General features: G+C 43.2%; 5 protein-coding genes and 1 long non-coding RNA gene across 43 annotated transcripts; 4 read left to right on the plus strand and 2 right to left on the minus strand.

The window, feature by feature from the left end:
• The first annotated feature begins 4,164 nt into the window (after nt 1–4,164).
• LOC118503717 (rab11 family-interacting protein 4B) lies at nt 4,165–53,245 on the plus strand. Of its 36 annotated transcripts, none has more exons than XM_036037294.1 (13): nt 4,165–4,287; nt 4,857–5,580; nt 19,250–19,372; nt 20,321–20,456; nt 20,586–20,675; nt 22,810–22,854; nt 27,568–27,609; nt 28,338–28,452; nt 47,807–47,941; nt 48,925–49,211; nt 49,320–49,614; nt 50,023–50,061; nt 51,765–53,245. In XM_036037294.1, exons 3-13 carry the CDS (start codon nt 19,264–19,266, stop codon nt 51,882–51,884), a joined length of 1,413 nt encoding a protein of 470 aa, XP_035893187.1. In that variant the 5' UTR covers nt 4,165–4,287; nt 4,857–5,580; nt 19,250–19,263; the 3' UTR covers nt 51,885–53,245. The 36 variants fall into 36 exon arrangements, with proteins under 36 accessions (XP_035893187.1, XP_035893186.1, XP_035893198.1 ...); XM_036037293.1 differs by having other exon boundaries at nt 4,169–4,331; XM_036037300.1 differs by having other exon boundaries at nt 4,170–4,331; nt 28,350–28,452.
• A 17-nt stretch (nt 53,246–53,262) lies between these two features.
• Nucleotides 53,263–54,953, plus strand: LOC118503719 (trypsin-1-like). Its single transcript, XM_036037321.1, has 4 exons — nt 53,263–53,679; nt 53,745–54,190; nt 54,256–54,420; nt 54,504–54,953. The coding sequence occupies exons 1-4, from the start codon at nt 53,550–53,552 to the stop codon at nt 54,780–54,782; spliced, it is 1,020 nt and encodes a 339-aa protein (XP_035893214.1). The 5' UTR covers nt 53,263–53,549; the 3' UTR covers nt 54,783–54,953.
• Nucleotides 54,910–58,441, minus strand: LOC118503714 (fas-binding factor 1). The gene is made up of 2 exons (XM_036037277.1): nt 56,033–58,441; nt 54,910–55,970 (listed from the first exon to the last, which is right to left on the minus strand). The coding sequence occupies exons 1-2, from the start codon at nt 58,160–58,162 to the stop codon at nt 54,951–54,953; spliced, it is 3,150 nt and encodes a 1,049-aa protein (XP_035893170.1). The 5' UTR covers nt 58,163–58,441; the 3' UTR covers nt 54,910–54,950.
• A 119-nt stretch (nt 58,442–58,560) lies between these two features.
• Nucleotides 58,561–59,531, plus strand: LOC118503720 (cytochrome c oxidase assembly protein COX11, mitochondrial). Its single transcript, XM_036037322.1, has 2 exons — nt 58,561–59,106; nt 59,169–59,531. Exons 1-2 carry the CDS (start codon nt 58,720–58,722, stop codon nt 59,487–59,489), a joined length of 708 nt encoding a protein of 235 aa, XP_035893215.1. The 5' UTR covers nt 58,561–58,719; the 3' UTR covers nt 59,490–59,531.
• A 13,822-nt stretch (nt 59,532–73,353) lies between these two features.
• LOC118503715 (frizzled-2) lies at nt 73,354–136,030 on the minus strand. Of its 3 annotated transcripts, XM_036037280.1 has the most exons (4): nt 135,161–136,030; nt 109,193–109,261; nt 98,481–98,652; nt 73,354–76,498 (listed from the first exon to the last, which is right to left on the minus strand). In XM_036037280.1, exon 4 carries the CDS (start codon nt 76,143–76,145, stop codon nt 74,103–74,105), a length of 2,043 nt encoding a protein of 680 aa, XP_035893173.1. In that variant the 5' UTR covers nt 76,146–76,498; nt 98,481–98,652; nt 109,193–109,261; nt 135,161–136,030; the 3' UTR covers nt 73,354–74,102. The 3 variants fall into 3 exon arrangements, with proteins under 3 accessions (XP_035893173.1, XP_035893171.1, XP_035893174.1); XM_036037278.1 differs by lacking the exons at nt 109,193–109,261; nt 135,161–136,030 and adding an exon at nt 103,636–104,025; XM_036037281.1 differs by lacking the exons at nt 109,193–109,261; nt 135,161–136,030 and adding an exon at nt 102,771–102,795.
• On the plus strand, nt 83,356–84,736 carry LOC118503721. Its single transcript, XR_004905207.1, has 2 exons — nt 83,356–83,936; nt 84,044–84,736. It is a non-coding gene; the product is annotated as an uncharacterized LOC118503721 (long non-coding RNA).
• Nucleotides 136,031–144,179: the final 8,149 nt, after the last annotated feature.

Raw genomic sequence — 144,179 nt, forward strand, 5'->3', positions numbered from 1 at the left:
CGGTTGATAACTTTAACACTATCAAGCGTTTCAATACATAAGTTATCAATTATATACAATTTTATTGACATCTATCAATTTAAGTAGTTTAATAAATTGATAATAAATAAAAACATTTTTTTATAATCGGAAAAACGATTTTTAAGGAACAATATATTCTCTCTCTCTCTCTTTATTTCTCTTTCTTTCTCTTTCTCACTCTTCTTGGGTTTACGACCCGTAAAGTCATGCCTGTCATTTCTGGCTTAGTAGACTCTGGTCCTCACTACGGGGGAACGGTCCGGATGGGATTTGATCTCCGGTCCTGCTGTATAAATATCGGCGCCGTTATTACCTCTTCCACCGAGACGCAACAAACATTATATTAATATCTCTAATAAAACCCTTTTCCTTGATCTTCATTGTATTCACCTTTGTGCATCTTTAATTGCTTGAAAATTTTTGTCAAGAGAATACCCAAAAGCAGCTCACCCGGACACTAAACCGAACCTTTAAATATTGCCGACGCTGTTACGGAGTAAAAGGAAAAGTGAGCACAAGCGATAAAGTACTTCACCTTATTTCCTGGTCACCTGTTTTTTGTTCCCCCTCCCTTTCCAATCTTGACCGGAAGTTCCGGTTGGAAGGGTCAAAAGCATTTCAAAAAGGACGGACATTGTTTTTTTCCCGGCCTCGCACTCTCTCTGCCTGTCTGTCTGTGTGCAAAAATCAAGAAAGCGACGGCCAAACATTTCACCCTGCTCATTAGCCCGGTGCTCATTACTTTCGCCGGATTCACCGCTGCCACTTCGCCGAACATCTTTGGGTGTTGAACATGTTGTTGATTACAAGTTGGGCCACAACTTTTTTTGTTTCTGATGTCTGATTTTTGTTTTCCGCACCCATCCCGCCCCGGACGGCAAATGACGCGACTCTGCGGTGAAATGGGATGTAAAGCATGAAATCGAATTGGCAAAACAGAAAGCCTTTTTCGAGATGGTGACCGTAGCCAGCGTTATTATTAGTCACTCGTTTACGTAGGACAAACATTTCAAAAAAGCTGGTTGATAATGCATTTTACTTATTTTTCCTACCTTCGGGTGCGAGAAGAAGAGCATGGCTAATTGGCTAGTGATAACAAAAACGGTTTTTCCCACGTGCTTGTTTTATTCTAGCGAGTTGCAAGTAGCTTTAACAATTAACAATATTTATTCTAAATTTTCTATTCACAACGTCCTGCTTGCATTGAGTCGTAATTAAATTGATGTTCCTAATGAATATTTTGTATACGCTAGAAATCGGTAAAATGGCTCTATAAATATTAAATGATAAATATAAATTATGTGATTTGTACGTACAACTCGAGATTCAAACCGTACAGCAATATTATGGAAAAACTTGCTTGCCCTCTGTTTGAAAAGGTTTGTGTCTCAGCTAAGCAAGACCTGAACAATGGACCAATTAGCGCAGAGATGGACATATTTTTTTATAAATTGATAGTACAACTTAAATATTTATCAAATGGTTCGTTACACATAATTTGTGTTTTATCAAAATATCAGTATCAAATAGTTAAATTTAATTCTTGAATACTTTTATATTGAAATCCTTATCGAAGTAGAAATTCACGCACCATAATACCAACAAAATAGAAATGTAAATCGTCCCAGCTTACCAGGGACCTGCAGCTTTCGCTTTACAGTAGATACCTCGATGAAAGAGGAAACAAAGTCTATCTCCGATATTCTTCGTAGGACGACAATGTTCGACTTTTTTTAAGGAAAGTATGACCATTGGAACAAAAAATCAATTTTTATACTGACGGATCCTCCTCAGAGTAGGCCATCGGTTTTAGCGCATTATTCCAACTACGCCACTTCCACTATATTGAGTCGACTGTGCTCAATATATGTAGCGAAGCTCGTCGCAATCTTTTGCGCCTTATTGATCATGAGTGCTTATAGGCTTGATTCACACTCATATTTTACATTCTTCTACAGCTTAAGCGCGGTCGATTTCAAAGCACGTGGCTGCGGCCTCGGATACCACCTACCACACATACCTATATTATGTGTCTGTTATATGATCATAGAAGGCCTTGTCTGGAATATGCGGCTGTTCGATCTACCTTATTGGACGCAATTCAGGACATCAGTAGAACACATAACGTTCCTATTCTAGACCTCCGGGTGGGCAAAGATTATATTTACCTGAGGTTTATTTTTGACTTCTGCCCAGCGAATGGTATAGTAATTTATTACCTTTTCTTCCACTCCTACTGTTTGTCTGTTATATGTGTTGTATCTCACTTGTGTGTATGATGATGAATGACTGGATGAATGAATAATTGTATGAATGAGTGTGAAGAAAGAGGGGCTTGGTATGGCATAGGCAGAATGTAATGGATGACCCAGGACCACAAACTACATCGTTAAAACGACGTGTTGTAATGTGATGTGAGTGATGGAAGAACACTGGCTCTTGAAACTAATCGGAAAACTCACGAAGGCCACTCTCTTGGATACAGATCCAAACACTCTTGGATACAGATCCTTGCAATCAACAGGACCACGATTTTGATGGCGGAATTATTTTTAACGGATCAGCCGTGCCCTTTCACGGTTTGTAGAAGGTAATGTCTACAAACCACCGTGAATTGTATTCGTTTTGTAAAGTAGTTTTAAGTAATGCTGACAGGCCGTCCTGTATGACTAAAAAAAAAAACAACAAAATTTCCTTATTTATTGTCTTCGGCTATAAATAAGGTTTTTGATTAGACCACAGATGAACCAGTTGGGTGATACTAGAGTTATTCGTTGACCGTAACGTATTTGCGGTCTGCTCTGAAAATGTTACTGCACTGCATCAAAGCTCCTGGATCCTTTAATCAGCTCTTAAGCAGCTTTTGAATTTTTAAGTGCTGAGTAAATTAAATGACATATTACTGAATCTTGAATCTCCACCAGGACTGTCTACTAAATAAGTTATAACCATATCAAATACTTCTCTGATAGCAAATCGGTTCAGCCCTATTCCATTTTATATCATTCGAGTTAGGGTAAAAGTCTGGATACAAACCGAAATCTTTTAAATGTTTAAAAAACATTGTACTGTATGTATATATGTCGTTATTTCCTGCTCAAAAGAAATGATTCAGTTGTCAGTGTTTCAACCCTAAAGTATTATTTATGTAGGCGTAACTTTTGTTACGCAAACTCAAAGTAATAATAATTGTGCCGTCGAATGTGGGCAAAAACATTTAAACACGGACAAAGAAATGACTAGATGAACTTTTAAAATAACCTAAGTGTTTTAGTGCCTTTACTAGACGAAGTAGGATACCACCATACCATTTTTTTTTTGTTTACCAAGTAGAAAACGAGTTGGCATGAGCAATGACTGAAAAGACTCGACGCTGAAATCGAGAATCGTTCTTTAAAATAATCAAACTAATCGCTTCTTTATATCTTTTATGCACGACTCGAAAATTAAGGGCCCTCACCGTATCTTGCTTACTGATAAGTCCCATCGGCATTGATTTAGCCCGCCAGTCAGTCTTCCTCAAATCTCAAATCTTTTTCCCAAAACTTCATTGAGCCAAAGGTAGCTGTTCAATGTCTCCGGACCATCTGCGACTTTTGTGCAGACTCGCACCTGAAACAGCTAGCTTTCTAAAATTAGTCTGTTGTATAGCCCTTTTAAATTAAATCGTATTGGGTGGAAATACCCAGTCAAATCGCTTTTTTGTGTAAACCATCAAGTCTTCAGAACACGAAATAAGTTTTCAATTACTCAGAGAATATTTCTTCTTTTCGACATTAATTTTCCTTTTTTTCGTTTGCCTTACAACAGTCTAATAAAGGCTTTTGATTAACTGGCTCAATTTTGAAGTGTGGTTCAAATTGTCCTTCAACAGCCACAAGTAGATTTATCTCAGTATGATCTGGAGCCTTTTATCAGCATTGTCAGAAGGTTGCCCAGTTTTAAAAATATCCAATTCCGCACTTTTAACGCATCGTATGAAAAGTGATCCAGTTTGCTAACTGGGTCATCCAAGCATGCAGTGTTGCGGGCGAAACCTGTCAAACAAATATATCCAACTTTGCTGTATGGGAATTTTCGCCCCGCTTTTGCTCCGAATCGTAGCACAGTGGGATGCTCGCACCAGCAACAGCCCAAAACAGCACACTTGTACACGGATTAGCGAAGCTCTTGGTTGTGCATTTTCTATTTACTTTCAGCGAGCGTCGCGCGTTTTTCGGTGTTGCTGCTGCACATTCCACGAGTGCAAAGTGTTGGACGTATAAGGTGCAAAGGCGAGAGGATCGCGTCCCGCGTTAAGACGTAGCAAGGTAGAATGGCGTTGGTCGGCTGGTTCTGGTGAAAGTAACGGCATTTTCGCTGCACCTTGAATCGCACTGACACAATGCACACAGGTGTCACATGCACATGCAACGCGAAGTCGAATGAAAAGTGCATTCTGTGGAGTGTTTGTGTGTGTGTGAGTGGTACAAAAAGAAGAGAAGCAAAGAAAAGCAGCCCGGAGTGCATTGCAGAAGTGTGAATTGCGCTGCTGCAAGTTGCTTCGTAGCGCTCCGAGAGCCTGTAGCAATTTTGTTTGTTTGTTGTGGCTCATGTGACTACTTTCAATGTTCGATCTAATTGTCTCTCCAATGAGTGTTGCTGCGGTTCGCTGTTGCTACGAAATGGTTGACCATCGGCTAAGCAAGCAAGCGGTCAAAGTTGGCTAGCTGTTTACTACGGCTTTTCTGCGTTCCCAATGGGGCGATGATCACTGATGTTTGAGGAAACCACGGAAGCGGAAGCAGCAAACGCTACCTACTGAGCTGTGTTATATTTTTTTGTTTTCGTTTCAGCATTGCTAAAAATGTTGTTTGTCGTGTAACCTGTCCTTTTGAAGCAAGTTGGTTTGTGTATTCGTTCGTCTGTGAATCGGTTTGTGTAGTGGCGCAAGGTGTGTCGTTTTAGAGCCCGTCCGTGGCAAAAGTGTAAAGTGTGTGTATAAGTGTGTCCCGTAAGCACAAGTAATGTGTTTAATAATTTAAATGTGATTTATAAAGTCGTTCTGCTAGAAGTCCCGTGCAGTTGCGTCAGTTCAGCGGAAAAGCGGAGAATAGAGAAAGTGAGCGACATACAGCAGCAATTCCCGTTGCAGCAAAGTGGGATCGTGTTGTTGCGCTTTGGATAAATCTTGACGGGATATCCGTTTCGCAGCAGTGGCAACAATTTAAAGCCCATCGTAAGCCGTCGAAAGGCAAAAGTCATCACCGAGCAAGAAACAGCATTCGCAAACACAAACACAAAGCCTCGTCCGCGTCGTAGAATAATAGGTGGACGTGGGTTGAGTGCAGTAAAAGCAGGCCAGCAACAAAGCCTCACCACGATCATCCATCCGCACACATCCCAGCAGCAGCAGAAGAGGGTGAACCCAAGCGCTCACCTTTGAAATTCCTGCTCATCGCGTGTTCATCACCGTCCCATCACCTGAACGGCAGAACCCTCCTGCACACAACCTGCTTCGCCTGGAATTTGTCTGTAGCCCGTACCTTCGACGCATATCTTCGGTTGTCTTCATTCAAGGTAGGCTTCTCTGGCGAAACAAGTTTTTCTTCTGGGCCCTTGGTTTCATCCTCCCCACTTCCCCGGTCGCACTGTTCTCGAATGCTCATCCAAAGCTGGCCGGATTGTCCGTACTCGTCTAACCGTGCGTTCGCTCTTTCGTTCGCTCGTTCACGTTTTCTCCCGAGCCGGATGGTTCCAGTCGCCGTTCATTCCACTTTTACGGCCGACCGAACAGCAGCCATAGCCGCGCTTGCATTTACCTTACTATTTTTCGTACCACCGTGTGTTGTCTCTTGGATCTGGTGCTGCTGCTGCTGCTGCTCTGCCCGATGGACGGCGTCTTCGGTTGTCCCTTCTCAATAGTGGCCTGAACGACAGACCCCAGTCACTTCGAGCGGGGGAAACCCCAAAAGAAACCGCACACACACACACAGACACACTGTTGGGTATGGTTGCTACGATCGCCATGGTGAACCGGTTTTCGGAATCGCATCCACCAACGAACGGGGTGGTTGTGCGAGCAGAAGAGTTGTAGTAGTCGATGGTAGGAGGCTGGGATGCCTTTTTTCTTGGTTTTTTGCTCACTCAAATGTGAACCTCTGGTGTAAAATGAACCTAATCGTTTCGTCATGTAACCTGAGGGATGGACGATATGCTGCTATGGCTGGCTTTCGGCTCAGATCGTACGATCGCATTTTTCAGGGCAGCACACCGGCTTACGGTATAACAGTAAATGTCAGAAAGGGGTGGGTTTGGGTTTGGGGCTTGCAAATAGCACACGCATTCCCTTTTCTATTGCTGATCATTGCATTACAGAAAACAATTTAGAAAAGACGGACGGTGATGAGTTTTCAGTTGATGATCGGTGATCGCTTGATTGTGCAATAGAGTAACGGATTTTTGCTAAGGACATTAATTTTGCCGGTCCACATTAGAATACAGGCAACCCTCTCATAACGAGTTTAATCCACTCAGTAAATACATACATAATATACGTATATAAACAAAGTGAATAGAGTATGTAAAACTATTATACAATATTGTAAAAGAAGATGATCAGTCTAGAGAATTTGTGGATCCATGCGGGGGTTGTCGTATGGTAAATTTCTATGCCGGATATTATGCATCTTGTATAATTTTATTGCCATCTGGTATTGAAAATGTTGGTCTGGGATTCATTACACATCAAAAAACCATCGAACAAACCAATCAAAATTCGTGAGCAACGTATCAAAACACGAGGCTGAACAGATATTTTAATATTTCCAAAATTAGTGTTTGTTAAGTTTATGAAATTATTCAGATTTCAAGATTTAAAATCGAAATTCAGTTTCTATAACCTATAAGGATGTTTCTATTTCGTAAAAGATCTGCAAGCAGATATTGGATTGATAGACTAAACAGCAAATTTCTTAAAACTTCAACAATCTGCAAGGATACAGAAACCTCTGGCTGGATAGATGATCTTGGCCACCAAAAAAGCAGGGATGAAGAATCTTTCCTTGAGCTCGCTTAATAATTTCTCCCAAACCAATATTTCGGTCATGCCCGCACACACAGGCCACACGGCAAGACCGGATATCGAAAACCCTTTCGGTGCGGCTCTAAACAGCCTAAAAGTCTAAACAGCTACTGTTAAACTAAGTCAATAAAGCCAGTAATGGCAGGCCTATAGATCTTGACGTTGTGAAGCCAAAGAAAAAGGAGATCACAATATCCAATAATTTCGTTGAAAAAACACCATTTTGTATAAATTTTAGTATAAAGCTGCTTATTCAATCCAATGCTTGACGTTATTATACTAAATCTAGCACGGTTGTAGATAGTCTAAAAATACTTGAAGGGTTGGATCGTCCATGATCCATCTATGAGTTTCGTCGACGTTTCGTTATCGCCTTGGCGATGCCAATTTCAACTTGTTTCACTTGCGCCGGACGAACAGAATACTAAGAAACATAAAAATGTTTGCGTAGCATTTTATTAGCTTTGCCAAATTGTTGTAAGAATGTATTTGCCGATGTTATGTACTGTCAGTGACTGACATGACGGTTAATGTGTTAACTTTTTATTTATTTATTAGAAAGGGCCTGGTTGAATTCGTACTACTAATAACTACTTTATTCGTTAGTTATTAGACCTCTAGTGAAGAAAACATTAATCTTATCACACATTTTGTGAGAATGTTTGTCTACATTTTGTTTTGTTTTAATTTTTTTTAGGGTAAACTTACTTTTTATATATTTTTCATAGTAAGTACGTTAAATTTGTCAATAATAGGATAACCTTCAAGAATTTTTCAAACGAGAAACATACGAAGCAACTTGTTTGCATTGAAATTTAGGTATTTTGCTAGTATATTTAAAAAAATATAAAGTACAGGCTTAATAATATGACATCTCTGAACCACTTTTTGGGGGCATTTTTGGAACGTCACTTTGTCAAACCTTATTCAAATTTGTTAACTTTTTTGTCATTGTTTTTTTTTTGTTCTCTGTATGAGAAAACCTTTCTAAAATGATTAACTTAATTCATTAAGTTGAGTTTTTATTGTAATTTCATTTAAAATATTTTTTTCGGTGTATAAGCTCCAAGATGATGCAAATGTGTTATCAATCATCTAGACAGAGAAACCTCCATGGATAATCTCCGAAACTCCGTCTAAGTAGATCATTGATCTCGAAACGTATCGAAAGAGTTGAAGAAGAACACATTTCTTTTTTTCTATTTTCGTTGATCGATAGCAAAGCAGTGGAGAGCAGCAGTATGGCTAGATGAGTAACATCTTGAGCAAAGATAAACAAAACAACTTCGACTTCTAAGCGAGCTGCGAAAACACGCACACCCATAATGCAAACAAAACGATCGTATAGATTGCCCTGTGGTGGTATAAATTTAGGAAAAAGAAGGTTTTTTTCTGTGCTTCAGTTTAAAGGTGTGTACGCAGTTTGTTGGACACCTTCTTGACAAATACAAAAACTCGATTTGTTCAAAACGTTTTTCCTTGTGTGATGTTCGTTGGTGTCGTTTTTAAACAGGCTTAAAAGTAATGAAAGTTTCTACAGCTAAGGAATACGCGAAGTTTAGCCGAAATGATGTTCGCCAAGCCCTTCCACTTTTCTAGTGTTTTAATTTTCCAAAACTGTGGAAATGGGAACAGGGCACTCTACGGTAGTTCATCTTGAATTCGATGCAACGGAGATGTGGTAAGGTTTTTTTCCCCCTTTGCATGAACCTCTTGACCTGTGCCCGGAGGAGATATATCCATCCGGCGGCTGCAGATAACCAAATCCATTATTGAACCTTCCAAATTGGAGAAAAAAGCAAGCTGGAAATAGAAATGTAAGGAGAGGATAGAATTCACCGTAAGTGGTTTTGTAATTTTTTCCATTAAAATATTTCCACAAACCACGCCACCAACACACGTGGAAAATTAAATTGGACATAATGATTTTCATCCGTACTATTGCTATTGGCCTTGCGATCGATGCTATAATGCAAACGAGCGCTTGCGTTGGTCGGTTGTCTGTCAAAAGATCAGCGATTTGCTGCTACTGCTCAAGGAGCAATCCGTAGGTCTTGTTTCTGGTGCTGGTTTCTAGCTGCTGCGGCGGAACAACGCCTCCATCGGTGGTCGATTGTGGCTTGTAATGTGTTTCGCTTCGCAATTTCATGAATCATTCCAGTGTGACCTAGAAGAGAATGAAGAAAACAACACGTGAGAGGAAGGGCGGCGAGTTCAGCTTTAAAATATATGTGAGAAAATCATCGATACGTGGAGGAAATCGGAAGTGTGTTGGGGGGAAGACTGGGTGTGTTGAGGCATCGATCGCCGTGTGTATGCATTGGTATGCTTCGTTCCATTCACCAAGGAGTACTAATGCTGGTGTTGGGCTCCTGCTGCCGTCTTCACACACTCACAGTGTTTCATTTCAAGCATGGTTTTAGGAACGCACCATTGCTTGAAGCGTTTGTTTTCGTCTTCAGCTTTTGAGCGAGGCAGTGCGCCTTTGTGTGTGCGTGCTACCGGAAAGCAACGATGTTTTATTACATGCCGGTAAACCTTTTCCGAATGGAACAGTTTTGAACGTATGGCTGGAATCGATGTTATCATCGTTTTCGTCGAGGTGCAAGTGTGAGAAAAATCTACCACTAATGAGTCATTGGTGAAATAATTCCTAAAAATACTGTTTGTTAGAGTTGTCGTGCTTTTAACTATATTTTGTGGAGCAAAACGTTTCACAAACGGTCGAAACAATTAACAATTCGTAATGGTGTACTTGAATTTTGTTCGCGTGTTAATATTGAATCATGCGTGTTCCGTTGACAAAACTCAAATCTTACGACAGTGGCTTGCAGTGTCCTGGTCGCCTTGCATCTGTCCATAAAGCACGAACACGACATGTGCTAGGTAATGGAACACGTCGTCTTTTGTTTGGCGGTAGTTAAGTATTTGCGGATATTGTTGTGCATGTTTATAGAAAAATCACGTACTGTCGTGGCTGGGTCATTACGGTTATTTTTGCTTAAAGGCTGGCACATCGCCCTTCTATTAAGCCCGGTTAAAAATTATGTTAAATGTGGTAGGGCAGGATGAGAGATGAAAAGTGTTGTACCATTAGGCACATTGGGCATTTGGCGAGACGTATTCTAAAAAAATTCAATTGTTCAAGCAACAAATCAAATAATTAGATTTCAAAACAGGAGCTAGAAAGTTTGGAAAATCCAAGTTTTTAGTTTTATAGCTTTTTTGGTTGAATTGTTATTAGGTGTGAAAATGGAAAAAATTCCCTTAGTTACTTTTGATTTGAAATTTTGCTGTAAGTTAAGATATCTTTCACTTCTGATATCTTTAATAAATTTTTACGCGAATAATCAATTTGGAATGGAAATTTATAGAGAATACGTAAAAGAATGTGTTTGTTTAATAAAAAAGCCACCTTCAACAATTATTTTGTTTGAGATCTACGATTTGTACGAACTCGAGTAAATGTTTTTAAAGTTTGTCAAAATACCATTCAACTAATTCAAAAAGCTCCAAGGATCTTTTGGAATTACGTTTCACTATAATGTTCTGATTAAATTATGGCAAAGAAATTAGTTGCCCCTATGCGGTCCATTTAAAGTTATTCAATATTGAAAAAAAAAATCTTCGTAACTTGTCAAAATATCACAAAATTATGTTCAAATTTGGTCAAAAAGCTTCATTAACTACAAATTTGAATTAAAAAAAAAACATGATATCTTTATAAGAAGTTAATTGCTGTGCACGCGTCCTAGAACGAATAAAAAAAAATTAATACATTAAAAATGGTAAAATAATGTACGAGCAGCTTGATCATAATGCTCTTTGTACAATTATGATTTATCTAGAATTTGGCCAATTAAGGCCAAAATAGACTTTTATGGGAACTTTTAACGCTTATTTAATTTTAGTAAAACAGTAATTTTATCCCGATATTTATTTAAAAACACCCACTGTGCATAGTTTGCAGAGCGTTGAAAACATCACATTACATTTTTGCGTAAACGCCTCAAAAGATAGAACAGGCTTCGAACATAAAAGACCGGAATCGAGCGAGAACAAAACAAGGTTCCAGCAAGGATTGAAAGGTGTTTGTTGTGAAAAGAAACCCAAGTGGTTTTGGGCTCGTACGTTGAAGAAGGGTTACCGGTTACACCGGAGGGCGCACTTCCGATTTCCTTGGTGCATTGCTGAAAGACATGGAGGAATAATTTGGAAACCAAGAATAATGACACACTTCCGGCTAGCTGGGACGCAGGAAAGTGTTTATTTCATGTGGGTTGAACAGAAAAGGCTTAAGGGCTTGCTTTTCAATTTTTCGGTGAGTACGGTTTGGTCTATAGTGAAGCACTGTGATCACTATTTAAAGATGCTAACCGTGGTCCATTATACTCAAGAGCCGTATAAGTGTGTGATAGGAATATTAAACGGTCCATCAGTAGTTTAGACCGATAGTGGAGGCCTCACAATGAACTTTAAACTGCGGTCGAGTCTTGTCTAAACTAATGTCGCTGTTTCGTTGGAAATTGGTTTCCATTACTCTAAAGCTATTTGTTGATATCTATCTTTCCTTTCTCTTATATTTCTCACAAATGTTTCAAAACTTCAAAGCTGAAAGATGTCGGACAAAACTTTACGAGGCTCTTTTAAGTGAACAGTTGTGACTGGGCCGTTTGTTTCGCCGTATATGGGTCATTTGGGAAAATGATTGTGTTTTGCCTTTTTTTTGTGTTCCCCGCCCGTCTAGCGGACTGAAAGATGGAGATAATCAGTGTCTGTGCGTTTCGGTGGTATGAATTTCTATGAACCAAACTCCACTGAAACGTGTCATGTGACCTGGTTGCCACAAAAGTAAGACGCGATTTTTTTTATTATTGAGCTAATACTTTTCACCTGCTATGACGCATTCATCTACTTTTGGTATTAATGATACCTTTGGGTTTCTGGGAAATAGTGCCTGGTTCGTTTTGGAAGTTTTCGTAGTGTCAGTAGATAGATTCTACGCGTTTCACCGCAGTTCGGTGTTGGAGTTGTAATACCTTGCTTTGTGCATCAATCCTTTTTGGTGACGGTTTGTGTGAAATTTTACGGCAAATCTGTTTCGCGAGCTGAACTTTGCTTTCGCCAATTTCCAGTCCCCAACATCCGACGATCACCGCTAAGGATGTTAAGTGCAGCATAAATTGTGTAGTTTATAATGTTAAGTAGTGGCTGCACGTGACGGCCACAGTTTGTGAATATTATACGTCGACAGCAAAAAGGAGAAATGAAGAGATTTCTTATGAATTTTTCATGAACTACAGGCAGACTGTACTTGCTACTCAGCTACTTTCGTGCAGCTTTTGTTTGCAAATAGTGTTCGATGGGGCAAAAAGGTGATCACTTGCAGACGTGCTCTGATTGTGGTGATGGCAATACATTATGGTGATCGTTATATAGATGCTTTGTTGATTAGTGGGGTTCGCTGTAAGTGGACAACAACATTTTTGGAGGAAGTAATTTATTTATTACGATGAGGAATATTTAGTTTTTGTAAATAAAATTAAATGGGCGTTCAACTCCTAATGATCTGTCTCGCTATTGACCTGGGTCTATTCACTGCTTGTTTATTAAAAAATCATCCAATAGAATTACAGGATAAATAAAGAAGCTCGCCTGATCAGCTTTGTCTAATTTAAGTCTCATAAACTCAGTGCTGTGGTTGGAAGAAACACTCGCTTTCATATGATAAGTGGCACATAAACAAACCACCTGAGCACCATGAGCAAGGTGTTAATGATGTGCATCGCTTTTATTTTCGAGATGCATCTTTAACTGGCGGAACGTCTGGACGAGCTCTCTTTCACTTGGGTGCTGTACGCAGTTGTGGCTTTTTGAAACTCTCAACGATAATGTAACCATTGGTGGTTTTTAATATGCAGCCCTTAGTCTGAAGATGAGATCGTAATAATGGAGAGTAAAACCGTACTTTGAATCAATTCTTCAGACAACTACTAGGGCCTTAGTTCCTAGGGTGTTGAAACGGCTTAGCATGTGATCGAGCCGTCAAAAGAGCATCGAAAATTGTTTCTGGCAACGCGCATCACTAGTCACTACTCTGGTCCCATCGGTTAGCTTTTTGCGGGGTAATCGCGTAACGGCGTCGGCATCATAATTATGCAACCGAATAGTTAGCGAAAGCGCGGAAAATAGTTGGCGATTTTAGGCTTCTGGTGTACCTGGTGGCTTCAGGTTCCGAAGGCGGAAAACCGTGGCTACCGTTGGAACGTGTGTGAACGTTGCTTGTGTGTGAGGGCTTTTAACAGTTTGGCGCTGGTGTTTGTGTGTGTGCAAGTGGGCTTACCTTAGCTAGGGCACCTGAGGAATGTTGATTAGCGCACCACCAGTAAACTGATTTTCCCACGGAACTCTAGGTTTGGGTCTTAAAACTTACATTCGTTGTCTTCTATTTTCTCTCAGTTATCTCTGCATCACAGCTAGGTTTTTGCATCGTGTTTCTGAGCACTGGCTCATATTTCTTTCAGGATGTGTATATTTCCGCAGGAGCTGCAGCTTAGGGCAGATGTTTGGGCTTGAGTTTCTGTTAAATAGAGTGCAGTATGGCACTCAGCTTCTCATCTGCACATGTCCTCCGTTATTTGTTGTGCCGAGGGTGTGGTATACGACGGGCGCAAAGCGAAACACATGTTGTTTCGGTGAAAGGTTGGAAGCTCCGGTCGGGTAGGCGAAGGATCGCCATAAGAGATCGGAGCAATCGGATACTGGGACAGATGGATAGTGCTTGATGCAGTGGCGCACGTGATGCTCATGACACTTTACACCGCGGCACATTCAGCATAAGGAGCGGAACGGAAGTAAAGATAATCGCGTTAATGGTACACCGGAGGATCGTGAGCGCATTTGCCAGTGTAGAGAAACAGTTGTTAACGATAGGAGCTTACAGATGCACTTCTTTGAAGGCACATTGAACGTAATGATCGGATGGGGACGCCATGTGCTGCTGCTGCTGTTCTGTGTGATAAATGATCTTTTCCATTGCGCAACATCATCGATCAGCACACATGTTATGAGTTTGAAGTGTTGAAAACCGCACTATGATGGTTATTACTTAGCAGAAATTATAATATATTCTAATGATGCTGTAGGAGTTGTTGAAACCACGGTAATTAATCCTCAGTAAATGCTAATTCTTTACAGTGGCGTTAAACTGATGCCTTTTTTCTTGATCGCTTTCGTGAAATTTTACTCTTTAAACACCGCACAACACAAACCATAAATATTCCGTCTCGCGTAGATTAAAAATATCGATTCTGGGTAACGTATACAAACGGTGCGAAACCTGCATACAGGCGAAAATCATCCAGGAGGCAGTAAAGTAAAGTGGGAAAATTAAAAATAGCGTCTAATGTTTCTTTGCAACAGTGCATCATCATCCCCGGCTCTGAAGTAAGTCGGCTGGCCTGTGGTTCGACCGTGTCTAGGTTTAGCGTAGCGGGCAAGAAGGAACACTGGGTTTATCCTTGGATTATATATTTTTTGAGTATAATTTTTCACACAACCGTCTCCACCAAAAGATAAGGTCAGTATAGTGACGACTGTCCCAAAACTCAAAGACACGATGACAGTTTCTACGATCACTCTCATACGAAACATCTCCCAAATGAGCAGCACCACGAAAAGCGCGCAATGTGTGTGTGTTGCTGTGTTATTTTTACTGAGTGATGGTTCACGTTGTCGTGCTGAAATCACGAAATCTGCCCTGTGAGACTGTTGGGCAAAGTTATGCTTTTGTTTTTCCCATATATTACACTGGAAAGCACGCATTGAAAAGTAAAAATCAAAACACAATTATGCTCACGACTGCTGGTTTACGACAAAAAACAATGCTAGACCATATCGTTTGCGCTACTGCTGCTGCCATCACGATCGCCGTCCGAGCGGGAGTTATTTTTGTATGCCTTGTGTTGTATCCGGAAATGATGTGTCGGTGCACGGTCAATCCCGTGTCCCGTGTCGTGTGTATGGCAGCCGGCATGCCAGGGTGTCTAGGTGTGGTCTATTAAATTAAAGTGATCTGATCGGGTTGAAACTGCACGCTCGAATTGGCATACGATTCACAATTGGTTTGCTTTGGGACAATAGCTCACCCCTTCTCCCATCTGGTGGTCTGTCTATTGATCGAGAAAAAATAGAGAAAGTGAAGCAATGATCTGTAACAAATTTCATGGTTCAATCGCGTTCGAACTTAGGCTGAAGTCTTAACTGAGCTGGCTACTATTAACGCGCCACACATTGCTACACAACAACGGGATAGAAATGCATCCGGTAGGCCAGATTTTATTGTGTGATATCAGTTCTTTTACGAGTGTTGTATGGTTTCTTCCACCGTTATCCATTGTTTGTTGTATCTGAAAACGGAGCTTGAATTATAGTAAAATGGTGAATCTTGGACATGTTTGTGTGGCTGTGAAATGAACATTTTCCACACGAGATTCTTGAACTTCTGGATGTTTCAAGCTTTGGCCTCCATGCGGTGTTGTAGATAGAAGATTTAGAGAGTTACCAACGTACGAATAATTTCGGATACTCCTGGTCATGGAAGTTCGCTGGAGATCTTTCTTTCAAATTAGGAGGAATGTCTTACATACATCGCTTAGTTCACTTGGGAATCCATCCACATTCCCTAGTCCTAAAGCACGGTGCATGGGGCTAATTTTTAGTTTGATTTTGAGCCCTGCAGATCGTCCTTCTATCGCCAAAACTATCGCCAAAGATGAGCTGGTAATGAACTATCAGAAAGCCTCATACACCCACACTGCATCACCAAATCGAATAGCAATGAAGCGAATGGCCGGCTAAAAAGTATTTCTAAAAATCAATAGCCGTCCAAGTTCAGACCGAACTGAGTCCAATCATTACTTGGTGTAGGTTCTAGCGCCCCAAAAATCAATAGTCATGTGCTTCTACAAAAAAAATCTTCAGACAGTAGCGTGTGCTTTTTTCCCCTTTTTCGACAATCACCACCTTTTCAAGGCACGCCATCGTGCGCTCAGCTATGTTCTCATTTGTGCGACGACGGAGGTCAGACAATAATGAAGCTTTGGAATTTGTATGTTGGAAAAGTGTGAACTACTAAGGTGCAGACTTCATTTTCTTTCCAACATTGACGGAAAAACGGAAATAAAAGTAATGTTCATGCTGCCCCAGCGCCATAATTTGCTGGATGGTTCCGAATACATCCACAACAACAACAACAAAAAAAAACATTAGTTGTTGTAGTAGGTCAAGGTGTAATGACCTCTTTGAAATGAGTGTTAGGATGCGAACGTTTCGGTCGTCTTTGTTGGCATTCGTCCACATGAAACATGAAAATATCGTTTCATCACATTCACCTCTCGAATGAGTCTTGCGCTACAGTGACATTAACCGTTATTAGTCGAATTTCAACAATTAATTCGTACAAGCAACAGCCACGGTATTGATGCAAATTTGTTTCGTGGTTTCGCTGTTGCCAAAACATTCTTCTTGGTCATGTCCCATGTGTCCTTGGTTTGCTGTAACGCGTTGCTGTGGACGAATTTCACGTCCACACAGGTTAAGCACCGAAGAAAGAATGGAAATGGGCCATCGTTATTGGTTGGATTGATTGATTGGTTGTTTGGGTATGAGTTTGTGAGGCTCTAATTCATGGAGGTTTACAATGCCAACCTTGGAAGGCAGCGCAGGTAGAAGATTTGGATTTTTTTTTAATTTTGAATTCCTCAGACCAAATGTTACTGAGCCTGCATTTATTACCAACACCAGTGAAGAAGCTCAACTTCATTGCAATACTAATTCAACGCATGTTGGATGGCAGTTTTAACTGTCTAGAGATTCACACATCCCATAGCGCTCAACGTAAACAATTCTCTACATGAATGCGTTGCGCACGATAGGGAATAATTGTTCTAGTTTCTGTTCTGCTACACATTCTGGAATGGTACGCCCCAACACACCGCAGTTGATAGAATGCTAAGGGATGCACATTTTGAACACCTTTTGTTTCCTTTTCATGTTGTATCGGTGGTTGAACATGGTGCAGCAGGTTTAAAGTTTTCTACCTATGAAGCCTCTTTGTCTAATACGGCCAAACAGAAGCTAGCTTCATCTAACGGGTCGAATTGGCACCGACGTCTTGTGTACACTCCCCTGTACATGTGGTAGTTTCCCTTCTACTAAGGGTTGATCGTTTGCCATATACATACGTATTTGTGTGTGTGTGGTTGCTAACTATAATTAGTCATGGTAGCGCCATGAGTTTGTTCGTTCATGTTTTACCAAGCCAGAGTTATCTGCAGAGAGAATGATGTTGCTTGGTTAAGAATCAGTTCATGTGCAAATGTTTACCGTTTGTTTTTAATAACACGCGCCAGGTGGTTGTTGCCGTGGTCTGATGCAAGCCAGTGTGTTGAGAATTATTATCTGCGATGGTTATGCTACTCCTAAAGCATTCTTATACTAATCATCTGTCCGATGGATGTATTCTGAGGAGTTGCGATCAACATTTTATGTTGTAAAACAGTTCTAAATATTCATCCAACGAAAGTTTTTAATAATTGTTCTTTGCAAAATTCATTTAGGCACCCACACTCTTTGCCAAAACAAATGCGAATTGTTAGTCAAAGCTAAAAGAAGAGCTCGTCGTTACAGTCCTTAGGCAAAAAATTCCTAATTTATAAAGATTCGATATTTTAAATTGCATCACAAAGACTTTGCAATACCTATTTGGTATAATTGTGAGGAAAGTATCGGATTTCTGGAAAGTTGAACCAATTTATGAAAAATAGTACCGTAATAATAATACGTCAGATAGCCATATCACTTAGATCGGCCCGGTGGTACATGCGACAAAGGCGCCGGTCTTCATACGCTAGGACCGGAGGTCAAATCCCATATGGACCGTTCCCCCTAGTAAGGACTTGACTATCCAACTACGTGGTATCATAAAATCTAGTAAGCCAGAAATGGCTCCAGAAAGCCAGATTACTTACATTCACAATACTCAAAGAACATTATCGTAGAACATTATCGTTTTCTTCTTCCTTGGCACTAGAACCTCTAAAGGTCTCGGCCTGCCAATTTCTGGTTTCCTGTGACTTGGTTTTACCTGTAGCAAAGAAGTCAGCCCTGCTTACGACCAAATTACATACAGATTGTTATAAAACGGCTCAGTTTTGTTTAAAAAATAGGACAACAATGCATTATGTTGAACAATATAGGAAGTTTCGTGTTTGTATTCTTATTATATTTTCTTTCACAGTTGAACTATGAAACTAACGGATGAGTAGATTAATCCTAGCCCTTACACATATATGGTGCTTCTAGAACTTAATTCGATTGATTTGCAGATAGTTCCTTTAAAAGATGAGTGTATAAATATGACCTGCTAGGTCATGCCGGTCATCTAAAGCTAAAATGTCGGTTTTGAGCTAAATAGCTTTAGTTGTCTAAAAAATTGGATAAAGACGAATTATTTGTGTTTTCACTATCACTGCCATTTTATGGGAAAAATTAGGCGCAAACTAAACAACTGCTTGCTATCAACAAATGTTACTCAGACTCATGCCACGTCTTTCCTCACCAAAGAAATCACTAGAAAAGAGGCGTATTTTGAGACTAAAATTTTATTATATGAGAGGTATTGAAAAGTTAGATGTTTGCTATATCGCTATATCGTTCTCAAAGGCAACTCTTTTGGGTATTAAAATTGAGTTTTGTTCACAAAAACAAACAAACAAACAAACAATGAAAACAAAAAAATGTTTTCACAGTCAGAACAAAGGCTTATGTACCCAATTGATATTGATTATTATAGTTTGGACATATTAACATACTGGTCTGTATTTAAATGGCATTTGTCAAAAGTGGGCGTATAGAATGGAAAAGGGGTGGACACAAAGATAACTGTATCTGTTTTTTGGTATTGTAATGCACAAAACAATATCGTTAGGGCTTGCCATTACTTCTACTGAGTATTACTGTTTCCAATTTTGACAAAAAATCAATGCTTTAATAAAATTGTGCCTCGTCTGAACGTCTTATTATATTATTTTCTCTGCTACTTCTGTATGATCAAAGCACAATATATTATGGCAAAATTTATTAAATAATGATTTTTCGTTTCAGATTACTAGCTCGGGATGATGGCTCCTTCTCCTTCAAAAAGCTCCAAAACACAACATCCATCGTTCCTAATCACGACAAGCTCGGTAGACACGAGTCCAGTTCCTTCGAGTCCGCCAAGTACAGGTATGCACAAAATGTTTCACGTACAATTAATTACTATTTATTCAATAGTTGAAATTATCAAAAGATTTGTTTTTGTCTGTGCTAGACTATCGTTTCGGTGTAAATTGTGTTATTTTTTACGTTAAATTGAATTGGTTCGATTTCCTCCGCGATGATTTTCGTGACCGAAAATTGGTTTGTTATTATTTTCACTTTCCATAAATTAGTGTCGGTCTTTTAAATCGTTTGCAAAGCATCGGTCTGCACTGCTGCTTGAATAAAGACAATGAAATAGATGTATGCGGAGAAGAGAACTGCGGGTGTTTGCATATGCTCTGTTTTCTTGCGCCTCCCCACCATTTTTCGTGAAATTTCTTCATTTTGCTTTTCAACTATCGTCCCAAGGAATGCTATTGAGGAACAATGAAAGAGAGAGTTGGTGGCAAAAGTGAGTTATCACTTTCCTCCGTTGATGGATATTTGTGCCTCCGGTTGTACCCATTGCTAGTGAAGATTACCGACGATATGCACTTGGCACACACATATGTCAATGCTGTCATTTATGAAACACTTTCTACGGCACTTCTTCAACGTGTTTTCGATATTCAGCGTATAGTATATTTCTATGCAACAAACTGTCGATGAAAAATTGTCCCTCGTTGGTGGGCAGTTACACGTGACGAAATGCTTTCTAATTTGTCCGATATGTGGAATCATGGGCATCCATAGTTCACACAACCATTACGATGATAGCAAATCAGGCTGAATTAGTTGGAACGACCATTATATAATGGCGCTGATACATCTATTTTGATCGATTATTTAATTTTGTGTTTGGTCCCCCCGTGATAGTATCAGTCTCTAATTGGGCTTACCGTGGAAGTTGTTTTTTTGATGCAGCGGCATAAATTGTCGTTTCGATGATACGTTACTAACGAATGTTTTTTTTTTCTTTTAACTTTATTCCAGATGCGCCAAAATCTCAATGTTCCTCACTATCCGATGGAGAATCGTTCGAATGCTACGGGGACAACGACATATCAATCTCAGAAGCTGGTGGTGTTGACCTGGAATTGGCGCCACATTTAAACTCTACAACTGTTGGGTAAGCATATGGCTAACACTCTGTATGTGTGTGTTTTGATGCATGGAGAAAATGTAGTGCAGCAAGGATTAACATATGCATGTTTTGTGTTTTTTTTTTCTCGTTTTATGTGTCTGTCGGCGTTAACAGTGAAAGCAATGGAAATCCGGGCAATCCTACGAATTCCGGAATCACCAGACATTCGTGGAGTCGGACCAGTTTGCGCGGTGCTCCTAAAAGGTGCGTTAATATGTGGCAAAGGTTAAGCTGTGATAGGATCGTGTATGTTTGGTAGTAAAATTGTACTAATCGAAAGAAGATTTAGTCCATGGAGGTTGTTACACGATCCATGAATAAATTTAAGAAGGAGTCATTTACGATAATGCCAAAACTGAATCATATCGACCAAATCAACAAGACAGTTCAGGAACTGTAACAACATAGAAAAACGGTCTTATGAAAGATTAAGCCCTTTAGCAGTTCTATTAGAGTATTAGGTTGAGTGTTCCAAAGGGAAAGCAAAAAAAGGAATATAAAAATTCTCAAAGTGGCAAAATGATGTTGTATTAATAATTAAGTTAAATTTCCTTGTTGTAGACAGAACACTTCGCCATTATCTCTTCGCAAAGAATTGTATGGAACTTATCCAATGAAAGTCACCAATCATTTAAGATTTTTAACCACCTAGTATTTGTCAAGTTAAAGTATAATGTTCCAGTACTTAATGCAAATAATGAGAGCAATAAGCCACAGTAGTAGCATCTGGCAAGACTCTCAAAAATCCGATTCGTATCGTTTTTAGCGCTGCAATCGAAGGCCATTGACCCAATAGATAGATAATTAAATAGAAAAACAATAAGTCATGGAAGTAAAGTTTTAACCGAGAACAGGTCATCGAAAAAATGATCGAGTCGATTTATAAGATTCGATTTGTTTTACACGTAACTGTCAGTTGCTTCACATCTTCTGTCAACTATCTGTAGTATTGAATGAGCTGTGATAAGACAAGTTTATTCAATAGTTACGACCTGTCCAGACCGTTCCCCCGTAGTGAGAACTGACTATCCAACTACGTGGTACCATTAAGTTTAGTAAGCTGGCCGTATTGCAATATAAATTTTAGGTTAAGCTTATGAAGTATGTTATAATGTGAAAATTGTATAGTACTATAAACATAAGGCATATATGTTATGGCTCTGGCAAAACATGAACTCAGCTATATTCGGAAATTTTAAATGTTTGAACGTCTTAACGGTGACTGAACGTTATAAAAAAATTAAATACTTAAAAAAATTAAAGGAAATAGGGGCATGTTCAATCACGTAAGTTAGAGCCATCTGCAAACACAATGTTTTAAATAATTGCAACTCAGTAACAGCTATTAAAAAGCACATACAGAAATGAACGTCTTCTTCTTCTTTGGCCTCTTAGGTCATGAATGTCATTTCTAAATTACTGAACGTAATGATGCCACGTAGTTGGATAGTCAATCTTCATTACGGGGGAACGATCCGGATGGGATTTGAACCCCGATTGAAAGGAACGTATGATAAACAAATCAAATGTTGTTAGATACTTTACTTTTAAATTATTTTGAACAATTAGCATTACATTTGTATAACATTAATAATCCTTCTATAGATTCTCGAATAGACACATAACAACATATCTGTTTATCGAACTGTTAAATAATGTTCTATGTTTTTTTGTTGTTGTAATAAAGCATGACGTGTTGTGACGTGACATTCATTCAATTTAATCTACCCAACTAAAATCAGTAATATGGGTTTTAGATCAGTTATTGATTACTAGGTAATGAAGAAGATTTGACCTATAATGCGTGTTTGTTGTACTTGACGAGCAATTTAACTATAGTAGTTGTGCCCTAGAATTACAAACAGTATTTGATTAACTAAAGCAGAAAAAACTAAGGTTGTTAAGGAAGTCAGCATGTTTAAATTTATCAATAGCCATTTCTATACACAAGAAAATATGAAATCAAGACCGATCTGTATCGGTCATATGTGTATGTATGAAATCAAGACCGATGTACTAGGCAAAGCAAGCCAACGCCGAAGAGAATAGCCAAATAAGTATAAGTTAATGAGAAATTAGGTTTAAAACAAAATAATGGAACAAACCAATGCTTTTTCTATGAATAGGTTTTTGTATCATAGATTCATAACAGCCAAGCTTTAAGTAATACAATCCAATAAGTTGTTTCACAAAATACAAAGATTAGAAATATTAAAAATAATTGCAGGAAGTTGATACACGTTCCTTAGTGTGTCGATGAATGTTTACGGTTATGTCAATTTAATATTGCTAGCAAAATGTATGTCTGACCGCTATTTTCTCCTTTCCTTTCTTTCAGTCACAACGACAACTTACCGAACAGACGCTGGGGATCTATGAGACAGTAAGTATGCGCCAACCGTTTTTCAATAGCATTTGCGATGGAATCTGTCGATTCAAGTTGAATCGAGATAAAAAGAGCATTCCGCATTACTTTATGCAACAAATGCTGCATTCTAGTGCACTTCCGTTGTATGTAATAGTCATTGGCTATTGGCAAAAAAGGCAAAAAAAAATTGAAATGAAGAAAAAAGTTGTCGGTTTTTGTTTGATAACAGTTGTTATAGCTATCTATACAATTTCCAGTTTCTTTCTTAGAGTGTTGGCGTTACTAGAGTTGCTAGTAGCGATGAGCAATTAATTGGAAATTTGATCAATGCGTACAAACGGAAAGTGGAAATGGAGGACACAATTATGCTTGAAGAATTGTCACATACCAATGAACCGAATGTGTTGGGAGATGACAGTAACGTTGTGTGACTGAGTGGAAATATTTCTTCATCGTTTGGATAATTGATTATTGCAGCTTTCCATTTTATTGTCACTGCACAACTTTGCCCAAGGCGATTCTTATGACATAATGGAAAAAGCTATCATACAATAGTGATGTATACATTGTGATTAGGATGAAGTATACTATTGCGGGGTAGAGCTGAAATCTGTCGCCATTTCTGGATCATGGCCAAGATGAACTAGATTGTTGCTAGGATGAAGTGGAACATGGCCAAAAAGAACTGGAATGTCTAATTAGAAATTTCAATACCGTAAGAAGGTTGCTTATTCGTAAGGGACATCCCGACCGAATTGCTAATAGGATATCAATAGTGATTATAAATATGCATCTTATTCCTCTTCGGCATTATAATTTTAAGAGATTTTTAAACCAGTTTTTGTTTCGTTGATCTTATTTTATTCTTTACTGTGGATTCTGGGTTATATGTACTGTGGGACGGTTCAGATAAGATTCAACTGCCGTACTGTGGTGCATATCTTTATTTTGTGATTATTTATTGGTATTGTACATCATTTAGCAGTTGCATATGAATGAATGGCAGATTGACTTTAGTATTTTTTTTTAAATTTAATTGCAGAATGATAGCGTATAACGTGCTGCAACTATTATGGCCAACATTCTCATGTATTTGTTCGGCTAATGTATTCAGCTGTTCGCTATATGTGTGCGTTGAGATTTGCACAGTAATTGGATGACTGTATTCAGCACGCGAGCGACACGTTTCTTTTTACTATCTGTGTTGCTTTCCCATTACACGTTGTTGATACGTTTGACTTTTTTTATATATCGCTGACGCTGGGGGATATTCATTTTTATGATTCCCTCAGGAATGTTACGTCGCTTGGTTCCGTGGAAAATCTGCCATTGTTGCTTCTTTGATTGTCTTTTCTTGTCTGCAGGTAATTTTGGTTGTCTGTAGTTAATGAAGGCGTGGTGGTGGTCCACATTGATGATTATAGTAATACGTATGATGAAATCGCAACATTGCAAAAAATAGAGAAAACTTTACAGATTTTTAGTATCACGTACCCGGTGCAGAGGTATGAGGTATTGGAGATCAAACCCAAGTTAGCCTATCCAGTGCGACAAACGCTCGCCACGCGTAAAACTGGTGACTGGTAAAACTGTAAACTTTAAAACAAAAAATCAACAAAAAATATAAAACCATTTGCTTACTGCACACGCACATAGCGTTCGAACGAGCGTATCACACAGACAGGCGTACCGACGAAGGCTTTACCGCGATATCCAATAAGGCGCGTGTTGCACGTCCATGCTGTGTCACAGACAAGCAAAAATAACATAACTTGCAGAGTGTTGGTTGGGAGCAGTGCTAGCAGTGGGCCCCATCGGCTGTCAGCAGAGTGCCGAGTGCCAGCCCTGCCGTAAAGCAGAATCGTACAAAAGTTGTCAGTTGTTGTCGTACGGTCGAACCGCGCTGGCGAGGTAGAGACAAAGCAGTAAACCGAACTCCAAAGGCAGCGAGAGCTCTCTGTACCGCAAATCATATTTGCGTACACACTGCCCTACCTTACTTAGTGGACCTTGCCGCTGATCGGCTGCGTGGCGGCGGTGGTTGGATTTTTTGCTCTCACGAACAGCTTTCCCTGTGCGATCGATGATATCATCCGGTGTACAAAATCCAGCCCAGTGTGTGACTGTGTGACTTTGATCTTTCTCGGTCCGGATTTAGCCGAATAAGATTTTGGAATTGTGACACCGTTCTGAACCAATTCCAGGGGGGTGGCCAACCTTGAGCCGGCGAGATAATGTTTCGGCCCTCGTGCAATCAACTGAAAATAAGTGCATCCAGGTGACAATGCTCGGCACTCCGATTGCTCGATAATAGTGCAGTTGTTGGTAAAAGTAGTCTGCGTGTCGTAGTTTGAACGTCAATTTGTCTGTCAACAGCGCCAGCGGCGCTTCAGATATTCCCCCGTGTGTCACATGTTCGCTACATAGTGTGTGCGTGTGTGTTGTAATGCAAGTGTTTGTTAATCAGCTGATAACAAAAAGATTGCTGCCGTGCCAAGTTAATACGCGTGTGAAGAGAGCGAGAGAGTGTGAAAATGTTTTATGCGCTATTTAAACGTATGAGTTTATGTAGCTCTGCCCCGTTGTTTATGATATAACGCTAGCACCAAAGATACGGAGCTGTATGTGTTCTGGAGATTTAAATTGATGAGTGATCAAGTGTGATCAAAGCACGGATAGAGCGCTCCTCGGTAACGTTGTGTGTTTTGCTTGTATTTGGCTACCTTAGTGAGATATAACTGGAGTTAATTAAAATTCTCGTTCCCGTAACTGTCCCGAGTTACGCTGTGGCAGCCGCCGCCGCCGCCCCAACAACCATGGATAACCTCTATAAATTGATGGTGTATAACAATGCTAGAAAGTTTGTATTAACTCACGCCCCCGTGGTTTGACCGCGTGTGGTGTTGTTAAATTCTATCTGGACGTTACGCATCCATAGGTTTTACTTTTGGTGTGGTGGGTAATACATGTGTGTACAGGCTTGTGGATGTGTGGAGGACGTGCACTGTGGGATTAAGGGTGAGCGGGTTGTGTAAAAGTCGGTTATGCATATGTTATTGTTTCGTCTCGTTTATGTTGCCAGCACTATCGGGTCTATAGGTAGCTCTATCCCTATCTAATCTACTTAGCTGGGCTTTTTATTGGAAGGCTTGTTTTGTTGGTGGTACTGAGCGTGCGGTATTTACTATGGTTCGGCATAATAGTGCTTTTGATGAACGTGTGTAGCAAAGTTGGGTACAGCTAAACAGCATGAAAGACATCGATTGTCGCCAATTCGTTTGTATGTTTCATTCTGGTAATGAACAAAAAAACAAAAAATTCTAGTTTGAAATGATAGTTCAATATGTCTTGCGATAAATAAAATTCAAATAACGACATTAGTTTGTTGATAATTTCGAGAAGCGAATTAAGCCTCAGAGTCTCTTAGCCTCTTTAAATAAACGATCGAAGCTTTAAAGTAACAACAAATATTTCTTTTGTGGTATCGTTTACCAGAAGAAATTCATGGTAGCATTGCTGTGAAATAAATGTACGGATGTATCGTATTGTACCAGGTTCTTTTTATCGGCACTTACGTGTACGTCAACGGTACAGTACACCTGTATGAGCACGAAACAGGGTCTGCGTCTTATCGTAACTGAATTCGTAAGACGTATGTATCAAAGTAAAATGGCTACCATTCGGTAGTAAAACATTTGGTAATCATTTGTACATTTAAAGTTAGACCCATTATCAACTTTTTTGCTTTTTTCTATCATCCATGTTTTAGATCGGTCTAGCGATGAGTAGCATCTGTTTCAAGAAAGCAATAGATATGGTAAAAAGAAAGATAGAAAGAGAGACAGTGAGAAAGCTAATTGATGTCATTAGCTGACGCATCGTTGCCATTACACTGTCAAAAATATAATGAAAAATAATTTGACTTACTGTGCGTTTTAAATTTTATTCGTGAAGGACAGCCTGGCCATATTGCTATTACATTATTAATTAACTCAATAATAGAACACAATAAATTCTTATAAGTAAGGAACTGCTTATATATTATTGCCTGATTAATATATGTAATTGCATCGGCTTAGTTTCGTACTTGGAAACTCCTTAACGTACAGTTACGTCATATCAGTATGCATGTTAAATCAGACTTCGTTATCAGCCAGCAGCAAGTTTATATTAATGATTTTATTGCTCTACCTTGCTTTCATTACCAACGTTCCGGCGGGGGTCAACACATGGAAAACAATTGGCGATATCCTCCAACCCTATCCCCTCATGCTTTGTAATCAATAAGTTTGCTAAATTTTATTTTGAAGAGCTAGACTGTCGGTAATAATAAAATTCTTACTGCGATAACAGTGACACGGCTTTGATTGCCTAGCTTTGGTTATTATGGATAAAAAAGCTAAATAATTCATTTGAATAAGATTTTTATCAATTTTTGTGTTTATTTTCAAATAAACTTGTAGTAAAGTAAATAGACATTTGAAAATTTGTAATTTAATTTTTAATTTCTGCCTCTTGCAGAATTTATATGTAACTTTTGGAAAAAGTCCGGAAAAAATAAACATTCTAGGGCACTAAAAATTAGAAAATTTAAATATTATTTTTAATCTGTCGTGTATGAATGTTGTTATTGTTTGTCGTGTTGCTGAAAGCGCGAATATGCTACTTGTTTTACAAGAAATTAGTATCATTTTTACTAAAAAACAATTCTTTTTCTTGTAATTTCAGCAGTTCTGGCAAACGGCAGCTGGGATCCAATGCCTTAGCAAAGTAAGTTTTAAAGTAATTTAATGTATACTTATTAAATCTTTGCAAAAAAGCTATGTGTGCCATTCTATCCAATGCATGATATTTATTTTTCCTTTTTTTAATCTAAGAACTAAGGATTCCAGGTGACGATACTTTTATTTTAGACCTCCAAAAAACAAGGCACCAAAAAGTGAGTCACGCCTTGAAGATGAACAAAGACTTCATTTAAACATTTTCGTAATTTGATATTGTAGAGAGTGCTCAACAAAGAGTTGTTTTTCTATTCCCTTCATAAAAAAGAAGAGGTAAATGCGCATGTATCATGTATTTGTAACAGTCACTTAATTCGTCACATTCATAAAAAGTCGTTGTTTTAGCATGGAACTGGTCACATATTTTCCCCTTGTCGTGGTCATAATAATTGTATCGGAGCTTTAGTTTAATGATCAATTTAATTTAAAAAAATAATAGTATTATTTATTTGGTGTGCAACATGCCTAAAATGGATGATAAAATTGTAAAATACCTTTCTACTTGTATATTTGAAATTCGATCTGCTAAGAAAATTGCTAACACCAAATAGCAAAAGTGCTCGAAAAGCTGCCATAATCCGGCAGTTCGGTGTCGAGCCTGACTGAAAGCTTCGACCCTTAGCATGAGCTTTATAGCAAGCTTAAAGCACTGAATGGCTCGTGTAGCTTTATAGCAGGTGATGGTATAATGTTGACTCACATTTATTGCAACTTTAGTCATCTTTATAGATCGTCGAGCTTTAACTCGTCCGGCAGAAGCTCCAACTGTGATACGGCCGAAGACATGTACAGCGATGTCAGTTTGGAAGATGTACAAGATATAAACCATAAGGTATGTATGATTTGGAATGATAATACTTTACCATTATTAATTTAAATTTTACGATGGCTTAGTATTGTACCACGTGTTATGACTGTCCAAAATTCCTTGGCCATTTTCATCCCGATTTAAGGCTCATCCAAGTCCTCCTTGCATAAAGATTTAAGTCAGCTTAAGTTGAGATGTTGTTTCACGTACAATATTTTGCCAAATACCAAAAATGATGAATCATGCCATTCTAAGAAACAGGACCATATGTATGAAAAAAAAGATGACGAATAGTAAAAGGGGGTAAAATTTAAACATAAATTCTGTAACAACCTTTAACATGCACTTATATAATTTAAAAACAAGAGCTAATGGTAAGATAATCGTTGACATTGTAATTTGAGATGTTTTATTATCATACTGAAGAGTTGTGGAACACACTACAAACAGAAGGAGAAAGGTATTAGTGCTTGAAAGAACATTTGGGACATTCCTCGACATAATGATGGCATTCCCTTTTTGCTTGCCTCTGTGCGCTTATTCGTTCACAATATAACGGATCGATTAAATGATGCGGAAAATGTGTCTCTTTGTGCGCTCCAGTGGCGAGTATTGATGGTAAAGGAAAATCAAAGAGAAAATTTTGTTCAGGAGACGCAAATTTGCTGTTTATGAATTTTATGTTTCATTTGCATCACATTAATATCCATTATTTTTGGAACTGTAAAAAAAAGCATAAACAAATTCTTTTAAATAATCAGTCTTTAAAGTTAGTTTAACTCAAATTTTTGGCAAAAACTATAGAAATAGAAAAATGTCTCGTGTATTCCTTGCTTAAAGTTAATACGACCTACGCAGTTACATTCCCTGCTAACCGCTAAAGTAAAATCTTTCGATACGGGTACACTACCGTACTACAACCTTCACGCAGAAACAGTGAATAATTGTTAGTCTTCTAGCAAACCGGGTGAAAACTGAAAAATTGCCGTGAGTGTTATTGTGACACTTGAAAACGTATTTGGAGGAAAAGTAACAGTGAAGTGGCGAATGACCCTATTTCTTAAATGTGCGCTACAGACAGCCAGGGGCGTTGGTGCTGCGGCTCACATCTAACAATGGTCTATTAAGATTAGAGCAGATGTACCAGAGTGAGAAAATTGCTCAATTCAGGGAATGACTGTCAATACTGTCGGCAACTTTCCGATGAAATCTAGGTTTCACTGAATAAACATGATATTTGTCGGAGTAACTAATGGTTGAAAATACGCCCCTGATAAAAGATGAAGATCGCGATAGTTGTTCGATGTTTTTTTTGCTGCGTTTGTTTTTATTCTCATCGTGTTTCTTTTTTATCGAGAAAGAGAGATGCTTTTATTTATGATACAGATGCAAATGTTTAACATATTTTGAAATCGACCCATCACATTAATTTGTAACTGTGGATGAATGTGTTTTCCTGCTGAGGTCAATGTTATATGAGTGGTTTGAAAATTCTACAGCCCACCGGAATCGTATGGCTGTTTAGTTTGTGGCGGCCCTTCCAATTCATTACTAACGCACACATTTCTGGGAATGTTGAAGTGGTGATATCATCATCCTACCGTACAAGAAGTGCCGGCAGGGTATGCGTTAGAGTGCGAAACGTGATCTATTTTTGGTGCAGTTTGCTTACGTTAAAATTGTGTACCGCCTGAAGATGATTTGTTCGCCAGCTTCCTCAAGGTCTCGAGTAGCTGTAGACATACATATATCTTGCATTGGACTACTGAACTTCTAGTTCAGATGTGAATTTTTGCTGTGCAGACAGTGTAATAACAGTTGCAAAATTTGTCATCCATTTTACCCAGTAGATTCACACGAGTCATAGTGAAAAGTGTACTGCCATTCAGCATTATAATTTTACAGCGCAGATTTAAATTTAGAATGTTGCGCTCCACACTACGCATCAGCTGTGTTACTCAGCAAAACGAGATCATGCTCGTATGGCATTGGCAATGGACCCTACGAGAAAACAGAGAGGTTATTTAGGTTATGTTTACCTTAGCAAAGACTACTTTTTGTGGCTAGATTTTTGTTCTTAACTTACCAAGATTTTATTAAAACTAGATCATAAAAGTTAACCAAACAAAGAAAGTAAAATTTAAACAAAAGCTGTAATTGTAAAGATTCGAACATTTGAATTCTTTACACCGATTATTCTTATGTAAAAAATACAGATAACTGTGCTAATGGATGCCGATTTGGGCTAAATGGGATATTTATGCGACAAACAAAAAGCCCAGATTCATATTACCTGCGCTGCGTTAAGCAGCATGGGAAGAAAATGGTTGGGAAATTTCCAAAGACAAACGGTCGATTTCGTCGCTGATCATGGCACTGCGGTATATATTGTTGGATGACGCGCAACTGCCGGGGCATGCAATTCCAAAGTTGTTCAACTTAAATCATTCTACTTTTAAGCGCGTTCGTCCGAGTGTTCATCCCCCTAGGTGGTCTATTTTAGGGGGGGAAGCAAAATTAATTCATTTTAACGCCTAATTTCACGATGAGCTATGAACAATCTTGTCACAGTAGTTGCAAACATTTGATATCATTTTCGCAAGCTATTTCCAACTAGATAGTTTGCTAAATGCGGGGTAATTTTTTGTTCAACGGTTTCGGAAATTATGAGCCGCAGTCGAAAGATGCTGGGTTGTTAGACAGTTTATGGGTTTGCTCCAGAACATCTGGGAAGGGAGATCTTGGATCTCGCTTTTTGCATTCTTTACGCATTAGGTGGCAGGCAATAGCCGGATTGGCCGTTACTCATGAATAAACAAGGGGAACAGCAATGAATAAACAGATTAAAGAAATGCTACTGCTTCGTCAATTAGGTTTGACGATTGGGACACTAACGTACAAGTCCATGTAGCAATGGTTCAGGCAAAATAGACGATAGTCTATATAGTTTGTGAGACATAGCAATATTCTTTTTTTGGAACAGCAAAGGAATAATTTAAAGATCATAAGTTTTGCACATGGTACAAAAGTGCACGTACACGGCGAAGACTCCATTATGGTTTCTCGGCAGCCCAATCGTTAAACAGAACGGAAAACACTTAGCAAACTAATTACAGTGCCAGAATCGCTTGTCGCAGACACCCTTAATTTCGCAGTGAAATTAGTTTATATGACTTGATAGCGCCTTGGTCAAGACGCTTATTCAAGATGTGTCGCACTGCTTTTACACCCAGGGGGGTGTAACAAAACATTTGGATTGAATAACAACAGCAACGTTAGTGGACGCCTTCCCGCTTCGAGTAAAATGATTGCAAAACCGAGCAGTTGTCTGTCGGTTGTGCTGGTTGCGAACCTCCTACTGATCCTGAAGCACAATTTGAATAGCGGATCTCCTACGGCTTGCGGGTAAATGAATGCTGTTGCGCGAAACAATGTCACCGCGAGTAGCGAATGTGTGATGTGCAGCAGGCTCGAAGATGTATGCGTTAGAGCAGAGTTTATTTTTTATTCCTAGTGGGAAGTGAATCTTGGTGCTTGAAAAATGATTACCCACGCGTAGAATGAGAATTGTATCCATCTCGTTTGTTGTTCGGCTTGGACCGACATGACCTGCGCCATGGCTGGCTGCCATGGTACAATTGTCTTAGTAGAGCGTTGAGCAATATGGCTGCTTGCCGCTGCACACACTCCATATTGGCGAATGGCATCTGTCGACATGATGAGATCATGCGGCAAAATAGTGCTATTCATTTACTAACACTTGGCAAAAAAAATGTTGTTCGCTACGCGATCTAAATTGATAACAGTATGTGGTGATCTTTGACATTTTTACTGTGAATAAAAGAGATTCACCACTTAAGCGATGTTTTTTTTTCTGCTGGTGGTCTTTCGTTGGGTTGTGGCTCAATGAATCACACATGATGTTTGGCTGTATTGAATCACTTATCAACTATGGTGTTGGAGGGATCACCACGGATGGCGAAGCAGTGATGTAGAAGACGCTTGCCACACAGTTGACCAAGGAAGCAGCTGAATGAAAACAAATTGAATGCAGCTGTTATGCGCTATCTAATGCTCGTGATATGTTTCATGTCTTGTAACATGAGTAACTGAGCTTGAAACGTCTTATATGCTTGAATTCTTAAATACAATGTTCTTTGTTCAAGATTTCGTACAGAACTCTGCCTTAGTTTTGCTCCGAAACCTACTCAAATTGATAATGACTCGGTACGTCCCTGCTTCAAGAAACCTCCTCCAAACGCACCAGTAAAATAGCCAATTATTCATCACATAAATTAGCATTAAAATTAGTGTTCCGCAACTTAATTTATATATTTACGAATAGGCGTACTTCGGTCGTAAAAATGTAAACTATAATCCCACACGCCATATTTCGATCAGGGTTGTTCGTTGCATGTCTCTGCTTTGCATGCTGCAGCAGCTAACTCATGCAGGTTGCACACACCCTGTGACTCTGTGAGCCAGTTTTCTAATCTACGAATCTGTATGCCACCCGACCGAAAGCATCTAAATTTAGCTAAACTACTAGCGACGATAGTGATTTTGAAATCACCTTTTGCACGTCACCGTAGTTGAGAGATTTAAACAGCTGATGCGCCACACATTGAGAAGCCGATCGCAGAAGTACCATCTTCGCTGTTCGATGTGCTCGGTGTCAGATAGGTCGAAGGGTCGATTTGAAAAACGACAAGAGGAAACTTGTTGGAGTGGTATGTAAATTTTTATAGTAGAACAGTTGAATAAATAATAATAAACTGTTGGCAATGAAAACTACTGAAGGTCAAATGGTGGCGGGGTTTGGATTCCTCTTCACTGACTTTGACTTGCTGTGTGCTGTGTATTTTCGGTGACTCGTTGGTGAGTCGTTTAAATATGTACATTTGTTTTGTGTTTGTTTTATATTCAACACGTATTGATGATGCTGTTGTGGAAGCGTTATCTTAGCAGTATTCCTATTCCGCCCTAGTGAGAAAAAATAAAAATGCAATGTGGACGGTGCGACTGTTTATTAAGATTTGCTTTCATTAGCTCATGTATGTTATGCCGGAGAGAACTACCCCACAATATGTTCGCTCGCGTTTGTTTTTTGTTTCCTCCCAGATGGGTGGTGGTCTCTATGCTAGTAGGGGAGAGTTTTATGTGCCTGCCTGCGTGTACCATGTAAACTAAGTAAGGGTGAGAAAATCACGGAGCGAAAGAGCGAACCAGAGAGCTCGATTCGGAGTAGAGAGTAGCGGCAGCGTTACTGTGGCCGCTCTCGATCGCGCGGTCTCCATTGTTTTGATCGCGAACGAATGCGTCAGTTGCTCGCGAAACGTCCGCACCGTGCGTTGGCTCTGTAGGTTTTCAGTTGGGGGTTTCGTGCCGGAGCTTTCCGTTTATATTTTTTTGTTAACTATTTATCAGCGTACCCTGTCCAAATCTTGTTTGCAAACCAAAAATCAACAAACTTGGCCGAGAGATCCGTTTTCGTGCATTTCGGTGCGTTCGTGTGAATGCACTTGGGAGCCTCTCTGTGTGTCTGAGTGTGTGTGCCGATGTGTTTGTGTGTGTGAATCTACACGAGTGGGGCATTAGTTCAGGAAAAGAAAAAAAAAAGTTTTTCGTGATCGTTGACGGCGCGAGAGCATATTTCGAGCTTCATTCGTGTGCAGCTGCCTGCCTGCGTTCGTGCATTATTTACCACAATTATTTCGGTACGGCGTTGTAGGGGCTTTTGTGTTATTAAAACATTTCTTACGGATCTTTTTCACTACCACGGAGCTAACCCACTCGCGATCTTCTTTTCGTGTGGCCTGCACACACGCCGTCCGTTACCACCATGCAAGTGAGAAGAAGGATGATGTATTCGGTTTCGAAGCCTTAATTATGGCACTTTTCTTTTTCGCCACTATCCATTCTCCAATGCTCGCACCGCACCGCACCCCGAAATCACCCCGCCAGCCTAGTGGGGGGTTGCAGCGATTGTCTTTTTGATGTGTGCGCGTGTTTTACAATGAATAGTGTGATTTACTTTCCTTTCGAAATACTTTCTTCGGCGTTAGTGGCGATTTTCCGTTATAGTGTTTTGCCGTTGGTGTTGTTAGTAGTGTGCTGTGCTGTGTGTGTGCTCCATTCGATGAGGAGCATGTCAGTCAGGAGCGAGTGTGTGCGAGAGATAAGAAAGTGATAACAAATGCGCCACGACGGCATTAAATAAAATGTGATTTTATATGGTTACAAAAGCGGCGATGAAACAGCAGCTGATAGTGTTGTGAACAGTGAGGAATCACTTTTGGGTTCCGATTTGCCCGTCAAATGTTCGGCGCAGAAGCAAGGGTCGCCTCAACGTCCTCTGCCCTGTGGAGCGCGCGTGTGTGTGCAACACGTAGTTTATTGATGATAGGAGCATTTGTGCGCGCTGACCGCATCTCTATCCACCGGTTCACGAGTTGGCACGCAGAGCCAACGGATCCAACAGTGGTGATAAGGTCGCCCGATGACACACTTACCTTCGGTCGATTGGATCTGGCAAACGATGAGCAGTTTCGAAATCATAAAACTGGTTCCGGTTCACGCTTTTCCTTGAAATTGTGCATCACGCCTGAAGATGTGTGTGTGTGTGTGCAAGGGCGAATGTTTCGGTGCGGGACACGGAAATGGACAAAGAATGGATGATCGTCCCTCAAGCGATACACGATCAGGATGCGCCCCGCAAACAGAAATGTTGTATCTTCTTGAGAAACCATAACCAACCGTTCGTTCGTTCCATTTGATCTTGAGAATGTCATGAACTCTCTTCCTTCAGTTTAGACACGGTAGTGCAGGAGTAATTGGACATTGGAAGCATTTTCTTTGACCTTAAGTACCAGAATATTGTTTGCTCTGGAGAGCGTAGAGTATGGGAAAGAATAATTGAATCATGCTGGGAAGTAAAAGGTCGACCTAGACGAAGGGCACCTGGAAAGGGTGGAAACCCATACAAGCGGTGGGAAAACGCCAACGTGCCAGATATTGACAGAAGTGCATTTGGTGGAGTTGCATTGGTGCGGCGGAGGTCGCTTTCTAGCGATTCGTTTTTGTCATTTGAAGTTTCTCTTCCACGCGAGTGGCGTGCCCGTCCAAGAGCTGGAATTAGATTCTTCCCGTATGGACCAATTGTCGAACGCAAAAGGGCGTTGTGATGTTGTTGACGTCCCTTAATTGGCGCTGGTAATGATTATTTTACTGGTTTCTCAATTCTCACACTCCACAGTGGAAGCAGTTTTGGCCTTGCCCGAGTTGTTCGCCCTACAATGTAGCACGGTAAGACTAGTAAGATTGGTGGCGCTCGTTATAGAACAGTTGTGGCTAGTTGTATCAAGCATACTCTGGCACGAATGTTGCCTGCGATTGCGTGCGAGAACGTACTTCTGTTGATTCTTTGGATATTTTTATTGCCTCTGTTCCGATGTATGCATGGGAGGAGGGGATTTGGATCCATGGGTGCGCGAAGCAACGGGAACTTTACGGTTATGGAAGCAACAGATCCACCGAGCACAATCATATGGTCGTTTCCCATATAGTTTACTCGTTTTAGGGTGGTGGAGTTAGACGGACCGGATTGCTACCGGTCGTCATGGATGATCGCCTAAGTAGTGGCGTGCGCAAATTCTAGAAAAAAAAAAACAATACAAAACAAAACAGAACCATGGCTGTGGCTGATGGTCGTCAATCGAGCATGAAAGAATTCGTTTCGTTCGAGTGGGGTCCATGGTGAAAAGAGATTGTACCAACAGGAAAACACACGCCACAAAACCGTAGTAAGAAGTGTTTGGTAGGAAGACATTCGCTACTGAAGGCATTTTGTGAAACACGAAGCTTCTTGGCTAGGCAAGCAGCGCAAGTCATTTAGTGTGAGGACCATATATTTTCTCCATGCTCGTCCACATCAGGGCTGAGCAGATAATCTTATCAGCGTTACTGGGTGCGTTCCATTTCCGCAACTAAACCTCGCGGACTTTATGATCAAGGTCATTCCAGGAAAGCGGCAACGAATGTCTTCACGCATGACGAAACGTTTACCGGCGTTTGGGGCAAGGAATTTGGCTTGATCCGCGACAGTCTTCTTTCCACGACTGAAAGTAAATGGATTGCTCCCTGCCCAACAACACATAGAAGCCATCCATTTGTTGTGTGCTGGTTTGTGTACTGCTGCTCTCTTCCGTCGGTAATTACCCATGTCCATAATCGCGATGGTGTGTGCCGTGTTTAGGCGTTTGGCGTCGAATGATGATACTTGGGGTCCGCCCGCCGTTCGACGGTTTCACATCGGTGCTAATTTCAGCTCACTTACGTCATGCGTAACCAATGTTAATACCAATACTAGCGCTTGATTGTCATTACTGACCTGTAGTTAACGCAAAATTGTGCGATTTGTTCTTGTCAGTGGTCGTTAATGCTATTCGAAAGTAAAAAGATTTTTGCTAAAGTTGCTTGTGATTTTAAAAGAAGAACCATACAGAGGTCTAGATAAAATCTTAACTGACAAATAATGTTTCTGATGTGTGTGTGTGTGTCTGGATTTGGATTTTTAAGACAAAGAAATATGCGAGAGGAGGGTGCCATTTATACTCATGGTCGGTTCACTAAACCATTACATTAAACGTAGCCAAGATTTCGTTTCGCTAGTTGGCGATAGAGTACGGAACGAACAATGGCGTCGGAAAGAACATTCGGACTAAACGTGTCCAACCAAAACGATTCTTCAACTTGAAGGTAGATTTTTTGTTCGTTCGTCTTTGCAATGGTTGAAATGAATGTGAAAAGAGCTGTGAAAGAATGCGATTCGACACATATGGCTCGAACGCACCGAGCGCGCCACCATATACTACAGAAAATTACGACATTGTCTTTCGTCTATCACAAAATGGACAAAAGTTTGCCGGGTGTTGGCTAGGAGAACATTAGAGAAGAAATTTAGTTAGGTTTGTTGCTATGCACAGTTGATTATGCACATACATATATTCATTTTGTGAAGGCATTCACCCTAGAAATCCGCATCCAGCTAGTGACTATCTGATGGAAGACTCAGAAAGAGTAATTTAAATTCATTTTTACAGTTGCACGTGTGATGTCTTGAAAGGAAGTACGAGTGACGATAGAGGTTGTCAAGTTTATGGAATAGGCACTTAGATATCATACAGGAAACGCACATTACATTGCGATCTTTGTGTGGTGGATTACTCGCCAAGTTTCAGTAAGGGAGAACACATCACCAACTATTCCGTGAATTCGTACCTAGCTTAGCATTTAATGTGTTACAAAGCCGAAAATGTTCGAAACTACGCTAGCACAATCCGCAACGCCCTTGTCCAATCTTTGTTGGGCAGCTTTACCTGGAGCAAACGAAATTGAAGCTTGAAAGTAATTTCCTACCAATTCCGTTGGCTGACCCATTTCCTTAGCACATGCACACACACACACACACACCAAATCGGGTAGTTTGGGTTTTCTGGTGCGGCAACTGCCAACTCGCGTAACTAGACCATGGCAAAGGTGTGTTAAACATGCGGTAAAACAATTGCATCGCTAATCGCTACCAGCCTGCTACCAAACACGAGGGTAGCTGGTAACATCATGGCAAAAAAGGCTCCAAAACAACCGATAAAACATACCCTGCTGAGGTATGTACTACTGCAGGCCGTGTGACGCAGTTACTAGATAGCTAGGATATACGGCCTTTGGTGGTGCGATAAAAGGGTGCTCCTTGTGCAAGGGCCTGTGAACATTGGGAGTTTTACTGTTCCCGCTTGTTTTTTTTTACTGCCTGCCTACCTGCAAATACCTGTTATCTTAAGTCGAATCTTAAGTGAGGTAGGTAGTAGTGTATGGGCGCGAGTACGTCCAGCTGACTGAGTATAATTTCTTGTGCAGTCAGGTCTGGGGGGCAAATTTGCACAACCGCTATTCTTCCGTCAATTCTGATCAATTGGCGTGTGGCCAGGAGTTTCGGAGTTGCCTACGCCTGTTTGCCAGACTTTCTGCTCTGTTTGAAATTCTTACATGCTGGTTCGCATCGGGCTGCTGTGCATGCCTTTCCAGAAGAAGGAAATACGCTACGCTACGCGGATTCTACCGCTACATACTGCTGGGGAGGGCGGTGCATATACGTGCACCACGACTACTCACGCACATGTTTCAGCTTGTTCAAATTGGCCTTCAACGTTTCACTTGCACTAATTTAGTTCAATTAGTGCTCCTGAATCGTTGGTAGCTTCTGACGTAGGGAACGAGCTTCGCGTGTCGTGACTTGAGGTTCGTTAGCCGATAGCTTTAGTTCTTCTGGACAGAGCCGTTAATGGTGGTAATAAGTGGATCCATTTGTTTATTTTATTAAGCAAACGAAACATGAACTGTGTGAATGGATGTAATATTTAGTTCAAGTTGAAGTGAAGATTTCATTTCTTGTGATCGCAAATGTAAATGATCTGACACTGGAAAGCGCACGAGAAAGGCCTCTGCCGCTGCAGACGATTAAATAACCAACCTTACTTTACGGCATCGTACCGGTATTGAAATTCAAATTACGACTGTACTCAATCGATCCTTCCTGCCTGCGTTGTACGATCGTTGGGTGTCAATTTGCACGCCTTTCCAATCGATCGGTTATTTTGGAATGCAGCAAAGAAAAAAAGACATCTCATTGATTGGTGGCATTTAGTTTGCTGGCAAAATATATTTCTTTCCCATTTGCAAAAAAAAAAAACAGATCGTCGGACCGTTGCCCCATTGGCATGGCGGGATGTAAATGAAATGATCTACCACTGACTGGTTTAAATGCGAGCTTTGAAAGATCCGGCAGATTGATTCGCCGATTGATCGTCGTAACCTGCGCCGCGCAAGTCTACATCACCACATCTGCTGACACAAATCGCTCATGCAGAGAGCTGTGATTGAGGTGTAAAGCGAAAATCGCCCCGAAATTGAAGTGTTTCCGCGTGCGTTCTCCTTCACGATGAGGATATTCACGGTCTTCGAATGGTGGAGAATAATGGCTACCTTTGGAGGGAAAATCGGTGTTTGGCTCTTTTGGGTGGGGGAGAGCGAGGGTTTTATGAAGTGGAAAGTTTGGAAATCATTTGATTCAGGTCAAATTTGGGCAGCCCGAGAGGGAAGGAATTGTCTGTACCACATGGTTCATTAAACTCGGTCTACAATTACGAAGGTCGTTTGATGGTTTGCTGGTGGACGAGGACAATTCATATAGTGGCCGATTGCCTTGAAGCCGCATCACCGGGTACAACCTTGTGCAATACGAGTGAGAAACAGCTCACCGGTTGATATTGTTGAGGCCTGTCGAAAAATTCTTTCAATTAGTATAGTCAAGTTGAATGGAACTAATTACTGCTGTTAGGTTCGTTAGGATGCTAGGGTCTTAAAAATAATAACTGCAACTATAAACACTTTTCCTTTCCCTTTCTTAACTCACGATCGCTGACTGCGCGTATTGAGTCCCGACGGTAAAATAAACAGTTGGCCCAGTGAAGAGACAGAACACACGCTGCTTTCGTTTTCCACACCTTGGTCAGGCAATTGGCTAATGTTACCTTCTTAACCGGAAAACACATTTCAAGCCTTTGATTAGGTAATGGTCAGATCAGATCAAGCAGGATTAGCGTAGCTCATTTGCCACTGGCAGCATCTGCGGCCAGGGGGTGAACATTTAACAGGGGACAGCGAAACACTTTGATGTTATGCCGGGTTCATGGGGAAAGAGAAAACACGGCCTGCGCCGGGTAATCTAAACCCTTTTCCCTCCTGCTTTACTTTTGGAAAGACATTGTGCAGCGATCAATCACACTTGAGGCTATACGGTTTATGCAACGCTTTTCTTCTCCGCTCCACTGTTCACTGTTCGATCGAGACATGTTCGGTGTAACTGGTAAGGAGTTTTAATGGCGCATTGGGTTAGTGTAACAAACAGCAGAAGACAGCAACAGTCAGTGGCACGGAAGTGTCGCACCTTTCGCCTCGGCACATAGACACACAAGATGTTAGGTAATAGCTGGCTTAGTACCAGGTAGCATAGACAGCAGACGGGGAGGATCTCTATCCTTGATTGCAGTATTATATGCATCAACAGTGGAAGATGAATTGGATATTGTGGCGGTAGAGAGCAGCTGATGTTTCGCCCATGAATGTCATCATTCGTCTTCTGGATGGTTGCTTTGTTCATAACCAGCTGGCGAAGGCTTTGGGTTCCCACTGATGCTGATGCTGGCGTATGAAATATGCAAATAGTTCAACTTGTTGTTTAGTTTGAGCTCTATTTGTAATTAGTCTAGAACGTCACAAGAGTTGGAAGGTCCGAATGGAGGTCGTTTTTGTTAGAAGTGTTTCATTAAAGTGGGTCACATTTAAATTTTATTCTCATACATTTGAAATGTTTCCTTCTCATTAGCTTTGCTAGATTTGTTTTCTCAAGTTGGAACGAAATGCAACATTAATCTATGCTACTATTGTTGACCAAACATCTCAGTGAGGTAAATATGTCTCACGATCTCAGCGGAAGTTCAACGTCTCTGTGGTGCCATTTGCCAACTCTCGCCGTCGTCTTAAACCTGGGATTTGCTGATGTCACAATCATCGGTAAGCGAATCGTTTGAAACGCTCGTTATGTCGCTGCACTCCTGCTTTGTATGCAGCGGTGGTGAAGAAGAAAAAAAATGGTATGTTTTTAAAACCTGCTCGTCACCAGCTATTTATGTGCGTCTGTTTGATGCGCCGCGCCGAGGAGAATGTTTTATCTTCTTTTACGGCGACTAAGCTTTACATTTATTCCGCGATGTTGCATAAAAAGCTACGCCGGTGCGTCGCCCTATGTGAGAAGAATTCGCTTGATGGTGTATAAATTGTCACCCGACCATCGTCGTCGATTGTGTTTCGGATGTTGCTGCAACATTCAGCCCACCAGTAAGCATTTTCAGATATCAGATGCATGATGATACGGGGGCGTGCATCTCTCAACTATAGACGGTGATGTTCGATGTGAAACAGTCTCATTTGTCTGGTTGATGCCCTGTGAATAGGGATAGGAAAGCAAAAAAAACAACAACAAGGGATTAAATTTCAGTTCCGGTCCACGGTGTCGAAATCTATTTCCGCATGTTTCTATTGAAGTGGATGTGCGAACGAATGATCTGTGCGGACGATCGACGATATCGTAAGTTTTGCTGCAGGAAGAATTTCATATCATACAGTGTATATTATCAAACCTATAAGAGTCAAGAAAGAAGAGCTCCATAACCATCAATGTAATGGGCATCATTGTATTGTAGTATCTCTGGTGTTATGCTGTGCCATTTCCGCTGCATAATCATGCCCGCTTAACCGGGTCCCGTAGAGTGTTTGATGATGATTTCCATCCTCTTGGCGCTCGGCGAGTACCAAAGAAAAGAGTCGTGTTTATATTATTTGATGGAATAATCGACTCTTGTGCTTGATTTTGATGACTGTCGACCTTGAGTGTCTGTTGCAGTTAACTACTCTTTGGAACAGTTTTTATACTGATTTCATGCCAATAATTTCGCCTGGTGCATTCTGTAGGCCTCTGTCTGCTACTAGCATCCACAACTTAGTGAACGCTGTGTTTCCCTGTAGAGCATCTGCTAGCGTACCAGCACACAATCTCATGTATTACAGACACAGACCGCCGCCTACAGTTTCCGGTGCATTCATAAGACCAGTTTATAATCACACCAGAGCGCGAGCGCGAACGCGGGGGCACCGCGCAGTAATAACAATTCGCATGGTATAGGCGATAGTTGGTAGCGTTGGTGGTAGCAGCAGCAGCCGTACCGTGTTGGTCATATGTCTTCTATCTTTACATCTCCTGCATGCCAAGCATAGCACGACTGTTTACTTTGCTTTTGCTGCTTTCGAGCAGGAAATTTTCCTTTCGTTTATCGCGCTCGAACCGTTCGCTCTTCCAGTGATGGATGTGTTGTTGGAAGGAACGACGACGACGACGCTCGCTTGCTCGAACCGTTTGTTCGTGCGTTTGGTTGGGATGGTGCTGTTCGTGCAAATATATTGAAGGAGGTTGTTGCTGCATGCACCAGGGCAATTGCATCGTGTGCCGTGCACCATTTGCATAACAAACTTTTGCGTAAGCTCCAATTCAATTGACCTCAAGGAAAGAAGAAACAACAGCACACCGGTAAGAAGTGGGCTGGGTGTACTGTAGGCCAAGCATTAAAAAGTGTCGATAATTTGTTGATCGAGTGTTTTGCATAAAAGTATAAAACGGTATAATTCTCGCTAGGGAGCGAAGGGCGCTAGGTAATCGCTCTTTGTGTGACTTTCTTTCCCACAAGCTTTCTCTTTGATGAACTACGTGTAAGTTTTCGGAAGAGTGTAATGATCGTAGGGAATTAGATAGACTTATCATGGTAATCTGGTTTAATCACGTGCAGGGCACTATCACCACCGGGGCTTGCGTTAACCACTTGATACATGGAGAATGATACATACCAGTGGAAGGAAGAATTAAGGGGAAAAATTGAAATGAATCTAAAATTTATTAACACAAGGTTATCGTGACACCATCGGTTGATAATTCGATCCATGAACATCAAATCTAAACACACTTAATATCCGTCGTCTCTTCTTCCAATTAGTGGTCGACTCCGGTACCACTATGCTGCGGCGTGAAACACTGTTTTAATAAATTTGACTTTGATCAATGACTCGTCGAATCGTGATTTAATCAACGTACAAGGTTCCCTGTATAGACAGCCAAAACTGAATAGTACCATTTAAAAGACGGACTTTCTTTATTAAAAAAAGGTTTCTTTCTCAAGGGCCGATGACCACTCGAAGCAAAATCGGAGAGCGAGAATTGCACACGTTGTTGATGGACGGCGTGGGCAACCTTCCACTCGCAACCAGCCAGCCACATTTAATTTTCTTGCAAATACTAGTTGCTTCAGTTTTTCTTTGAAGTGTCGTCGTCAAAGTGTGGAGCTGTTGACTGTTTGGCGTTAGATTTCAACAGAAAAAAAGCATCCAGAAATGGCGATAGAAGTATCTTTCGACACGTGCCGTCAAGCTATTTGTTTTAATTGAAGTGATGTATGGAGACCCTGTTGCTGTTTATGCCTCAATGTTCGAAAGAATGTAAAGTCGTGCCTGTATTTTTTTTTATCATCGTTTTGTTGATGGAGATTCGACTCGAACGGTATTTCTTGTAGAACGTCACACCGACAGCAAGCGTGTCAGGGCGAACTATCGCTTCTCTATTCGACAGTCGTCGTTATGCCTTCGTCAACTTGAATTCAGATTGACAAGAGCTATTGGTTCCGGGCATTATGTATGGTTAGATCGGGGATCGCCTTAAACTTTGGAATACTTCTTTTGAAGAAAAGAAACGAGAGCAACGTTATTGAGCTCGTCCAGACATCGTCCAGCAGTATATTGCGGCTCGCCTGCCCCTGCATGATGTAATGCAATGATCAAAATAATGGTCGCAGTGAGGTACCGTCGAGGGCAGCGCAGCGCTAAGCATATAGCCGTGGGGTCATTGTTTCTCGATCTAGTTTCTATCCAGTTCGAACGGGAAGAAATTGCGTGAATGGATTTAAGGTTTAGCTGAAAATGCAGGCCCAAACCATGACGAAAAGCAGAAGGAACGAACGGCCCTAGCAACGAACGTACGATCAAAACGAGATTTATTATTCATGAAACTCCGTTCCGTCCGTTCGAATGAACGGGGCTTCGTGCTGGGTGCATGATGCTACCGAAGGGTGGAAACGATGGAGGGTGGGACCTTCACTGCATGTACCACAACCATTCGTAACATGGATTCATACGGAATCGGACGAATGCAATGGTTTGTTTAACGGAAATTGAACAACTGTACTTGAACGTGTGTGCTAGCAAAACAGCAAAACGGGTCGCCGTCTGTACAGCAGCAGCACCAAAGAGCGTCGTCGATGGACAGTGGGCAAGAGATGGATGCCGGCATCTAATATTAGGCATCAAAGCAGATGCAACATGCTTGATGAATGCTACAATTAAGTAGGCATCAAGTGAAAGCGTTTGAACCTAATGTCAATGGAGTTGGCGGTCGGCGAAAGTAAATCTTTTAATGATCGTTCGATAATCTCTTGATGAATGATGATCAACTAATTACTACGGTTGAATTATGGTTGAGGAACTCATCTTGACTGCAGTAAAACCAATGTGTTTGTTGTCAATGCGATATTGAATGTCGGTTATGAAAAATTTTTGAAGCATGTAGATCAGACCCAATTCATATTAAATTAAAGTACTTGATTGTCAGGTTTTTGTTTTGATTTCTGCGGGTCTGCAAGTCGCTAAGACGGTAGTGCTTCAACGAAAGCATAATGATAATGCATGATGTCAAGCGATTTTCGCCTTCTAATGTCCTCATTAAAATTCCATGGAACACAGCTTTTAAGGTCAGGATTAATACTTAAAGGGTAATAAAATAGAAATTTCTCAAAATTCTCATTGCTATACAAATTGTAAAGAAAGATGGAGCATCAGAAAGATACCATCATATCCGGTTGTGCCCGGGATCAGGGACTGTTGGTGGTACCGTCGTTAGTCGCTTGCCGTGCGTGTAGTAACAACTCCCACCACCACCAACAACAGCAGAAGCAGACAGAAGCATAAACGCCAACCGTTGTTATCCAATAGTGTAGCACAATGCGGGTTGCTTTTCTGCCTGACTGTAGCCAATTCCACGGACTGAGCGGGTTAAATTGATTTTCCATTCAAGAAAACGTCGAGCGTCGTCGTAGCAGCAGCAGCTCTAGCTTGCGTTGCTTGCTTGACAAGGGTTTTATGCGTCTACTTCCATTTTGGGGGTGAGTTGGACGGGCGATTATGGTAACTGTTTATGCGAACGGAACGAATAAAACATTTCACGGTACAGTTGTCTGTAGGTAGAGGGTAGGTTGATTCTACTTTCAAGGCAAGGTTGTTTTTCGTACTAGACTTCAGGAGTTAGATATCTTGGACGAGCATTTTATGCTGTAATAAAACAATTAATATTATCTGCATTTTTCGTGTTTGCTGCCTTTGGACATTTGTGTTGCTATGCGAAAAATGGTGTATCGTCTCGATCGTTCAACATTTCATTCCCCATCTTTGCCAATCGATCAATCAAAACGCACAAATTCAATGTAATGGGCACAATTATAATGCACGAAACATGCATTCATTATTAAGAAATGTGTAGGTCTCTGCGCCACGCGCATGAAACACTCGAGCAATGTTGTGGTGGCCATATTGTGCCATTGGAATGAATTGCTTGAGGCACCGGGTACAATTGTCGAAACACACGCATACGTATGCACGATAGGAGAAAAGAGGTTCAAACGTCACGAATGCAATGAATGAATGAAATTTTCACGAGTAATGGAAAAATGGCCATGGTCATTTTTTTGTTTATTTGTTTAAATAAATATGAGCTCTTCCTTTTAAAGCTTCCTTTTTATTTGCAAATTCATATAAAAGATGTACGATATGAAATATGACTAAAACATGAACATTTAGCACCACAGTAGAGAAACATGTGAATTTGGCGTCGCGCATCAGCTCTTCCGAGCTTGGGAAATCGGAATCGGTCTTCATGAAACATATTTTTGAAAGTTCGTTAACCCAATTTCTGTGCGTGTGCATTGGAGAGCAACGGATGTCAAGTGAATGTTGATTTATCACCAAAATTGCTTCCGATAAAGTGAAACGAATCAAGGAAGTGGACGGAGCAACAGAGCGACCGGCTGGCTAGACAGGCGATGCATGATGGAGTGTCATTATAAATCTTGCTGGAACAATCAATTTTATGTTCGATGTTGAAGCGTATAAAAGTTTGGGCGGTTCTTTAATTTTATTACTAAATGCAGTCCATGGTGGGGTTTGTACTTGCGAAAGAGATCATTGTACGGGTGAGAATTTTTTTGTTAGTGAAATGCGCAATATATTGAGTACATGATAGAAAATGTGGGTGCTTATTGATTGATAGATGATAACATATCAACCTGCTGGGACACTAATGGACAGTATCGTAGTGCACTATCAGAAACAACACTATCAGCTGCTGCTTTGAGAAACTAATTACGAACAAGACGTGTGACAAATGAATAATTGATGTTCCGATCGTTAACTATCCTCAAAACAGAACCCATGTTGGTGTGCGTACAAATGTGTAAAATATCTAATTAGAATAGTGCTACCAGTGTGAATGATTTGCGAAAACGGTAAAAAGCCACACGAAGCCCCGTTTAGCTGCGATTGTACTGCGTAAATAATGACCGATCGCTGCCAGCCCAATGAATTGGCACCGACTTAGTGACAAACTTTCTCCGCTCAAAATGATGACTACCACGAAGAAAGTCGACTACCTGTCGACGACACCGACATCGGCAACGACACCGTCGTCCACCAGCCAACCGGACAGTCTGGATCTGGACTACGATATGTGGCAGGGTCAGTTTGAGTTCGTTGGTCCCACCGTGGTCGTGCCGATCAACGCTCTAAATGGTAGCAGCAGCACCAGCACGTCGCTCGACAAGCAGTCGCGCACGTCTTCATCTAGTCTAGAAGATTTACGCTTAAACGGGTACATCCCACCCGATCAGCCGGTGCTGATCGACGAGGAAACGTTCCTCAGCCTGCATCCAAATGACTTCCCGTCGTCCGGCCCGCAGTCGGGCTTCTTCCTGGACGATTACGGTAGCCCAAACCAAAGCGGAAACGCGCACGAGCCGCCGTACCAGCTGAACAACAACAGCCTTACCGCGAACGGTAATGTGAGCGGCAGCGGCGGCGGCATACTCAACATCAAAATGCTCAACAACAAAACGAACAACCTCATCAGCACGGGTACGATCGAGGAGAAAAACGCCAAAAATAACCTAATCAACAACAATCTGAAGCTGATCAACGATAATCCGGAGCTGAGCAATAAGTACATTTTAAAGTCGAGCAACAGTAGCAGTAAAATGAGCGACCTAATCAAGACCGACCTATGTGATAATTTAAACGAACAAGTAAGTAGCGTCACACCGTACAGTAAGGCACTGATTTTGGAGCAAAAAAGAAAGAATTGTTGCGTTATTTTTGGCAACCGTGTTCGCCAAATACGCTCCTTAAATATGACGTCTATCGGTTGCGAATATAGTCGCTATTTTTGCAACATATTAGGTAAAGGTCTTCAACCTCAGGCAATTAGGTCTGGGAGTTTGCGTACATCATCCAATGGCAAATGATTCATCATCAGTTTGGTGTGGTTTAGTAGGGCATTGTTGTTCGAGTACTAAATTTAATTCCCTCTAACGACATTGTTTGTTTTATGATACATTTGCAGCTTGAAATACTACAACGGCAAGTCACCAATCTGGCAGACACCCAGAGCAATGTGGACGATCGGACGAGTAGAACCAAAACGGAATACGCCGTTCTTCAGGCTCGTTACCACATGCTGGAAGAACAGTTGAGAGAGGTAAGTTTAAAGTGTGATTTAATGTGAAAATGGTTGGAGTTGGAGTCGTCCAAAATTTAAAAAATCTTCAATGCTTTATCTTCAAACTCAATTCATTTTGAGTTATGTTTGGAAATGTTGTTTCGGCAATATGTCTTCTATTAAAGATGAGATCTTTCTTACACAATACAGCACTGATTGCCTTAAGACTTCGGTTTAACAACGATATGTGGATGTTTTAATTAAAATTCAAAGCAAATGTAAATGAACATCAAATTATGGGCAGGAGGAAATGACGTAGAGTAATGAAAGCAGTAAACAGCAAGAGCCACAGGAAGGAAAGAAATGTTCATAATAGGTAAAAATGCTTAACTGCTGCCCATCAGAGAAAATTAAATAAAGCTATGGATTACCAATTCACCGCCTCAGCCCTTTTCGGCGATGAGGGGTTTGAACATGAACCATACCAGCGCCTTGAGGCCGCCTTCTGCTGCTAATAAACGTGTTAATAAAGGAGAGGAGCAAAATTAAATTGAATATTCATAGATCGTTGTGTAAGATTCACTTGTCGTTTGCAATGCACGGCAGCATAATATTGTTTGTGTTACGTATGTTATTGCAGTGATTGTGTGTTGATATTGCTGAAGTTCATTGACATAGGCGTGTAGAGTTTTTTTTTATTATATATTATTCATTTGCTCACCCTACACAAATGGCCACAGCGTAACAACAAAATTGATTGTCCGTCAATGGTTGCCTCTTTCCGTCCGTTCTGGTAAATGGGTATGGTGGTGAAGGGAACTACCCAAAACCGTTTGAGCCATTCTACTGCTCGATTGCGCTCGTTTGTCGCATGAATGGTCATACCGATCGGCCGGAAACGGATGGCCCCACCCAAGGGCGAGCTCCCGTCCATTCATTCGGGCAAGGGTTTCGACGAGCACGGGGCCATTGCATTGTAAATCTGTTTTGCCATGCATTAACCATTAACTTCGCTATTGCAGACTGAGCTACGAGCGGAAGAACGATTGGCCGAAGAACAAAAGCGTCACCGGGAGCTGTTGGCCCGTGTCGAGCGGGAGGCAAAGCTGCAGAATGAAAACTGCCAGATCCGGATACGCACGATGGAGATGGAGGTGACCGGCCTGCGCGAGGAGATTCAGCGATTGCGTTTGCAAAGCGACAAACAAGCGGCCGATCTGCATGCGACCGAGGAGAAGCTGGAGAAGGCCCGCGACTCGCTGATGATCTCGCAGCAGGATCTCGTGGAGGCAAGATCGGAAGAGAAAAAGTAAGTGAGGTTGATTTGTTGGGTTAGCTGATAAGCAAGCATGCTGCTGCAACGGGCTGCTGTTTCGATGAATGTTGTGTGCTGATTTGTTTTTTTTTTCATTTGCAGGCATAGAGCAGATAAGCAGGCTGCCGAGGAATTGATGGTAGAACTGGGCAAAGAGTGCGAACGGCTGCGGTCCGAGCGTGGCCCCGCGCTACCCACGACATCGCCCGAATCGCTCCGACTGGAGGAGCTGCATCAGGAAATGGACGAGCTGCGTCAGAAGAATAAGTCCCTCGAAGAGGCGAACGAAGAACTGCAAGCAATGATGCTTACCCGCAGCATCGAGGAAGGTCGCAATCTCCTGAACGGCACCTCAAACAGTTTGGCACAAGAGCTGGAAGCCATGAGCCAGAATCAGGTAATGCACCGGACGCGAACACCATCTCACTCACAGATTAAGTTGCTTCGAGCGGGACGGGATGGGACAGAAAAGTTTGCTTTTCTACGTCAAGTAAGGATGGTTCAGGGGAGTTTCGTTTTCGTTCCTCTATGTTGCATCACGTTACATCTTGAACCTTATCACCTAGAGCTTAAATTAGTTTAGATATCACCGCATCGTGATGGTGGGATAGCGTGTGCCTGCGTCATACCGCAAGCTATCCTGCTAGCGATGTCGCGTTTCGCTCACCGGAACCGAATATCCGTCTGTTGTACGTCGTCGGTCAGGTCCACCACACACACACACACACACACAGCCGTCTTCTTGTTTGTTTCGTTCCATTTTGTCACGCTTCTGTTCTTCTTCTTCTTTTTGCCCCCTTCACAGGATACCGTTGATTCGACCACTTTAGCGTCATTAACACAGGTTAGTTTGACGGTAATGTGATGGCGTATACTTTTCTCTTTTTCGTTTGCTCTCCCCTGCTCCTCTGCTAACGTTCTGCGATTGTTGGGAATCTTGAATTCTTACTTATCAAATTTGGCACTACATCGAATTGTCTCCGGTGGTTTTTTTTCGGACCGTTTTGGTTTCCCTTTGTAATACTAACATCTCTTCTTAGTAGCTTTGGGACTGGTTGTGGTGTAATTGTTTGCTGCAGATTTAACATTCTAATATGATATTAAAACTTGTATAATGGTTGTTATAAACTAAAAACGATGGGTTTCTTCCTTTTAATCTTACTCTATACATCAAATAAGAGGGGTTTCTTCATTTAAATTTCACTGGAACTCTTACAGGGGTTTTCATTTGATAATGTAACATTGATTCTTTTTGTAAGCTCTTTACAGGAAATGGTAAACAAAATTAGTTGTCATGGGAATGGCTTCAGATGATGGGCGAATCAATTACCTTTTATTGTGAAGGTTACCAGATGATATTGTAAATGCAGCCAATGATATTGTACACTTCCAGCGCTCGACTAAGTGAATAATCTACAAGTATAAACGTGGGCTGTGAAATTGCCACAAAGTTATGTTCATTGTGATGGAAAAGTGATAAACAAGTATCGCTTACTGAATTAGTGAATATCCAAAAACTGGTTCCTTACGTAAAATTACAATTCTTACGCAACCGATTTTTTATTTACAGCTCAATCTCACATCCCGCGTTTATACCTGTTAGTCACGCACTTACCAGAACGCTGACAGGCCGTGTACAATATCATTGGTTACAATTACAATATCATCTGGTAACATCACAATAAAAGGAAATAGATTACTCTGTCCGTTCCCATATCAACTAGCTATATTTACCATTTCAAGTAATGCTCTTACAAAAAGGATCGATGCAGTAATATTATCAGCTGAAAACACTGTATTTTAATCCACACAAAAATAAAACTTTGAAGTAGACGTGTAACATGATATTTCTTTAGTTCAATATAACAACTGTAATAGAGATTGTAACTATTTGAAAAGAATCTTACATTAACCATGTTAGTCTCCTTCTTCTTTGCCAGTACAACCTCGAAAGCTTTCGACCTGCCATTTCTGGTATTCCTTGACATGATTTCACCTGTAGCGGGGTAGTCCGTCCTGCGTTAACAATCTGAATACCAAATTAAAAAAGAATTAAAAAATATAATATTTTATAATTATTTTTAAAAGATGTTTCAGTAGATATAACCGTGTTACTTTCAGCAATACGGCCAGGCCGTTCTTTATGAATAAAAAAAACCGTGCTACTTTCACCTAAATAGAAGAAACGATTGCTGATTATGGACAAATTGTGCAAAGCTATCGGCGAATGATGTACTACAACTATCTCTTAGTTAATTGCTTACTGGTTTGAACTGTCCTATCAAAAACCAATCAGGGTCTATTGGTGTATTGTTCAAACGCGTGTTAATATCTACGATCAATGATCTATCATCGGATCGATTATCTATTCCATTTATTTATCCACGTTATCTGGTCTGGAAACTAATCTGTGTTAAGTGTGCTATTTTTAATACAATTCACTGTTCTGCTTTTCTTACGGGTGTCAGTGTCTCATAGGGGCTGCTGTACAAAAGCTTACTCATTTAATATTGACAATGGTATTTTTTCTTACACTCTTTTTTACAGCTACAGGTGGCATTCCAGGAAAAGGAAGACGAAAACCGACGACTGAAGCATTACATCGACACGATGCTGTTAAACGTGGTGGAAAACTATCCGCAGCTGCTGGAAGTGAAGGCTGCCTAAGCTGTCTGGCTGACTGTGCAGGGATACTATTGTTGTTGCAATTGGGGTTGCATCCTTATTGTAAATGACATTAGCCTTTTTACAATCAATGGAACACATTATACACTCTCTCTCACACACACACACATGATGGAGAAGATTCAGAAGACAGAACAGGGTAGGTAGAACATTCGACGATGTGGCGTGTAGTAGTTGTAACGTGTAGAGAGGAGCAAACCAAGCAATATAATGTTTTTTTTTATGTAACTGACTAAATTAAGAAATAACACAAATGGTGGAACGCCGCTAGATTGTTAGTTTATACACCTTCCTAGGCATTGCAAAACAAGCGACCAGGAAGGAAACGAATTAATTATTAATTTGAATGTAAGGGAACTATCGCTGTTTATTTATCAGAGAGAGAGAGAGAGAGAGATAGAGAGAGAGAGGTATAGAAAGTGGATTGAACGATGGCAAGAATTACGTCCCTCCATAAATGGTTGCACCGTCGCGTCCCGAACGCCTAAAAAAAGCACATCATCATTGCGCCTTGCATTCATCTGTGCAGCTTTTGCATTAAGCACCCACTTACCCAGAATCGTGATAACTCAACAGTAGTAGCCTTCAAGTGTGGACTATGTTTCGAATCCTTTTTATGTGAACGTTGTAATCTATTGTTATGCGTAAATTGTGCAAACGAGTGGCCAAGAAGGATTGAAAGATTTAAAACAAAAAAGGAATGAATGTTGCCTTGGCGTGTGCGGGGTAAATCATCATCATCATGCGCATGTTTTAAATTACTATTATTCGGTTGGGTTTTTTGTTGTTCTGTTGATGATTCACGCTAGAAAGACTAGAAGAAATGGAATGAACGGTTTTGTGCTAAAACTTCTTTCACAGTAACAATCCAACAATTACGTGTACGTTGATGGAAACATACTGCAGAAATCAGAATTGTATTAGGAATGCAGTTAAATTTAAAAAAAGTTATAAAAGAATCATATTTGGAGGTAATATTTACAAAGCATAACTAGTGACGACTATTTCGTGGGCAAGTTATTGTTGTTGAGACGGGCAAATGCTGCTCCTGCGTAGGTGAAGTGGAGGGTGAAGAAACATTTTATAATCCTTGACTACTAAGCGGGATGGAACGATCCTAAGAGAGCACATCATAAGTGTATCTATATAGAGCAATTACTCAATCGATCGAGAGGGCCGTTGAAGAAGGTGATACGGACGTTAGGAGACGAGATCTACACGCACCTTCTTTTAACAGCGTGGATGCCAAAATAGCGTTCGACTAAAAAAAAAGAAACAAAACCCAACTGTATTACTATTTAGAAGCAGGAATAATAAAAGAAAACCCCTACTTACAACATACAGACACGCTGCTGCTGTTTCTCAGAACGGGCGAATATATTGAGAATTGCTGCTGCATTGCTGTAACGTTTCTTTTAGGTGAGTCATTTGAGGGTGTGTGAAACATTAGATGGTGTCATCAGCTAAATGATCATAATGATAATGTTATCGCTAGTCAAACAACTTGCTCCAGATATGCTACCAATGTTTTGCCGCTGTTCAACGATCGCTTATCACGATTTGAATTGAACTGAAAATGACATGCGTAACGATGGAAAGCATCAATGATTGAGTGCCCAAAATTTGGTTGCAGGAGTGCAAATCGCTATGATAATTTATGGTGAACGCAACCGTAACGGAAGGAAGAAACACTCATTAGCGTATCGTCCACCAGGTAGAATGGGACGCTGGCTGGGTGTGGTGCTGTTCCGAGCAGCGTTACTCTGCATCTGTGCAGGTAATGTACAACATATTCACTCCATAATATATGTTATTGTACAATTTTTGGCCTCCTTTTTTAAGCCTCTCTGCAAGCTCATCGTGACAAGCGGATGGTTTCCGGTACGGATGTGGAACAGTCGGAAGTGCCGTATCAAGTATCGTTTCGATTTATCGACCCGGATCGTCATTTGGGCAGTGGTGCCATCCTGAACGTTCGATACGTCATAACGCAGGCGTCGTTCATATGGAAGTTGATGCGTACCTATCCGGAGCAACCGCTCCCCACCATAGCACGGATTCGTCTGGGACAAGCGGATCTCCTATCGAAGTCGGACGATCAGTTGCGTTCCATCTACGCGTACACGTTTCATCCTGAGTTTGATTTTGAGGCTGCCCGCAACGATGTGGCTCTAGTGCGTACGGTGGAGTATATTGAGTTTAACAGCTTCGTACAACCGATTGCACTACGCAAAGGACCGATTCCGGAGGGTAGTGTTGTGATGTACACGGATTGGGGTGCCGAAAAGGTAAGAGGACCCTCGAATACAGTAACCATTTGTTCGCTTACAGCAAACATTTGCCACTAATACAGGATACTGCGGCTCAGGATGATTACAAAGCGAAGCTACAAAAGCTAGAAGCGCGTGCCATATCGAATGATCAGTGTAAAGAGCTGCTGAACCCTTGGGATTTGCAGGACTTGGTGTACGACACGAGGGTGTGCATCTACACCAACGGAACAGGAAGCATCTGCACGGTACTGTATGAGAGGGCTTTCCATGGAACGTAACGCGGAAGGAGATTATCGTACTTGTTTTGCTCTCTCTTCAACAACCACAGGGTAATGTTGGAGGTCCACTGGTCATAGTCGAAGGAGGACAACCGCAACTCGTCGGTGTTATGTCGTACGTGTACCGAGCATGTAACGCGTACGTGCCGGCTGGATTCGAACGGCTTTGGAATCACTACGAATGGATCGCAAAGACGGCAACGATTGACTATAGTTTTGTGAATTTCGGCGAAATGTGTCGTGCGGTACGGAGCGTGGCAGCACAACTGTTGGTGCAGAACAAAGAAGCCGTGCGACGACGAAGGGCTTTGAACAATTCCATCCTATAAGATGCGATAAGTTGTAAGTTTTTGCACCTTCTTCACGCATGCGGACGAAAGATGCGTCTTTCTATCGTGTCCTCGGTTCTTTGCTCCTTCAGTTCTCTTCTACTAATAAAATGAGCACGACAAATGGTCAAATAAGGCCATTTGTTGGATTTTTTTTTAGCTACATTTTCACAACGGACCTTTCTGTGTGTCACTGCTCTCCGGACCGTCTAGACCGGCCCGCAATTGAGGAAAAAGAGCATCAAAGCTCAGTAACGCCAAATCACGATCAATGTCCCGATGTCTTCTTTGGCTGGCTGTCAGCTGCATATCATCGTCCCCCTGCTCTACCTGGTTGCGATCGAGGAAAAGTTTCATCTGCCGATCGACGTCACTGTCGAAAAAGTGGTCCAACTTTACGGCCGTACTGTCCAGCCGGTTTTGCATTTCGGCAAAGTTGGCCTCCAGCTTTAAATCGTCAGCCACGGAATCGGTGTTGGTTGTGAGCAGGTCACCAATTTCCTGCGACTTGTCGCCTATTTTACACAGACTGCAGCGTGTCTGTAGCAGCTTGCGGCGGGCAGCCTGCAGCTCCATCCGTTCCTTGCTGAACTCGATCTTTTCCTTAGCCAAACGATCTTCCCGCTCGGACACGTCGCGAAACTGTCGCTGCACTAGCTGCATCTTGAGCTGCAAGTTCTGCTCCGACTTGCGAAGCGCACGGTACACCGATTCTGCGTGACGCTCCCTTTGGGTGGCACGATCGATGGCAGACTCGAGTTCGTCTTTCGCTTCACGCAGCTTGCTCTCGCGCGTTTGCATCTCACGGCGTTTCGATTCGAGCTGACGCTGCAGCTGTAGGTAACGGTCCTTCTCTGCGTCCGCTTGGCGTGCCGCTTCCTCAGCCACCTTAAGCGCTGCGTCCACTTCAGCACGGGACATTCCCGATCCAAGCGAATTGTTGCCGGATGTTAGTTGAGCCATAGTTTCCATTTTGGCTTTCTCCTCCAGCAGGGTTTGCCGTTCCTGTGCCACTTTGTCCATCAGCCGGGCGTGTTCTTCCAGCTGGGTTTGTTTGAGCTCCGCGATGCGAGATTCTTCCCGTGCGTGTCGTTCGCGGAGAAAGAGCTTTTCTTTCTCCAGGCTCTGCTTTTCCGCCTCTAGTTTGGTGCACTTTTGCTGATACTCCCATCGCTCTTCTGATGACACCTGCGAAGGAAAAGTCGTTACATTTAGAAGAACATGTGAACACCGACGCGAAAAGAGCTTACCTTTGTCATCTCGGTAACTTTACTTTCGAGCATTTCCACCAAGTTAAGCAGACGAACGTTTTCCTCAGCCGCAGCCTCCCGGGAACGCTCGACCAACCGCTGTTGATCCTCGAGCTGCTTTTCACGGTGCTTCAACTGGAGCTCTTTTTCTTTGTGAGAAAATTCTATTTGCTCCTGTAGCGTATCTCGGAGCTGCTGAAGATCGCCGGACGCATTCTCCAAATAGCTGGAGGCAGTTTTGAGCGTCTTTAGGTAGGATTCATTTTCCTGAACAACGGAAAATTCAAGCATTTTTGACTCACGTATGGTGGCTATCATCTCGCGATGGTCCTGCCGCAGCTGGTCTAGGCTTTCTTCGTACCCTGCCTTAAGCTGATCGATCACCTTGCGGTGCTGTTCCTCCATCGCTTGTACCTTTGCCTCGTGATCTTGCACCAACTTTTGCTGCTCTTGTTCGGCAAAGGTAAGCTTGGCCCGGTAAAACTCTTCCAACTGCTTGTTATCGTGCTTTAGCCGTGCTTCAATGATGCGAAGACTGTCCTCGAGGAAGATCATTTGTTTTTTGTAGCTTGTTTCGAGTATCGATAGCTCCTGCTCGTGATTTGCCGAAAGGTTGGACACCATATCTTCTAAGCGTAGCTTTTCCATCTCCAGCCGCTTCACGTCTGTTTGGAGTTCTAGGCTTTCGGTTGGATTTTTGGCCGAAAAGCGTTTGGAGTCGGTTTCGAAGTGTTCCTCAGCTTTTTGGTCAAGGAAAGGATTGGCGGGCATTGACGCCGGTTGGCTCATTATGAGTTGAATGTTTGCATTTATCCGTTGCTGCTGTTTGGCTAGCACCTCTTCCAGGGCAGTGTGGCGTTGCATTTGTTTCTGAAGCAATTCGTTAAACTGAGCTTCTTGTCTTTTCAAAATCGTGTGCTGCTTCTGTTGCATATCGATCAGTGCCTGTTCCTGGGCTTTCATTTGTCCGGCTACGGATAGCTGGAACTCTTGCTGTTGCATTACCGCAATTGCGCTCTGTGCTTCTGCCTCTACTATTTGTAGCGTGTTGGTGACTGTTTGAGGGTCGGGAAATATTGATTTTGGTTGAACGATGGGCACGGGCTGCGAAGGAACGAAGCTCGCTTCGGCAGGCGTAGGAAGTTTTTCTGGTTTCGATGGAACAGGAACTTCAATGGAAACCTCTTTCTGAGCTTGAGGAACTGAAACGATTGGCGCGTTTGATACTATAGAATCACGTGGTTTGGCTGGTGTTGCCGAACCCGTCTGGATAGGACCCACATCCTTCGCTCCGGTATCATCATTTAAACCTAACCAATCAGCCCCAGCCTTTTTCGTTTGCTTTGTTGCTTCAGGGCGAGCAGTCTTTTCATCCGCCGTTGAACCAAAAAGCCCTAAAGGATCGTTTAGCACCGATACGGAGGACTTACGGCGTCCGCTTCTCTTTGGCAGTGCGCCGGAACTGGGAACAGTGTTGCCGCCGCCGCCGCCACTCGGTGCGTAGCCTCCCGTAACTGTGCTTTCGGGCTGTGGGTGATCGGAAGCTTCAACCGTTTGGCGAGGTACTGGTTTCCCGGTGTTCGGTGGTTCTTCTAGCGTCGTGGTAAGGCTTTGCCTCGGTTTGGTCAGAACACTTTTCGGTGGGATTTCTTTCGTCGATGCCGTTAGAGAACCACCGAGAATGTCGTCAAGAATGCTGGATTTGGATTTAGGTTTTTTGGGATCGAATCCAAGGTCTGCTAGCAAATCGCTATCGTCGAATGAAATTTCCTTCTTCTGTGGAGTGGCTGATTTGGCGGACGTGACTGTGCCAGTCGGCTGCTTAATTGCTGGTGTGTCCGATTTCCTTGCCTGCATGCTGGTTAAGCTTGACGGTTGCTGGGCAGTTGTACTGGTGGAAGGTTTCGTGTAATCCAACGAGGCCGGTTGTACTTTTTCTGCAGCAGTGCTGGATTGCTCCACCGGTTTGGGAGGCTGTGTTACCGTATCCGTTTTAATACCGAACAAATCTTCCATCTTGCCGGGTTTGCTGGATTTGGCCGGTTTTTTGGCAGCTTCATTTCCGAACAAGCTATCATTGCTACCATCACTAAGCAATCCTTCTAGAGGATCATCCAGGTCGAAATTCATCACTGTTAAACTTTAAAAAGAACTGATAAATGCTTGTTGTTGATTAATTCAGACTCAGGGATTGATTTTCGACAGGATTTTAGAAACAGAAAGTTTGCTTAACAACAGCCGTAACCATGGAAACGGCTTGTGGCTGTTCCGTTTTTGTTTTGATTTTCTTGTGTACACCAGGAATGCAATTTCATGTAAATTAATATGATTTAATGAGTTTTAATAATTAATAAAATAGAATTTCATACCAAAAATTAAAATTTTTACATAAAGCGAAATAAAACGATCAAATTCAACGGTCCGCAAAAAAATAAATAAATTCAGACGCTGTCCCACTGTGCAGCGTGATTGCCTCACTAGGCACACGATTTTTGACGTTTCTCTGCCGTCGGGCGAAAAGCGAAAACAGCTGTGAAATGACATAACAACAGAAAACATCAACAAACGTTGGATTTCGCAAGAAAGTGTAGATCGGCACCGGAAAACGTTATAAAATATAAAAGAGGGATGAATTAGAAAATCCCGTCGTCGAAAATACCGTACGGTGGGAATAGTACTGTTTTAAAATGTTGCTAAACATCGTGCGCACTGCCTGTAGGTCACCTTGCACAAATGTTCTCACAAAGCCTGGGCGCTCAACGATAACAGCACCCCCGGTTCGATGGTTGAACGGGAAAGGTGTCGACTCGGAGCGAAACTTTAGAATAAGATCAACAGTCTATTATGTGGCTGCTGCCGGTGTGCTGACGGTCGGGCTAAGCTATGCGGCCGTCCCGTTGTATCGAATGTTTTGCCAGGCGTACAGCTATGGGGGCACCACCAGTCAGGGGCACGATGCAGAGAAGGTTGAGAGTATGCAAAAAGTAAAGGACAGAGTGTTGAAGATCAAGTTCAATGCTGACATTGGAGCGTCCATGCGGTGGAATTTTAAACCTCAACAGACTGAGATCAAGGTAAGACAAGACCGGTGCATTATGGTTCAGCACAGTTGTCTAATATTGTACCGTATTTGCAGGTCGTTCCCGGTGAGACTGCGTTAGCGTTCTATTCGGCTAAAAATCCAACAGACCATCCCGTAGTGGGCATTAGCACGTACAATGTGATTCCGTTCGAAGCGGGAGCGTACTTCAATAAGATACAGTGTTTCTGCTTCGAGGAACAGCAGCTTAACCCGCACGAGGAGGTAGACTTGCCGGTGTTTTTCTACATCGATCCGGAATTCATAGAGGACCCCAAGATGGAGTTGGTAGACTCGATAACGTTATCTTACACTTTCTTCGAATCAAAGGACGGTGTAAACATACAGATGCCAGTGTATGGAAAGAAGCATGGTTAAGTGTGGAGTATGGAGTAGAGTTTTAAACATTGTTGAACGTGAGTTTTTGTGTTATATTTCAATCGCTTTTATGATGACACTGGTGGACTGTTGTTGCTCTTTTTCTGTTTGATTTTAGAACCATGTAGAATCACTTTTAAATTTCAGTTAACCCGTTATATCTGTTTTGCTATTCGGTAAACTTTCAGCTTCATTATAAGAAGCTTTCCAATTCGAATGTTGAGACTAGTATTACAATTTGTTCGGGAATTGTACTTCTACTAATGTTCTATTTGTTCGTTTTTTTTGCAAATTTATGGGGTGAGACACTATATTTGTTAGCAAAATACTGCTGTGCTGGTACAATCACTTTAATATCCTCCGGATGTCCGACCCCTCTATAGTGTTAGACGCGATTTACATTAATGTAAATTAATATATACGCTTGTTATTACCTACATATATAAGGTCTGCTGTAATCTTGAGATCTTCTGAGTGGCTTATAAGCTTAAAATTTCGCAGTTCGTCAAGCTAAAACCGAAGATAATCCTCACCAAGTTGTCTCCAAGCGCGATACCGCGACGAGTTGCTCATTTAAAAAACTGTCTATATTGTTTGACGAAAGGCTCATGATGGGTACAAGGCGGTGGTACCAGTAGAAGCCGTAGGAGATCGCAACTACGGGTCGTAGTTGATGGTCTGACGACGACCAGTACGGTGAATAATATCCAAACATGGTATTTGGAGACATTATCTGATTATCTCCACAGGACTTTCTGACCTGCCAGATTCTAGACCGCTATGCGCTTTTCGGCATCGAGGCCCTGAAACAGCGTAACTTTAACGTACAGACACTATTTGTTGCGACTGCTGGATCGACTCACCAACGCTATTCTCTGAGCGTCCCATCTAGCCCGCTTCGCCCGAGGATGTCGCTCGACTTAGAGGTTCGCGCAACCCGTTTCGGCACCTATGATCCCTTTCTTTGTATTTGCCTTGAATATAACTATATTAGTAATCGTCACATGCCCGGCGCTGCGCTATTGTATAAGAACCATCCGTCCTTCTAACTGTTAAGTGTTCGCACACACCGCCAAAGATAGTCCGTAGCACCCGCCAGGATAGTCCAGGACTCATGCCCATAGATGACAACCGGCCGCATCAGTGTTTGGCGGATTCCGTGTTTTGTAGGAGACTTCTGGATCTCAGGAGGTTGCGGAGCCCGTAGCTGGCACGATTCCCCTGAACAATGTGCCTTCGGATTTCGCTGCTTCCGTTGTTGTCCGAAGTTACGATCGTGTCAAGGTAGCAAAATTCCTCTACTACCTCAAGATCGTCGTCGTTAACTAATACACTGCTTCCGAGTCGTGCTCTATCACGTTCAGAGCCTCCGGCAATCATGTATTTGCTCCTATCCAATCCACACTGCCGCAGATGACCGTCCGTGGATGTCGATATCATCCGCGAAGCCAAGGAATCGGAACCGGCAAGCCGCGCTGCGCATGACACCTTCCAGAGCGATGTTAAACGGGAGAAACAGGAGAGTCCGTCCCCTTGCCTCAGTCCCGGATGAGATTCTAACGATTGCGATATCATGCTCGACACTCTGCTCACCGTCCACAGGAGCCCTTAACAGCCGTACCAGGCAGACCGTATCGCAGCGTATGATGTCCCATGGCTCAGTCCAATCTATGGTATCGTAGGCTGCCTTGAAGGCGATGAATAGGCAGTCGATGTTTTGCAAGCTGGTATGGTAGCAATACTGCACTGGTAAGGTATGCATCCGAAGCCTCTTGAAGGTTACCAAAGGCTCTCCATACCCTACTTCGACTCAAAACGTCCCCAAACAAATAGAACGATAACATGTCTCTCCAAATATCTGAGCTTGGGTATACTGGGAAAGATTAGTGTTATGGTAAAATTGAGCGTAGGGAGATAGCTAGCATCTGTTCTATTGCTAGCATGTTAGTGGCGGCTGGCCTACGGTTCTTTAAACAGCTAAGTAGCGTAGGCCCTCCTCCGAGACAGGAGGTTGGGGGAGAGGCCTTGCAAGCCATCCCCAATACAAACGCACCGAAAAATAAAACAGTGGTGGATGATACGGGGTTGGTTTTGGATGCTGCAATTGGGTGCAAGCTCATGGTAGTCAGTCGATCGAGATCGAAAGATTTTAGTGCAAAGCACATACCATGGAGATACCATGATAGTGCATTATACAGTTTTTGTCAGCCTTGTTATGAATAGAAAACAGCAACTGAATATGGGATTCTTGGGAAAATTCCTCTTTCTTCGTTCTTGGTCTGCTACTATGGAGCACATGTAAGAGTCAAGGCCTGGTGTCCAATCCGTTTCCAGGAAACTAGGTCCATAGCTGCACTCCTCCACCTCCGGCTGCATCCGATCTCCCTCAGGTCTAGCCAACGAGCTCGCTGTGAGGCTCTATGCCTCGTGCAGAACGGTTGACGAGCATCTTCGGCATGAGTTCGGCATCCTCATCACGTGCCCTAGCCAACGTATCCTTCCGGCTTTGACAACCGTCAGGTTGCCTGCATCGCCAAACTCAGCTCAGCTAGCTCGTGGCTCATCCTCCTTCTCCACACGCCTTGCTCGCACACGCCACCAAAGATCCTTGATAGTTCTTGACTGCATTTAACAACCTAATTGCATGTTGCGAATTAATATAAGGGCTAGTTAAAGAAGTAGGTAAATCTCCAAAAGTCGAATATACTTCTACGCACACAAACGTTTGCTTGTTAAGGCTTTTAAATCGAAACACCTTCCACGCGAGGCATGGGTGTATCCGGTCCCGGTCGTCTATATGGTTCTAGATTTTAGCCGTTACATTCGCTCTGCTATGACGAATGAATGCGCGTGCGAGCGAGCTCTCTTTAATTAACACCTAATTAATCGCTCCAAATATCAAAGCCCGAACGGGTGTATGCTGGGAGGTATTTTTTGTTTGCTGTTGGTAATTTTCTTTAAAATTGTCATACATCAACACCAGCAGGGACAACGGGGACAGCACACACCAGAGTACAAATCGTGAGCGTGTAGCAAGTACAACAAAATGTTTTTGTAATTTGCATGCTTCTTTTTTTAGTACTTGCCTGCAGTAACCCAGCCATGTGCATGGCATTTCACGTTGAGAACACGTTGTGGCACGGAAACGTTTAGCGCCATGCCATAGTAGTAGTCGGGGGAACGTACATCATATGTTGGTGGTTAATTTTTACGGTGCGACACCCTTGGAAATGGCAACAGGATTCGTACGGCACCGGATATGACGGTGAAGAGTGAAAGTGTGGAAAATTGTACACAATTTTTTGTTGTGGTTGTTCTTTTGCTTTGAATACACTGGCACCACCCCGGAACTGGTGCTGCCATCCCCAGACGATCCTTCTCATTTGCATTCGTGTTGGCCTTCTTTTTTTTTGTTTTGTTTCTCTCTCAGCCTCTTGGTGTGGGCCACAAAAAGCGAAGCAGGACGAGAACGAGAACGAGCCCCACAGAACACGGAGGGTGGGCTGCCGCCAATGGGGATTGATAATCCCAACAACTCCACGCTACATCAGTAGTGAAGCTTTTCCGCTATAACCAGCCAGCAAAAAAAAGGGATCAGGAAAACTGTCTTTCAATGCTGGAATGAGCGACGCAAGTCCAACGCAAGGGTGGCAGACTTTCATCTGGTGGCAGTTCAGTTCCTTTTTTGTGTGTCATGGCGGCAGGTGTCATGGTGTCGCGTATATAAAGCGTGTGTGCTACTCGGTGTGATAGCTCGCGCTGATGATGGATTTTAATTTCACGCCGGTGTACCACGCTCGTGGTAGGATTTATTAAAAGGGATCAATTAAATGCCATTTTGGAGCGAGTGTTGGGGTTGCCTTTTTTGTGCTTACTTTCGGTGCCGTATTGTGTGCCGTTGTGTGGAAGATAACATCCGGTAACAGTTGTTGGTTTAGCATCAACCACACAACAGAGCGGCGCGGTGTTGAACCGGGGTGCATTATGCTCACGGAGCTTACATTTTCTTTATTAACTATAAAAACTTTGCCTGTGAATAATTGACAAAAATGGAAATATTTTCTAGTGTAAATCTTTTTTTTGCCCAAAAAAAGCCATCTGCAGCGTACAATGTAGGTGCTATTGTTAAGGTTTTGTTTGGCGCAAGATTTAGGTCACCATTAGACAATGGACGGGTTTTGTTTTGCAACTTGTTTTTCAAAAACCTTTCTGTGCAGAATTTATCAGAGGTATTACCATGCTGCCGGCATTCTAAATATCCCCATGAGATAAAGTACAGGAGACATTTAAAATTGGAACTAAAATGGTTGAAAAAAAATTTAATAGGTAATTAAAATAAATTATAAGCAATTAAATTAAATCAAAAGCCTAATTTTGTTTTAATGAACATCGGAGGGGGAAGGGAAATCACGTAGACGAGAGCAGAAACGGGATGAAGGGATAAGAAAATGGAATTTTGGCCATGGCATGTACTACGAGTAGTAGGGATAAGGAGCGGAGGTCTGTCTCGTAGACGTCGCGAGGGAACGCGAGGCAACACGGGCAAATTTTCGTTGTGCCCTGTCAATCCTATCCATCACCGCCTGGCATGCTAGTGACCACACTACAGCAGCATATTCCAATACTAAGCGAACCCAAGCGTTGTATGAGCTTCATTGAGCATCACATAGAGAAGATCGCCGAAAGACAGTTTATCGTCAATCCAAACTCCGTGATCTTTAGAAAAAGTGTAGCGACCTTGGCCGCTACGATTTAGCTTACGATTTATTTACGAAGATGTCCCAGTAGGCGGCTAAAGCAAGGCGGCTATAGACGGCCGATAAGAGAGCGGGAGAATCGACGGAGAGAAAAAGTAGTTGATCGAGTGGAGGAGAAAAAACAACGATGGCGAGGAATGACGCGGGATATTCTGGTGTTGGCTAGTGCGTAGCATAGAGGTGTTTTGAGGAGAATATAAAGTTGTCGATAGTAGCGAAACATAACGCTCTTTATTAAATAATATTTTAAGTTGTTTCAAAAGTAGCTCTACTGAATCTGGTTCCTGCAAAGAGAATAGTCCCATAGTATTTTGGAAAACAAACCACCGAACGATATAACACAACACTTATCGGGGCAGAGACCACACGCACAAGACCGTTGGAACAACACCTGGAATAGAAGGCATTAAGGAAGGATTCAAACAATCGATGGACGAGGACACAGGCATTTACATTTTCAAATCATTGGCATAGAGGAGACGGCCATCTGGACGGCCAACTTTTACTTTACTACGGGTAAAATTAAGTCACAGAAAGCCAGAAATGGCAGGCCGAGACCTCTCGAGGTTGTAATGCCAAGGAAGAAGAAGATAGTAGTCAGTCCTGCGTACGGAGAGACGATCTGGATGGGATCTGGAACCCCGGCCCAGCCGTGTGAAGAACGGCGCCGTTATTGCCTCGGCTACCAAACAGCCCCATAAAAATATATTATGATAGTTAAAAATATCTGAAAAATCGTAAAAATTGTGAGTCGAAAGTAAAACTATCTAGGAGACTGTCAATATTCTTCAGGACGAAACCAAAAATAATTGGTAAAGTGTAAAAAAAACTTCGGGAAGTCCTTTTAACCTTTGATGCTAATTATTTCTTGAATAGTATTTGCATTCAAATGAGTTTTTTTAATTCACAAATGACAGCCTGGGCGTATTGTTATTAAAGAAAAATTGACTACTTTAGTATAGTAATAAAAATTTACTTCTTTTCGATAGTTTGATAAATCGATGTTTCGTTCGAATCAATTTTGACCGAGCTCTACATCCAAAAAGCATTCTACAAAATTATTGCCATCTCTGTCCCCGATCCTTTGGTAGATATTCCAACTCTGAACATCTCCGTTTAAAGGTTACATAATGATTGGACACAAACCACCTTCTTCTTCCTTGGCACTACAACCTCGAGAGGTCTCGGCCTGCCATTTTTGGCTTTCTGTGACTTAATTTTACCCGTAGTAAAGTAGTCAGCCTTACGTGCGGGAAAGCGGTCTGGATGGGATTTTGAACCCCGGTCCTGCCGTGTGAAGACCGGCGCCGTATTATCGCCTCGGCCACCGGACCGCTCTTCTTTGGCACTACAACCTCTAAAGTTTCGGGCCTGCCATTTCTGGGTATCTGTGACTTAACCCGTAGCAAGGTAATCATCCCAGCCTACGGGGAAGCGGTCCGGATGGGAATTGAACCCCGGTCCTGCCGTGTGAAGAATGACTACGCCGTCCCGTCGGTCACCGGACCCCCCCAACACAAACCACCAGTAAAGGATTTATTCGTACAAAGAAAATATTGGTCTGTGTTCAGGTCAGTTAGGATTCCTACCGTCTGCAAGATTTTGTAGCGGGCGTCTCGACCCCTATTTATAAACATAAAACACACACCACTTTGCTAACATAAGGTTAGATACCGAATGACGAAGGAGCACGAAGAAGGAAATAAAAAATAGTTAGTAAGATCTCAACCACTAAACCACCAAGAGTTAGAGCATCACCATAATACGACCGTCCGAAACCCAGTGCGAAAGATTTCCCCAAAATTTGTTTTCCCAGTACACATGGATGACCATGGATGAAAGATGACCATCCCTACAATTCTTCGTCAGTTTTGGCTGAAATGCATGCCCATTGAACACTATTGGGTTGGCTGCAATATGTTTCAGAATAAATGTGCCATTTTAAAAGCCATTTTAACCACTTGCTAGAATGGTGAATATAAATCGTTAGCATAATCATCGAATTGAAAGTTGTGAAATTTTCATCACCTTATATGGTTCTTGAGAGGCTTATCTTTTCCTTCCTTTATTGACTTCCTGTGACTTAATAGGTTACCCCTGTCTGGATATTCCTGCCTGCGTACGGGGAGGCGGTCTTTATGGGATGCGATCCTCGATCCTGTGTCACTATCGCCGGTGTAAAGACTGGCGCCGTTATCGCCTAAGCCACCGGTCCCTCGTTACGCTGCTCAAGAAACTGCTAAATTGTCCAAATCTATTATTAAAGTAGAAAAAATAAGAGGCATTTAATCATTGTCGAACATTTTTTAACACAAACTAATTGGCGGTTAGTTCACATTTTAAATCGAAAATTAGCTTGAAATGTGAATGGTCTACAGAATGGTTTTAAAGCTTAAGCCAAATTTGCATTACCTTTCTTGAGAGCAAGATCAACTGTTCAGTGTTGATGATCAGCTGAGGCGTTCCCATTCTGAAATCCGTAAACGTGAGCTTATCGTGGACTTCATTGTCCTTCCGAAATTTCTCCTCATTCTCCTTATCTTCAGCACAGTTCTGTATAAAAAAGTCGGCTATGTCTTAACGGCTCGTATTAGCTTATACTTTCTAACGTATGTTGGTAACAAAGAGATGATGTGGCAACTAAATTTGGTTTGGAGAGTACAGCTTTCTGAACATACCTCGTATTTAGCATGTCCCAGTTTCACGCATACTTTGAACGAAAAAAATATCAAAGAAGAACACTCATAACGAACTTTCTTTAGAAGACATTTAAGAAGTCAACGCTTCTGGACAGCGACAGCTGCTAGTGACAACAGAATGACTCCATTTTAATTGAGCTGCTGACTCACTGGTTACATCACATCTCGGGTAAATAAGACTCCTACTCAACCTACTCAATCCTCGATTCCGATCATTAGCAAAGTCCCTTTTTTCCTGACTACGGTTCTCTACCGGATAGCCAATTTGACAACCATAATACCGACTTCGCGATTTAGAGAGCTTTTGTCAAACACTCGAGCATGCTAATTACCACCACTTTAATGTCTATTCAATGTTGCAAATGCCAGATCACAAACCGAGCTTGCCCGGGATAAGGCAAAATAACAGGGAGGAAATGGCTTGCTAATTTGTTGTAAATATTTCTTTCGCTTTTTGTAAATTTGTGCACGCGATGCTGATAATACGGCGTCAAGCCCTCATAATTAGAACATAAATAAATAAATGCCAGACCATCTAGAGCCTGCTTTAAAAGGACGCTTGAAGTCATCCAGTGGAGATGGAACTCGACTTTTCTGGAAGAACCTGTCGCACATCGTTCTGTTCGTTCCAACTGCTGCGCCTTAAGTGTAGATAGATGAACAGTTACCTCTCCCAACGTATTTAAATCGTTTGTAACATTCTTACATAGCCATAACAGTAAGTGCAAAATGCTATTTTTATTACATTGTCGGTTGTTCGCTGTAATTTTGTATTAATTGAATTTATGGGTGATAGACATTTCTATCAAGAAGCATGTAGCTACGCCTATGTGGGATGAAGCAAATACAAATCAGCTGTGGCTAATAACTAACCCCCGTAAGCATTGTATAATAGTCTGCTTCCTTTTTATTTATGCACAGCACTGAACTTGCTATCGCTGCGTTCTAGCCTAACCAAGTTGTATCAGACTGGCAGGGCTGGCTTTGGACACTTTGCATGCACGCATGTCCGTAATGGGTTACGGAGAAGACGGAGTGCAATAAAGAAGGAAATGTATGCATCCAACTAATAGCCAACCTTCTATCCGCGCCAATCGACGCTTGGCCGATCTTTAGATTCCGTCCTAAAGTCGTCCCCCCATTGCGTTGCGTTTGATGGTATTTTTGTGAATTGCAGCAAAGAAAAAAAACGGTGTGCTGTGCAACCTGAATAATGATACCATTCCAATCACCCTCCCCAAAGAATCATCGGTACGCGCATCAAGGGAGGATAATTCCGTGAAAATGCAGCGGCCCGAATTTCAACGACATCATAAAACGCCGCTCAACGGGTAGACATAAATTTCCACTGATGACGATCACGATCATGGAGTCAATAGGACGTCGACGATTTGACGATGCCGCAAATAGGTTTTGAACGCCCGCACCGTCCCCATGTTCTTGTTCCCCCTCCCGCTCCCATTCCAACAACAGGGCGGGTGGAAATTTTATTTCAAAATCCGTCTGCTATTCGAATGAATGGCTTGAAGACGATGGCCACATTTATGTCAGATTAGGCGAGCGGAAAATTGACTGTATCGGGGGAAATTATTAGCACGATCGGTGGGATAGAGATACAGTAGCAGCAGCAGCAGCTGGGGATGGTAGCACTATTTATGTGTTTAACGCGTGAGTGGGTGTCTTTTCCTTTGTGCGTGGAAGATGTCAACCTTCGAGTAAACGGCCAGTAAGAGAGGATAATTTCTAATTGGTACAGATTTTTAGAAATATTTTAATGTTTTCTTTTTGTCGTATTTAAATGTTACCGATATGTGTTTCAGCTGTTGCACCAACCATTATGGAGTGTTATTGAAGTATAATTTTTGGCTTAACTATTGCTTAACTGTTATGGCTCGTGTAATGATAAAAATATTGAAATTATATCTCTTGGTACAGGTTGCTGATGTGTAGAAATCGGATGAAGAACCGTCTTCTGTTGCTTGTCGGATGATAGTATGATGGATAGGTCGGTATCAAGTTGGCAGGTGGCTCGTTGTGTAGTGTATCCATGGCAATCGGTGAGGATTTGACGGACGGTAATGTCGACGCCACAGAAGCTGCAAAGTGGTGGACTGTATCTGTCGAGAAGGTAGGAGTGTGTCAGGCAGGTGTGACCGATGCGAAGGCGGGAAAGGACACGTTGGATGTGGCTGGAATTGGGATCATCACAGGGTGCGTTGTTGTACTTGGTGGAGCTAAGTTTTGTGGAGAGGTTTAGGTTGTACCAGATGGTGTTCCAGTGACTATTGTATTATTAAAGCGGATGGTTGTCTCAGCGCGAAAGAGTGCTTTGTAGTTCGGATGGACGGAGCCGTCCTTCGTTAGCCAGCCGGTCGGATTTCTCGTTTCCGCCGATTCCGGAATGACCCAGAATCCAACAGAAAACTATTGCAGGTGATGAGAGCATTTCGTCAAGAATCTGGATATAACCGTCTTTAAAGAAGCCATGTGCGAGGGTCGTCAAAACACTGGCACTGTCGGTGAAAATGACGTTCGGAATTGAAGTTTAATACTTTCTGTACAGTGACGGATAAGAGAATAAGACCACCTGATTTTAAACAATCGTAACATTTAGATTATGTTGCCGATTTGCAACAGATCTACTGAATATTTTCTTTTTAATTTAAATTTAGTTTAAAATGTAGGGAAAAGGATCCTATCAATGGATCCATGAAGAAATCGATTCTGATTATCTTGTTGTCTATCGGATTCCGATGAAGAAATGCATCTTATACAGCCCTTAACACAGCTACACGAAACACCTGTTTTTCTTTTTAAATTCGTCCAAAACCTCACACATTTGAGGTTGAAAGTCTGCAACGACAGTAACATTGATGTTGAGTTACGCGCAAGGGTGCTGGCTGCCACCCGGTCGTACTACAGCCTGAGGAAACTTTTCTATTCTAAATAAATGTCGTGATGGCCGATGCTGGGACTGTACAGAACATGTATATGCAGTCCCAGTTTTTTTTTTCGTTTATTTATAGAGGCTTTGGGTCTTTGAGACTTCATTCGCCTCTTTCCTGTCTATTGTTACATATGTGTGGTAAAAACTATGGCTTAACTATTGCTTGACTATTATTCTTTTTGTAATATGGAAACTATTATGCTATAAATTTATAGTTCTCGTTACAGGTTGCTGTTGTGTAAAATATGCAGTCCCAGTGCTCACAGACGCCTCTGAGAAATGGATTCCGTTCAAAACTGAGAGAAAGATGCTCAAAAGGATTTGTTGATCCCCTTTTGGGGAAGGGCAATGAAGGAGCCGCAACAATGATCTCACCATCGTGCAGCGAATTAGACTCGCCAGGCTCCGGTCGGCTGATCATGTCAAACAACGGCGTGAGTTATCCTGACGGTATCGCGGATTGTTGCAGCAGGCCAAGACCGCGAAGCGGTTTAAGTGCCCGATAAGTAAGTAAGTAAGTAAGTAAGGCTCACTTGTCCCAACTTTCGCTTCCTTTCATCAATTTAGCCTGGTGGATTAAGTTAAGTATGCAGATTTTTTACATAACTAGGTATATTGATATTAAGAATGCTTACTTACCTATCGTCATCCACCGATCTTCAAGCGTTCCTTTCGAGTTTCTCAAATTATTCACTGCACAGTATAAGGAAAACAAAATACACTCCGGTTGAAGTTTTTTTGTTGTATTATTTTAATAATTTATTAAACAATTAAAAATATGCTTTCGTTTTCCACTGTATAAGAGGTTGCTGTCTTCTTACAAGTTAGTAGATGTTTTACTGCGCTTTTCCGTTGATGCATTTTGTTTTGTTGTGTGTGCAGTGCAGTGCAGTGCAGCAGCAGCACTTTTTTGCCTTCTTACTCCTCGCGCTCGTTCTTCGTTTCTACATATTTATATGTTTTGTTTTCCAGCCTACAAAAAGTGGATTCCCTCGCGTCCTGTGTCCCGGGGAGCCAGAGGCTTGGCTGGGTTTTTTCTTCTTCTATCGCTAGTATTTATAAGGGGGAGGGGAAGGGGGGCTGGAGTTCTCCACAAAGTGGGCAATAATCCTAACACACACACACGCACACACACACACACACAAACATATACACAATTGTTATTCCGCTGTTTTGATTTACGGCTATCTCCGTTCCTTGCATTGCGGGGAGCGGCAGCTGCTGTGTCCTGGGTTTGTTTGCTCTTTGATTGGACAGTTTGCGCTTGTCACCTTCACCACCCCTTTTCGGGATTCTTCCCCCGGCTGCTGAACAGCAAAAATACAAACAAAAATCGGAATTAACATAGAGCATAAACGAATTCGGTTCGGCTTGGGTCCGGTGACAAGGCCGTTGCTCTATTTTTCTTTATCCTCGAGTTTTCTTCCTCTTCAATGCAATAAATGAACAATATTCGTATACAGTCTATGTATCTGTTAAAACCAGATAATTTTAAAAATCTTCTTCCTTTTTTCCTTCTTATTGTAAACCTTATTTTCACCTGCTTCCTTGTTGAACCTTTCTCTCGCCAACCTTCCTTCTTTCGAGCGAGTGTGTGAGTGTGTCCCACCACAAAATTGTGCATGACAAGAATGCTAAGAATTCTTCAGCAACAGCAGCAGCAGCAGAAGTAGTAGTAGAGCGGGCTAAAATAAAGTGGGAGCTTTAGTTGCCTTTGGTGTTCCCCGACCCCACTACTACACACACACACACACACAGCATCTACAGCTTCGGAATGGAAAGGACTCGAAACTGAACCAAACCGAAGAAGGATAGCTAATTCCGATTAGAATTTTAAGCCGAGATTTCATCCGTTTTTGCTTGATAGGATTGGATTGGTGGTGATTTTCAGGGAAGCGCACGAACCAATTCGAAACATCCGTCATTAACTGTGCCATAATCTGTGTTCCGTTCCATCCTAAAGATGTGTGCTGTTATTGTTCTGCCATTCATTTCTATTCGCTTACGAGGGAACCCACCCTTCATACACACTATTTACCGTACTGTACAAAAGCGATTGCACCTCCTCCTCCTCCTTGCTGAAAGGGGTGAAGGGGTTTATGCCGGGCGCCCTGGCCCAGACAAATAAATTACAAAACATTTACACTTGATTCGCCTTTTGCTCACCATTTTTTTTTTCTACCAGCCAACTTACAGTAATTGCATAAATGTTTCTGTGTGTGCCCTCCTTTATGCACCTGTGCTTGATATGTACACAATTCATCCTTCTTGAGCGCCCCCGGCTGTTCTACCCTGGGGATGCCACCTAGTGAAGGATGAGATTCGGCGGTGTCTACTCTAACGTTAAGCGCTTATTTCTATTAAACAAAGCGAACACAACATGCGCGGTGTGTGTTTCATTGGTTGGCAATCAACTTTGAGCACAAACAAAAACAAACTAATAAACGAATGCGTCTTAAAACCGAACTGAATCCTTCTTCTTCGACCGTTGGAAGGGTTGGTTGGTTCGAGCTTAACCTAAAAAAAGAAAAACCTCTATCCGTTTTTTGCTTTTCTTTAATCCTTAACCATCACCTCCGCAAACTATCTTCGCGCACGAGAGCGGCGTCGTGCCTGCGCCTGAGGTGACTTTTATATGGCATTCCGAGAGAAACTTGCACTGGACGAGGTCCGGAACTTGGGGCAAAAGGATGGATGGAAGGGAAGGAGCGCAGAAGGCTAACAACAACACAAGAACTAAACGCCGGAATCCGCGTTCCGAAAAAAAACGTAAGGGCAACGCGTAACTCACGGAAAGCGGGAAGCGACAAGATTTTAAAGCGGGGATTTGGTTGTTCTAACAGCAAACACATGTTTGTAACCACTAATTCTACTATCGAAAAACACAGATAGATACAAGAAGCAAGGGTGGTACGGTGTGCGGACTATGAATTACTTCCATTGTACGTTGCTTAACTTTCGATTCGTTTTTGCTTGCTTGTTTGCTACCAAATTAATTCTAATTACGTATAAAAGTTACATCAAAATGCACCATTTTAGAGGAGAAGTCCGTTGCAGACTAACGTAACTGTTTGAAGGTGGATCTCGGTTCGAATTCGAAAACAGAACGACCGGTGTGGCAGTGTTTTTGACAACCTGTTTTTGCCTGTTTTGCCTGTTTGTAACATCTTTGTTGCTCTCACGTGTTTATAAAACTTTTGCCTGCTTAGGAGTGATGAAAAAAGGGATATTGTCACTTGTGTTTCCTTCCTTGGTTGCGTACGGGGCTTCTTTTTTTTTTGTTGCGAACAGTTCACCCGAAACTATGCCCGTGTTCCCGCCCGGTTTGCTAGCTCTAGCTTTGTGTATGTGTATAAAATATAACTTACCAACACACTTCCCCACAAACACTCCGTCCGTCCGTCCGTCCGTCCGTCCGTCCGTCCGTCCGTCCGTCCGTCCGTCCGTCCGTCCGTCCGTCCGTCCGTCCGTCCGTTCGTCGAACAATGTATCTGTACTATTGTGTACCATTATTTTCCCTAAAAACACTACTCCCATTGCTACTAAACCACATCGTCGACTAGAAAGAGAGCCGCTAGCTTGAAACGTTGTCCTTACAATATAATGCTTGTTTGTTTTGTCTGTCTGGATTAGTTATTTGCGCGCGCAAGGAGCTTATTAGTATACATATTCCTATATGTATACGCTGTGGGCCACGAGCTGATGATTACGGATAAGGTAGATAGAGCATAGTGATGACGATGATGATGATGATAGCTTAAGGTGTGTGTGTGTGTGTGTGATCGGCACTAGCAGCAGCTTTGGGCTGGTTTCGCACCTCACAACACTGTCCCACACGCTAGCACACATAGTAGAAGTAGGATCGATTTGAGTTGAGTTGGGGGTTTGTTTAATACTATTAAGAATTGCTTTCACGCTTCGCTTCGCATTCAGTTGACCTCCACGACTACTTCCCCTAGGGCTCGAGAGGATGCGTTCGTCCTCCGCCGCGAAGGGCACGTCATTGCGATATTCACAGTTCACTTAGATTGCTGGGTGGTATTCTTCGGGTGGCCGCTTCTGGACGTACGGTCAACTATATCGGACCATAGTCGCTGAGCGCCTGGCCTGGCTGCGGCCCGGGAAGCGTCACCACGACAGAGACGGCGCGCGGATCCACGACCGATCCGGATCCCGCTGTTAAGGTAGATGCGCCGCCTATATCTCCAGGTCATACGTGACTAAGCGGTGCCTGCTTGAGAACGTGGTGGTGCAGATGGTGGTGGCTGGTCGACGCGACACTGCCAACGGTTTGCGTGTACGGCGTGGCCAGCAGCGAAGCGGCCGCCGATCCGGGCACACCGATACCGGACGTAGCGTACGGCTGGGGCAGTGGAGGCCGTGGCTTGATCAGCACCTGTCCCGCACCGGTTGGGTCGGGCGAACCGAACAACCTTCTCCAGAGCCGCCGCCACGAGTCGACCGTTTTACCCGACCAAATCCATACGCCCGAGGTGATGCCGACGGCCAGCGCCATGAAGTACTTCAGCATGAGCACCGAATAGAGCGGTTTCTGTCGGAGGCCGGGTGCCGCCTTGCACGGACACGTTAGCCCGGTCATCCAGTCCTCGAAGTAGGACGCCTCGTACAGATGGCACCCGATCACGATCGTGGCCGGAACGGTGTACAGCACGCTGAAGATGCCTATCCGAATCATGAGCTTCTCGAGCTTGTCGGCCTTCGATCCGGCACCGATACCGCCCTGCTGCTTGATCACGGAACGGATGCGGAACAGGGAGACAAAGCCGGCCATCAGGAAGGTAGTTCCGACCACCAGATACATGAACAACGGTGCCAGCACAAAGTTCTTCAGATTCTCGACGGACGTGTTACCGACGTAGCAAATCCCTGCCACTGGATCACCGTCGACGGCGGGCCGCAACAGCACGGACACGGTCTGCACGGTCGGAATGAGCCACGCGGCAAGATGGAAGTACTGCGAATGTTTCGAGATCGCTTCGTTACCCCACTTCAAACCGGCTGCCAGGAACCAGGTGAAGGACAGGATCACCCACCAGATCGAGGACGCCATGCCGAAGAAGTAAATCATGATGAAGATCATCGTGCACGAACTCTGGCCCGTCGACGGATATTTGATCGATTTCCCGTCGCACGCAATCTCGTCGTGGCCGAGAAAGATGCGCGTCAGGTAGCCGCACGAGACGATGAAGTAGCACGCGGACAGGAAAACGATCGGCCGCTCAGGGTACTTGAACCTTTCGGTGTCGATGAGGAAGGTGGTCAGTGTCATTAGGGTGCTTATGCCGCAGAGGCCGGACCACAGCGCTATCCAGATTCCGGCGAAGTCCTTTTCCTCCTGGGTGAAGAACGCCCCCCGGCACGGGATCGCGCAGTTTTGCACGTCGCCGACCCTTTCGACACTTTGGTTGCTGCTTAGGCTGCCGTGATGGTGCAGTAGCGTTGTGGTGGTGCTTTCCCTCCCCAGGGTGACCAGTGGCTCCCGGCACCGGCACATGCACTCTTTTGTTCTTTCCCCTGGGGGATTTTGGCAGTTTTTTGAATTCTTGCCCTTGCATTTGTTGTTCTGCTGGTTGCCAGCGCCGGCGCCGCCGCCGCTGCTGCCTCCGTGCGATTTGCGGGTCGGTTTACCCGAGTGGCCCGAGCCACCGCTACCGCCAGCCGACGAACCGCCACCACCGGCTCCGCGATCTCCGTGATCTTCCTCGCTCGGCATTTCCATGCACAAATTATCACTGTCGCCCGAAACGGGCAGATTTTCGCACGCCATACGTTCCGGCCAGTTGAAGCTGTACGACTGCATGATCGGTGCACAGCCGGCACGCGCACGTTCGCACACGCTCCGGCACACCGGCAACGGTTTGTGGTAGTCCTCGATGCAGATCGGGGTGTACATGGAGCAGAGGAAGAACTTGAGATCTGGTGAGCATTTGATTTCCACCAGCGGCCAAAACTGATGCACCTCCAGGCCCGCCTCTTCCTGCGTTTCGTGGTTCATCTCGTTCGGGAACGAGGTCAAATTGTACCCGATGCCACGGCACATCGGGATGGTGATTTCTTCGCACCGTGAGTTTGGATCTTTCGGTACGGCTGGCACGTGCGGCATCGGGCTGACGCCGGAATGATAGCTGCCAGCCACTTGTCCGCCGCTGATAAGTATTAACAGCATCGATAGTACGCTTAAACCACCGCCGCCTATGTGTGGCAATGCTCTATGCTTACTGCGTGTCGTCATCGTGTCGTCGTCTGTAGTGGTTGTAACACGACGGGTTTACGTGGTATTTGTCCGAATGGGATTTGTCGTCTTCGATGGAAGGCGCTCTATCGCACCCTTTTACGATAATGTGTAGCTTTAGACTGTCCTCTCAGTGCACTTTTGCTAGTGCTTGTACACTCAATTGCTCGATAAGCTGATTAAATCCCTTTGGCAGGTAGCTACAAGATCGTCGTAAGTGTGATGTGTACCGGTTAGATTGTCCACATCGTGCCGAGCGTCCCCAAGCGGTGCGTACTCTGCCCATACAACGGATAATTGCATTCGGACGATGGGTGGTACTGGTTTTACGGCATTGCCCAAAACGCTGAACTCTGTGGAAGACAAGAAACACGAACACGTTAGTGAGGAAACTCAAAGTCACAATATGTAAAATAGTATAAATCGAGGCAAAAGATTCTATATATTTAAGGATTTTAAAACATTCAAACTATGCTCGACAAGTGCTCCAAAAGGCTGTCGAGAATGCACACTTTGCTTCGGTTCCGTTCTATTTCCACACCAACAATCACGATGCACAAAATGCACCCTTTGGCAAATAAATGACGGAAACAGATGTGCAGAATGAAGTTGAGTTCTATTAGAACCACCAACCCCTTACGACCGAGAGTAGTAAAGCAGAAGGCACACGTCTAACAAAAGGAACTCAAATCCCTCCGGATCCGATCAGGCAAAGGACTGTTTCGATTAAACGGTACCGGTGGTTCAATGATGTGGTGGGCTGCTTTGCCTATCTTCCTTAGCAGATGGAAGCGCCAAGACGAGCAGCCAGCCGCTTGACTTGGGAGTCAATTAATGTCTTAACGATTGGGGAGACGGCCTGCCTGTGGCTAGCTGTCCTTGTCATTAAGGGTGTGTACGTGTGTCCTTTTGGCTGGAGAGAAGCAGTTACTTGGCAGGCGTTTCATACGGCTTCTTCTTGTTGGGGAGCTGGCTGAACAGAACGACAGCGGTGGTGGCGACCATAATCGGGTACGAGAAACAGACGACCGCTTAGGGTGAAGTGTTGGGAAGGTGTTAAAATTATTACACAAGCTGGTTTCGTCTTTCGGGTACGTCCAGAAGGTGTTGGGGACACCTTTGTGCAGATGTGTCCTACCCCCTCCGGCTCCAAAGAGGCCTCCTACCCCGTGAAGAATCACCACCGAGAAAGGGAGTTTTTGAGTCTTGAAGAAAACGCCGGGCGTTAAGTTACCGATGGTGTATCAGATTTCTTGGCCTCTTGCCCACCCAAAGTGTGTGTGTGTGTGTGTGGTTTGGCAAACGGTTTTCTTTTTCTTTTTCGCTCAGTTTTCTTGCCCTTCTGTTTGATAAAAGGTATACGATAGGTGTTGTAGCATAACCTATAGCTGCCCGGTGTTGGTAAAAGGAGAGGTTTGACACTTTCGGTATGCTTATCCCATGTTTTTGCGCCATTCTGGCTGTTTCTTTTGCAAAAGCAAAGCCTGCCCCCCACCCCCCACCCCTCCACCTAGCGCCATCAATGGTAATCTAATCGTGTGGAAGCAGCTTATGGAGCAACATATGTGCAGAACGAACAAATGTCAAGCGTGCTGGGTTTCACCGTGATAGTGATCGCTCTCCAATTAAGAAACAATATTTGGTTATGTTCTTGATTTGATATCAGTAACACGCCCGTTCTGCGGCTGCCGAACATGCTCTCTTCTTCATGTTGGTAACAAACAAATACAAATTAAAGTGATAGTTTCGCAAAATACATAACGAAAATCTTCACTCAAATTTAATTTCCTCCATATGCTTGAAAGGTTTCTGCATCAGTCGATTTACGGGCAGCCCACCATCATGTGGCGACCGTAGAGATGGAGCTTGATGTACGGGCGGCGGAGGGCAACAGGAAGTGATCAATAACGACCTATTCGCCACATCTCTCGACCGGGCGTGTCTATCATTAGTCCTCGTGTCCTCAGGTGTATTTGCCCTCCCCGTAGCATATGTCATCCGGTCGGCCGCCATATGAGAGCGCGCAGGAAGAAAAACCAAACCGCACCGAACCGGACGAAAGATGAAGTTTGGATGGATGGATGGGGTGTGTGTGTGTGCATGTTGTCTACGGTAAACTCGCTTAATGTTTCATCGAGTCGGTGTGTCTGCACCGGTAGCGACCGACAGACCTCTGCCTCGGAAAGCCGGAGAGCATTAAATTTTATTATCTGTAACTATTTTTATCGAACTCGTGCACCGGAGTAGTATTTCGACGTTGTTTGTCTTTGCGAGCGTTCTTCGTGCACTTGCTGCTTTCTACGCACTCGAATGCATTACACTCGTCCACACGACGGCACACGTTACGGGAGCGAAGGAACGAGAACAACAAACCCGTAGTGAGGAGAGGAGAGGTTGTCAAAATCATACCAGATACCGAGAGACTACTGCTGCTGCATCTGAGGAAGATGCTGGTTTCGAATGGTGTTGCCGATCGGTTGCAGTCAGGCGGATGCGATATGCGTACCAGCGGGATGAGAGTTTGAATGTTTGAATCTATGTTTAAGCTCGGCCCCAGCAGTACGCGACCAGGTACGGCGGACCCGCAGCAGCAGCTAGTGCATCCAGTGCGATGAAGTAAACATGTACGCAAACAAACAACTGCATCTGGAAGTGTGTAGCATTGTGGGGAGCAACGAGAGCTCCACCATCGCGCCCGGACTGAAATGGAGCTGTACACAATGTTGTGCTGGATTGCACGTGTTGTTGGTCGCTGGATTTGAACTTACGTTTCGATATTGGCTTTACAATTCTACATTAAAGTGCTCAAAGTTGCAACATATATAGCCATCAGTCCAACCGACCCAACACATTAATCGGAAACGAAATCCTGCTGGCCGATTTTGCATCACAACGGACCGCATAAACCTGGTCGGCATTATTCTACAAACATTGAATTACCATTAATTTCGTTATGGTTTTCCACCGGGGACACACAGCCACGGATTTCTGATCAGTGACCTCTCTCAATTATTTTGTTTGCTTCCAGTTTTCCTCGAAGAACGAAAATATCCCGCGTTAATTGCATTTTAATTACCAAATAAACCTCTCCCCACGGGTCAGGCCAGTCGGCAGTTCAGCCCGGAAAGTAACACAAAACGCGCGCGCATTAAAAATCGCCGGAACAGCCGGAAAACGAGCATCGGGATTGTAGGGACATCCGTTAGCGTTTACATTATGCTGAAACTAACTGCCATGAATAGAATTGAATTAGTTTATGTACGTACGAGCGCGCATTAGGTTCGTGGCGGTGTGAGCGCGCCCTACTGCCTGGCAGCGAAAGTGAAAGGGTCACACGATGAACTAGCCGAACCGAAACTAACTAACTCGACTAGTCAGCCAGCCAGAGTGTGTGTATCGATTGACATGGGGCTGGATTGTTTACAAGAACACTGGGTTTTAGAAGTTTGGGTCTGGTGTTTACGGAATAAAAGCCTACCGAAATGCTCTCTCCGGGAATAAGGAATTGGAGCGAAACATTCTAACAAATTTTAACTAAACTTAAACTTCTTTGAAGTCACGAGCGAGCGTTATCTGCATTAACCTTGTTTCGTTCACTTTAACTTAGCGTCCTAGATGTACTTAGACACAAAAAGTATCTCCGCCGTTTTGATGGAGTGAGCCGCGAGAAGTTGATCGCCGAATCTTTACGCAGTACAGCGCGCAACACCCTTTCCTTGGCGCAGGCAGTGTGCGCTGGTCAACGCAATGTGCTTGTTGTTATTCAAATTTATCGTTTCCCAACGCCCGGGAACCAGATCTTGTCCCACACTTGACAACCTGTTTATAAAGAAAAATGTTGAATAGCTCTCCTCACGACGTGCCTAGAGAGTCCTCTATACCCTTTGGGGGCCGTCCGTCGGGCGTTCGTGCGTTCGTGCATGCGTGTGTCGCCCTGTTTCATTCGATAGTGATCGCGAACCAACCACCGCCACGACCTGAGTTGCCGTTGTTGATCGTGTTTTTTTTTTTGTTGCTCTTGCTTCGTCTTCCATGGCCCCATAGCGCGTAACCAGATTTCCCTGTGCATTCCACCACTTTCTGAATCTCCTCCCAAAGGTACACAACACATGTACGCACTCCGGTAATTTATGGGACAGATTTGTATAAAGAAAAGGAGGGGGCCAAAGAATGGGTGAGAAAGTCAGCAAAAAACGCAGCTCACACACACGCACACTGGAGCGACGCGTAGTCCGCCGTCCTCCGCGTACTTTCCTCATCAGCACCGTACATAAATCTCCCACAGCATCAGCGTGTGTCGATTATTTGCATTTTAATTTATAAGTTTATGAATTTATGTCTGGTTTGTGGGGTAACCCACATAGCCACACAGAACAATTCAACCAACCATCTCGTTGCCTTTAATGCACTGCTTGGGCTGCAAATGCTGCTGCGTCCGACATGGCGTCACTGACACTGCTCGCGATCATCATCATCGTCCTCGGGTACACTATCCCGGTAATCGGCCATTAAATCGGCTCCGGGACCGTGCGGGCGAACACGTTGGCGACGAGAATATGTCATGTGTTTATATTTATTTTCCAATCAATTACTTAAGCGATTCCGTAGGCTGGCTGTGCTGCACCATCGATTGAATGCGTCGCGCGGGTTCTGCGCTCCGGCGTGGGCAATTTGGTATTTTTGCATCTCGCCCATAACCTCGTCCGCTCGCTAGGGGTTGCGCGCACACGACGATGATGTTCGATTAATTTAAACTGTGTAGACCAATTACACGGGCTGGGATGAGTGTGTGTGTGTGTGTGTGTAAATAAATGTGAAGCAAAAAAAGAGAGCCTCGTAGAAAAAGGTTGCCATCTGAATCGGGCTTCATTCAGGGAGGACCTCCTCAAGATCATCACACTTTCTCGTCGAGCAATCGTCGCCGCCACCACCGTTTCGAAGCGTGACGGGGTGTCCAATAAATGTTTTGACAGCAATCTGAGCAATTGTTTTTTGCGGTGACCTTCTCCGTTCGATTCTCGATACGACACACACGCACACACAGCAAAACTACAATCAACGCAATATTGTCTATCGACATCTGCTCAAGGGCTATTATTGCTGACGAGCAAATGGACTTTAGCAATTTTAATCAAGTCGAATCAATTGACTCTCAATCGAGCAATCGATTGGCAACACTCCTCCTAGGCACGATCAGACCAAACGTTTGCAGCTGTATTCTGGGACACGCGATTACGGGTGCATACGGATGGAAAAACGGGCGCAAAAAAGTCATCTCAATAAGGCGCTAAATAGCATTTCACACGACCCGCCAACTGACTGCCACCGACATCCCAAACGAACGAGCTGGCTGGCTGCTCGTTGTTGAATATGCGAAGTTGATAAACCATATTGCATGAGATCCCATCCTTTCGCGGATCCTGCTATGCTATCAGGACACACGGTTGGGAGGCAAAATATGCGCATAGCCATTTCCTTCTGGGTTATCGTTCAATCTCCTCCAGCTGTGTGTCGGGGGGCTACGCTACAGCATCCGTTCCGCTGTAGGCATCGTACGGGAAGTGCCAAATCGACACAGGCAATCGCGTCGCGCGCATAAGGAAACGCGATTACCAAACAATCGTTCTCGATGTGTCAGTTGTTTAGCATATTCGTGTCTGAGAGGAGCGTGTTCTGCTCCTCGTGTCTTCGCTGCCACCGCCTCTAGAGCGTCGATTAAATCGATTGTAATGTAATAGCGGTACACCTTTACCGTTTCCCGCCCAGGAACGACACCCACATTCGCGGGGGTTTTCAGAGATCTAAAGAACCTAAGCTCCACTGGCTTTAGAAAACTGACGGGGCGAATGTGTCGCGCGGATCAATATTGACGGGACTCACACGGAATTGGGGTGAAGCTTCTAAAATGATACCAAACAGCGAGAGACACCATGTTAAGTCTATTTGAAGAAAAAAAAAAGAAGGTAAACGTGCGTGTTTGGAGCAACATGTTACCTACCGCCAAGCGACATTTGTATTTTCACGCCTCCGCTGGGGCCAATCCAAACAGTACGCGAGGTGCAAATTTTTACAGTTCACTGTTGATAGGCGTGCGGTAGGTCTCGATTAGGTAGGTTGATTTTGTTGGAATCAGATAATTTAATTAATCAAAGTTTTTTAGGCTGCATTGTAGTTAATATGTATAAAAGTTGTGTTGTAATCTGTTCCAGCCACCATAATGTCTACAAATGCATTCCGTTTGTATTGCACAGTGTGTCAGGCTACCGACAAACCGCACTCTGAATACATAAGGATTTTCCAACTTGTTCCCCAGCCCCGGTATCGGCACAAGCCCTGGTGTGCCACGACGCGCACTATGCCGACTGTATAAATATGTATTCTCTCAGCACTGTGCAACCCGTCCCCGCCGCTAGTCGTTCTGTTTATTTTAGTTCTTCAACATTTTCAATATTTTCTTCCACGCTATAGATTCGCTTTTCTACCAAGGTCCCAAACACCAAACCGCTGATGCAATGGACCAAAGTTTGGTATTTTCTCTTGGTTTACTTTGTGTGTGTGTGTGTGTGTGTGTGTGTGTGTGTGTGTGTGTGTGTGTGTGTGTGTGTGTGTGTGTGTGTGTGTGTGTGTGTGTGAGTGTGTGTGTGTGTGTGTGTGTGTGTGTGTGTGTGTGTGTGTGTGTGTATGTATGTGTAAATTGTAGTCTAATTTTTTCTCGCTTAATGCATCTCGCCACCGCCAAACCCCACAGTCTAGTCGAACAAACAAACTTTTCGACGCAAACCACCGTCGTTGGAGAGAGAGAGAGAGAGAGAGAGAGAGAGAGAGAGAGAGAGAGAGAGAGAAGAAAAAAGGGAAACCAACAAGAACGTACCCCCCAGTCCGTGGCCGCCAGATGATGTGTGCGATGATTGACATAGCGTGGAAATATTGAACGTAGCGTTTTTCATGCCTTTATTTGCAAGCAAGTAGCAGCAGCAGCTCAGGAAGAAGAAAGGCGAAAAACAATTTCGCCACTTTTCTTAACCACGCCACCAGCACCACCCAGAGAAAGAGAGCCCCATGAGTCGTCGGACCAGCGTCCAGGAGGCGAAGGCAGACGGCGGATGACAAGAAATTAGTACCAGACGTAGCGAAATTATTCGCACCCGTAAGGGTGTGGGGTCTAGGAATGACACGCAGTCGATGGTAGCAAAGGAGAAAAATGCTCCAACTTAACGACAGATGGTAATTAATAATAATTTCTGGCTTTTCAACGCCAATTTTGTGGTAGCTACTGGATAAAATTGGCAGTTGTTTGAAAACAGTTCACAGATGCCATATCCTGTGTGAAAACGGTGATGCTGCGAAGAGCGATTGGGCGGTCGGTATGGATTTCCAAAGGAATCACTTTACGGTACATACGGAAAAGAGGCTGCTTTACCTTGACTCTATCAATCTTTTTCCCTCCCATTGCTGCGTTCTGCTAAATGGCGAGATGAAGCGCGGGCTCTCTGTTTGACTTTCCTAATGCAAAGAAAAGGAACGGAGGAGAGCACACAACACAGAAGTAGTGCAAATCCCGTGCATAAATCACTCATCGATTGTGAAACACATATCGGCCCACTGTTTGCCGAGGGATACACGCCTATATGGGCAAACATTGACACACGGTGTCCCACTGTACACTGTGCCTGTGTCCCGACTTGTTTGCTGACACTGATATAGCTTTCTTAAGTGCGCGCTTCACTCACTGTTTGCTGGCGAGGGAAGCTGCCAGGCGAAAATCGAGTGATAGTGGCCACCACCAGCCGGGTAAGATTGGCGCAGGTCTAGCTACTAGCTCGCGTGATAAGCGAAACCCACTTACGATCAAGATGCGCGCATCAGCCTAATGCCAAACCCCCTTTGCACCGTGATAGTGATCATCGTTCGTCGACGTCTCTTTAGGACATGCGCTGGGATGGACTGGATGCGCGGCGTATCAGCGTTAACGATGACACAGTGACAAACAACAATTTGCATTCGTCTGCGATGCACTCACATCATCTCATCCATTTCTAGCCCCCTGTCAATATGCGTTGCGGAAATGCGCTTATCCAACGGGAAAGAATTGAAAGAAAACCTTTCTCGAGTGTGTGTGTGAGTGTGTGTGCTGGAAAATAAATAAAAGTGAAAATTGTTTGTAGAGCTGCTAGATAAACACTATTAAAATCTTAATTTTCACTGCAACAATCAATAACAAACATCGGTCCGGGGCTATCAAGTGCAACACTACACTCCCGTAGCGTCGTATACTCGAGCACTCAGCAGGAACTGCCCTAGCATCTTCCGCGACGACGACGACGACGACGTCTGTCACCGGAAATCGAAGACTTCAGGGAGCGGATATGACGCACTAGGGGCTTTTCTTCGCGGATAGCAAGCGCGAAGGGTCCGCCCGGTCGGTAATCTATTTCCAAATTGGATAAACATGATCGGAGTAGTGCTCCCGCTTTCGAGCAGGAAATCGAACGCTGTCAGACCACGCGCATGGTGGTTCTGTAAACATCTCATCATCGTCATCATCACGACGCTACTGCAAGGAACAGTGACATAAACGTTGAAAGAAACCTCACAACATGCTTCAACAGAACTATGATTGACACTTACGGATCACATTTCGTGTGGACAATGCTTGAACCTAGACAAAATAATTAGCTCTATAACATCCTAAATTTTTGGTACGTAGAATTATAAACCTGCCATAGGCTGATGTGTACAATAGATAGAATGCAAATGTCATCCCCGGTTTTCGAGTTTCGATTTAGAGTACCCTCATCTGGGTGTCATGTGACCGTAATTGCTTGCCAGCCTACGTATTATTCCAAAACCCATATGGTACCGTTTTCAAGCCGTATGTAACCCCCTCGTCGATCGAATAGATCGATGATGGAATGGATGGTTCTCATATGACTTTGTCATATTGACTTAGACTAATGGCTATCACAAGCGAATGTTACGCGGTTCAGGGAATGCCATCGTAAACTGCCTCTTACAGAAATTCTAGAGATTCATGCGTAATTCAGTGTCAGTGTCTAATTATAGACGCAGAGTGTAGATGTAATTAAAGAAAAAAAGTTTGTTATGTTTTCCACACCACACAATCGTAAAAAAGTTACAATTTGACAGGAAGGTTTTTTTGTTTTTCGCGCGACTGGTAGCACTTGGCCCGTCTCATTGCTATCGTTAATCGTGCAAGTTGGAAACATCGTTAGTGTCAGAGAGGATGTGTCCATGGCCATCATAAATTAGTTCTCCCCTTCTGGAATGAAAACCGTGGAGACTGAAAGTTATTCAGAGAGAGAGCAAGAAAAGGAATCTCCTCTAACGTTATTGGTTTTTGATGGATCCTCTAGTTTGTCCCTAGCTGCTGATGGTGCTGGATCATGAAACGCTCCATTTATGAGTTAAATCGGGGGAGCAGGGCTTTTTCCCCTGGAGGTTTAATTGCTAATGCGACGCTGAATAGCTATAAATTATTCATATGAAACTATTCTTATAGTTTGTATTAAATATTCAATGTCATATATTATGGTTGAAAACTACTACTTGAAACTTTAAAGACCAAACGAAGGACCCAAAAACTATCTCATCAGTGATTTAATTGAAATTATTTGTGCTTCTCATATCTCGGCAAACCAGTTGCTCATTTTAAAATGTTGTCCTGTACGCTCGGGAACGAGTGTACGCTCGAAAACACACTTTTTCTCGCGTCGTATGTTCGAACGTTGAATGTCTGGCCAGGGATGGATTCCAAGGACTGAAAACTCGCGGAGGTTAATTTATTCTAACAAGACTTGATTTCGTCCACCCTGTTCCTCCCTGCACCCCTGATAGCATCTCGATTCGATTACGAGCGAAACGTCACTCTTGCCGCTTTTCGTGCGCCACAAGAAGAACCACTGCGTTCTAGGAAAATTCCCGCCGGTGTTGGGCGCGTACAAAAGAAAACAAACCTTCCGGCAGTTTTGTTCAAACCGGAGCAAGTAAAATAAATAAATTTTAATTATTTATGACAATTTATTTGTACATGCACATCGACTCCCGTGTCGTGTGCGTTGCGTTTGCCGTTTTGCCAATCGGTGTGCCTTTCTCTTTCGCCTCGCTTCATATTTTCTCTCGTATTTAGCAGCAGCAACAGCAGCGAACGGCTTTTTCAAGAACGTGCATTCCCGCCGAGACATTGGTTGTGGTTTTTCCTATTGCAGAGCACAGCGAAATCATGGCCACCGCTGGGCTGTGATACTCGCTCGTTGGCCTTATTCTACGCTACAGCCATCTCGAAAGAAACTCGACCATTTTCGTCATCCCGTGCGCCACACATCGGTCGGTTAAGTTGATATTTTGCATTTTTAATATTCCTCTTACTCTCGTTTCTTGCAATGCGTAGTGTGCGCGTGCGTGTGTGTATATCGCTTGTCTTTTCCTTTATTATCAAAATGCACAAAAAAGTGAATTGTGTGTTCCCGCGAGTATGAACAGAAGGACCAGAAATGGTAAGAGCTGCGCGACCAGAAACGAGATGAGCCCGGTTTCTGCATGACAGGAGCTGATGTTAATGCTGAAGTAATTGATTTTTAAATGTTGCACTAGGCTCGTTCATTACGCATTTTCCATGTGATTATGGTGTCGTGGCTTTCAAAAAAATGATAAGCAATTCCAAAATTTGAAAATGTATTAACTGAGCTACCAGAAAAGTCAATCACTATAAATCATTGTCCTAGTACTAGGCTTCAACATGTGTTCAATTTGCTTTTAGAATTATCTTTCAAATCCTAGCCTGATGGTACGACATACAGCACAAATGTTGAAGTGGTCAACGAGATAATAAAAGGGTAAGCCAACCAGCCACCTAGCTGCGGCGGAGTGGTTGCCGTGTATTGAGCGCACTGTGGTTGGCGGATTTAATTTACGATCACAGCCACGCGTCGTCATCCGGAGTGGGACGTTACGGACACGCAACTTTAACAACACAAGCGGCCACCTACATTGTCGGACGGTTAGATTAAATGTCCACCCCGGGTTTAATACGCTTTCCGGGCCAACTCATGTGCGAGCAGCAGTGCGTTTGTAGCGGAAGTCGACAACCGAGGAGAAGTCACAGCGCCACCATGGTGCGAAACATAGTTTGCGAAACGTTTCTTGGTTTAGGTGGAGATGAAAAATGCGGAAATATACCTGTGAATAAGACCATAAAAGCGGTGCAAAGGAGTGTGAGAGAGCGACGGACCCACGTGAACGGAGGAGCTAGCTAAGTGAAACGAGAGACAAGATTAATTAGTTTGGATGGCACATAAATAAATATTTCGGGAAAGCTTGCACCGGCAGATGGAATGGAAGCGTAATTGAATTTAAAAATGTAACAGAGGGAATCAGTGTGGGTTAAAAACCACGCAAGAAACATACATCATCATTGTTTGCTAATCATTTGTAACTTTAGGGAAGTTGCTTGTGAAATTATTAAAATGTCGTTGCTTCTTGTTACATTTTGCGAGGATAATCCATACATCATTCCATTAGATTCGGGATAGGTTTTTTCTTTGCTTAACGAACTTTTCCTAGCCAAATGCTGGCCATGTAGTAGCGTATTTAGTCAGTCCTCAGTCCTCACTACGGGGGAACGGCCCTGATAAGATTTGAACCCCGATCCTGCCCCGTGTGAAGACTGGCCTAGCTGTCACCACTATCACCGGATCGGCCTCGGGATTGGTTTATTACAAGGCTTTTTCCTATTATTTATTTCTAAATTCTCTACACCGTTCAGGCTTTTCCCAAGTTAAACCATGATCAGGAACAACCTTGAATGCTTTTATCATCAATATGGTATTAAGCAACATTTGACAGGTATGGGCAAATGAAGGAGTAGGTCCTATCCTGTTCATCATTCTAGAACCAGTGTAGTAAAGAAGAAAAACACTCCCGAATGTCTGGAGGCAAACAAGCTATAAGAATAATTTCATTTAAAATACACTCTGCTCCTTTCCTGCTGTGTATAGCGTGGTGGTCTCATGCGCAAGTCGGACGAACCTCCCTGGAAGGGGGTAAGGATTTTCTTTGTCTGCTCCCTTCTATTGCCTTCCATCAGTCGCTACATTTTTGTCTCCGACCCCTCGAGAAGCTCCAAAGTTGTTGTTTCCTTTTCGTTTTTTTTTGCTTTCGAGTTATAGATTTCCGGTGATGGTACCCGGAAAAGTTTTATGCTGACTTTTCTTCTTGTCACGGGCAAAACGTGTATTTTTTTCTTGTTTTGTTTGTGTGCTCACTGCAAGTTTGTTATTTTTCGTTAAACTTAGAAACAGCCCAACGATCAAAGAGACAAAGTTTTTCGATTAGTCTGCCACTTTCCTTGTCGTGTGTCTGCACGCTATCCGCGCGTACCACCAGCCCACCTTGAAGGATTTGATTCAGTGCAGAAATCGGATTAATCGGTCTTCAGACAACATCTGGGGACTGCTGGAGTATACAGGAGCCCTGAAGTGTACAAGGACGAGTTTGCAACTTGATTGTTTACAGATTAGGCTTGATTGGTGTGGTTACCCATGAAACAGTTTGGCTATACAGTTTATTGTACTTTCAACAACATGCTAAAGAAAGTCAATTTAAGGTAAGAATTATTCCTCCGAAGAATAGGCCTTATCTTCGTCCTTAAATAAGCCACTTCTTTGAAACGATGCGGAAGGATTGATAGGATCCACGATCAGAGAACCTTTCTGCATGAAGAACCATGTGCTGAAGGTGGTTCTCGTTTTCGGTGTCCTTAGTTTATACACAACATACACTCGTCTACCACATGCGACAGTGTCGTCTCCCAAAGCCGGCCACGAACATGGTACAGTTTTCTTATGTTGTGCGATCCTTGAAATACGATAGCTCACAGCTTGGGCGTCGCGCGTTAATGACCGGAGCCGCAACTCACGCTTCACGAAAGCTAACGAGTCGGCAAGGCAACTCAAGAAGAACACAAGGAAACGAACGAGCTAGCGAACGAATGAACGGGAAAAGCGACCCAACAAACGTGGTTAATTAACGTGGTAACGAAGCGTCGACCGCTCAGCCAACCACCGCCAGAACCATGTCGCCAAAAACGCCACCACAACAGATTCGTGTGACAACTTGAACACCGCAGAAACTGTAGTCGATTGGGATTCTTAACATTCGGGTCGGGTGAAGCATTACCTTCACAACGGGCAAGATTTCACTACGGAGTCCGCTAGTTTTCAGAGCGTTCTTTTTCTCCACTATTCCGACGCAAACCGTTCCTTAGACGACTTTCCAAAGCCCAACGCCCAGACGCCCATGTCAAAAGCTAAAGAAACAACATCCATGTTGCAGAATCGCAGCGGGTGTGCTTCCGGGTACGTGAAGCGAAAGACCTGAGCTAGTCGAAGTGGCCAAAGGTACAGCCAAAAAGGTAAGACGATAGAACCCCTTGGCGCTGGACACTGGTCACACACCAAAGCCGACGTCCAGCCAGCGACAACTTTCAGTCTGTCGCCACGCTGGCGTAGGAAGGCTATTATCAACACTTTCCAATCGCAGAGCCCCTTGCTAGATAATGTGGCCCGAACGATTGCAACACGTTTGCCGTGGTCCTTGCATACGCCGCCACCGCTATTGACCTACAGACTGCGAAATATGACATCTCGTAGCTTGCTTGCAGCCACTACTACCGACCCCGTTAGGTAGACGGCGATGTCAACCGATTCATTTCAGGCTGCGCTCTCGGTCGGGGCGACATTTGCCAGCGTTACAACAGCTCCAATCGTTCCAAGCCAAAGCATGGATGACTGGATGATGTACTGTTTATTTTTAAAATTTGAACATCCTTGGTTAGTTAGCGTTCGGGGAGGAGCAGCAGAATTACGAGTGGGCGATACCGTAGTGTCCTCTTATGATGTTTCTGCAGTTATTCGTTTAGTTTAGTGGCACTGTTTTTTTTTCTTTCTGTCGCAGCAGCAGCAGCAGCAGCGGACAGAACGGACAGACGGCAGAATGTAACGTGCTGCAAATTGACAAGGCACGAAACGTACCTTACCTGACAACGACACTCGAATCCATGGTGGTAATCACGAGCGCACGAAATACTTGTAAGCTTGCAACACAACCGCATCAGCACCAGCAAAAAAAAAAGGGGCCTGTGTTTGGGATATTCGATAAGGTGTACACGCTCGCTGTAACCACCAAAGATCCGAGTCCTTGTGCTGTCATCGATCTAGAAGATGCAACCGAATAGATAACGGGCCACGGTAAGCAGTTTTCTCAATATTGCACCGTCTGGCTGGCCCCTTGAGACACGGGCTTGTCTTCTGCGCTTTCGTGTCTAGAACCGTAATGCAGTGGATGGTTAAGAGCGTAAAACCAACAAAGCGCATCCACCGAGTTAAAAAGGACACCACCAGATGTACCCCGGGCGGGCGCAAAGATGCACTCTCTCTCCGATTCCGTTTGAAATGCGCTGCGAAAAAGGTAGCCGGTAGAATTCCAAATTCTGGGATAGGATCCCACGCAAGTCTGAGGGTCGTCGTGGATGCAATTGATCTTTTTTTCTTATTTCCTTTCCCTCGTTTGTGGGTTCGTGGACGACGATATTTCTTCTTCCAGTGTTGGAAACACCGCTGGTCTCTGCTTTACGGTCGACCTTCGCGCGACGTCTGCTTCTCCTTTCTCTCTCTCTCTCTCTCTCTCTCGGTTTGCCCAAAAAGCTCGGCTGCCTGGTTTTACCATCATCATACTCAACGGATCTCGGATCGGATCGGATTTCCAAAAACAAAACAAAAAAATGTGTTCGTTCGCCCGCTGGTTTGTAGCTGGCCAACACGCCGTTTCCTGGAACAATCTCCCTCGCAGTCCGTGTGTTGGTTGGTTTTATTTTATTGTGGTGCTTCTTTCCGATTCCTTACGATCGTATCAGAATACAAGAATTTCAATAACGATATTTTCGAAAATTTATAACCCGCGTCTCATCATAAGATGTCGCCTCGGTCAAATTCATGGCGTAGGAAGTGAAAATTAATACCGGGCAAGATAAATTATTCGTTTGTAAAGTGAAATAAATTATTTTCGGTTGTTGTTTTTTTACGACTCGAAGCTCCAAAAGTTTTGGACGTTCGTAGAAATGTAATTAGAACTTACAGAAGATCACGATCACTCGATCGTGTCTCGCATTCTGCGTTAGACTGCTACTTTGAACGCTCTCGCAAAACTCGCATATCTAGAAAGGTGTACAAGTTTTATAGGTTTTTTTGATTGCAAAAACCATTCGTACGATCGCATATCGATCAGTTCATCCAGTGGTATGAGCTAACAGCGTGTTGCAAGCAATAAAACGTGCATGATGCATATGGGCATATGGCCGGGTCAGAGAGACAGGCCGATAAACACAACGACGAATAAGAATAACATGAATATTTAATCAAAACAAAACAAATCTGACACTACCGAGAACACCATGGGATATTGGAACGACGGTGCCACTACTACTGCCCGTTGGGAAACAACAGCATAAAACTAATGAAAAGAAACCTGTACACGTAGGCAGCTCCGCCAAGAGCAGGAATGCAGGCAGACCAAGCCAAACCAAGGCGCGTCTTCGCTTCTTTCCACTTGTGTTTTATGCTGGGCTGAGCTGACTGGCTGCTCTTGACGTTTCCTTGTTGACGTCGTCGTGCCACCATCGCCTTGATCGCGCGACGCTTAGTTAAACAACTTGAGCGTGTAGCAGCAGCACAGCACAGCGGGAGGGCTCCGTGAAACCTGTGGTTCTGTGTCTGTGGCGACGGCCGGGGACCGAGACCGGCCATCCCAAAGCCGGGCCGGGGACGCGCCGGACATACTAAACTCGGAGAGATTTCTCGGCGAGAAACAAATCTCCGAGGAACGCACGACAACGACGGTCGTCTTCGCACTGTTTATGCTCATGTTCATGTTGGCTGCCTGGAGAGGCGAACACAACGTGAATGCGAGATGTGTGAGATGTGTTTGGTCTGATGTCTGTCTTTCAAACACGACACGCTGCTTGTTGAACATTGCGGCGGCATACGTCTTCGCGCCACCTTCCTATTCCTGCTCTCGCAAGAACTCCTCCCGATCCCCCGGCACGTAGACGAGCGTACGAGAAGCGTTTAAAGGATATCTGATTTCATTTCGTTCCTGGTAGGGCTTCCCTTTTGGGGGATGTTGTGTGGATATTGGATCGGATCGGAGGGGGCAGGAAGGCTGGCTAGGTGGTGGCGTGTGTTTATTTTATTTATTTTGCCGGACCTAAGGCAGAGCATCTGGTGCCGTGGGCTGCTATGCACTCGGTGGAGTTCATCCGCCGAGGATGGAGGCGGCACAGCGACAAATAAGAGTTTGAGATTACAACCGAGGCGTCGTCAGTCAACTGGTCATATCCTGCGGTTCATGGTGTGTATGCACGAAATGACGAGAGAAAGCGTATGCTCGTTTCCTACCTGTGTGCCTTCGCCAAGCAAGGATCATGGAGCACAGTTTACCACAAGCAGAACAACGACAAGGTACTGTACCACTACCACCGTATATTCCACCGCACCATATGAAGAATGGAAATTCATTAGCCCAAACTATACTCGACTCCTCTCCATGCTGCGAGGCGACTGGCAAGGTTCCGTGTGTGCGTATCTGGAAGCCTCAAATTGGTATGCATCATTCAGCCTCGTTTAACTGCTTTTGCCCTTCGGGGGTGTCCCGCAGCGGGCCGGACGGGGCCCACAAGTTTACGGAGTTTACCCCCCGTCGAACATCCTTGTCCCGGTCTGGAAAGATGTCCTGGTTTATGTTTCTACCGTTCCTTTCACACTCTTGTACGCAGCCTTTCTCGTCTCCGTCCCTGCCTCGACTTGCAATCAGCACCTTGTAAAGCATTGGAAGAATGTAAACCAACCGCTCAGGTGTTTGCGTGTACTTTGACTGCAAGATTTATCTGTTTTGAAAACGTTCCGCCAGCTCTACAATGTATGCTGTATCATGTTCGCCGTTTCTCTCTTAATACGTGGAATCTTTGGTATAGCGAAAGAATCATGTTCTTGGTTTTTGATAAATGTCATCCATTTATTAGCTCCATTGTCAGGGACATTAGCTGCCGCTCGGTGAATGGGTGAGTTCTTTCTGCAGTATTTGAACCTTGTCCGAGGAACTATGTTCAAATATTATGACAGAAGATGAATTCTAAACAACCTTCTTCATGCAGTATAATTGTTAGGAGCTTCTTCATCTCGACACGCTATTATAAGAATGGAAAAAAAGAGTTTTCATAGGCTGTGGAGAGCTAAGAAACACTATTGACACCAAATAAAATTCACTGCAAAACCACAATCTGCTTATGCGTTCGTATGTTGTGGGTCCAGTCGAATCCAGTCATTCGAGAAACTACCCTACCCGCCCCATTATCCGCCAGCAACTACTAGCACCGGAAGGCAAGGTCGGGTAAGTTATTCTCTTCACAGTTGATTTGATGCTAATTTTTCATCGAACGAAAGTCGAGAGGCGAACGACGGGCGAAGAAGCAGCTGCTCTTGCTAGTTGGCCACAGCAGCGCGCAAGATGAAGACACGGCCAATTCCAGCCTTGGAAATGACAGCATGATCGCGCAGGAAAAGCAACGCACGACGTTCAGCGCGAGAGAGATAATCGAACCCGGAGCGCGTTCACGCCGGGGGAATGAGTAATGCAAACATTACACGTCGTTTGTTTTAGCATTTTCGTTAGCAGGCAGAACCGGGGGAGCGAATTCCGCCCGGTCCCAAGCGCGAGACTGCGGGCGACGTCGTGTGCTCGATCATGAGCATCATCAGGCTACATCATCAGCATAAACAAGCCCCCTACACTACACCAGCGGGCCGCCTTCCTCCCTTCCGATCATATGCTCGGACGCACGCTGTCGTTCGTTCGCACCCTGGACGCGGCCCGCCGCCAACCAATCTCGACTCCCGTTGCCCCCGTTACGTTACGGCGGGGACGCAGAACGGTTCGCGCTCTGCTTCGCGATACGCGCGCAGGCAAAATCTCGCACAACAACCCCGAGCACACACCGTGGTCGATCCCGGTGGTGATGGTGGGTTGCGCGCTCAATCGAGCTTGGCCTGGCGGGAGATAAAATTGGAGTGAGAAATGATTGCACGGTGGACGTTGCTCTGTCCGTGGTGTGTGGCTTTTTCCTGAACGCGCGCTGTCCCGTGTGTTTGCGCATGAGGGCATGCATAAACAAAACACGCGAAAAACTCTGCTGCGAAGTCAGATGCGTTGAAAAGGATCGTTAGCAAGCGACGCGGTTAGCGTTGCCGTTGCACGGAGATGTTCGGTCTACAACGAGTTCTCGTTCTGTTGCTGTCATCGTGGTGCACGGAGGGATACGTAGAGAGGATTGGAATTTAGTAAAATATTTAAAATCTTTAAATAATTTCAACTAGGCTAACTCTTTTAAGCGTGTTGCTTGAGACCTCTTATATCTAATCTTCTGCACTGATATGAGTAACCTAACATCAACAATTCTCTTTTAAATAAATAAATCAAATCTCTTCCGTCCTGCATTCCAAGTCCAAGGAAACACAGGTTACGGTAACAGTTTTATAACGCCCGAAAGCCTCGTAGCAAGTGAATCCCTCTTGACGATCGATTGCTGCAACAACTCCTTTTAAGCCCATCCTCACCGAATATGCACCTTGCGGGCACTCGCAATTGCAAAGGCAGAGCAATTTTATGCAAGTGCAGCGTCGTTTCCTCCCAGGAAACGCATTGAAAAAGTATGCACAATACCACCACAACTGAAGGACCACTTTTCTCGAGCATGAACGGGACGGATGGGACCACAAAAAAGAACCATAAAAATGAAATGATGAAAATCGGCCCAAATAATTTACGGTCCTACTCTTTAATTCTCTCTTCGTTTCGCTTCATCGCTCGTTAAGAGTTTGATTTTGGTGGTCTTGAACGAGTTGCATGCTAAGTACCATCGGTGGAGAATTGAACAATTTTACAGAACGGAACCTCGGGACTGGATGAGGTGATGATAAGCATGTGGGTACGGTCTTGTGTCTGTTAATACATGTAATTATTATTTTCATTCGTTCACCCTGCTCGTTGGTAAATAAAGCAAATATTCAGTAAAAGATTGGACCGCAAATGGTGTATTTAGGGAGCGTCGTGGTGCGTCTGAATTAGCCAATGGTATGTGTAACACACGTTAGGGCCTTTTAAAACGAAAAAAGACGCTTGAGGATTCTGTGCTTTGGGTCGTGTAAGTGAAAAAAAAATTTAAATTCTTAAGTTACAGTTCACCAACATTATCAAATATTCAATTCTGATTCTACCCATATCTCTCCGTAGCTCATTTACAGCAATGTTTACCCATTGAACATCTCGGCACGATCTTGAAGCAGAAACAAATGGAAAAAGGGTGCAGCCTATCTGCTATGGACACGCAGCAAGATACACGGGCGGGCGCGTGAAAAGCACAAAATCAATATTGAACTAACTCACGTCTTAAAGATAACAATAAACTTGGCAAATAATTACCGTTGTGCTTCCGAATAATTGCCTAAATGATCGTGCTGAAGCGCTTATTAAAGCTGCGACGGTAGAGCATGGTCGGTTTTCGGGGTGCGGTTTTGGCAAATTCTCAATCCGCCGCTCCTTCTTCTTCGCGCGTGGTGACTAACGAGTTCGAGAATAAGCGCCCGGTTTTTTTTTTGTGAGTTTCGCACACAGAGTCGTGGAATGTGTGTGAAGACGTCTCTCTCCTAGGAGTTCTCGTTCGCAAGGGAAAACAAACAAATCGAGCAACTTTAACTTCGCGCATCGCCAATCGTCTTGCTCGTGCTGTCGTGCTTGCCATACCATAAGATTGCTTGAACTGTTGGCTGATCTGGGTTCGGTTCAGCAGAAGCAGTGCAACACAAAACTCGTTCGTTCGTTCGTTCGTTTTCTTTGCATCACTTCATCATCGTGTCATGCTAGTGCGACCGCGTACACAGTATGCAATCGAATGCCACAATCATGTTCGCATTTTCTCCATCACTCTCGTCACCGAGGGTCCGTGCAGATACGGTGAGGTCCCCCCTCGAGAGGAAGTCATTACCGACCGACATGATGCTTGCGGTGTCGACTATCCGGTGATAGTTCATTCGGAACATCTCGCAACCCCGTATGTAAATGCGCTAGGAAAACTGAGAAAAATCTACAACAATGGATAATGAACGCGCCCCGAATGGATGCGACGGAGGAGCGTTGCGTACCACTCTTGTTTTCTGCGCGGAACTTTCTAAATTAGTTTGAACAGCGAGCGACGAAAACGTTTGATTTGGTTCAGATATTGCTGCAGGAGCGGTTCAGAGTCGGTCGGGGTCGCAAAAAATAAAACAGAAGCCGGAGCACTGTCACGGAGAGCAACAATCGAACCGCCAGGCCAAGTCAGCCATTCTTCAGGCTGCTTTCTTTCCCAGCAGCGGAGGTATGTGCTTTCACAGCATCTTGCAGACCTTTCTGCGATGGAATGTTGGTTTTGCTTTCATCAACTATTTTGAGTGATTTACATAGTGCATTTTCCGCTCTCGTTCAATTTTTCCATGCTGGTTGGTGTGTGGCGCATTGCAATAAGTAGCTTCCGGAATGCTGGGACTAAGTGAAGTTCCGCGTTTTCGGGAGAGGTTGCTACATTGTTGGAGGTATATCGCATCAATCCAAGACTTAAGATTAAACACATGCAATTTAAACATTTTCAGGATAAGCTAGTAAAGTTTGCAGTTCAGAAATGTCTGAGAAACTTCAACACCTAATCTTGAACAGATTCCAAAAATGTTATGGACATCATATTCCGCTCGTAACCGTGAATCATTCCTCTTGTCACTATTGTGCTTATCAATATTTAATAATTTTCTAGCAATATTTTGATATCGTCACGCATTCTTTGCCAACTGATTCCAGCAAGAATACAGTGAACGTTGTTCGGGAAAATATATGTTGAAGTTAAAGAGAATCGGAAATAACCTTTGAGCACGAAAAGATTGGAAGAAGAAGTCGGATGCTTGCGCGGCTCTACACGATGCTCTACCGTCCAAGGCATACATGTATAGCGGGACCATTGGCCGAGCATAACTATATGCACGAAGATCGCGCGTACTTCAGGAAAGTACGAAAAACCACTAAACACGTCAACGCTTCGTCTCTCTCGCTTTGCTGCTCCTTTCTTCATGATTTTGTGTTATTTATTTTTCTGCTGATCGTCCAACTCCCCGGAGCGGTTCGGAGCAGCATAAATGGCATAGGCAGAAAAGCAGCATAATGTTCGGGAAGGTTGAGTCTTTCCATCGCAAGACACGGAGCGGAGGAGAAGTGGCGTGCGAGGAAAAACAAACAAAACCGAAAGAATTGAAGAAAATTTATGATATCAGCAACTGGCGATCTTCGCGTGAGCTGCTGCTTCGGTACGATGCCCGGATGGGGTGGAGGTGTCTGCGGAAAGTCGAATCCAGCCCTGGGCTGACCAGAGCGCGTTTCCAATACGGATTCCTTTAACCGTCATCAGCACCTATCCATGGATCTCGCGCGTCTGCCGGTGGAGATGGCCACGAAGGCAAGCGGATTGAAAAGTGCATACGAAGGATGGTCTATGTTATTGATTTGGTGTGATCTTCGCTATCAATATTCCAGGAATGGATCGGAACAATTCATTTCCATAGTGTCTTGAATTTGAGGTTTTGCTTCAAAAATCCAAACGTAACTCCAAGAACCTGTCAATCCATGCGACTGATCTCTTCACCGCTCGTTAAGGAGTTAAGCGATGGAAGAGCCACCGGAACAACAACTTCTTTGCGTGAGCCCACGTACTGTGTCTCTCGCGTTGGGTCGAGAAGAGAATAGCTTGTTTGCATTTTTAAGCAACGATCCCAACCCCAATTTCCGTCCGCATGTGCTGGAGCTGAGCTAAGCTGAACGGCAATCTTGCAGGCAAAACAGAAGCAGAGCAATTGGCTCCGGCTGAACCTCTGGCCCATAGGTTGGTGTGTCGTGTCGTGGATAATCTGCTAATGAGCTGAGCGCGGTAACCCATCGTCTTCTCGGTCTCGTTTTCACATGCCCTACTCTCGCACAAAACCATCGTGTATAATTAGGCTAACTTTATTCTGGTATATATACCAGCGGTATATAAACATATTGTTTAATTAACTGTGTGCGTAACTCCACCAGGACAGAACTGTGAAAGGATTTTTGTGGTTTATAATTTGTGTGCAGTTTTTTTTTGCTATGTGATAGATTATCGATTTACCAAAGCTCACAGGCGAATTTGTCCAACTAAATTCTTACCTCTTAAAGACGTTGATTCACTGCTGCTTCACGTTCAACCAGGAACGGAACGTTTCCGCGGGGGGACCCGGCCAGTAGCTCTGATTTCAAATGCACGTGGTGTTAGACGATGTGCTCCATCCTGTTCGTGGCACCACCATCCACTCGCTACAGTTGAGTGACTTTTCCGGAACTAGAGGAAGATAGATAGACATTGCGCAAAATGAGACCGGGCGAAGTTAAATGCTCGTATATGCTGCTTCTAAAACCGAACCGAAAAAGCAAAAAGGCAAAAAAGGATGAAAAATTAGTCCAGCTCATTAGAACTGTAAATTTGTGCTCGTTAAATTTCCGTTTCGTCAAGTAGCTGAAACGCAAGTCGAAAGTTGTTAGGGATTGTTGGAGCTGGGATGCTGAAGCATTTGCACGTCCACCGCTGGCGTTATGTTTGCTGTAGGCCTCGTAGGCAGCGTACAGTGTGCTGGGAAGCGCGCACTGGGGAGTTGAAACAATAACAAATAAACTTTGTCCAGCAGCACCTCCGTTTTTTTCAATCTCGGATAGTTGGCCGTGATGAATTTATGCCTCATGTTTAGTGAATCAGCCATCGCCGAGCTTATTTTGCTGGGGGGATGCGGGCAAAGCCTACAGCCTAACGATCGTGATCGTTTTACACAAAATTTAGACTTTCAGCGGGCACCAGCTTTTGGGTGCTTCCATCCAATTTTATTTTCTCTCCCCGGTAAGTTAAACCAGCGTTCACCACGTTATTGTGTGGATTTGGCAAAAAGGGTGGTGCGTAAATGGAACTTTTCATTCAGAGCTTCTTTCTCACACATCTATCTCTTGGGTTGGCAGGCGAGCTGAGAAAATGTTGTCCGTGTCTCCAAGTATTTATTTTTTCAAAGATTTTTGTTTTCATCTGGCTCGTCGAGGTTTTCTTTTTTATCATTTTTTTATAAAGACACACACATTCCTTTGGTCAGCGATTAATTCGTTGTTTTTTTTTATCTGCTGTAGTTGGTTGCCTTCACAGCAGGGCGATTTTAAGCGGGCATGATTTAAGCGCACCAACGACGACCGCCACCAATGGGTGCAACCGTCTATTTATAGCAACCGCTATTGGTGGCGAAAGGCAACACAGATGGGGCGCAAGTTGAGGTCGTTGTTTGCTCAATGATCTACTTTTATCGGTTGATATTTTGATATAAAACTAACCAAACAGTTATTGCTCATCATCTCCACACAATCTAGCACCGATGCCGATGATTACTAACAAAGAATCAAGGAAGATCATTTCAAAGGGATCTAGAATAAAAATGTATGTCAGTCAGTTCAGTTGTAGTTATTTTTCCATGCTCGGATTTTCTTCTTTTTTGGCACTTCATCCTCGAGATGGATTTATGGCTAGGAGATGTAAACTTGCTTGATTTGATTGTACCCTAGCGATGAAAAAGTTTCAAATAAAAGGAACGGAACGGAACTGGCAGAATAAGGTTCAATCCTTTTGCGATGTTCGTTCCTTTCGCCAGGTTTATTCCTATTCCATGGATCTGTTAGGTTAAAATTTTGAACCTAGTTGTAATCGTTCCTTTTGAAAAATGGAACGATCTTGTCAGGTTCATTCTCATCAGTAGTCACTATTCTATCAGTAGTCAGTCCAGTTCAGCGGACCGAATGATTCAATATTGGGTTCTGTGAAAGACCCGCGTTACTAACAGTTAAACACCCAATACAAACTTCGACTTTTGCCTAATGTATTTGCGAAATCGTGCATTCGTTTTGCTTTTACCAAACCTTCTTAACGAGCTTAAGCTTTTACCGAGTGGCCGTGACCCTCGAACACTTGGCAAACAGTGCCAGTATTTAGAAGGGTGCATAACAGAAATTTGTATGCAAATATCTTAAATTTGAAATTCATCAGCAATTGGGCAGCAAACACGAACGGCAGTTTCCGGCGTGACCACGAGTGCGGAATTGATTGAACCAAATCCACATAAAAGCAACCAATCATGAAAACGTAGCACGAAGCAAGGAGAACGTTGGTTTGAACGCTGTCGTTTTATTATTCAACGCTTACAAATCAATCGAATACATCGGTTGCGAAGGTGCCAGAAAGAATGGCGATTAGGGAGGACATTTTCGACACATTCCGCAAGAGTCATAAAGTTCTCATGTTGACTTTGTATGCCTAGAGAGAACTATCTGGCACATCGCAAATAAGCATAAAAGCAAATAAGCTCTGCAAAGCCTCAACTCATAAAACAGCACTTACTGTTTAAGTCGTTTTCAGTGAATACTTTAAAATACATGGATGGATGAATGGAACAAGAAAAATGCCACGCTCCAGTTTTTGCGGTCCCGTTTTTGCTGAATTAAGGGGCTAGAGCAAAAGTGCACCGGGATGGCGCCGCGGACGGGTATTATTCTAGTCTGCTGCAGTTTTTCAGCAATTTCCCGAATACCTCTGCCAAGCATCTTCTTTCTTGTGAATGCACCACACTACACCTACGCTACCCTTTGACCGGCTTTCTGTACTCCTTCTTCGATTTGAATATTCATGTTTCGTTGATGTTGATTGCGATGGCGCATAACTATCCCGTGGCAGGCAGGCCGGTTCCCTGGGGCGGTGCTGTGCGCGGTCAAATCGAAAACCGTGAATTCATCATACGGAGCAGCAGTAGCACCCCCAGTTTCGGCATGATTTCAGCAGCACGGCATAGTTTGGTTTTGTCCAATTGTTTTTGTCCTCCACTGTCCTCCACACTCCAGGCGGAGGAGAGAGCATTGTGAGAATGCAAAGCAACCGAAACTATTAAGTATCGGTGGTAAGTCGTGTAGCGCAGCTTTTTCGTTAATTTTCTCTACGATATTCAACTTGGCAAACATTTTCGATACGGTCCAAGCGACGATCACATGATATGGCCGGTAGAAGTTCAAAGAGCTGATTTGCATTTCTACACGGTGTCACAGTCTGGCGTTGAAACGATTTGCATCCCCGCCTGTTAGAGTGCAAAGCAAAAACATCCTTCACTCAAACGAATGTAAAAGTAGTTTTTAGCCGTAGGAGAGGTTTGTTTTTCGAAATTTCTATGATTATGAAATAAACTTTGTTTTCGCTCGATAGCCGAACAAGAACTATGCAGTAAACAAGATTTTAATACAAAAATATGCTACAAAACATTCGTTAGTTCGTATGAGAACAGGCAAATATTATTATTATTAATCAAATATTCTAAGTAGAGCCTTTGAAGTCTTAAAGAAAAAGCTATCAAAAGATAGCAAGGACCATTCTGAATAGGTCTGAAGACGTAAATTCGAGAAAACATGTCCTGACGAAAGGCTGTGACAGCATTTATGACTATAGCCCCGAGTATAGAACAGAGATCGATGCACTTGGCGCGGAAAGGACCAGACAGTAAAGAAAGAATTGAAACTGCGGGTTCGATATCCTTAATCAGTCGGCACTTAAATGGTGCGTCTTGCATACTTCATGGACTTATCATAGCATGATAGATCTTTAAAGAAGTATTACTGCAAAGTAAAGGTAGTACTTTTTTAAGTTGGTTTATACTTGCTACTCACTACACTAACCGTGTTACTTAAATCGCTTAGAACAAGTAATCAAAAAAAATTTGGTGTTTTAAAAACGACATTTTGTGTGCTTTGTGCGTCCTTCCAATATTTTCTGGAGGCCAGAGTTTGCCGGTATAGTACTTGAAAAGAGTTCCCACTCCTCAGAGACATTTACTCTGTCCAAAACTAACAAATTGCTCATTCCGCATTCGAGAAGCAGATGCTTAGTCCATCGACTTTAACTCGCTAGTCTCCGGTAGATTGATCATGTCATGATAATGACACCGGACGACAAAGCTCGTAAAATATTGAGACATAGTAGGCCCAATTCGAGCTTTGATGATGGTGTAGATATGTTCACCAGACTAACCGGGGATATAAGCCAGCATTCTGATATTCGCCTTCATTTTTTAATAAATAAACAGAGCTCTTAACTCCTGAAAGCTTTTGTCCATCATAAAAAAAATCTGTATAACCAGCATCGAAACTGAACTGGTAGCAAAAATTATGCATGTGCCTCGTATAGTGCCGATGAGCACGGAAGCAAATAGAAGCCTTGCTTAAAAATAGCTTGCAAGTAAGTTGCAATAAAACGGCAACAAAATGGAAATTCTAAAACTTCCAGCACCAGCAGCACCATTCTAGGCCGTATCGGGGGGTCACATGAATTAAAGATCTTCCGGGAGTAGGCGAACTCCAAAATTGGATGGCATCATAAAGCTATTTACGAAATACCTATCAATAAATCGATTAATTTTTGCGTCTATAAACCATCCGAACATCTCCGGGACGAGGTTTGCGGCAGTTCGATTCGATGCTCTCCTAATTGAAATGCGATGTTAGGATGGTGATGTAGCTTGTTCATCGAACGGATTATTACTACTTTTCTGATCGCTCACATGAATCCTGCCACTTTCTGCACAGGCGTTAAAGAGGCCAAGAACATTCACTTATTTTCTCTTGTTATCGCGTTTGATTCAACACTTAGAATATGGGGGTTTCCTCTAACAATTGCACTTAGATTTGCTAGTACGAGACGTTTTCCACTGGTTGGCCACATTTACAGATATTGGAACTCGTAAAATCCCATCCTAACCCGTCTTCATTCGTCTTCACTCGCAGCAACGCCGGACGCGCTGTTGTTTTGCATTGCTTCAGAGTGTTTGCTTTGTTGACATTACGCCGAAGCGGGCACAACTACATACACACACGATGGCGTTTTCTTTCAGCGTTTCCTTTTCATCTCACGCACTGATGCCTCTCACGTACACGGTGTTTCTTCCATCTCGCTCACACTCACAGCCCACGCGGCGGTCCCTACTTGGGAGCCATCATTCTTTCTTCACCAAACCAAACCAAAGAGATTGAGAGAGCGAGCGGGCGAGCGATAGAGAGAGCGACACAAAGGCACATCGTTTTGTTCACTTGCTCGTTTCGACGGCTTGCACCTTGTGTTTTTTCGATTTTTTGGCTCAACTCCTACAAACTGCAGACGTGTGCGTGTGTCTAAAGGACATACACTGAGGGAAAACCCGTCGCGCATAATATAACTTTGCAGGAATCGTAACTATTGCTAATATTAAGCCGCCTCATCACTCACCTCACAACACACTTCACGCACGGTCCTTCCGTTCCATGGTGGATCTCGTTTTCGTAGCACACACACTGCTGAGCGCAGCAGCACTCGCAACCATTCTCGGCTGGAAAACAACTTGCGTTCAATAACCCGTTTCACCAGCCGCACTAAACTTCACACAATTCACTGCTATTCACGGCTGCTGGTGCGCCACAAACCCACACAGCCACACGCACAGTTTTCCGTGTTTCCGAAAGACCGTACAGTTTGAGTAAAAGATTCGCGAGGCACACTTGAAAACAACTTTTTCACTTCACTTGCTGCAAGGTAACGCGCTGGGTTCTGTCGAGCGCTGCGCTGTCACAAACCGCACGCGACCGAAGTTGAGATTGAAGTGCGAGAGTGAAGAAAAAGTGCGTGAGCATGAGCGGTACCGTCGAGGTGGTGTGCGTGATATCGGTCGTACGGTTCGGTATTATGTGAGCGAGAGAATGGAACGGGCGCAAGCGAGAGAAAGAAATACGCGCGAGATGTCTCGCAATGGTACGAGCGAGATATAGAAGAGTGAGAAGGAAAAGAGAAAAGATGTGTGGAGCAAGGTGGTGTGCGTTCCAGCCAAGTATTTACATCCAAGTTGGGCAGGGTTCGCCAATCGCAGCTAGGGTTGGTCAGTTTGTACAAATTTTAAAAATGGTGAGTTATATAAATAACATTTGTTTTTTTCTTGCAGAAACTTCACTGTTCTTTACATTTTTAATTTAAAACTAGAGTTGTGTAGCATGTGAACCCTATAGGTCCTGGTGGCATGGGCATGTCATGAGAATGGCACCGGACGACTTGGCCCGTTTTAGGGCACCAAAGTTTAGGTTTTAGAGCATCCACATGGATAGCTTGGAATTGAGATGGGCTGATAGCGTTGATGCGTTTTCCAGAACGAGATAAAGGTTCACAAGACGAGTTATCGAGGATTGTGGCAATAGGCCCTCCGGTTGTAAAGCCGGAATAGTTTTAGTTGTTTCATCCTATCAAAAAGGAATGTAAAGGCAAAAACATTAAACCAGTTCAACACGAGATTTCCCAAAATCCCTCAAATGAAGCTCGTGGGGAACTAGGGCGGCACCGACCTTGATTAGAAACGTTAGTTAAGCCATTAGATGGTCGAAGTGACTTTAGCTGGTCGTTAAGTCAAGAATAATAAGAAGAAGAACCTAACCTAGCACTGATGGTGACTTTTTATCACACCAACCTATAATCGATCGATTCTTAAATATGTTAAAGAAGCGCTTCTGTTTCAATTTTACTCGTTTGAAATTAAATTATGTCCTTCGAGTCTAACCTGAACGATATTACGAACCCTGCATGACTTGCATGTGCATTCTGGAACCATTGAGAGGAAACCTATGCATTTTGTTACCTTTTTTTTCTCCTCAAAGACCCTTCTGATTCCATCTGTTGTCATTTGGCGTGCGTACCTTGTTTGCACCGATTAGGACATCGTCGAAAAACGGCATTTTGATGCGTTGCAAGGTGAATTCTTTAGAGAAAACTGCAGTTTTTGAAGCAGTATCTATTTATTTAAAAAAAAAAAACATTTCAATAAGAAAATTAATGCTTACACTGTTAAAGTTCTTCCCTTAAACTGCTGACCGTAGTGGCACTTTTTAAATGCAGACTACTTACTGATGGGAAGTTGCGCTTCTCATTCCCAACGCGCCATCCCCTTACCAAAAAACCCAATATCAGCCAAGTGCACTCTCGTGTCTATCTTTGATTAAAAACTATGTGTAAACATTCGGTCGCTTCTTCCCCATCGTTAAACGTTCCGAGCATAATCATCTTCATAAGTTGTTGCGGTGTCCGGGCAACTTTTGCTCCACCTGTTTCACCATCGATGGATCGCCAAAGCGCCTATCTGTTGTGGCATGGCGTGGCATGTCCCACAACATGCAAGAATCGCAACAACTTTCCTTTAAAGAGAGAAATAATTTTCCTTCGTGCAGTGCATGCGTCGGGTGCCGCGTCGTGCAAATAGAGAAGATGCCCTGGTGTCCGACACTGGTTAAGGTGTACCGCAACCGTGTGATGCATCTGTCTGTCTGTCTGTCCGTCTGGCTCACGGTCTGTACCGTAGCTCGGTCTGAATTTAGTAGATAAATAATGGTACATTATGATGATGGTGGTGGTACCTGCAAGGAGTGAACGATAAAGTTTACCGCATGAAATGTTGCAGTACGAAGATGCAAGTGAGTGTACCTGGCCAGAGGATAAGTTTGCCAGACATTAAGGATACGCAGACGAATGTGGCACATGATGCAGGGGTCTGGACATTTGGCTGCGTTGCCGGACCGGACTGATAGAGAGCATAATATTCGGTAAGTACGAAGGAAGTACTCACTAAATAGCTAGAACCTACGTTGCTTGCCATTACCCAGTTATTTGGTGAGCATTGATACAAAAACATTATTTCAAGCTGAAACACATTTCACTGGTCATAAATAATTTCAATTTAGCAAATACAACATCCCGGCCGTCCTTTTTAAATAGCAACAATGTTGCGTCTTACGTGGCACAGGAAGGTTATCTCTGAAAGGTGGATAATATTTGACCTTCGGGTCGGTATCAATTCCTAGCCGGCCGAATAACAATCCTAGCGTTCTTGTTTGAGTATGCTTTACATCGAGCCCTCCTTCGGATGATAGTAAAGGAAACTGCGTGTTTATGGTATTTACTGTACCTTTTGCAACGATGGTTTATGAGGGCAATAAATGTAAAAATGTAAACGTGTGCCTTTGGGTCGTTCGTGTCATGGTGTCTCAAGTGCCATAGCTAAAAAGACATTGTTGTGTTTTTTTTGTAAATACTTTGGTTGTGTCCTTTTAGAAAGATAAGGATTTTTGAAGGATGGAGAAGATCAGTTGGCTCTTCAGTTATCACTACGGGAAGACGGTCCAGATAGGATTTGAACGATGGTCCTAGTGGCTTTAATACTGGTTCTACCAACCCTTCAATATGGCATGAAGGCTCATTTTTATTTCAATAACACCAAACAACAAATGTAAAATTGATGACCAAACCACTTCAGGTATGAGGAGTCGAACGAATGACACATCGTCAATATGTAAGCGTTGTCTAACGGTAGCTTTAGGGCAAAAGTGTTCTACAGTTTTGCACAAAAAATCTCCTACAGGCACCGAGTAAAAGTGCGTCAAAAGTATTTTCGAATCGGCCCGGCCCGTTCCAGTTGAGCAAGTTTTATTGGTCCGAGCGCCTTGTACCTCCCGAGGCACCTACAGATATTATGATCGAGGCAAGAAAACAAAACAAAACCAAAGACAGCAGAAGAAAAAAAAATCAGTTTAAACATTAGCATACACAACAAACACAGCGTGCCATCGGAGTTTGCCTCCATGTTTTTTGCGCCACGTATCTTCGTTTGTCATCGTTTCCCCGGCCACATACGGGTACGGGTTCTCGGGTTTTAGGGAACAAATAATTTCCACACTAAAACTTGTACCGGAGACATCGCTCACTATCCAGATTCATCTGCAGCACAGGCAGGCAACACGCTGCGATAGGGGCCCCGGTGTGACTTGCGAAGGAGGGCGATTGTGGTTTAAAGGAACCAAATACACACACACACACATATATACGAAAGAAAAGAGCAGCAAGGGGCAGCAAGAATCGAAGAAACAAGTCGAAATCATGATAAACCATAATATATGACCCTACTGATCGATTGGACTGATCGAAGATGGATCGGAATGGAATGAGTCCACGAATGAGGCTCACGAAATGCGAAGGAGCCAACGAAGAAACAAACTGCCAACAACGACCACGACGACGTGGAGGAAGAAACTCATGTTCGAAATTAAACAAACAAAACGCAATCTCCAATTCCATTCCCGTGGCAGCAGCGGGCAGCGTGTTTTGCTGCCCCGGCCCTGCGTGCTCTGCTGCCTGCGCCAGGGAAGGTGATGCGTGTTCATAGGAGTAAAACGGTTTTATTTTTTTTCTTCTCCTGTTACAACCTCCACCAACGAGGGGTTTGCCTCGTTAGCAGATATGATTTCTGACGAGGTTACCTTGTCCTCTCAGCTACCTTGTCTGCTCCGGCGAGATTTTTAGTCTGGTAGCCAAAACTAAAGAAGAAGGCCAACGTTATGGCGATGGTGAGAGTGAAGTTATGGATGTTTAATTTATCAAAAAAGTTCGAAATGGAAATTAAGTTATGGAAACTGCTTGCTATTCTACCTCCGAATCATGAGTTTGATAAGTAAAGAATTGGGCTGGGTGACAGATAATGTGGGTAGGGACTTGCTGACAATTAGAAACAGTAATCGATGTTCGTCAATTGCAGAGTTAATGAAAACAATAGATACAAATATCGACCTCGTGTCTCTATTGCTGTCGTACTTTAGCTAGTTAGGCACCCCGAGACTTAGATCCTCAAAACCGACGGGCAACGGACCTGCAACGTTTGGGTGGGCAGATCGTGCAAGAGGCAGAACATCGCACGAAACGAGCGAAACAATGATGAAACGAAAGAAAGAGAATAAACTAATCTCCATAAATAAAACATCTTAACAAGATGAATTTTAAATGTTTTGATGCGGAAAACAAACAAGAATTGGCTTTAAAGAAGCAAACCGAATCGAAACCAGTGGTGCAGCATGTGCATGGCTCTGTTGAGGCATGGTAATGATGGCAGCATGGCGAAGGTGTAGCCATGAAACCTCGATCACATCGGATCGACTCACACCACCACAAAGCTCGAAACCAGGAATAAGAGCCAAATCATCCAAAAGCCTACCAAACTACATCGGGAACCATCCCCTGTCTTGTCGAAACGGTGTGAAGCAAACGAGATGTGTTCGATTGATGTTCGGAAATTTCTCAAGGTGTGTGGGGCATAAACATAAGCATAATCAGCCGTGCCTCTCGTTCTGCCGTAGCCGGTGGGGCAGGTAGCGAGCATGGCCGTTTCCTGGCACTGGCGATGGAAACTCTGTGCTCCGGCAGACTGTACAACCTGCGTCGACGACGACGACGATGCTAAACGATCGACTTATGCGGTCCATCCCTTCAGTTACGTTCCGTTGCGAACATCTGGAACGCCTACTGCTTCAGAAGCGAAGGGCGAAGAAGAAGCAACGAACGTAGCACAGGGGGCGATTTTAAAATTGATGGAGCTTGGGCTTATGTGGGCCTAGGCTTCAATTTCTATAATTGAATTCCGCTCTTGTGAGCCGAGTGTAGGCCAGATCTAGCTGGCCGCTCCAGGTGGCTCTGATTTTATCGCCCGAGCCGAGCCGAGCCTTTATGTTGCGATTATTGAAAATTTGTTTTCGATGCGTCCTTTCGGACGAAGGCCAATTTTCTTCCGTACCATCATCATACACAGTACGACGGCCCTTCGAGTGATCGATCAAACAGATGGACGCTGCGGAGCGAGCGCGTTCGAGGGTGCCAAATATGATTGTTTACATGCGTGCGTTAAATAGCTCAGTTTTTAAAAGTTTCAAAATTAAACGAATCAACGGATAATGATAATAATGTTCCCAACACATATGGTGATTCTTACCGTTTTGTTGAAAGCTCACTCGGGATGTCCAAAGCACCGAATTCCTCAATCCAAAAAATACCAAAAAATCTGAAACGAAATAAAGCAATTTGAAGCAAGAATTAACAAGGGTAGTTCACACGAGCGTTAGAAGAATGGAGAGTAAAGTTTGAACAGCTATCAATTTCGCAGCAACTTTCATCTTATCTTGCTTTCCCTGCTCAAACACTTTTCTCTAGGGGTGGTTGGTTTCGTTTTGGTGCTCCCCTGTGACAGAAATGCAAAATGGCAGCACACGTAAAACAACAACACTGCCAAAAAGAAATCGTCGGTAGTTTCGGTAGGGCATATGCGCGCGCGCGTTAAGGATTGCGGTGCGGGTCCCATCAATCATTACACCCAATCTCGGCAGGATCTCTTCGGGGTGGGTTTTGGGGAAACCGGTATGTTCCACGCGGGTTTTAAGGGAGGATTTTTGTTTGCTTTGACTTGGCAGGGTGTTCGGAATGGGGCAATTTGTTTCGATCTTCCGTCCCGGTTTCGGGACGCTGGAGACGGTGAGCGTTGTGCGCTATCGACAAGCTTACATCAAACAACCCGAAGGCTTGGCACATGCCCACGCTTTGGTGCTTGGTAGAATGTAGCCGGGCTAGGAGTGGAGAGCTTTACGAGATACTGGTTAGTAGTGGATACTTCATTCGCATCAAGCGATGCTAGTTAAATAGGCGTATGCTAGGGCGATCGTTCGGTTTTACACGGCGACCTCACGACGCATGGTGAAAAATGAAGCCTGAAACGGTCAGCTGATTAGCTTGGCATGGTTCGTCTGGTCTGGACAAGCTAATCGAATGATGAGCCTCTTTTGATTGACAGTGTTCGATCGGACAATGGAGCTTCGTTCGCCGTGCCGGGACTGAGCACAAGCGTTTGTTTCTGATGTGTGAGGGAGAAATGTGCGGTGTGATATGAATTACTTAAGATGATTGTTTTTAGTCATTTGAATGGAAGAAACTAGCAATATGGCCAGGCCGTTCTTTATGAATAAAAAAAAATGGAAGAAACTACTTCTCTGCTTCTCTTCTGAGTAAGATCTATGAAATACTTTGCCCTTGCTATGGGTTAGCTGAAGTTTATGATGCCTAAAAATTGTCTAAGGTAGGTTTTCGATTCATAACATAGAGCTTGCGAATCATTTAAATGTTTGTGTTAAATAAAGAGTGGAATATTGCAAATCCCTTGTGGAACTTTGCAACCGTATAATGGAATATCGAAAAAAAATCTGGTAAATCCGTGCGAATGTCCGGATGATGGGGCGTGTTGATATAAACAATCAAGCCAATGAAATTTTGTAATTCTATAGATTAACAAAGTTGTATTTAAATCCTGTTCTTCAAAGAAATGACTAATTGTTGTGAATTTTTCTTAGGATGGTCCGTTGGTTGAGGCGATAGCAGCGGCTGTCTTGACACGGCAGGACTTGGGATCAAATGCCATCCAGGCGGCCTTCCCGTACGCAGGACTGTATGATCGGTATAGGTAAATTCAAGCCACAGAGATTCAGAAATGGCAGGCCAAGAACTTTCGAGGGTGTAGTGCCAAAGAAGATAAAGAAACTGTCCAGGACTTAAAGTCCTAGTCCAAAACTCCAGTATTCTTCTTCTTGGCATGCTCAGCATAGAGCACGTCTATGACCACGACCAGGTCACCAATTCCAGTTGTCAGGCAATGCGAGTGTCCCGGGAAAAACGGTTCAGGGCTGAATTCCTCCAACCACGGCCAAATTCGACCTCAGTCAGGTTAGATGCCACCTGATCCAGCCAACGAGCTCGCTGTGCTTCTTACGCTAGCCCGTGGTGGATTCTACTTCCTCAATCCCTCCTTCCTCAAGAGCTCTCGAAGTTGTAATGCCTCTAAACAAGAGACTGGATATTAGTTACTTCTATGTGTGTATGAAAAATTTACCAAAGAGTAAAATAACTCTAGCGATCGAATTATGATGCCATTTGGATACATCTTTCCCCATTCACATGTCTCACACAAGTCGAACGCTCGTTCGGAAAGCGGCACACTACGAGGCAAAAAAAGCTGCTTTTGTCGTCAGTAAACCGTAGTGCAGCAGCAGGTTCGGAGCTCACGATTGGACGCAACGACGATGTTTAGCTGAATTCCCGCGGTTTGCTGATAACAGCAGTGACAACTCGTCGTCTATCGGCAACGCAGCCATGTCATCGGATTGCGTCAAGCGAGGCACTGCGGGGCAGACGGTAATGGCTGCGACGATACTACTGCCAGGCCAGGCAGTACCCCGACCGTATGCCTGCCCCGCCGATAACGCTTTGATTAATAGCAGAATAATCAGTAGCAAGCCCCGGCCTGGTGCTACTCAATTAAGCGAAGCCTCCGTGTAACCGATTGGGCATCAGTATATCGTCAGCTCGTTATCTCTCGACGCTAAAGGAATCGATTGCAAAGTTGTGGATAGGGGGTATTCCGAGGGTAGGACTTTTGTCACCGGGGTTTTTGGGAGCGGAGATTGGTGGAGCGGCAGCAGTAGTAGTTTGTTATTTCCTTACACAATCTGCTAGATGAAAGTGTGTGGAGTTTACAGAACTGAAGCGCTGGAGCGATAATAATGATGCGAGTTGTGGTTATCAATGGGATATGAAGTATCACAATCTCGTGCAGTTAATGATCATCATCAATGAGGGAACGCGGGAAATGATGAATTAAAAGTTCTGATATTTCTCTTGGTAGTTGTCCTGTACTTTACCCCGGCTAGGCACAAACCAATTGAAACCACAGCAAACACAGATCGATAATTACTTTGGGATTTGTTTCACACAAAATCAACCCATCCGCTAGACCGGCGATAACGCGTGGACAAGGTACGATTTAATTATGTACTTCAAGGGGCATGTCGGTAGCGATGCTGTTGTTGTTAGTTGAAATCATTATTTTCCCCCAATAATGATGATCCTAATAAATTGCGTTAAATTGTGAAGCACAAATAAACACGGCCCGGGAACGAAATAATTAACGGTAACGACACGAGCGCAAGAGCTAGGAATGAAATTGAACGTGAACGCGAGTGGATGCATAATTTAAAGCACAAACAACACAGGTTCCAGCGCGTGTGGTAGGTACGCCACCGGGCGAAGGCGAAAGCAAAGCGCGAGCAACAGTACGGTCGAGTGAAGAAAACTATTAAAGAGCTGTTCTATAAATCATCTGCAACAAACTGTGTGACGACGCAACTGCTTGCGCTTTTACATGCAAGCCTAGTACGCATAAATGTTGTTCTGGCTGCATGTTCTGCGCGCGATGCGTCTGAGCCGATGATGCGACCGAGCGATGCGTTTCGATGCCGTTTTTCAAAGTTTTTCCCCGGGATCCACAGCCCGACGTCCCGGGTACGTCTTCTATTTATAAACAGCGCAGCAGCAGCAGCAGCAGCCACGGTGGCAGACGTGTTAATCAGGTATGTGGAAAATAGCGGAAGTAGTAATCAACCCAGTTAATTAAACTCGGTGCGGTGGTGGTTCCCTCGGTGTGTAACGTTCGTGGTAGACAAACTACGATGACGAACGCTTCAACACACTTTTCTTTCCCCAGTTCGCCCGTGGTTCGTCTGGCGAGAAGACGTAGTAGGAGGGCGAACAGGCGAAAGAAAGGATTAAAATGGGAAATCTGCTTAATCACAGGAAGCGTAGAACGGGGAACGGGCGCGTAGGATGTAGTTTATGCTGGCTACTGTCTGCTCTGGGCTGCTCGGCTGGCTAACGATCCAGTAAACATCGATCGACCATCGGTAATTAGGGCCATCGATTTCTGCCGTTTTTTTGCGGAAGTGGCCGATTTTTTTTCTGGTTTCGGGTTATAGGCTCATACAACCGAGAAAAAAAGTGTTCGGTGCTAATTTCTTAGCTTTCCCAGTCTCCATAGTTTGAGGCTAGTGCAGCATTTAACTATTCTACCCGCGGGGTGTGGAAAGCAGAACCTGGTATAGATAAGTACGACAATTTAAGTTGGTGAAAATGGGGAACCTGGCAGCTATTTATATGATTTGAAGATATTTTCTTTGTTAAGTTAAACTATAACCTAACAAACTTTTGTATTCAGATAGACTATTGTTGACCATTACGTGCCAAGGTTTTTGAGATTGTGATACAAAACTCGCCGATGCATCACTGGCGATCACCAATACGGATTCTTCTCTCGACGCAGTGTTGAAACAAACCTGGTTGAATTCGTTACCAACTGCCATGCTGTATTGTCTTCTGGCCGTATATACAGACTTGAAGGCAGCTTTTGATCGCGTGAATCAACGCCTACTACCAGCTAAGCTTGATCGGTTATGATTCTTGTAAATGTCCATCCGTTTTTACCGCGTGCACAATGACAATGCTTCTTCATGCAAGTTCGAGAGTTCTTCTGGTGTTGCTTAGGGCAGCAAGGTCTGGCGCCAATGCATCTACCGAGGTTGGATGCTTACTTGAGCTTAGTTCATGCTACCTTGAGCTATCTATCGATAAAATTGTGTCTATGTCGTTCTTAGGAACAGTTAGTCCAGTAGTTTTCAAGAACAACTTCTCTGGGACAACATCTCGGTGGTGAGCCTCCGGGACAACAACAAGCCTCAACAGGGGGACCGGAGCCCCCGGAGGAGGACAACAGCCTCTCTGGGGGACCGGGGTTCAAATCCCATCCAGACCGTTCCCCCTTAGTGAGGACTGACTATCCATGGTATCATTAAGTCCAGTAAGCCAGAAATAGCAGGCATAACCTAAGAGGTCGTTAGGCCAACAAGAGATAGAGAGAGAGAGAGAGATCTCTGGGACTCACCAGCTGGTTCAGTACTGTTAGGGATTTGTGCGGTCAGGCTGGACCGTAAAATATGTTTTCATCAACACCACTGTGATATAAAGACACAGACAGAGCCTACAAAATGATGGTATTTATTCGTCGCCAGTCTTGAATTTTTTAATGGCACATACAGTTTTTTATTGTCCTGCACGTCACTCCGTGGCGTAATGTAGTCCACTCGTAGTCCTCTCGTCCTTTGTACCATACGCGTTACTGATTATTTGCCTTAAATATACTCGCTGAGAGACGTATTAATGCCCAATACATCTTTTTATCTAAGCTTCTCGTCGATGAGATAGTTCCTCCTGAGCTATTGGCTAGAGTTAACTTAAATGTCCCTACTAGCTTAAATGACACGCATTCAGCGAGAACCACCCTTTAGCGGCGATGGGTCTTAAATTTAAGTTTGCGTAGTTTACAAAGCTTTAGTTGTAAAACAGTGATATAGCCAATAAGACCGTGACAGAAAAATTCTTGTTAAGCTACTGTTCCCGGAGGAAGGCTTAATTTCAAAGATTGTTAAAAACCATGTCCAATACATCACAACGAGCATTTCTGTACACGCGATTTAAAATACGCACACACTGTTCAAAAATCTCGTTTCACTTGAACAGAATTGACGATTGGACAAAATGTCACCAGCAACGGCATGACTGATGACAGATTCGCAAAATCCCCGATACATCAACCGCTCGCTCGCTCAAAGCCAGCCGTCGCCAGTATGGCTCGCACTCGGTCTGCGAACTGCGCCTACCCCGTACACGTACACGCATTCCAATTATGTTTCCATCATCGTCAAAACGTCTGTCAGGGAAAGTGATCCCAATCCAAACCATTCGGTTTCGTTTGGGCAGAGTTTTCCAGGGGGTTTCGATTTTACTGACATGCTTTCGACAGGAACACGTGGTTTCAGAGGACATTTTTCATAAATATTTATAGATCGCAATATTTCAAAACACCAGCCAAATGTTGTACGCTGTAGACGCACACGCACGAACAACTCGATGCGAAAGTGCGTAGATTGGGAACGAGTATCAGTGCCTTCCTAGACGGTCTGATTTTCTGGTCCAACTTGCGTGGCGGTTGTGCGTCTTCTTTTTGTGGTAAACTACACCTACCGCCCAACCGTCAAGATTGTAGCAAAGAGGGAGTAGATCTTTCCGCAGGACCTTCGATGCGTAACTTCATTTACGGTGTGTATATTTTTGTGAGATTTTTCCCGACGACACCCGGCAAGAATTGTCCCTCGTCTTCGTCACTCTGGAAAAGCGTGTGTCTGTGTGTTTGAGCCGTGATGTCCAATAAGGGGCGAAGGTTAGGAAGGTTTAAGGTGTAAGTGTAGGGAAAAAATGAATATTTATGAGACAGTGATGACGATCCGTAATAATGGCGCGTGTGTGTAAGAGGCCCAAAAAGGATGCTGCTGTAGAAAGGGCGACGTAGAGAAAGTTAAATTAGAAAAGATAGATAGAACGACAAAGAAAACCAAACATCTCTGGGAGATTATGCTGATTCTCGCAGTGCTTTGGAATGAGGATCTTTCACCATTTTTATTGTGTTGCTGCTTTTTTCAATTGGCCGAGTGTGATGGGTTAGAACTTCAGTAGCTTATTGAACATCGATTGACGATTTTAATGACAAACAATAGCAATAATTTGGACATTCATAGAAAGGCTAAATAACGTTACGCTACAGGAACAATAGATTCAAATCTATTCGCTTCACTATCTGAGTACATCTCAAATCCATGCTGCGTTTTAAATTGCTCCTGTCTATAATCTCCCAATATTCCGATAAGAACTAAGCAAAAAAATGGACCAGAATGAGCTTGAACATAAAAATAGGTGGCGATAATCTAGAAAAAAAAAGTGTGCCTCACACTATCAACGTCGATGTCAAACAAACTAAACGTTCGGTAGGGAATTGTTTGGCTTCTGCTCGACACTCTGCTATATTGTTTGGTGATACTGTTATCAGCAAAGGTTTAGCAGATGGGGTCATCATGTGCGGGAAGGAAAATAAAAGATTATGCATGGGACGTACTTATTTCGTACGCTGGTGCAAGCGACTACCGAACACCCAAGATGCAGGGTACGTCAAGGACACACGAAACACTCAACCGGGAGTGTTCGATTGTGCGCCTTGCCACGACATATTGTCATATGTTATGAGCTGAACGCTAAAGTGACAGTCGCAGATAGTGATTGTGTTTTTGCCTTACTTCTTATTTTCTATTTCAGTCCAAGGTTTTATGCAGCTCACAACTGTAGGCTGATACAGGCGATCTGAGTCATTAGAAAAGTAAATGCAAAAGATCTGTTTATTAGCGCTAAAAAATAAGCATTTGGTATGGTATGCTGGAAATAGCATTTCTTCGGTGCTAAGAGTAAAATCGTTGGTGACAGTAAATTATCAATTGACGGAAGAGCTGGTCATGAAGCTGGGATTCTTTAGAACATTTATAGTCCCAGTACTCACATACGCTTCTGAAAACTGACGAAACCCTCTTAACCGTGTCAACGAAGAAGATGGTCAGAAGTATTTTTGACCCCGTATGTGTGGAAGGCCAATGGAAGAGCCGAGAGCTTCGAGCTCTAAAGTGATCGCACCATTGTATGGTGAATGAGACTAGGCTCCGGTGGACTGGTTTTGTCATGAGAATTGCTTCGGACCTGTATAGTCCTTTCAGGCTGTTCACACCGACAGAGGAGGCATGGTAGGCCAAAATTGAGATGAAGATCGCTGATCACACTTAGGCTTACATCCTCTTTATCACAGACTAGAAGTAGCGTAGTGACCTACACGATTTTATCAGTACCGCTGTGTTCATGAATTATATTTTACTGAGTTGAACCAGTAGGCCAATTGACCAATAGGCTTGGTCTAATCATATAGTTTCCAACAACATTTTGCATTTGTTTTATGATTTTTACTCTGCTTGAATTTGTAAAAAAAAACAAAATAAAAACAACTATAGGAAATCAGGATCATCGGATGTTATATGTTTAAAATATTCAAAACCGCTTATTGAATCTTCTAAAGTAATGCAATTGTTTCGAGTTCTTTGCTGTTATTTATCTTTACACAACAACACTTCCTAACATTTTTAACATGTAGCAAACGAAACGAGTACACCAACACATCAACTCATCAAAATGACAGCCTGGATGGCATGGATGGAACTGAAAATCTCGCACCACATGTTGCTGCTTTGCTCGCCACTGTTGCCCACCCGGAATGCAACCGATTGCGGAGCCAATGTTTTCAATAAATATCACAATTAATTGAACATCAAACGAGACAAGTGATGTGAATCTGAAGGAAATATTAATTAATAAAACGCCAACACGCGAGGTCCGGTCCGGAGCGCTCGACGCACTTCACGAAAGGTCGCTGCTATTAGAATTACTGATAAAACCATTTCATTCTTTTCGCCAACGAGCTGCAGAAAGCGCCGGGTGAAAGAAAAACGCTGCGAAAAGTGGACGTTGAAAGAGTTTGATTGTATGGGACGGGATTGTTTATAATTTCATATCGTGACTCATAAAACTGCCCGGACAGGCATCAACTGCTGGCGTTGATGGTTTGGCGTTGACCTGATTTAGCTGTCGTTTCAGGATGACAGGCTGGCAAGAGCTCGTCGTTCGCTTGGCAGACCTCGTCGATCCAAGCTCGAGGAAGATGAACGGGTGAAAGAAACATTGAACAGGATACAGCTGCAACAAGCTGATGGAACATTTCAGGGACAGAGACACATAAATCGGAGAGTAGCCGTGAGAAGGCCGTGGGGGTCCGTGGTGTGTATTGCTCATGCTCCTTTTTTGCTGTTGCTGGTAGTTGTGGTGGATTTAACAAGCACATTCTCCAGTACTGCACTTAACAGAGTCTCGTTTCGGACTAATCAAGTTGCTACTTCTGATGCAGCTTGATTGTATGAATGCGGACAGCAATTTCGCACTCAACGCATATGATAATTGGTAGGTCGTACAGGAACTTTTAATGATTTGCCAACATGGGTGGTCAGTCAATCAGTGGATGGATGAATTTGGACGATGTAGCCAAGGCTCGGAACATTGATTTGCTGTTAACAACCGATTAGCTTTGTTTAAAGGGTTTTAAAACAAGAAAACTATTTATTTGTGACTATAGAATTTAATATGGATAAAGAAGATGAGGATATTACAGGACGATGCTCTTGACAAGCTTTAAATTTTTATCGTAAATATTAAATAAGTCTCTAGATGATCAATTGATCAATCTCCAGAAAGGTTATTGTGAAAGCCTTTCAGTTAATTTAATTTGAATTTATTAAGGCAAAAAGAAGGTTCTATCCCTGAAGAAACACATTAGACCTATGCGTTATCGGGGACTTGAAGCATAAGTCCAAACTCGGTTTCAATATTACTCACATGTCCATGGCGTCTTGGGTCACATAACCTTTTCAATCTGTTTATGCTCGATACGCTCACCGGCACCAGAAACGGCGACCATAGGAGTTGAATTTTGTGCTCACGACACTCGACGGAAGTGTGTGTTAGCACTTCTCCACTTCACTATACTTTCCTGGATCGCTTTTGCCGCTGGTACGCTGATCTACTGCGACGAGTCAACTGGTACTGGTCGATGGCGTTAGCGTACGTTCATTTTCATAATGTACAGATCGATTTGCCGTAATAGCTGCTGGTAAATAATTTATGAAAGGAAGAATATATTGCAGACACCGCCATGTGTATGTACATTAGTGTTGGGAAACTCATAACGATAGGAAAGGATAAGGAGTGCTTTAGAGATCTGTAGAAGTTTTAAAGCTTTAACGACTTTAACTTTTACGTTATTAAAGGTTTGGAGGTATGTTTTGAGTTTTTTCCGCTAACTCCTTAAACTTTTTACTTAAAATATCTTTCTATACTTGATACGAAAATCTTATCATTTGGGGATGTAGGAACTGTACATAATTTCAGCAGACAGTAATTTGTATAAGCATTTTGATATAATATTTTTATTAGTGTAGTGTTACTGAACCCGTGTAAGAGCGCATTGCCATAATCTAGCGAAGTAATTTCATACGAGCTAGGTTCATACAAAGTTTGCACCTACTGTCTGTCACCCGGCACCAGCTGGTGCCATGGTGCCTTGTCGTGAGCAAGATTTAGTCGTGCCTGCCACTGATGATGATAAATTACATTTAATTTCGATCGGGACTAGATTTTGCCTAGATTCTAACGCTTCGTTACGGACACAAAAATATAGCAACTGAACAGAACAGAGCAGAACAGAACAGCACAGCGCAGTGCACAGTAAAGTACATGGAGTGAAGTGGTGTGGTCTGACAAACGGCTATCAAGAAGATTGAGTATGTTAGTTCTTGTGCGGTGGTTGACGGGAGAAAATTTGGGACCCGGAAATTTCAATACCAAATTATGCTACATCGTCCGGAGGAGGTCGTGGACTTGAGGTCCGCTTTTCCTGGATGGATGATTGCATTGCAGACTGATATGGTGGAAAAAAGGTGCGTGGTAAGGGATGCTATGCCATGCGAAACGTTACCATCCTGCTATCGGGTGATCAATCAATTAAATTCAATTACTTTCTGACACTTTTCCTCCACATCGCTTGCGGATGGTGAAGCAGTAGGGCTTTTGATGCTTCAGATCGGCTTAGCATTAGAGCAGTTTCAACGGTGATAAATCCGCAGAATGGATAGCAATTACGGAGATCCCAAGTGAAGAACGAAAATGTGACTCTAATGTCTGCAAAGAATATCAAGAATAGTTACGATTTACGGGCATACGGTACGACGGTATGATTATCTCTTTTTTGATGATGAATCAAGTCGGTGGCGTTTGCTGCCGTACGGGTTTTCTTAATTATAATCACTTTAGCTTTCTCTTGAACAGAATAAACGAACTTGTGCAAATCGATGGATTATGACTGAGTTCGAAAGATCTTTTCCATTTTCTGCTCGATCTTTTTCTTGCAAAAAAGGACCTTTTGTGAGTTTCGTTTGTAGTATGCAGAGTATCTCGGTGATTATTGACGCTTTCCCATGGTTTTTTGACGCTTTCCTATATGTATTTGTGCTTGTCTCGAAGTTTTTTCTACGAGTTCATAGGTTTTGTTCTTGTCCTGAGATTTTTTGACGCGTTCCCATACATTGATGATTTAGCCCTGCGGATTTTTAACGTGATAGGATAAATCTAGCCGATGGAGATTTCATACATGATTTTTTTAAATGATTTGAATAATCTTCTTTAGAGAATCGAGGTTCAATCTGTGATCTAACCGACTGTTTTGGCGGACGCATCAACGCCAACACTCCATCTGAGGGTGGATAAAAGTCTAGGATCATCATCATTCTCATGGCATGATCACTCTACTGGAGCCTGGCGAGTCAAATTCGCTGCACGATGGTGAGATTATCGTACAACTCGTAGAGCTTTTCATTGCAGCGGCTCCTCCATAGTCCTTCCACACAAACGGTAATTGTACTCCCTTTTTTATCTGTATGTTTTAAATAAATTATCTGAAGCAATACCTATGAATAAACATATAAATAAATTACACACTATCTTCACAGCTTAGTGAGTAGTCCCTCTATTATTATTATTTTATTAGAGCTATTTATCTCAAGTTAAAAATAAATGGGAAGTCGTAAAAAACGCTGGACGCAAACAACAACTGTATGGGAACGTGTCAAACAATCTCGGGACACGAACAAATATTGTGGGAACGTGTTAAAGAATCTGTGCACAAAAACAAATTCATATCTTGAAGCGTGTCAAAAAATATCCGGAAGTAAACAAATATGTATCCAATAACTTAAGTTGTTATACTTAAGGTTCATCAAGGTTTTCAAGGTTCATCGCTTTATATGTAAGTCCATCTCGATCTACCAATGATCGGTTATCGAACTTTACACAACACATCGTGCTTGTAACATTTTTTTCACTATCAAGTTCCTCGAGTTATCGTCCATCAGCATGCACAAGAAAAAGTTGATGAACTTATTATGCTGTTTTCTCGTGCTCGTTGTTGTTTGCTTTTTTAACAGCACTGTTCACCCAGTTTTTGACGTTGTATGTTTAACGCGCCGTGCACACAGCGAACGTACGGATAATGAGACATGTGGTGCTACCGCCGTCTGCGATACTTGTTTTTGCACGTTGCACAAAACCTACTCTTGATGAAACATTTCCCGTTCAGTCTTGTTGGTCTCACTTCTCTCGTACCGCCGTATGTACCACGACTGGTGCTGAACTGCACTGAACTAGCTGGAGATGGATGGTGCACGTTGCATCGAATAAATCAAGCCCAACAAACCCGTGCCCCAACCGCATGCATGGAAAGGTGCCGAGTGCAGGACGACGCCCGGATGACGTTGGACGAAGCTGCTCATTTAAATGAGGGATAATTAAATATTTCTTGCTAAACGGTGGCGTTTGCTCTTCGCATGCAATCAACGTGCGCTGGCTGGAAGAGAACTTGTCTTCGGCAGGGAGGCATCCTGTTCCAAAGGCACCAAGTGGTCAGGTCGGTTGCATGTAGCGTTTATTCTTGAGCAACATGTTGTCAATGGCCAGGGATGGTTCGGTTAACGCAAAACGCGCAATGGCCTGAATAAAACAGCTAAGCAGGAGTCAAGTCTCGTCAAGGTATATTGTGACTCGTGTTTGGCAAATGATGAGTTTAGGAAAAATGGTTCGAATAACAATGTAAAATGTAGTTCTTAAAACGGTGTTCTCACACATATAAAGAGTTCTTAATCACAGGAAGGCCCTTCATCGTCGCTTGCACGTATTTAATGAGCGGGTGTAAAGTGCGATACCTCGGTTCTGCAAACAGACCTGATTCGAAGCCGAGCCAGCCGAGAAACCAAACACCGAAACAACTGCTTGTTGAACACGATGAAGTTGTGAAGAGGTGTAACTGAATGAAGGATCTTAACTGTAAAGTAACTTTTGCCGAGAAACATAGTAGTGCAGATGCAGTTAACATCCTACGTGCAGATGCATATATTTGGTACAAGAGAAGCAGAGGCCTCTACCAGTGTACGTCCAGTATGGGTACAATCTTGAGCATGCTGGTGCAAAAACGTGTGAATGAATTTATTTATAAATATTGAGACCATCCAGTGGCGCCAGATGAACATTGTTTGCTATTATTTCGACCTGTAACGGCCACGCGGCGATTATCATGCTTACCCATAAAGAGCGTTAAAGCCAAAACAACCATTTTGATAAAGTTTGTTATGCCAAGTTCGAGAATTAAAATATGCGATCAGTGGCGAACAACCATCAGTCCGTTTTGTTGGCTGTTCCCGAGTTATCTATTATAGCATGTCGCCATATAATGGCATGTAAATCGCTTAAGCTTCGATAGACAAAAGAGCCTGCCTCTAACCCACGTGTTTGGCGTGTTCGCCTTTGTAGGCCTCATCCCAACGTTATTAAAACCGTTCCCGCACAGCTCTATTGTTCGATCGTTTTGAGATAAATTGATTTAAGCGAGTTTTCTCGCCCAGTCAATCGGTGACACTAATCCAATAATGTCTCTATCAGGTGTCGTCAGCGTCGTGGCATTATTCATCCACTGGCAGGGCGACCTGGGGCGACGTTTCTCAACAACAGCTTGACGCTTAAGCTTGCTAAACAAAATGAAAACAAAACAGATAACATGGAACGCGGGCTTTCGGGGTAAACTGGTTTTCGGAGAGACTGTTGGAAACCTCTCGGATGATCATAAATTATGGCGTTTAAGGCAAGCAAAAGATGGGACAGTGGACATCAGAATCGAAAGTTTGAATAAACGCAGCAATATAGCAGGAGAAACCTATAAACACGCTTATCGCGTGGAAACTTGAGTTTTATCGTCGAAACCCAAATTCAAATCAGCAAAGATACGTTCGGAAGAGAAATGTTGATAAAGTATTCATTCATGTTAACTTCAACATAATGTCTGAATTACTAGAACTTTGAACCTATGGATGCGAAGTCCAAGAAAGGGTGATTTGTGTCTGTTTTTAAAATTGCAACAGTTGTGATGGTATGATTAAGGTGATCTGGAATTTGCTCTAATCAAAATCGAAAATCGATACGATCAGCTCAATCAGCTCGTGCTGTTAATTGAGTTTTAACGATTGAAATTGCATTTATCTCTACACTCGCATATCGCTGTTCAAAAACGGAACAAAACGAAATGCAAACGCAAATCCTCACGAAACGATTCTGCATCGAAATCAGAGACTGCAGTCTCGCGCTGTGTGGTTTCCGATTGCACGAGTACGTGCTGCTTTGATTAAATAAAGTATTATCAAATCTAATCTCTTGCGCTGCTTCAGTTTTATTGCACGCAGTGCAAAAACACTTGGCGCGAGTAACGAAGTGTCGCGAAACAAATTTCATTGATTAAATCATCTGTGGGCGCGACAAACAAACGGTTGATGGGATGGGGTCGGATAAGTTTCCAGACCAGATTGAAACGTCCCTGTCCACGGTTTTCAGTAGATCAGTAGATTGCTGCACATTAACAAGCATCAGTGATGGTGCAGGCGTAGAATCAGGGACCAGGGCCGCCAGATCTTACCTCAAGAGGATCAAGATGTGGCTCTTTTCACTACTCAGTGTCATTACTGAGGTTCCAAAGGTTCCAAAAAACATCAACTTGAAAAAATATTTTATTTATAGCTGTCACTGGCCAGTCGGTCGGTAATCATTACCTGCCTCGAATGGCTGGATTTGTGTGAGTGAGTAAATAAATTCTCGAAGGTAATCGGTTCCAAAATAATACAAAAAACAGTCAAGCGCAGCTACAGGAAGCTCGTTTCGTCGGACACAGTAGTGCACGGTGGTTGCTGATAAGATAAGCCCCGAGCCCAAACCGACCCGAAATCAAATCGACCACGTTGCGCTCAGCCAAACGTCTGTAGTAATTTTAACCTAGCCAGGCTGGACGTGCTGGACGATGCGATACCTGAGCGACGACAGAGACGACGGCTGCCGTGGATTGATAATCGATCCGAGGGGAAAGATAAGACCTATGAAAGCGTTGTTGTATTTTGTTGATCGCATAGCAGCACCTGGATCGGAGGTGAACAGCGGGTAAATAAGAGGCCGCCCTGTCCCCATCCACCAGGGAACTCCATAGTTTGGGGCGTCGTAGTTGTCGGGAGGGAGGTTCATGGAAGGCAGCGTTCGAAATTCGTTCATTGGGAAGGCACAGCACATGGTCCAAAAAGGGGTTGCTGTACCCCGCCGAATTTTCTCTACTATCACTGACAACGACTTGATTGTGGCGGGCAGCGACACAGCCACACTGGCAAAGCGATGGTAGAGAGTGACATTTTATTGTGCATGATTTATGGGTTGCGGATTAAAGTTGATCGATTTGTTGATTATTTGCTAGCGAGAGTGGCAGGTCTCTGGGTTTGGGGTTCCTCGTGCTCCTGAGGTTCCTCTGCCGCGTGACACGGCTCTTTTCCTGACAGCTCGCCGTGTTCGAGAGTGTACTAGCGCATGCAGTAGGGCCGACCACACATACACCCATTTATCGATGTTGTACCAATAATTTGAGGGTACGCAGGAGGGATTTAAAATTTATGGCATGGCTTTTTCGCATGACCAATGGTATTAGCGGTATTTGAATACTTTGCCCCGGGAAAACAGGACGCGCTGGTAGCATCGGTCACTGATGCGGAGCATAAACTGATTAGGCTCAAATAGGCAATTTGGAACTTATCTTTAATGCGGCATAATCCGGCCCCGAGTGAATATAGCGTTGGATTCGCATTGAGCGGGATAGTGTATTGTGAGGACTCATGATTGAACTGAATAGTTGGCATTTGAATTGTTCTCACCTGTTGCTGATGTTCTATGTCCAATGGGTAGTGTTTGCTTATCTGGTCTGGTGTGTGCGTATGTGTGTAGAGCAAATTAACGTCTGACAACGATTAGAGAACTGCAAGGCAAGCAGCAGCTTTCTGCCAAGCGAGAATAAATTGGAATTTGGAATAGTTCTGAGCTCGGCATGTGTGTGAGCTCAGCAGCATGGCTCTTGGAAGCGCATCGTACATTCGCAGCTCGGACCACAGCCAGGCGTAAAGTAAGCATGACCTCCACAATTCTCGCTGTCACATAAACGTCACGGCGCGTTATTTATGTACCGAAACACTCAATTAGGTTCAATTTAAAAATAAGAACCAAATATCACAACACACTGGTCGCTGGTGGCGGGCACGAGTTCTTGCGTTTGCTTTTCTCCCCTCCTTGGTGTGACTTGGTCGGTTTTACTGTGCGAAGTCAGGGCAGAAGAATTGGGGATGAAGTGTGGTGCTATGCATGGATATGATACGATAAAGGCGAGTAGCTCAATGAATCGTACTTTGCTTGTTCATCTACATATGCCGATGTATGTTATGTCTTGTAAATGGGGATCGTAGTTGTACATTGATTTGAAGATATTATAATTTCAACAATGTTACGTAACTAAGTCACAACGAAAAAAAAAACTTACTATCTAATATTACCTTCAAATTCAACAGTCAAAAGACTAACACCACCCAAAAAAAATCTCCTTGATCTTGAAGATACGTCAAGAGTAAAGGAATGGACGCTTACCGACGGAGTGGACAGAAAAGTAACTCCACATAAATATTGACTCCCCAGTTTGAAGAGAGGGACTTTTCCACTTCATCGTCATAATCGGCACTGCTTGAGATTCTTGAAACTCGGTCCTTGGCCCAAAAGAGCAGGATGATCTGGGCAAGCGAACGGGTTGTATTTGCAATGTCGATGTAGCATTGACGTACGCTAGCTGCAACAGCGATGGCGTAATGGCCGTTATCCGAAAATTAAGAATATTAATAGCCCGAGCTAAGACGATCCGTAAAGCAACCCATATGGGGTGCTTCAGACAGCTATAATACTCCATTCCGTTCGGGTGTACACGGGCCTGTGCGTAACGAGTGTGAGCTGTTGTCGGGACCCGGCAGTCATTCGGTCGAGTAGGTTTCAAAAGCTGCTTGAAGCGTCGTTTTTGGTTGTCCGATTTGACACGAGAGATGTTGGATGCAAAAACAAAACTAAAAAAAAGGGTACGGAAAACATCTGACTAATATTGGCTTCGAAATGCGGTAAGGCATCTCAAGTAGGATAGCTCAACGATCTGCTGTCAAATTGATCGGCTGGATGGGATTTTAACAAGTACTCTGGGGCTGCTTGGAGCTCCTCGTCCCAATGTCATCGTAGGTGATTTGTTTTTGGAAACTTATGATAATAAAGATGCGAACAAACAAGGGATTGTTTCAGTGAAGATGGTTCAAACTGATATTATGTTTGATATTTCAAATTAGCTTCAATATGAAGGACCCCACTGACCGAAGAAAGCCATTAAAACGCTACCGATCCAATTGCAATCCAACAAGAAGAAGACGGAGAATGAAATTGTAATCAAAAACCCATTTCCCGTCCAAATTTTCATCACATCGTTTGCTGCTCGTACCTTTGCCATCTCCGCCCGACCTACCGAAGCTACCTCTTTTTTGACTGGTGTTTCCTTCAAATACAGTGATGAATTATTCCTCGAAAGTAAACAATAAATCAATAACCTGTGACAGATTGTGCCGTGGTGGTTGTTATCAGTGGTTCAGGCTCGTTGCTACTTTTTTGAGACCCGGTCCCCATTGCTCCATGTTTGCATGCGTTTGTGAGTACGGTAAGCTTTGGGTGACGGGTATTGCGGTGCGATGTTGTATCGCTGCTGGCCATATTTCATATTTTTCAATACCTTCAGTCGGTTCATTCCACTCTTGGCACATCTGCCATCAATAAAAGTCACTTAACTTTCACCAGTGTGTGTATAAGTGTAAAAAAAAACTGTCGTACTGATTCTTGGTTGGTCTAGATCTATTTTCGAATCTCTTCGTAAATGAAAAGGGTTATTAACTGTCACCTCTGTGGATTGCTTATTATTGTTATCTTATTTAACAATCCAAAAAGTTTATTAGCATTCATAATACCACTTCGATTCTATTTCAACAAATGTGTGCCAGTGTGCCTGCAGAATACAAAGGTCTTGCTCTCCCACATACAATACCATACCCGAATATCATAATTTATCTTTATTGTACTCGAGCTTATCTATGATACAAAACGGTAGGTAATTTAGGAAAGATCAATCGCATTTATAGACGATGATTACGGGTGTTTATGAATATTACCAACAACGAAACGTGGTAAATATTTTTGGCTTCAACACATTATCAGCGCTTAACGATGGTTGGTGGGTTCCTGGTGGGTTGGTTGACCCAATTGATGACTAAATGCATTAAACTTGTCAGATTGTGTGTGATTGATGGATTTTGTGGATGGGTGATGACTTGGTTTGACTATGCCTGAAGTTGATATTATTCTTCCCATTTAACAGAGGTCGATAACACAGATAGCTGGATTATTAGAAAGATTCAGCAATTTGCAGAAAAACGGGTTAAAAAGAATTTATATGAGTAGTATAAACTTATTTCTTATGCTTCAGTTTAAAATGTTCTGGGGCGGTCTGGCGATCGAGGGGATAGCGACACCGTTACTTATTCGACATGACCGAGGATCAAACCCCATCGAGATTGCCTTCCCGTACGCAGGGATTAACTATCCTGAATCATGCTCTACAGCCTCGAAAGGTCTTGGTCCCAGCCTGACTTTTCTGGCTTTCTGTGACTTGATTTTACCCCTAGCAAATAGTCAGCCCTGCGTACGAGGAGGAGTTCTGGATCTCCGGACCGCCCCAACTGACTTTCCAGCTATGAGTAAAAACAGGTTGCAAAAAGCCAGAAATGGCAGGCCAAAAACTTTCAAGAATGTTAGCGCCAAGGTAAAAGAAGATAAACTTGTTCCTATCAGTATTTTTAATTTTATTTAATTGTGATGTTTTTCTAAGATCATATACAGTTTATTTGATCTTCTTTTTTATATAAAAATTTTGGTTGCGATTTACAAACTAAAATTTTACTCATTTAAAATCCATATTGAAATACTGCAGAATTAAACAAATCCACTCAAAGTACTTAATGGGCCTTCGTTACGGTATAAAACTATGTCCTCCTTCCTCCCGGAGTACAGCATACATTGCAAATCAATCTTGATAAGCAATGGATCCGGAAACTACGCTAATATGACAATATTTATTGCTTGGCAAAACAAAAAACACTCACACACAGTTCATTTTATCGTACAACCTGTACAGAGATGAAGTGTTCCATTGACATTATGCTTTTATCATTGCACTTGGTTTGCTTTTCTTGGAGGTGAGTGGTTCCACGTTGCTGTCGAGCGTTTGCGTCGAGCATTGCGCAGCGAGGACCTTATAATGTGCAAAGGAAAGGAAACAAGTTTGCTTCACGCACAGCCTGTTCAGTCGGTTGCCAGGAAACAGGTTGGTGTCAAACCCGATGAAGCCATAAATCGACGAAAGCTGTGAAGATTTCAAGCCACGAGGGTGAGAATTCCTATCACTTGACATATTTGGTGGCGGATACAGATGTCCGGGTGGAGTGGACTGGCCGAATGTGTTGCTTTTTATACTGAAAGTGTAGGTTTGTTATAAAAATGTGGTGAAAAAAAATGGAGAATTATTTTAACTCCAGTGGAATAAATGCAATAATTTAAATATTTAATATTTTTTGTAAGACAAATAAAGTAAACAAATAAAAATAAAAATGAATAAGACAAATAAGTAAATACAATAGAAGAATAGCAAAATATCAAAGAAAATTATAGAAATAAGATAAGTTGAAAGAAATTATGTGAAAACAACGTAATGTTAACAAACTTAAAATAAATGCAAGCTAGCAATAAAAGCATTTAAATACAATCACCTACGATCAACATTTGGTGTGAGCTAAAAGTAATGAAGAAAATGTTAATAAATAATTCGAAAGCATGTGAGGCATGGTACGTGCTTGAAATTGATAATTATACACGCGTGGACTGATAACAGCAAGGGGAGCAGTGCGTAATTCCGGACGATTGAGCAAAGCAAACGAGAGAAAGGAAGTTAAAAACCAGGTTTTCCGTGTTAGGCAATTGGCGTGTTGGCTTCGTCGTTGGGAGGTATACAAGCATACTTCAGTGGTGTTTCTTGTATCTGTTGTTTGATTTGCTTTGAGTTCAATATTTTTGTGGCAGTTTTTCGAAAAGTAAGGATATAATTGTTGTTTCGATTTGTTTTTGATTCGGACGATGGATGTGTATCGGACCGATCAGTACTGGAAGACACATATATTTGAATAATTGTCTAGATGTGCGTCTTTAAATTCAGAACCATTGTATCTTCCATCAAAATATCATATTTGTTCGCTCCTTCTGGCTTTGTTTTCTCTTGCTGTTGCTGTTACTCATGAAATCATGTTCATTACGGAACCTGTTTCGTGCGACGTTCGTAGCAATCGTAGCAAAAATGGCCATTGCTGGACACGTTCTCGTCTGATGATTTTGCGCATTGCGAGGAAAAAAACCGTATAAATTAATGATCGATATAGTTTCAACCCCGACGCATGATGTCGCTCGAAACATATTGCATTAAACATTTTTCACTCATTTGGTGCACTTCCTTAGTAGTCCAGAGTGCATTCCCAGCTTGTCTTAGCCGAGCGCAACTTTGCACAAAAGTGACCTTATCGCGAGTGACCAGCGAAGGTAAGACGAGTCAAGTTAGTTACCGTAATTTCCTTTAAGCGAAGTTGAATGTGCTTCACGTGTCAACAATATCGTCAACCCAATTTCAAATGTGACTGACTAGGGTCTTTATTTTTCTCAGGAAACCTTTCGATGACTTACACGCATCGGGAAAGTTGCTGGTGAAGTTGGCCAAAATCTATTGACCTGTTTTGTTGAAACCAAATCAACGGATAATTTTAAATATAAGAATGCTGACAAAATGAGCAGAAAGAGGAGATTTGAGATGTAGAAGGAATAGTATTAAATGTTATTCGAATAGTGCGAAAATTTTACATACTCTAGGAGAGGGCATTTATAATAATCCTTTCACAGTTCAAGAACACCTTTTTCTAGGACCTTAATAGGTTGACGCGGAATGGCTGTTGTCATGCAATTATTGGCCATTACGCTCCATGGTAGAATAATCATTGACGACAGTTTAATTACCAGTTGTTAAAGGGCTGATCCATTTGCGGCAGTTCCTTGGGACAGCTCCGTGGAGAAAGCGGTCGAAGAAACGGTCAATGGTTAACAACCGAGTTTTTAAAGGAAGTTGTGAAAATTTACGCAATCATCGGCGCGCTTTCTAAACGTACAATTTGTTGGCGGAGAATCATCGGCAGAAGAGGTTTATTTTTACACTCAAAAGGTAACGATATAAGCGTCTGAAGTTCACATTGTTGGCCTACTACAACGTTGCAATGAAAGTGCTCAAATGCTGTATTTCGCAATTTTTTTTTTATAAAAACTAAATCACAATACCGATCACGGCGGAAGAAACAGCAGCAAAAAGGTGGGCCGTAGTAGTGGGTTAAGTATTCTGACATACAAATACACCCGGATTTACTCACCGGATCCAGTTTCAATTGGAAACATATTGTTGCACAATGTCTGTGCGTCTCAGGCAATGATGGCATTAGTAGTAAATAATCCTTCTTTATTACGATCTTACACTCACAATGGTACGGGAGTACAAGGCCATTGTGTCTGTCCGTGTATTGAGTTATAACAATTTATAGTGTGTTGCGTTTGTAGGCGGTTGCATACGGTGCGTTTCACGGAGGTCGAACCAATGCCCTTATTTGGGCTGGGTGATGTGAGATGTTGTTATGGTCTCGTTTCATGCATCTGTTGCTGAGGCAAAGATGGGCAGAAAGCTTTTAAAATGATCTACATGAACCATGAGATAATTGAATACGACTTTTATGTATAATGAGTCATAGTTTCTCTTGTTAGGTTCTTACAAGCAAAAAAATGAACTATGAACACCAGAGAAGGTGCTTTTAATTATCAATTTCAAACATGAGGCAGTCCCATGGCCGAGGCGACAGTTGCGCCGGTCGTCACACGGCAGGACCGGGGTTCTAATTCCATCCAGACGCCCTCTTTGGATGCAGGGCATTGACTACTTTTATTACGGGTAAAATCAAGTCACAGAAAGCTAGAAATGTCAGGCCGAGACCTTAAGAGGTTATAGTTCCCAAGGGACAAGAAGAACGTACCGATTCTTCTACTTGAGTTAAAAAAGTTAATATAATCTATTTTAATTGTAATGAATACCATTAAGCAGACAGTTATTCAACATAAATCGAACATCATTTCTTCCAAACAAATGGGAAAGACGGACAGTTCTGTCCATAAGTGTGGCCAAAAGTGGGAACAATGGTACAATGGTAGGAGCAGAAGCTAAACTATGATTTAGATATAAGCGACTATTTGTACAAAATAATTAAACAAGAAGATATCGGAATCAAATGTCCAGTGACCTCAAGTCATGTTCAGAATATTCTGTCAAGCAACGAACATTTGGACTCACAAAAAAATCTCAGTAGATTTGACGGTTCGAACATTTTTAAGACGATCTGCGCAAAGTTTCCGATTCTAATATTTGGTGGAACATTGAAAGTGGTAAAGTGATAGTTTGGTGAGCTTTTTCATTTCAAGGAAAACTTTCATCGGCGTGAATCTCAACCATGCTGAAGTCAAAGGTTACCGAAATGCCAAACATACTCGACCATGGTGAGTCTTGAAAAGGCCGTGACTTTGCTTAGTAGCAAAATGATTTCTTCGTTTAGTAGCGATTCATAGCTCTAAACTGACTAAAGCATAATTTTCATGCAACATTTTAATGAATATGATTAGTTAGTTCGTTCTGCAGATCTGTATCCATTACACAGCCTCAAGTCTTTCCTTCCTCATCGGATTTATGAAAGCAGCAAATAATTGGACGACTTTAACAAGCTGAAGGGTCCTTCCTACCCGTGAATACTAAGAACTGATCCAGCTACGTAAACTGGAAACAAATGTTTTAAGCTTAGTAAAATAATTATAGATGGTTACTCATTCCCCTCTAATATCATGAAAATGTAGTTTAATTTGGTTATTTACTCTAATGTAGGCATCCGCTGATTTAAAATTGAAATGTTGCTATTTTTATTTCGTACTCATTCTAATAATATTTATTTGTTTATATGAAAATGAAGCTGATGGTTTAAAATGGTTTAAAAAATATCATTTTAACATTGAGACTTTAAAATAGAGGAATCAGTAAGGAAAATTCTGAAAATATCGAGAAAAAATATATATTGGTGCTATTTATATTTTGCTCACTGTAGTTTTATGCTGTACAGAGCTATGATGTATGCATCTCGGGCTAGACTTTGACTGCGTGAATGAGTTTTATTTTAAGTTGAATATCAGTTTCAGGTTCAGCTTTATCGAGTTATTCCCCAGTATAGATGAGAAACGTTATGCCATTTAATATAACTAACATGTTAGTATTGTTTTGTTCCATAAAAAGCTTATACGAGAAAAAATCACATTTCGTTCTACAGGCATGTTACCGCACTAGCCATTCTAACACGCTTGGAAAAAACTTTCACTTGCTGTCTCGTAAAGCAAAAAAAAAAAACAAAAAATCCTGAATGCTTTCCCCCTTTAATATCCGTTTCCGTTCTAGTTAGTTTTTCCGGCAATAGAAGTTGAAATAGGTTCATAGGCTCAAACGTCGGGGAAAAGTATGTTTTTTGCCAGTCTCCCCAAAGTTGAAATCCATTACGCCGGTTGTTTCCACTTCTACATGAACACTTCTCGAGCTCGATGCTGATACAATTTAACTGAGTCACACACACACCGACCCTGACAGGAGGGAGAGACTGAGTTAGAAACCATTTTTCTTGCTGCCGTGCGGTGTTCTTGCTGCCGGAAGAATGTTAAGGGAATTATTGGGAATCTCTTGCCACAAACACATGCGCAAAAGTCGAACGGGAAAACCTTCACCTTCTAGCAGTTTTGCATTGTACGCTGGCGGTTGATCAAGAGAAAGGCTGGGGAGTTTGGGGAAATTTTATTCGTCCGATCTCCTCCTACCGTTCTACCGTTTCCAGCGTGTCAAACGTCTCTGGAGAGTTGTCCCCCAGAAATTTAGTGCAAAAAAATTAAGGGGCATCTTTTTCTGTGTGTTTGTGGGTGTTTGGTCAGTGGAAGGTAGTTAAATTATATTAAAGCCCACCAACGAACATCTCACGCATTCCTGTCTGTCATGTGGCATTATCCGCACAAGTGCGTAAACTTATCATTAGGTCCGTAGACTGATTTCGATGACTCATCGAATTAGCTGCATATCCAGTTCATGTTGATGTTTTCTGAAGTATAATGCTAATTTGGAACACAGATCTGAGTCTTTTATTTGGAATTTTAAGTTTACATATAAACTTACTAATTTAGAACTTTGCTAGAACTTGTCTAGTCTCCTTACGGACCTGTTTAAGGCTCCAGTTAAAAGCGTATTATTTTCTTTTAAGATTATGTCTTCAGAAAGTCTTGGACACTTATTTCTGATTGTCTTGACGTATTTAAGCTGACCAGTTAGTCCTGCTCATAACGAGATAGTTCGATTATGATTTGATACCGGTCCTGCTGTGATAGGAACCGACGGCACCACTATTAGTACACGTCTTCCCTCATCATCATCAGGAGCTTCATTGTATATAGCAATCCATCGCTTGTCGTTGCTATATTTTGCCACGAAAGGGCAACATCGTTCAGTACTTCGTCATTCCACTGAAGAGGATGTTGTAATGAAGGATGGCAGAAGGTAGTACCCGGAGGCGAGAAACACGAAAAGGCAAAAGGACCATTTGCTTGCAAGTCATTCTGAAGAGGGTGAACCATAAGTAGAAAACGCGTAAAAGCGTTTTTATTCGCGTTGGAGTGGATACATTTTCCTGTACTTTCAGTAGCTACCAGGGTTGGGAAAGATTTCAGAATATAAGCGTTTCAGAAAATATTTTAAAGGGTTAAGATTCATATAATGGAACTCTAGAAACACTTAGCGGAATGATTCAACTGAATTGTGGAATATTACAATCCCTTTGTGGAAGTTGTAAATTGCTATAATGCAGTGGAATGTTGCATTCATTTAGGGGAAATTTCCCCCCTTCCCTAGACTACAGTTCATTGGAAAGTCACACAACCCATTTAAAAATTTCCCTCACTTGACACATTTCAACGAGCGGTTCTTCTCTTCATCTTTGGCCTTACGACCTCTTGGGTCATGCCTGTCATTTCTGCCTTACTAGACTTATTGATATCGCATGCATAGTTGGATAGTCAGTCCTCACTACGGGGAACAGTCCAGATGGCATTTGAACCCCGGTCCTGCCGTCCTGTGCGCTGCTGTCGCATGTACTACCGGGCCGCCCCGGTATAAGTAATTTTAAAACTGGTATAACTTATGAATTGTTGTCAAAACTATATTTTGGAGTACAAACTACAACAATAAATGGGCAGCAAAAAATGAGTTTTTTGATAATATTGAAATAAATTTATACAAATAGTTAGAATTACCACTATCGAGGTAATTGTAAATCATTATTATCCGTTAGTTTCATGGAGACGCATGGTGGTGACTTTAAACATCCATAAAAAAAAATCATTTGACGCACTTTGTTTATCTGTGTATTGCACATCGTTCCGTACTGCCTTTTTCCGGAATGGAAAACATCGACCATTTTGGGAGGACTCGCTATCAAATACGTATTGCCGGCGCCGTTAAACTCTCGTATCGTTTGCTAGTTTGAGAATCGCTTTTCCGATCATACCAAGTGCGGTTTAAGTCGATAAAGATTATGGAAAATGATAGTCGGGAAGACACGGAAACAAGCAGACCACAGACAAGGAGCCAAAGGAAGCTTTCTGGCGCTTGGGAGCCACCCTCCCAAGCTTTAAACGGCGCGAGAGAATGTGGAGCAGGAATTGAAAGATAAAAAAACAAGGCTTCTACTGTTGAAGACTAATCTTCATTCATAATGCATGAGAGGGAGTGGATGGTTTTGGCTGTCTGGCACAGCAGACGCCGGCAGAAACTGTTTCAGCTGTTTCCTTATATTGTGTACGAGGCAAAGATAGTACTACTCACCCCCAAAGGTCCGGGACTGATGCAGGAATAAAATTTTCAATTTCGTTGTTGTTGATCCTTCTATAGATGTTCCTTTATGACACTCATTTACGGCCAATCAAATACACTTGCAATTCACTTATATCTTATCGAACGTAAACGAAAGACGAGGCGTTCACGATAGTATTTTTTTTAAGACGTCCTTTTTGAACCGTTCCGAACCACTACATCGCCATCGGCAAACTGGCTATCACCAATACCTGCAGCCCGCAATAATTGATCCTAGCTCACCGGCCACTCACAGTCGGCGGAAACGTGAGATATACTAGCCACTTAGCTTATTGGACGCTTTTCGCACGAACGCAATTGCAGCATACGCGGGTTATCTTCGGGCGTTTTTTTTTTGCTTTACAGAATCGTACACTAAATCATACACATACTCGCACATACGATGAACTTCTCACACTTTTTGACGCTTTCGTCTCAAGGGATGATGTTCACTGTTGTGGGAGGTTCTCACACGATTTGTTTAGCTTGTTTCACCAAAAACACAACTTAGAGCAGCATTTTCCCGGACGAATAACGCACGGAAACAGTCTTCTTGTTTACAAACACAATCTCTTTCAACTGTGCGTTGTTGACTGCACGCTGATAGTGAACCACCAGCAAGGATGACAACCAGTGATACACACCAAACGGCACTGTCAAAAAAGGGGTGATATATTCGATTTTGTAGAGCAGGTTTCCTGCTGTTGATTGGACAGGGTTACACACTGATGAGCAGTGAAATAGTACTGATGGATCTTTGAAGTCGCTGTTAACTCACTAGAAAACGAAAGAATTTGAAACAGCCTGGTTTTTACTGGCCAACAACACGGCACACACACGGCTAGGACGCGGAACCGACCGGATACGATTGTGATGAATTCGCCGACCGTTCTTGTGCCATTAGCCAGAGCAGCACCCCGCACAGAACTAGAACAAAAATGTGGTTGCGGGCGGCTGCGCCGTAAGACTGCTGCCGTTCAACGCTCCGTGCAAACGGCGCATGAGAACAAGTGGAAGCGGATGAGAAAAATGATGGCGCTGCATTGGTGTGCGATAACCCCCGAGACTGTGTGTGTGCGCACTTCCGTAGTGAGTATAGTGCAAAGGTTTTTTGGATTTTAATCGATAATACGGAAGCAACGGCTGCACACTCGGATGAAGCTTATTTGATTTCTTTCCTCCCATAATGTCACCGGTGAGATGCGACCAGCTCATCAGCCGTGCAGGCATTGGAGCGTTACGTGCACTTGTTTCTCTTTCATTCATGATTGTGTGCGAGTGTGGGTGCGTGAGTGCGTGTGGATGTGTAGGTTATGAGCCGAGGGACATGCACAGGGATTACTGTAGGATGGATTATGTTTGGTGCGTTCCACGTCGGTAAATATTAGTCGTGAGCATCATAATCCCATAAATTGAGTCTCGCGCTTTGCTAAGGCTTCCCCAGGGCTCCACTTTATCCTCATGACGCGTACCGGAAGTAGAATATCCGTGCACACGTTTTTCCCCGAACTCCCTTCGTGCGCACCAATAGGTGTCTGTGTCGCACCGTCCGCCCTTTTCCATCAGGTCTAACCACTAATTGTAGTTTCATTGAATGAATGGCGTACACTAGGCATCTAGTTTCAACGGCGAGTAACGTTCACTTCCGACACGCACGCACCATACCATGCGTTAGGTCGCGGTGGTGCTCTGTCTCTCTCTCTCTCGCTCTCTCGTTCCGTCTCACTGGTGAGATGCATCGTACGCACTCGCACACAACGATTTCAGTCCAATTGGCGTGACCCAAGCCAATCGATAATACTATGGAAACCATAGCAACGGCGTCAATTGAGGCGAACACTTCTCACCTTTCGGAATGTTCGGAGTGTGGGCACTGCAGGCGGACGTTCTGTTGGGGATGAGATATTTCAAGTATGTGGTTGAATGTGGAAAAAATAATGTTTTTATATTTTCATCTTTTCCCTGTGAGGTTAGTTCCTAAATATATGTAACACGCCCTATACATCAGGAAAGTATTATTAGATGTTATGGAACCGAATTGATCGACCACCAATCTAACACCGGTTGGTGAATAATGCTAACAAAAAGTCCTCCGGCTGTAAATTAATCGTTCCCCTCGCTCCGAAAAGCTTTGGAAGGTGGCATCCAAAGATGGTGCTCTTCTTGAGAAATCCATCCCAAGCGATCTCCTTCTCAGCCGCCCGGAGACAACTTCGCGACAAGATCAAATGTCACAAATTAGGCTTCATTTATGGACGGGGGGAATAAAAAAATCAAGATCATAAATTATACCATAAGAGTTATGGTGCGCGCATTCGGCCGTTGGTGTCGGTTGGCCGCCACGTCGGATGCTGCGCCATTACCTGCCGTGGACACGGAGGCCATTGTCAGACGGAGCGATTTAGTTTGTTTGTTTTGTCTTTCCGCGAGAGAGGGTTTAAAGATGGTAATCGCTACCACTAGCAGCCGAGCAGCCCCAATTTGCATACTAATTCGTGAGATGATGGTGAGGAGATTTGAGTCACCGTTCAGGTTTCATATCCGTCAATGATAAGTGGGAAAAAACTGTCTCGAGTAGGTTTCTACGCCTAGCACTGAAGTGTGCAGGCAGTCCGAATAGTTATGCTTCCCTCTGGATGTCAAGAGTATGTTTGATATTATAAGATTTTTATGATTCTAGAAATTCGGCCATTTTGTGCTAAACACAATCCTTCGCGCGACAACATATTCTAAGTTGTAAATTGTTGGAGTTGGTTTATTTGAGGTGGGATTGCAGTTTCTGATCAGCATTTTATGACGTTTAAAATGTTTTGCAACAGCGGAGTGTGCGAGATTGATGCATTTGATTTATTTCAGTCATGTTCAGCAAATATCCAATCCACAGGAACTTCAGGACCATTCCCGCACAAAACAACCGTAGCAAGATTCTTCATTGAACCATGTGTTTGTACACGGGTTCCGTGTGCCGTGACCGAATCGACCATCCCGGCCTATCAGCCTCTGCGGTGCGAATGCATTAGTTATGTATTTCTGTAGTGCGTCGTCAACTATTTGCATCCGGGGCTTAGCGAGCCATTTAATAAAACCTGGCCCGTCGAAGGCCCGTCGCTCATGGCATGGGACAACCGATGAAGTCATGCTTTGGGAGTTAAATACCGTATTGGAGGCAACATCGATTTACAAATGTCCTGTGGCAATTGAGCTTGCATATTGTGGTAGCTGTTGCGTGTATGCCAAGCACGGGGGCAGAGATAATGGTAGGCAAGCTGGTTGCTGTGTGTTGTCCCAAAATAAACATTTGGTTGGACATGTTGGAAAAGCTTGTTTGTACAAATGGCAAACCAGAGCAGAATAGTAGATAAGTTGGATGTGCTGTCTCGTTGTTGCCAAATTTATTCAGAACAATAGTATGGTCAAACCAAATTTAAAAATTGGTGTTTAAAATATCACACTTAATTGAAAGCCTTCGTCTTCTTCGACCTTCTATGCCATGCCGGCCAACTAATGCGGTAATCTTATAGGACCTCTAGATACTATGGCAGTTATCTTCTAATCAATTACCAGTCAGATACCTTCTAGTTTTATGGTTAGTCGTCACTAGCGGGAACGGAACGGCTGGGATTTGATTCCCTGTTCTGCCGTGTCAAGTGCGGCACCACTATCGATTCGATCGGTCAGTTTTTAAATCAAAAGCTCAGTCTTTAGTCTTCTTAATACCTCCCTTGCCGTGTTGAGCCATTTGCTAAAAAAAAAAAAATGCAGATCTATCTTTGGAAACCTTTCTTGTTTGTCCTGTCATAACATTTCGCACAATGGACATTTCATCCACGCTTTGCAATAAAAGAGTCAAATAAATCTCTTATGCAGTTAATGTAAATAGGAGAGAGCAACAAAAAAATCAATTACCTCATTAAATTCAATAATCGAACCCCTTACGCGGTGTGTTAATTTCGGTCCGTGGGTTGTTACAAAACGGAACCGAAAGTCAAACAAAATCAGACTTCAGCATGATAGATTTTTTTACCCCTGGCTCGTTGAGCAGCAGTTTATTCCACTCCATCCTACACATGTTTGGCTGGGAAGATCACAATGAAATCTTCGCCTCCTCTCGATTCGAGTGGGCTTCCAGCGAGAGAAAGAGTGATGATGGACAGTCAGATACTGGCACACAGGGATGGAAAGCCGGCCATCCCGTACGTGGTAGGAAGAGTCTTAAAGCTCAAAGACGACCAACAAAAGGTATTCACGAGGAGGCTTCAAATAAAGATCGAACCCGAACCCCGTACCCCGAGGCCGTGGAGGCGACGAAAGCTCAACGACGTTCCGCAGCGATCCGGCGAACGCCGTGAGGAAGAAAATTGGGAAAGATTGGGGGTCCGAAATCTAAACAAGATAATTACATTATTAAAATAATTTCGTATGTTTAGCTTACGCATGTTTTGGGCTGGAAACGGGCACGAACCGTTTTTTCGGTAGTCAGCGGACAGTCAGCAAAGTTGCGAGCTGGCCAAGCCGAGTGGCGGGTCCGGAAAGAGTGTAATAGGTGTAAATTAGGCATGGAAGGCATAATAGAAATCGAATGTAAGCAGCGGTGGTGGTGGACGATCGTCGTACTGTGCCAGCCAGCCAGCCGCGTGCGTCCAGGGCAGCCGTCTGACAAACTAGGAAGAAGGCTTCGTAGCATTCCATGGGCATTTGTTTCGGGCATTCCGTTTTGCGGCAACTGTTCGGCAACTTTCTTCGCCTTCTGCCTGCTGGCAGAGGCTGGAAGGTTATGACTTGTTGAAGGCTTCGCACTGAATGGAAAACAAACAAACGAGCATAATCTAGAGTTACGGGATTGGCTGAGGAGCGAAAAAAAGCTTCGGACTGTTCGGACAGTGGCGATCGAGCGCGAGCATATGCCTTGCCTGCCAACTTGTTAGGCCACTCGTACAAGGCTGGGCGGTTTGGGAGCACGAAGCAGGCAAGTTAAGGAAATTGATAATTATGATGATTAATTTTGAATAAACGTTTCGTAAATACAGCCAATTACGCTTGCCAATTCTGATAATTGCCAGCCGTAGTGGACTACGGTACTTGGGCCTGGAGTGCCATCGGAGCCGGGTTTAAGCTACCGGGTCTCCGGACATCGCCGGTCCGATCGACGAATCTAACCAGCGTTTGGATGCCACAGCTGTGACCATCTGTTCGCTAGAAATCGTTCGCAGGTACGATTGACGGTGTCGTTGGGACGTCGTTCAGACGAAACTAGCCATGTCTCTCCAGAATTTGGACAGCGAACTGGGCAATGGAAGTATGCGCTGCTCATTTTTGTTTTATCAAGTCATATGTCTTAAAAACACATTGAAAAACATAAGAAGAACGCGAGAAAGTGCTGTAGTGTCACCGGAAAGCACAACAGCAATAAATTTGTTACATATCAGATTTGTTTGATTTGCTTCGATCGCCGTGCAGTTGAAATTCGACTCTTAATTGGTGGACACCGGACGAAGGTGTACGGAAGGAATTTTGAGTCCGAAGGAAACGTAAAAACCCAACAAACCTGTCAAACTATGACACCGAACGATAGAAGCCCAAACGAAGACAATCAAATATTCCAACCGACCGATGGTCGTAGCGCTAATCTGGAAAAACTCCTAACCGGCGACCAAGGTAATTGGTCACAAACACGATGTTCTGTGAGATTGTCGTCGCGCGATAACCAAAATCTGGATTTGGTGGTGGGACCGGTCGTCAGTTAGCTTACGAACGCTGTGTCCACCGAACAAATTTGTGGATGGGAGAGAAGGCAAATAAAAATGGTCCGCTCTGGTTCGGGGCACATTCGGGGCTGTTTTACATGTTCCGATTAGTTCATCGAAGCTCCGGTTCCCTGGCATTACACTTTCGGGGTTAACCGTCAGCCGTTGTTTGACAAGCTGTTTCACGCTTCACCAGGGGCCACTGTGTGTGTGTGTGTGTGAAGGTGTAAAGCGTTGTCAACTGATGAAAGAGCTTCAGCAGCAGCAACAGCATCAAAACACGTCAAAACTGTAACTAGAGATTTGTGGTCAAAAGCTGACAAGACGCCATACGTGTTGAGTCTTCTCACCTCTTTTCTATGGCAGATTGCTGTGTAATTGGTATCGCCTTATTGCAGGCCCTGTTTCACTGATTGAATCTAACAATTATTAAGCAAATAATCGTTACGATTTTTTGATTGACCACGGACTACGGTGCTTGCGTTTAGGCAAACAGCTTCGATACGGCCCAAAGCATACGCATCGATACCGGTGGTGGTGTAGAAGCGTGGGACACCAGGGTAGCCACTGTTGTGACAAGCTTTTATGGCGTCGTAAACCTGTACAATCTGATGGGATGGACGGGAGCCAGGCAGCTAGTGACCTGCAAATAATAAACGCCACTGATTCATATCAGACCCAAGTGCACCAGTTGCTTCAGCAGTTGCCCGACGCCAGCCCTTGAACGGCTAGCGGCGTGAGTGCTAGATGTTGTCGATGTGGTCGACGAAGAATGGAACCTGCTCGGCACGGTGCGGTTCTTGACATTGACGCCCTAAACACAGGGGTTGGACCACAGTCGTAAAATTCAAAACCATAACGTAAATTTACCACCCGCGATGCGCGTCGCATAATCGTCAAGTGGCTCTACGGTCGTTCCCCTTATTTCGGTGTGCGTATTAATAATGACGCACGCGTCTACTGATTTTAACGGCCGTACCGCGCGTCAAGCCAGATTCTTGTTGTATCGAAAAACCGGCACGATGCAATTGTTAGTTTGAAGGGTCCTTTGGGAACGATTTTTGGGCTACGCGGTACCCATCGTGATGTGGTTGTTGAGCTACGGTTGAAGTAACACGCTGAAGACACTCACCCACCTTGGCACAGACAATATTCCTTGACATAGGTTTATTTTTATACCTAATATGTACAGAGTTTCTTGTACTCAATACAACAAACATGATGTTTGCTCCAAAAAACGATTCTCTTGGATCATTATATTGGTAGTGATGCAGGGAGAATTCAAGCAAAAAACTACCGTTTTATTATCCCGAAAATCACTTAACATTTCGCAGGGGTGAAGTGTCGTAAACTGGTGTTTATAGTCGATTGAGCAAAGATTATCTAATGCCGAGGGTCGGGCCCTAGTTGTACTGTCAAAAGGGGTATGCACAATTGTTTGTTGAGCTAGTGGCGTTGAGGAAGATTTCGACTGGGAAGGACCAATTTCCTGAAGGAAATAGAGCAATGAAATTATGTTTTGTTATTCAATTGATTTACGATCAAATGATTTATAATACTAATGAGAATAACTTTTCTTTGTCTAAAAACCTCGTATGCAAATGATGGTTTTATAAAGTTGATGGTTTAACTCAGACTGCTGGGTCACTCTTCGCTCATCGAGCATGCAAGCTACGCGCGATGGATTTGTGACCGTTGGAGTGTGTTTGTACCGCTGAGCTGCATTGTAATTTATGGCAGCCTGTATTTTGTCGTCTGTCTCGAAGGATTCTTAGTGTGAACAACTTGCTATGGTAAATGTGTGACGTTATTGCCCCGGCTGCTCCCAATAACGGTGTGTGAAAACCTTCATCACTCGATCGAGTGAAAGTTCAGGTGGGATTAAGACAGCGAAAACGACGAGCCATGAGAGGCAGAGGACTCTAAGCCCCATAATTGCTCAGTGGATGTCAGTGGATTTTGTGGTCGGGAAATGAAATTCGTGTCATGTCAAAACATGTAGTGTCTATAAATTTGTGTGGTAGCTATTGATGATGGTGCCGTAGAAAGAGCAACGCACAGTGCATCCAAGCTAAAGCTAGGCTAGCCGTGGGGTTGAGCATCGGGAAATGATTTACTTCGGTTTGTTTTGGGAATTAATTATCGTTTTATGACGTTGACAGATTTTAATTTTGTATCATGCGTCACGAGGTTTTCATGAGGAGAAACACGTGTCAGCAGTTTGTGTCGACGGTGAGAAAACATGAATGACGTATGAGACATAGCCGTTCCAATAATATTAGGTCAATATTTGTGAACATTCCGGGAAGTTCAATGCCGTAGTCTTAACTGCTTCGATACTTTGATATTTAACTATTTTTTGATGTCTTTCACAACCCGGATGCTTAATCCGAAAGATGCCAATAATCGCTGTACAGTAAATTAGGTACTTTATGGAACATTGAAAGTATTCCACAACGTGCACCTATAATAATGTGCAGCTCTATTGTAACTTGAGAAGTAAAATTTTAGAAGAAGCAATTAGGTAGTCAGGTTATTGACCAGCACACTTGGGCCCGGACGAAGCGAATCCGTTGTGTGGAAACCTGTTCCTGAAGCTCTTCATTAAGTACTCGTCACTCGTGCATAAAAATTGCCATCTTACGCAAATAGCATCGATCGGCGAGGTGTTGGTAATGGGTATAAAATGAATTGAAACCCGTTTCAATGCTCGTCAGGTATGGGATATGGTTTTACCATTTGCTTCGCATTGGGTTCGTAACTGCTTCGATAGGGATGACATTCAAGGCAGTTTAAAGCGTGTCATGTTGCTTCCAGATACAGCCGTAATTGTGTGAAAGACATCATAAGAAATACTGCTTATGTGTTTATGAACTTTACATTTTTACAGCAAATTAAGTTAAAATTTTTGCTTGATTTAATACCTGTTTCTTTAAATGTAACTCAATTAACGAAAAGTATTTTAAAGCTCAACTAAGGGCGCATGCAATTTTTGCTAGAAAAAAATCGCATCGCGTAGAAAATCGATTTTTGGTAATCTTTTGTAAACGTTCTCGTACTGGGAAAATGATTGTATTTCATCGGAATGTAAGCCATCCAGACGTATACAAACGGAAAGGTTACAGGAAACCTGAAATTCTTGTTGTACTACCGAGGGTACAAGTGGTTCGATTATCCGATCATCAGGGCGTCAAATCCTGCTGTGACTGGCTGCCAATTTCCGTTTATTATGCTGTGAATGAAATATG

This window comes from Anopheles stephensi, chromosome 2 (genome assembly GCF_013141755.1).
Source record: "Anopheles stephensi strain Indian chromosome 2, UCI_ANSTEP_V1.0, whole genome shotgun sequence".
NCBI lineage: Eukaryota > Metazoa > Arthropoda > Insecta > Diptera > Culicidae > Anopheles > Anopheles stephensi.

What these genes read in the sequence shown, in the direction of transcription:
- LOC118503717 (XM_036037290.1), top strand. Translation starts at nt 46,770, where the DNA reads ATGAATTGGCACCGACTTAGTGACAAACTTTCTCCGCTCAAAATGATG. An exon ending in TGGAAGAACAGTTGAGAGAG is followed by an intron (nt 47,942 to 48,924) that starts GTAAGTTTAAAG and finishes TCGCTATTGCAG; the next exon opens with ACTGAGCTACGAGCGGAAGA. An exon ending in AAGCCATGAGCCAGAATCAG is followed by an intron (nt 49,615 to 50,022) that starts GTAATGCACCGG and finishes CCCCCTTCACAG; the next exon opens with GATACCGTTGATTCGACCAC.
- LOC118503715 (XM_036037280.1), bottom strand. Translation starts at nt 76,145, where the DNA reads ATGACGACACGCAGTAAGCATAGAGCATTGCCACACATAGGCGGCGGT.
- LOC118503720 (XM_036037322.1), top strand. Translation starts at nt 58,720, where the DNA reads ATGTTGCTAAACATCGTGCGCACTGCCTGTAGGTCACCTTGCACAAAT. An exon ending in CTCAACAGACTGAGATCAAG is followed by an intron (nt 59,107 to 59,168) that starts GTAAGACAAGAC and finishes CCGTATTTGCAG; the next exon opens with GTCGTTCCCGGTGAGACTGC.
- LOC118503719 (XM_036037321.1), top strand. Translation starts at nt 53,550, where the DNA reads ATGATAATTTATGGTGAACGCAACCGTAACGGAAGGAAGAAACACTCA. An exon ending in GTTACTCTGCATCTGTGCAG is followed by an intron (nt 53,680 to 53,744) that starts GTAATGTACAAC and finishes TCCTTTTTTAAG; the next exon opens with CCTCTCTGCAAGCTCATCGT. An exon ending in CGGATTGGGGTGCCGAAAAG is followed by an intron (nt 54,191 to 54,255) that starts GTAAGAGGACCC and finishes CCACTAATACAG; the next exon opens with GATACTGCGGCTCAGGATGA.
- LOC118503714 (XM_036037277.1), bottom strand. Translation starts at nt 58,162, where the DNA reads ATGAATTTCGACCTGGATGATCCTCTAGAAGGATTGCTTAGTGATGGT. An exon ending in AAGTTACCGAGATGACAAAG is followed by an intron (nt 55,971 to 56,032) that starts GTAAGCTCTTTT and finishes TTTCCTTCGCAG; the next exon opens with GTGTCATCAGAAGAGCGATG.